The 124,821-nt window shown below is 50.2% G+C and overlaps 48 protein-coding genes across 48 annotated transcripts in view; 26 read left to right on the forward strand and 22 right to left on the reverse strand.

Annotated features, from left to right (window-relative positions):
• Positions 1 to 3,394, forward strand: part of V8C40DRAFT_257566 (uncharacterized protein) — a 3,414-nt gene extending 20 nt beyond the window's left edge. Inside the window, exons 1-3 of the mRNA XM_083218523.1 lie at positions 1 to 825; positions 877 to 2,049; positions 2,105 to 3,394. The exon at positions 1 to 825 is cut by the window's left edge and continues 20 nt beyond it. Coding sequence (XP_083067892.1) covers positions 716 to 825; positions 877 to 2,049; positions 2,105 to 2,966 — 2,145 coding nt within the window. The 5' untranslated portion in view covers positions 1 to 715 and the 3' untranslated portion in view covers positions 2,967 to 3,394. The remainder of the gene's footprint in view (positions 826 to 876; positions 2,050 to 2,104) is intronic.
• A 276-nt stretch (positions 3,395 to 3,670) lies between these two features.
• On the forward strand, positions 3,671 to 5,265 carry V8C40DRAFT_278037 (eIF2B alpha/beta/delta subunit family protein; the record flags this gene model as incomplete). The annotated part of the gene is made up of 2 exons (XM_083221026.1): positions 3,671 to 3,795; positions 3,876 to 5,265. 2 exons carry the CDS (start codon positions 3,671 to 3,673, stop codon positions 5,263 to 5,265), a joined length of 1,515 nt encoding a protein of 504 aa, XP_083067893.1.
• V8C40DRAFT_257569 (uncharacterized protein) lies at positions 5,228 to 7,156 on the reverse strand. Its single transcript, XM_083218524.1, has one exon. It carries the CDS (start codon positions 7,045 to 7,047, stop codon positions 5,350 to 5,352), a length of 1,698 nt encoding a protein of 565 aa, XP_083067894.1. The 5' UTR covers positions 7,048 to 7,156; the 3' UTR covers positions 5,228 to 5,349.
• Positions 7,157 to 7,381: 225 nt separating this feature from the next.
• Positions 7,382 to 8,952, reverse strand: V8C40DRAFT_257571 (Tm-1-like ATP-binding domain-containing protein). Its single transcript, XM_083218525.1, has one exon. The coding sequence runs from the start codon at positions 8,749 to 8,751 to the stop codon at positions 7,480 to 7,482; it is 1,272 nt and encodes a 423-aa protein (XP_083067895.1). The 5' UTR covers positions 8,752 to 8,952; the 3' UTR covers positions 7,382 to 7,479.
• On the forward strand, positions 8,712 to 10,246 carry V8C40DRAFT_257573 (TIM-barrel-protein domain-containing protein). Its single transcript, XM_083218526.1, has 2 exons — positions 8,712 to 9,423; positions 9,506 to 10,246. Exons 1-2 carry the CDS (start codon positions 9,190 to 9,192, stop codon positions 10,109 to 10,111), a joined length of 840 nt encoding a protein of 279 aa, XP_083067896.1. The 5' UTR covers positions 8,712 to 9,189; the 3' UTR covers positions 10,112 to 10,246.
• Positions 10,247 to 10,450: 204 nt separating this feature from the next.
• V8C40DRAFT_257574 (phosphatidic acid phosphatase type 2/haloperoxidase) lies at positions 10,451 to 12,041 on the forward strand. The gene is made up of 5 exons (XM_083218527.1): positions 10,451 to 10,711; positions 10,800 to 10,856; positions 10,914 to 11,007; positions 11,092 to 11,736; positions 11,822 to 12,041. Exons 1-5 carry the CDS (start codon positions 10,640 to 10,642, stop codon positions 11,830 to 11,832), a joined length of 879 nt encoding a protein of 292 aa, XP_083067897.1. The 5' UTR covers positions 10,451 to 10,639; the 3' UTR covers positions 11,833 to 12,041.
• V8C40DRAFT_257577 (proteasome core particle subunit alpha 3) lies at positions 11,786 to 13,344 on the reverse strand. Its single transcript, XM_083218528.1, has 4 exons — positions 13,068 to 13,344; positions 12,807 to 12,991; positions 12,307 to 12,725; positions 11,786 to 12,241 (listed from the first exon to the last, which is right to left on the reverse strand). The coding sequence occupies exons 1-4, from the start codon at positions 13,089 to 13,091 to the stop codon at positions 12,114 to 12,116; spliced, it is 756 nt and encodes a 251-aa protein (XP_083067898.1). The 5' UTR covers positions 13,092 to 13,344; the 3' UTR covers positions 11,786 to 12,113.
• A 149-nt stretch (positions 13,345 to 13,493) lies between these two features.
• V8C40DRAFT_124778 (uncharacterized protein) lies at positions 13,494 to 13,912 on the forward strand. Its single transcript, XM_083210984.1, has one exon. It carries the CDS (start codon positions 13,531 to 13,533, stop codon positions 13,852 to 13,854), a length of 324 nt encoding a protein of 107 aa, XP_083067899.1. The 5' UTR covers positions 13,494 to 13,530; the 3' UTR covers positions 13,855 to 13,912.
• Positions 13,913 to 14,385: 473 nt separating this feature from the next.
• On the forward strand, positions 14,386 to 17,559 carry V8C40DRAFT_124780 (Adenylosuccinate synthetase-domain-containing protein). Its single transcript, XM_083210985.1, has 3 exons — positions 14,386 to 14,534; positions 14,695 to 15,287; positions 15,366 to 17,559. The coding sequence occupies exons 1-3, from the start codon at positions 14,528 to 14,530 to the stop codon at positions 17,415 to 17,417; spliced, it is 2,652 nt and encodes an 883-aa protein (XP_083067900.1). The 5' UTR covers positions 14,386 to 14,527; the 3' UTR covers positions 17,418 to 17,559.
• A 78-nt stretch (positions 17,560 to 17,637) lies between these two features.
• Positions 17,638 to 19,091, reverse strand: V8C40DRAFT_257580 (mediator complex subunit MED7). Its single transcript, XM_083218529.1, has 2 exons — positions 18,634 to 19,091; positions 17,638 to 18,560 (listed from the first exon to the last, which is right to left on the reverse strand). Exons 1-2 carry the CDS (start codon positions 18,871 to 18,873, stop codon positions 18,045 to 18,047), a joined length of 756 nt encoding a protein of 251 aa, XP_083067901.1. The 5' UTR covers positions 18,874 to 19,091; the 3' UTR covers positions 17,638 to 18,044.
• Positions 19,092 to 19,226: 135 nt separating this feature from the next.
• Positions 19,227 to 20,921, forward strand: V8C40DRAFT_257582 (uncharacterized protein). The gene has a single exon (XM_083218530.1). It carries the CDS (start codon positions 19,542 to 19,544, stop codon positions 20,697 to 20,699), a length of 1,158 nt encoding a protein of 385 aa, XP_083067902.1. The 5' UTR covers positions 19,227 to 19,541; the 3' UTR covers positions 20,700 to 20,921.
• Positions 20,922 to 22,384, reverse strand: V8C40DRAFT_124806 (F-box domain-containing protein). Its single transcript, XM_083210988.1, has 2 exons — positions 21,853 to 22,384; positions 20,922 to 21,666 (listed from the first exon to the last, which is right to left on the reverse strand). The coding sequence occupies exons 1-2, from the start codon at positions 22,171 to 22,173 to the stop codon at positions 21,145 to 21,147; spliced, it is 843 nt and encodes a 280-aa protein (XP_083067903.1). The 5' UTR covers positions 22,174 to 22,384; the 3' UTR covers positions 20,922 to 21,144.
• A 597-nt stretch (positions 22,385 to 22,981) lies between these two features.
• V8C40DRAFT_124804 (uncharacterized protein) lies at positions 22,982 to 23,442 on the forward strand. Its single transcript, XM_083210987.1, has one exon. The coding sequence runs from the start codon at positions 23,061 to 23,063 to the stop codon at positions 23,322 to 23,324; it is 264 nt and encodes an 87-aa protein (XP_083067904.1). The 5' UTR covers positions 22,982 to 23,060; the 3' UTR covers positions 23,325 to 23,442.
• Positions 23,443 to 24,146: 704 nt separating this feature from the next.
• V8C40DRAFT_124798 (uncharacterized protein) lies at positions 24,147 to 24,855 on the forward strand. The gene has a single exon (XM_083210986.1). The coding sequence runs from the start codon at positions 24,304 to 24,306 to the stop codon at positions 24,784 to 24,786; it is 483 nt and encodes a 160-aa protein (XP_083067905.1). The 5' UTR covers positions 24,147 to 24,303; the 3' UTR covers positions 24,787 to 24,855.
• A 3,240-nt stretch (positions 24,856 to 28,095) lies between these two features.
• V8C40DRAFT_124833 (uncharacterized protein) lies at positions 28,096 to 28,994 on the reverse strand. Its single transcript, XM_083210989.1, has one exon. The coding sequence runs from the start codon at positions 28,736 to 28,738 to the stop codon at positions 28,226 to 28,228; it is 513 nt and encodes a 170-aa protein (XP_083067906.1). The 5' UTR covers positions 28,739 to 28,994; the 3' UTR covers positions 28,096 to 28,225.
• A 3,466-nt stretch (positions 28,995 to 32,460) lies between these two features.
• V8C40DRAFT_124887 (uncharacterized protein) lies at positions 32,461 to 33,377 on the forward strand. Its single transcript, XM_083210991.1, has 2 exons — positions 32,461 to 33,108; positions 33,176 to 33,377. Exon 1 carries the CDS (start codon positions 32,617 to 32,619, stop codon positions 33,052 to 33,054), a length of 438 nt encoding a protein of 145 aa, XP_083067907.1. The 5' UTR covers positions 32,461 to 32,616; the 3' UTR covers positions 33,055 to 33,108; positions 33,176 to 33,377.
• Positions 33,378 to 35,393: 2,016 nt separating this feature from the next.
• On the reverse strand, positions 35,394 to 36,263 carry V8C40DRAFT_124854 (LAMTOR domain-containing protein). Its single transcript, XM_083210990.1, has 3 exons — positions 36,029 to 36,263; positions 35,794 to 35,939; positions 35,394 to 35,731 (listed from the first exon to the last, which is right to left on the reverse strand). Exons 1-3 carry the CDS (start codon positions 36,080 to 36,082, stop codon positions 35,440 to 35,442), a joined length of 492 nt encoding a protein of 163 aa, XP_083067908.1. The 5' UTR covers positions 36,083 to 36,263; the 3' UTR covers positions 35,394 to 35,439.
• Positions 36,264 to 36,905: 642 nt separating this feature from the next.
• V8C40DRAFT_124967 (uncharacterized protein) lies at positions 36,906 to 38,899 on the forward strand. The gene has a single exon (XM_083210992.1). It carries the CDS (start codon positions 37,070 to 37,072, stop codon positions 38,693 to 38,695), a length of 1,626 nt encoding a protein of 541 aa, XP_083067909.1. The 5' UTR covers positions 36,906 to 37,069; the 3' UTR covers positions 38,696 to 38,899.
• An 18-nt stretch (positions 38,900 to 38,917) lies between these two features.
• V8C40DRAFT_257606 (uncharacterized protein) lies at positions 38,918 to 39,986 on the reverse strand. Its single transcript, XM_083218531.1, has 3 exons — positions 39,919 to 39,986; positions 39,571 to 39,867; positions 38,918 to 39,503 (listed from the first exon to the last, which is right to left on the reverse strand). The coding sequence occupies exons 2-3, from the start codon at positions 39,697 to 39,699 to the stop codon at positions 39,018 to 39,020; spliced, it is 615 nt and encodes a 204-aa protein (XP_083067910.1). The 5' UTR covers positions 39,700 to 39,867; positions 39,919 to 39,986; the 3' UTR covers positions 38,918 to 39,017.
• A 1,424-nt stretch (positions 39,987 to 41,410) lies between these two features.
• V8C40DRAFT_283805 (uncharacterized protein) lies at positions 41,411 to 42,643 on the forward strand (the record flags this gene model as incomplete). The annotated part of the gene is made up of 1 exon (XM_083222034.1): positions 41,411 to 42,643. The coding sequence occupies exon 1, from the start codon at positions 41,522 to 41,524 to the stop codon at positions 42,641 to 42,643; it is 1,122 nt and encodes a 373-aa protein (XP_083067911.1). The 5' UTR covers positions 41,411 to 41,521.
• Positions 42,644 to 43,308: 665 nt separating this feature from the next.
• Positions 43,309 to 45,941, reverse strand: V8C40DRAFT_278047 (P-loop containing nucleoside triphosphate hydrolase protein; the record flags this gene model as incomplete). The annotated part of the gene is made up of 2 exons (XM_083221027.1): positions 43,309 to 44,788; positions 44,854 to 45,941. 2 exons carry the CDS (start codon positions 45,939 to 45,941, stop codon positions 43,309 to 43,311), a joined length of 2,568 nt encoding a protein of 855 aa, XP_083067912.1.
• Positions 45,942 to 47,704: 1,763 nt separating this feature from the next.
• V8C40DRAFT_257610 (RNA recognition motif domain-containing protein) lies at positions 47,705 to 49,203 on the forward strand. The gene is made up of 3 exons (XM_083218532.1): positions 47,705 to 47,988; positions 48,045 to 48,525; positions 48,597 to 49,203. Exons 1-3 carry the CDS (start codon positions 47,937 to 47,939, stop codon positions 48,928 to 48,930), a joined length of 867 nt encoding a protein of 288 aa, XP_083067913.1. The 5' UTR covers positions 47,705 to 47,936; the 3' UTR covers positions 48,931 to 49,203.
• A 258-nt stretch (positions 49,204 to 49,461) lies between these two features.
• Positions 49,462 to 51,739, forward strand: V8C40DRAFT_257614 (mannose-1-phosphate guanylyltransferase). Its single transcript, XM_083218533.1, has 3 exons — positions 49,462 to 49,798; positions 49,994 to 51,235; positions 51,314 to 51,739. Exons 1-3 carry the CDS (start codon positions 49,727 to 49,729, stop codon positions 51,338 to 51,340), a joined length of 1,341 nt encoding a protein of 446 aa, XP_083067914.1. The 5' UTR covers positions 49,462 to 49,726; the 3' UTR covers positions 51,341 to 51,739.
• Positions 51,740 to 51,875: 136 nt separating this feature from the next.
• V8C40DRAFT_125013 (nucleotide-sugar transporter-domain-containing protein) lies at positions 51,876 to 53,769 on the reverse strand. The gene is made up of 4 exons (XM_083210993.1): positions 53,534 to 53,769; positions 53,119 to 53,457; positions 52,374 to 53,060; positions 51,876 to 52,305 (listed from the first exon to the last, which is right to left on the reverse strand). Exons 1-4 carry the CDS (start codon positions 53,603 to 53,605, stop codon positions 52,021 to 52,023), a joined length of 1,383 nt encoding a protein of 460 aa, XP_083067915.1. The 5' UTR covers positions 53,606 to 53,769; the 3' UTR covers positions 51,876 to 52,020.
• Positions 53,770 to 54,880: 1,111 nt separating this feature from the next.
• On the reverse strand, positions 54,881 to 56,443 carry V8C40DRAFT_283809 (nucleotide-diphospho-sugar transferase; the record flags this gene model as incomplete). Its single annotated transcript, XM_083222035.1, has 3 exons — positions 55,878 to 56,443; positions 55,498 to 55,801; positions 54,881 to 55,371 (listed from the first exon to the last, which is right to left on the reverse strand). Exons 1-3 carry the CDS (start codon positions 56,403 to 56,405, stop codon positions 54,881 to 54,883), a joined length of 1,323 nt encoding a protein of 440 aa, XP_083067916.1. The 5' UTR covers positions 56,406 to 56,443.
• Positions 56,444 to 57,569: 1,126 nt separating this feature from the next.
• On the reverse strand, positions 57,570 to 58,983 carry V8C40DRAFT_125029 (uncharacterized protein). The gene is made up of 2 exons (XM_083210994.1): positions 58,305 to 58,983; positions 57,570 to 58,238 (listed from the first exon to the last, which is right to left on the reverse strand). The coding sequence occupies exons 1-2, from the start codon at positions 58,845 to 58,847 to the stop codon at positions 57,723 to 57,725; spliced, it is 1,059 nt and encodes a 352-aa protein (XP_083067917.1). The 5' UTR covers positions 58,848 to 58,983; the 3' UTR covers positions 57,570 to 57,722.
• Positions 58,984 to 59,043: 60 nt separating this feature from the next.
• V8C40DRAFT_257619 (uncharacterized protein) lies at positions 59,044 to 59,693 on the reverse strand. Its single transcript, XM_083218534.1, has one exon. The coding sequence runs from the start codon at positions 59,538 to 59,540 to the stop codon at positions 59,121 to 59,123; it is 420 nt and encodes a 139-aa protein (XP_083067918.1). The 5' UTR covers positions 59,541 to 59,693; the 3' UTR covers positions 59,044 to 59,120.
• Positions 59,694 to 60,545: 852 nt separating this feature from the next.
• On the forward strand, positions 60,546 to 61,693 carry V8C40DRAFT_125046 (putative necrosis-inducing factor-domain-containing protein). The gene is made up of 2 exons (XM_083210995.1): positions 60,546 to 61,427; positions 61,518 to 61,693. Exon 1 carries the CDS (start codon positions 60,913 to 60,915, stop codon positions 61,381 to 61,383), a length of 471 nt encoding a protein of 156 aa, XP_083067919.1. The 5' UTR covers positions 60,546 to 60,912; the 3' UTR covers positions 61,384 to 61,427; positions 61,518 to 61,693.
• An 861-nt stretch (positions 61,694 to 62,554) lies between these two features.
• On the forward strand, positions 62,555 to 69,399 carry V8C40DRAFT_257622 (uncharacterized protein). Its single transcript, XM_083218535.1, has 2 exons — positions 62,555 to 63,171; positions 63,245 to 69,399. Exons 1-2 carry the CDS (start codon positions 62,880 to 62,882, stop codon positions 69,151 to 69,153), a joined length of 6,201 nt encoding a protein of 2,066 aa, XP_083067920.1. The 5' UTR covers positions 62,555 to 62,879; the 3' UTR covers positions 69,154 to 69,399.
• Positions 69,400 to 69,650: 251 nt separating this feature from the next.
• On the forward strand, positions 69,651 to 72,361 carry V8C40DRAFT_257624 (ATP-dependent RNA helicase). The gene is made up of 2 exons (XM_083218536.1): positions 69,651 to 71,204; positions 71,279 to 72,361. The coding sequence occupies exons 1-2, from the start codon at positions 69,732 to 69,734 to the stop codon at positions 72,155 to 72,157; spliced, it is 2,352 nt and encodes a 783-aa protein (XP_083067921.1). The 5' UTR covers positions 69,651 to 69,731; the 3' UTR covers positions 72,158 to 72,361.
• On the reverse strand, positions 72,145 to 74,799 carry V8C40DRAFT_257627 (cytochrome P450). Its single transcript, XM_083218537.1, has 4 exons — positions 74,568 to 74,799; positions 74,015 to 74,499; positions 72,712 to 73,952; positions 72,145 to 72,658 (listed from the first exon to the last, which is right to left on the reverse strand). The coding sequence occupies exons 2-4, from the start codon at positions 74,234 to 74,236 to the stop codon at positions 72,487 to 72,489; spliced, it is 1,635 nt and encodes a 544-aa protein (XP_083067922.1). The 5' UTR covers positions 74,237 to 74,499; positions 74,568 to 74,799; the 3' UTR covers positions 72,145 to 72,486.
• A 410-nt stretch (positions 74,800 to 75,209) lies between these two features.
• V8C40DRAFT_283813 (beta-lactamase-like protein) lies at positions 75,210 to 77,584 on the reverse strand (the record flags this gene model as incomplete). The annotated part of the gene is made up of 8 exons (XM_083222036.1): positions 77,474 to 77,584; positions 77,315 to 77,420; positions 77,135 to 77,261; positions 76,971 to 77,076; positions 76,607 to 76,911; positions 76,189 to 76,556; positions 75,786 to 76,138; positions 75,210 to 75,724 (listed from the first exon to the last, which is right to left on the reverse strand). The coding sequence occupies exons 1-8, from the start codon at positions 77,517 to 77,519 to the stop codon at positions 75,210 to 75,212; spliced, it is 1,926 nt and encodes a 641-aa protein (XP_083067923.1). The 5' UTR covers positions 77,520 to 77,584.
• A 239-nt stretch (positions 77,585 to 77,823) lies between these two features.
• V8C40DRAFT_125091 (Pyoverdine/dityrosine biosynthesis protein-domain-containing protein) lies at positions 77,824 to 80,561 on the reverse strand. The gene is made up of 4 exons (XM_083210996.1): positions 79,878 to 80,561; positions 79,432 to 79,814; positions 78,672 to 79,327; positions 77,824 to 78,602 (listed from the first exon to the last, which is right to left on the reverse strand). Exons 1-4 carry the CDS (start codon positions 80,341 to 80,343, stop codon positions 78,131 to 78,133), a joined length of 1,977 nt encoding a protein of 658 aa, XP_083067924.1. The 5' UTR covers positions 80,344 to 80,561; the 3' UTR covers positions 77,824 to 78,130.
• A 335-nt stretch (positions 80,562 to 80,896) lies between these two features.
• V8C40DRAFT_270780 (FAD binding domain-containing protein) lies at positions 80,897 to 82,997 on the forward strand (the record flags this gene model as incomplete). The annotated part of the gene is made up of 6 exons (XM_083220215.1): positions 80,897 to 80,948; positions 81,022 to 81,078; positions 81,150 to 81,269; positions 81,334 to 81,888; positions 82,106 to 82,441; positions 82,588 to 82,997. 6 exons carry the CDS (start codon positions 80,897 to 80,899, stop codon positions 82,995 to 82,997), a joined length of 1,530 nt encoding a protein of 509 aa, XP_083067925.1.
• Positions 82,998 to 84,379: 1,382 nt separating this feature from the next.
• Positions 84,380 to 86,055, reverse strand: V8C40DRAFT_257645 (uncharacterized protein). The gene is made up of 4 exons (XM_083218538.1): positions 85,301 to 86,055; positions 85,081 to 85,189; positions 84,817 to 84,989; positions 84,380 to 84,741 (listed from the first exon to the last, which is right to left on the reverse strand). The coding sequence occupies exons 1-4, from the start codon at positions 85,915 to 85,917 to the stop codon at positions 84,696 to 84,698; spliced, it is 945 nt and encodes a 314-aa protein (XP_083067926.1). The 5' UTR covers positions 85,918 to 86,055; the 3' UTR covers positions 84,380 to 84,695.
• Positions 86,056 to 88,011: 1,956 nt separating this feature from the next.
• V8C40DRAFT_283817 (uncharacterized protein) lies at positions 88,012 to 89,122 on the reverse strand (the record flags this gene model as incomplete). Its single annotated transcript, XM_083222037.1, has 6 exons — positions 88,012 to 88,202; positions 88,266 to 88,530; positions 88,594 to 88,636; positions 88,703 to 88,941; positions 89,004 to 89,024; positions 89,081 to 89,122. The coding sequence occupies 6 exons, from the start codon at positions 89,120 to 89,122 to the stop codon at positions 88,012 to 88,014; spliced, it is 801 nt and encodes a 266-aa protein (XP_083067927.1).
• A 1,752-nt stretch (positions 89,123 to 90,874) lies between these two features.
• Positions 90,875 to 95,673, forward strand: V8C40DRAFT_257648 (WD40-repeat-containing domain protein). Its single transcript, XM_083218539.1, has 6 exons — positions 90,875 to 91,351; positions 91,412 to 91,471; positions 91,532 to 91,733; positions 91,811 to 91,998; positions 92,049 to 93,644; positions 93,691 to 95,673. The coding sequence occupies exons 1-6, from the start codon at positions 91,079 to 91,081 to the stop codon at positions 95,482 to 95,484; spliced, it is 4,113 nt and encodes a 1,370-aa protein (XP_083067928.1). The 5' UTR covers positions 90,875 to 91,078; the 3' UTR covers positions 95,485 to 95,673.
• A 1,041-nt stretch (positions 95,674 to 96,714) lies between these two features.
• V8C40DRAFT_270785 (sedoheptulose 7-phosphate cyclase) lies at positions 96,715 to 98,063 on the reverse strand (the record flags this gene model as incomplete). The annotated part of the gene is made up of 3 exons (XM_083220216.1): positions 96,715 to 97,196; positions 97,274 to 97,635; positions 97,693 to 98,063. 3 exons carry the CDS (start codon positions 98,061 to 98,063, stop codon positions 96,715 to 96,717), a joined length of 1,215 nt encoding a protein of 404 aa, XP_083067929.1.
• A 1,218-nt stretch (positions 98,064 to 99,281) lies between these two features.
• On the forward strand, positions 99,282 to 100,951 carry V8C40DRAFT_283826 (FAD/NAD(P)-binding domain-containing protein; the record flags this gene model as incomplete). Its single annotated transcript, XM_083222038.1, has 1 exon — positions 99,282 to 100,951. The coding sequence occupies one exon, from the start codon at positions 99,282 to 99,284 to the stop codon at positions 100,935 to 100,937; it is 1,656 nt and encodes a 551-aa protein (XP_083067930.1). The 3' UTR covers positions 100,938 to 100,951.
• Positions 100,952 to 101,305: 354 nt separating this feature from the next.
• V8C40DRAFT_257656 (SDR family oxidoreductase) lies at positions 101,306 to 102,815 on the forward strand. The gene has a single exon (XM_083218540.1). It carries the CDS (start codon positions 101,660 to 101,662, stop codon positions 102,551 to 102,553), a length of 894 nt encoding a protein of 297 aa, XP_083067931.1. The 5' UTR covers positions 101,306 to 101,659; the 3' UTR covers positions 102,554 to 102,815.
• Positions 102,816 to 103,017: 202 nt separating this feature from the next.
• On the forward strand, positions 103,018 to 103,843 carry V8C40DRAFT_270788 (NAD(P)-binding protein; the record flags this gene model as incomplete). The annotated part of the gene is made up of 3 exons (XM_083220217.1): positions 103,018 to 103,255; positions 103,315 to 103,585; positions 103,645 to 103,843. 3 exons carry the CDS (start codon positions 103,018 to 103,020, stop codon positions 103,841 to 103,843), a joined length of 708 nt encoding a protein of 235 aa, XP_083067932.1.
• Positions 103,709 to 105,803, reverse strand: V8C40DRAFT_257657 (MFS general substrate transporter). Its single transcript, XM_083218541.1, has one exon. It carries the CDS (start codon positions 105,624 to 105,626, stop codon positions 104,040 to 104,042), a length of 1,587 nt encoding a protein of 528 aa, XP_083067933.1. The 5' UTR covers positions 105,627 to 105,803; the 3' UTR covers positions 103,709 to 104,039.
• Positions 105,804 to 107,121: 1,318 nt separating this feature from the next.
• Positions 107,122 to 109,639, forward strand: V8C40DRAFT_283829 (aromatic alcohol reductase; the record flags this gene model as incomplete). Its single annotated transcript, XM_083222039.1, has 5 exons — positions 107,122 to 107,720; positions 107,788 to 108,125; positions 108,549 to 109,031; positions 109,093 to 109,478; positions 109,538 to 109,639. 5 exons carry the CDS (start codon positions 107,122 to 107,124, stop codon positions 109,637 to 109,639), a joined length of 1,908 nt encoding a protein of 635 aa, XP_083067934.1.
• Positions 109,640 to 111,780: 2,141 nt separating this feature from the next.
• Positions 111,781 to 115,006, forward strand: V8C40DRAFT_283833 (NRPS-like enzyme; the record flags this gene model as incomplete). The annotated part of the gene is made up of 2 exons (XM_083222040.1): positions 111,781 to 112,787; positions 112,852 to 115,006. 2 exons carry the CDS (start codon positions 111,781 to 111,783, stop codon positions 115,004 to 115,006), a joined length of 3,162 nt encoding a protein of 1,053 aa, XP_083067935.1.
• Positions 115,007 to 116,666: 1,660 nt separating this feature from the next.
• Positions 116,667 to 118,926, forward strand: V8C40DRAFT_278065 (MFS transporter; the record flags this gene model as incomplete). The annotated part of the gene is made up of 9 exons (XM_083221028.1): positions 116,667 to 117,066; positions 117,137 to 117,200; positions 117,258 to 117,382; positions 117,436 to 117,472; positions 117,544 to 117,674; positions 117,731 to 117,774; positions 117,826 to 117,874; positions 117,928 to 118,533; positions 118,592 to 118,926. The coding sequence occupies 9 exons, from the start codon at positions 116,667 to 116,669 to the stop codon at positions 118,924 to 118,926; spliced, it is 1,791 nt and encodes a 596-aa protein (XP_083067936.1).
• A 759-nt stretch (positions 118,927 to 119,685) lies between these two features.
• V8C40DRAFT_283834 (oxidase ustYa family protein) lies at positions 119,686 to 121,052 on the reverse strand (the record flags this gene model as incomplete). The annotated part of the gene is made up of 3 exons (XM_083222041.1): positions 120,492 to 121,052; positions 119,955 to 120,435; positions 119,686 to 119,896 (listed from the first exon to the last, which is right to left on the reverse strand). Exons 1-3 carry the CDS (start codon positions 120,745 to 120,747, stop codon positions 119,686 to 119,688), a joined length of 948 nt encoding a protein of 315 aa, XP_083067937.1. The 5' UTR covers positions 120,748 to 121,052.
• Positions 121,053 to 121,193: 141 nt separating this feature from the next.
• V8C40DRAFT_283836 (uncharacterized protein) lies at positions 121,194 to 121,666 on the forward strand (the record flags this gene model as incomplete). Its single annotated transcript, XM_083222042.1, has 2 exons — positions 121,194 to 121,387; positions 121,442 to 121,666. The coding sequence occupies exons 1-2, from the start codon at positions 121,316 to 121,318 to the stop codon at positions 121,664 to 121,666; spliced, it is 297 nt and encodes a 98-aa protein (XP_083067938.1). The 5' UTR covers positions 121,194 to 121,315.
• On the reverse strand, positions 121,618 to 124,033 carry V8C40DRAFT_125399 (major facilitator superfamily domain-containing protein). Its single transcript, XM_083210997.1, has 4 exons — positions 123,007 to 124,033; positions 122,588 to 122,937; positions 122,376 to 122,521; positions 121,618 to 122,307 (listed from the first exon to the last, which is right to left on the reverse strand). The coding sequence occupies exons 1-4, from the start codon at positions 123,895 to 123,897 to the stop codon at positions 121,949 to 121,951; spliced, it is 1,746 nt and encodes a 581-aa protein (XP_083067939.1). The 5' UTR covers positions 123,898 to 124,033; the 3' UTR covers positions 121,618 to 121,948.
• Positions 124,034 to 124,821: the final 788 nt, after the last annotated feature.

The following is a 124,821-nucleotide window of genomic DNA, read 5'->3' on the forward strand; positions in this document are numbered from 1 at the left end:
TATCGCTAGCCACCGGATCCTGTTCCCATATCGCCCACTTTTTAGCCTCTCCCCGCGCTCAACGTCAAACACGAGCAGAGCCAAGATCAGATCAAAAGAACCAGGACCCCAGCCTTGCGACGTGCGAGGCGGCTTTCGCATGACGATGAGACACAGACCAGACCAGCCTCTTCCCTGGGCGGTGACGGAGATGGAGACGGGCTGCGAATGAATCGCTCGCTATGAATCATCAAATCAACGCCGTCGGCCAATCCATCCCCATCCAATCTGACAGTCTCCAATCGAGATACTGCCCGGCGAATCTCGTGTCCGGCCGGATGTGACCAAGGGCGGGTCGGCCGAATGTTGCTATTGCTATTCCTGGCTGCTCGGCTGCTCTTCCTCCCCTTGACCTTGAACCTGGTGAGGCCATCGTGATTGTGATTGACCGAATCGACAAGCGCACATACGCACGCATACGTACGTCCCACGTACTGCCGTCGCGGGCCGCCGCCAGGCCCACCAGCCTCGCGCCGCGACTAAGAACTTCGGGATAAGGCCAGAGAGGCATATAGCCGGGCGTATATGTCTGTTGCTTTGCTGCTGCTTCGCTGAGTCTGAGTCTGGGTGGCTAGCATAAACACACCTCCTGGCTGGATCCAGAGCATCTCTGTCTCTCTCCCTCTCCCCTGATCTCACACTGTCGTTATCACCACCATCATCATCATCACCAACTATGCAACTCGACAGCGGCAGTGACAGCAGACGGCCCTCGAGCCAGCGGCTGCCCGTCAACCCTCGCCGTCATAAAGTGGCTCCCGAGCATCGCAAACGAGTTGCCACTGCGTACTTCTGCCTTTTCCCCTGAGACTCAGCCTCTTTGCTAACCCAACCCAGATGCAACAGCTGCAATGTTCGAAGGGTCAAGTGTTCTGGCGGAACCCCCTGTTCGCAGTGCTCCGCCTCCAACCGCGAGTGCATTTACCCCGTTCCCGTCGAGAAAGTCAACGTCCCGCGCGCCGAGCTGGAAGAGCTGCGGAAAAAGGTCGAGCTCTACGAGCGGGCGCTTCAGGAGGCCATTCCCGACCCCTCCAGGAGACAGGAGCTCATCAACCTCGCCTCTACCACGCCAGAGGGGCTATCACCATCTCCCAGCGCCTTTAGCCCCAGCCAGTCCCTTCTCTCTAAGGGCAGCAGCCATCTCCAGGGTGTTCCCTCCGTCAAGCCTGAGCCGGAAGATGAACAGACACCCGGCCACCTTGTCCAGGATCCCAGTGACACAGTGGGTTACCTTGGAGAGACCAGCGGCGCTACATTTCTCGATCACTTAAAGGAGCTCCTAGGGGCTGTGCTGCCTCTCACACAGGTGGAACCGCAGCTGTCTCAGGGGCAGGACGGAAGCGCCTTGTTGTCCAGTCTGGGGAGATACTACACCGCAGACTCTCGCCCGCTGGTCGATCGAGACTCAAAGCCAATATCGTTGCCCTCCAGCGAGGACCTTGCCGCTCTATTGTCCAAGCTCAGATATCTGATCCAGGACGGAAATGGCGAGTGGCCTAGCGGCGGCATCTACTGGTTTGGAGAGTTCGACGTTCTTCCCACTCAGGCAGCCTCCCCATCATCCGCCCCGGAGGCGGACATGAATGAATTTCGTCATTTGGCATTCTACCACGCCGCTTTGGCCAACATTATTCGGGCCGGCACCTCATCAAAAGAGGCGCTCAGTGCGTCGACGCCCTCACTTAGTGAGGCGTACTTTGCCGGTGCTGCCATACTCGTGGGCAACCCCCTAGACGTAACACGTTGTTGTACAATTGGCGATGTTGCCACTCTCTGTCTCATGTCAGCCTATCTGATTGAGATGAATAGACGAGATGCCGCCTATATGCATGTCGCGGCTGCCATGCACATTTGTATCATGCTAGGCATCCATCGAGGGGTCGCTGATGAAAGGGGGAAGCGGGTGTTTTGGACCGTATATATTCTGGATCGGTGGTTGAGCTGTCTGATGGGACGGCCACACATAATCATGGACGGTGCCATCCGGATCCAGTTGCCTGCCGATGCTCCGTGAGTTGCGAATCAATTTCTCTTCAAAAAGTTGGCTGCTAACTTGCTGTTATAGGTCGATGCCGCCCGCTGCGGGACTCAGGGCTCATGTCGAGCTTTCGCGAATTTCCGGTTATGTCGTTTGTAACACGTATCGAATCGCTCCGTGGGAAGCAGTCAGAGGAGGAATGCCCACACAGCCCGACAAGGCCATTTGGATGTTGCAACAGTGGCAGTTGACTCTTCCACCTCGTCTGCAGCTCTCCCCTGACGGGCTGAGCAACGACCCTGCCTGCTGCCTCCTCCACATGAGGTACAACATGCTTCTCATTCTGGCCATCCGGCCGCTATTCCTCGGTGCCGTCAAGAGGTCGATAGCCAAGCGTCTCATGGTGCAGACAAGCGAGACTAACATGATGTACTCGGAGCATCTGACGCTGTGCATTACGGCTGCGCGCCGCAACATTCGTCTTGGACGACAATTGGCAGCACTCAACCTCAGTCGTAAGTCGCCGCTGCACGCAGAACAGCATTACTCGTTCAATGCTACTGTGTGCCTCATTCTGGAGGATTTGATATCCGATGAAGAAGTGTCGGAGGAGGAAAGAGAGGCAAGAAACAACGACATCATGTTTGGCATCCAGCTGGAAGAAGACGGCATCACCAACTTTGGCCAGGCTTCCTCAAACTCTCTGCGGCATCTCTGGGCCCTAGCACGGAGGTTGATGGACTCGATGGTGCAGACTCAGGAGTTGAACAATGCCGGGCTAGCTGGGCAGAGATTTGCCCCGCCGATGATGACGACGCCTACGGACTACTCCATGCCGGTCCTGCAAACCGGCGAAGACCATGCCCTTTACGACGAGCTGGTGGCCTGGGTGGACGATGAGTGGCCGCCCATGTACAATACAGGCCTGTTTAGTGGGTTCATGCAGTGATGGGAAGACGGGAAGTTTTTTTTTGTTTTTTGTTTTCCCTCGCAGGGCTGATCTATGTGATCGATCGAGGATGGTGCATGGCGATTATGACTTTTCTATACCACCACGGCAGTTTTTTATGTTGTTTCTTTTGTTTTAAAAGCATTCAATGGTAGATACAGAGTACATTCAAAAGGATAAACAATGAATAAAAGTCAAAATAAAGAAACTGGTGGATGTGCATAAGCGTGCAAGGCCAGTGACTATTTCGGGGAATTTCCGTAAATATCACCACCAGTTCGGAGATAGTGTTTCTGCCCCTGCATTTTCAGCCAGCGAAAGCACATTCCAATACGCGGAGCTGAAAGTTGTATCCTTTTGCAGTTTACTGCCACTTTGTGACTTTGCACGTTATTGCTAACCTGATTTGAGTCGAATTTAAATGTGATTAATATATATTATACTTAAGATATAAAGAATCTTTTCAATTAAATAGATAGTTTCTCATAATTGTCATGTCTTGTGGCAGATGGATGAAAAATCATTAATATTACCTTTTGTATAAAGTATGTTGTGCTTCAACGTGATGTCATGTCATGCCACTCCTCCCCAAAAGACGACTAAACTCCAACCGTCAACTGCTGCATTGAAAGCTTCACAACTCAACTCTTTCAATGCATTTCACAATACCCAGATTACAACTAATTTCACACAGGAAAATAACAATGTCGCAGTTGGCCAAAAAAGCTGTGGCGGTCAGCTTCATCTTTCAGTTTCCAAACGGCAATGATGCGAATAATAAGCCGCGGGTGGCATTGTTTCGTAGGAGCGGGGAGGTGAATACATATCAGTATGACTCGATGACTTCACATTAAATCTCCATTCTTCATGAATTTTCATCAGCTGATACTAACCATATTTTATGAATAGGCATAAATACGCTCCCATCTCAGGCGGCGTCGAAGTCTCAGACGCTTCCCCCCTCGCAACCGCCTGGCGCGAACTCCATGAAGAAACCACCCTCACATCATCTTCTCTACGGCTCTTCAGACAGGGCAAACCGTATTCCTTTACGGACCCTTCAGTCGGCCGCATATGGACCATCAATCCCTTTGCATTCATCCTGAAACCCACTCGAGAGGGTGGCGTGGGTGAGAAGGGCATCACAATTGATTGGGAGCATGAGGGGTACAAGTGGTTCGATCCCGATGAAGTCACTGACGATGAGTCTTTTCAAGGAGTGCCTCGGCTGAAGGAAAGTTTGAGGAGAGTATGGTTTGATATTGATCTCGGTAAGGATGCCGCTGGTGTTTTGGCAGCTGGACTGAAGACGCTGCAAGAGGACCATGAGAGCGGCGCGAGACAATTAGCTTCAGCAGCACTGGACATATATCTCGACGTGATACCCCGAATCGACACAAGCGATCGAGAAACATGGTGGAAGAACATCCAATTCACAGCATGGCATCTATGGAAAAACGGGCGAGAAAGCATGGGAGCCCCCATCCTCAGCGTCGTCCTCTCCAGCCTCTCCCTCATCGAGCAACATCTCCAATCCACCACCACCCAAACCTCCCTCTCAAAAGATTTCATTGATAAAATCTGCGCTGCAATCAAAAAGCTCGCACAGCAAAGAAACCAATCAGCAACCAAAATCGCAACTGCATTCTCCTCATTCCTCGACGAAACTTGCCCCTTCCCACCAACCAAGCCCCTCAAAATCGTCACTCTGTCATCCAGCTCAACAATCACAGCGTCAATCGCCTTTATTCTCGAATCAGCTTCTCGCCCTCTCGACATACACATCCTCGAATCCCGCCCCCTCTTCGAAGGCGTCACCGCCGCACGCCGCTTCTCCTCCCTCAACACCGAAAACAAAAGCAGCATCACCATTCACACAGACGCAAGCGCCGCCCTCGCCTCCAAAGACGCACACGTCCTCCTCCTCGGCGCAGACCTCATCGACAAAGCCGGCAACGTGAGCAACAAGACCGGTTCCCTCCCCGCCGTGCTCGCCGCCAAACACGTCACTCCAGAGGTCAAAGTCGTCGTGCTTTCAGAAAAGGAAAAGGTGCTGCCATTTGATCCGCCTGGCCATGAGGAAAACGACAGCGAGGAGCTCATCCGCGGGTGGAAGGGGATACTGGGTCCAGATGTGGGATTACAGGGCGTGAGTGTCACGAATGTGTATTTCGAGTGGGTGCCTGCGAGGCTGGTGGACGTCTATTTGACAGAGGATGGCGTAGAGGGCACGGAACATGTTGAAGCGTGGGCGAGAGAGGTACAGCAAAAGGCTGGCCGTTTCTTTGACCATCTTTGACCTGATACATGTATGCAGGCATGTGTATTTACATATATGTATGGGTTCTTTTCCAGCTTACCATCCATCAATATCACATACAACCTATGATGGCTCCCCCTCGCCTCCCTCTTGCTGCTTCACGCTCATGCTCGCCAACTGACTCTGCAACCCCCGTTTGCCAACCCTCATGGCAAACTCCAGTTCCCTCTCTTCCTCTCTCAACCGCGCCTTGCTCGCCGCCACGTCCCTCTCCCGCCTCCTCCTCTGCTCCTCCACCATCCGATTCCTCTCCTCCAGCGCCTTCTCCCGCCTCTCCTTCGCCTCACGCGCCTTCTTCTGCTCCTCGTCCTCCGCCGCAGAGCTAGGGTCCTGAGGAGGTGGTGGCAGAGTCTGCACATACGCCTCGACCAAAGGATCGCGAATCTTTGGCTCGAGGGATATATACCGTAGATCCGTCAAGACTTGCGCAGGCAGTCCATTTGCTAGCGACTTGTTGTTAAGGAGATGCACCGGCTGCGCTCTGAGCAAGGCAGTAAGATCAGACTTGAGCGTGGCCTGAGGCATCTTCAGCCGATTAATGTGTTCTCTGTACGCCTTCTCGCGGTCCTTGTCCGACAGCTTCATGTCCTTCATGGGATCCTCCTTTTTGTACTTTCTCTTAAACTCAGGCCAGTACAGCTTCGGCGAAGCCTTTTCCTGCAAAAACGCCATAAAGGCAATCTTGGGGTCCTTCTTCTCCTGCTTGGCCCTCTGTTCCTTAAGCTCAGCAATCCTTGCCCGCGTCCATTCGTCCCAGCACTCTTTCCGCGCCTTTGTCGTGCTGAGGGCCGTGTAGCGCGGGTCCTCGACCATTTTGCCGTCCTCTAGCAGTTTCTCCCACGAGCTATAAGGATTGACGTTGAGGTCGATCAGCATATCCTGAAACAAGAATTTGGCGTCCTCTTCTGAGAATTCCACACCCTCTGCGCCTTCGGGCCAGTCCTCCATGTTGCCGTCGTCGTAGTCTCCCGGTTCAAGGCCATAATCTTCACCCATGGCTTGTAGTTGAGCCGCAATATCCGCTTCTGTAAACTCGAGAGGGCCTTGGTCTTGTTCGTCCGTCATCTCGGTACGTTGTCTCTTCGATGGGTGCTCATTCTCGTCCTCGTCGCCGTCTTCGCCCTGGCCCTCGTCATCGGTGACCTCAACCTCGACCTCTTCATATTCATCGCTATCAAAGTCTGGGTTCTGAGCAGGCGTCTCTTCAACAGCCTTGTTCTCCTCTCTCTTGGGTTCGTCACCCTCTGCTTCACCTCCCTTTTCCTCGTCTGCAGACTTGTTCTGTATTCGCTTCTTGTCCATTTCCAAGATAGCGGGCATGAGCTTCTCGGGTATGCGCCAGTAGCTCGCATTCTTGACCGGGTTGTAGACGAAGCGTCGCGAGTATTTTGTATATACCAGAATCCACGGCTGGCAGCCTGGAATAGCTTCTTTTCTCCTAGGCTTGTCCACGGGCTGAGGCCGCGGCCGGTTCTCGAAACCCCCTCGACCGCCAAACCCGCCCCTTTGTGCCTGGGGCGGTGGTTGGTTGAACTGCGCCATGTATGCATTTGCGACATTGGGATCGGATAGATTGGGTACGGCAGCGTATGGAGAGTAGGATGGCTCTGGTGCAGGCTGAGGCGGCTGGCCGGGTCGTTTATACGTGGATTCTTTGGTTTCGGCATTGTAGTAGTACGAGTGGCCAGTCGGGGCCTTGTGTTCGGTCCAGCCCGGCGGGAGAGGCGCCAATTGCGCCGGCTTGTGAGTCGACTTGAGCATCTTGGCGATGCTGTTGAGTGTGACGTAGGCGCAGAGGTGGTGGATGATGTTGCTGGGTATGGATGTGGAAAGGGAATGTAGTGGAAGAGGAAGAAAAAGTTGATGCTGGAGCTGGAGATGCAGCAGCAACGACTTTCGGGACGGATTCCGCGTTTTTAGCGCTGTTCCAGAAGCCAGAGCTCCCTAGCGCGTCCAGTTACTGGGGGCTTGACGCGCTATGGGCACTGCAGGCGTCTATTGTTAGGCGGGGCAGCTCTTGTAAAGTGAGCGTGCTGCCTCATCCGAACTGGGTAAACCGCCAAAACCTGTTCCATGAAATCGTCATCAAGCATTGGATGTCTTCTTAAGACGATTATATAATGAATTGCCATGCTATGTTCCAGTTGAATGCAGTGCTCAAGTTATATAACTATTTCAAAGTAAATACAGTCATCAGCTCTTCTGCAGTCCCAGCTTTGCAACCAATGCCTCTGCGATGTCCTTTGCAAACCCTTCATCATTCACATGCCTTTCATCCTCAACAATCTTGATCCCGCTCCCGCTCAACCCTGACTTGACCGCCTCAAACAACGCCTTATCTGCCTGTCCATCTTCAAACGGCCCTCCAGGAACAGCAATCATGCTAACTCCCCCCTTGGGAATCCACACTTCAATCATGTCCGGCCTCTTAGTCTTGCTGAGCTTCCGAGCAATGAACCCCCCAATCTCACGACACTCATCCGGCGAAGTCCTCAGCAGCGTAATAGTCGGGTTGTGTTCATATATGATTCTTCCCTCATGCTTCTCCGGCATCGTATCTCTCGGCCCAAAATTTACCATGTCGAGCGCCCCCAGAGAGACAATATTCGGCAAACCAGTCTCAACGGCAGCGTCCAGTCTTCCCTCTCCAGCTGACAACACGCCGCCAACCAGGTGGTCGCAAATCTCCGTCGTGGTGAGATCAATGGCTGCGTCGAGCTGGCCCTCGCGAATGAGACGCTCCATTGCTCTTCCTCCGGTGCCGACGGCGTGAAAAACATATGTTTCGACGGCGTAGTTTGACTCGAGATGTGAGCGAATGGCATCAACTCCCGGCGTTGTCACACCAAACATGGTGATGCCCACCCGCCACTTCTTCATACTCGTAGACTCTTCCGCTGCAGCTTTTTCTTTTCTATCGCGCCTGGCAGCGTACGAGAGCGCAGCGTTTGCGATCGACGCCCCGGCATTGCTGAGAATGTCTCGCAAGATGGGATTCAGGCCGGCAATATCGACAACAGAATGCATCAGGGTAATGTCCGTCTCACCTACGACGGGTCTAGTATCGCCGCTCGCCATTGTCGAGACAATGAGCTTGGGGAATCCAACAGGAAACACATCTCGCATAACGGCAGCAGAAAGCGCTGTGCCATTGGAACCTCCGGCGGAAATAATGCCATCGATGAGGCCCTGCTGGTATAGTTTCCGCACAGCTTGAGAGGCACACTCAGACATGAGCGTTACGAATTCTCCTCGGTTCAAATCTGATATACTGGTATCCTTGCCGTTGCCATACTTGGACAAAAGCTCGGCCTGGGAAATGACAATGGCATCGTGAGTACACGGATCCCGTCCGACGTCGATGAGAATCGTCTTGACACCAGCGGTTTCTTCAACACGATCGCGAAGAAAGAGAAGCTCCTGCAGCTTGGTATCGCAGCTCCCGATGATTACTACCGAGGCCATTTTGACAGTAGAAACAAAGAATGGTGAGATGGAATTGCTTGCAACAAGAGAAGATGCGGGGTATGCATGAGATTTACGGCATGTTATAAGATTCCAATGTCTCAGACCCGAGGCTGTTTGTGCTTCCTCAATCCCACAAACTAACCCATGATGCTCACAATCTCGACAAAAGGCACAGTGGCAATGCGTGACGGTCACTTGAGTTTCGGTTGGTGGAGACCCGATCTGACATCAACAAGCTCAAGCTCAGGACTATTCCCTGCTAGTCCCCGCCGTGTGTCCAGTTCCGGCCAAGGGCTGCTGTGATATGACGATAACTACGGAGTATTCATGGATCCAGCAAGCGGTGGTCTAGACAAGCTGAAGCCGGACAAGTTGGAGCTGTTTGTTTATCAACACTCAACCCAATTCACCCTCATCTTCACCCTCATCTAGATTATGGCTCCGCCCACAGACAGAGACCAGATCCTCGCCGGCCTCAGGGCCCGAATCGCCGCCGGCAAGTCCATCGTCGGAGCCGGTGCCGGCATTGGTCTGTCCGCCAAATTCATCGAGGCCGGGGGCGGCGACCTCATCATCATCTACAACAGCGGGCGCTTCCGCATGGCCGGCCGCGGGTCGCTGTCCGGCCTGATGCCGTACGGAGACGCCAACAAAATCGTGGTGGAAATGGTATGTACGGATGATGTTTCACACCCTCGCTCTTCTTTCATGTGATAAGATAGTTATGTACTTACAACAAGTCAATGAAAAGGCCAATGAAGTCCTCCCCGTGGTCAAGCACACGCCCGTCATCGCCGGCGTCTGCGGCACAGATCCCTTCCGCAACATGCCCTCGTTTCTCAAGCAGCTCCGCGACCTGGGCTTCGCCGGCGTCCAAAACTTCCCCACCGTCGGCCTCATCGACGGACAATTCAGGGCGAACCTCGAGGAGACGGGCATGGGGTACGACTTGGAGGTCGACATGATCCGGGAAGCTCATTCACTCAACTTGCTCACCACGCCGTACGTCTTCAACGTCGAGGAGAGCAGGAAGATGGCTCGTGCCGGTGCTGATATCCTCGTTGCGCACATGGGCCTCACGACGAGCGGTTCTATTGGTGCTACTACGGGCAAGACGCTTGATGAGTGTGTTAAGCTGATTCAGGAGATTCGCGATGCGGCTGTTGAGATTAACCCGGATGTCATTGTGTTGTGTCACGGAGGTCCGATTGCTGCGCCGAAAGACGCCGAGTATGTTCTTGGCCGGACAAAGGGCGTTCACGGGTTTTACGGAGCGAGCTCGATGGAGAGATTGCCGGTTGAGACGGCGATTACAGAGATTACAAAGAGCTTCAAGGCTCTGAAGCCCAAGTTGTGAGCTCCAGGTGTTACGGTAATAATTTGCTTGTACATCTCGTGGCGATAGGGGCATGTATATCAAAACGTGGAGGTTACTAGCTACAGATCCTCCAGCTACATAAACGGCTTCAACTATAATAAAATGCGAATCGTCTTATTCTTGAAATCTTATTCTCTATTTAATTATAATTAATTCATGTAGCTAGGTATAGTTACATGCACGTCAACACCGACTCTATCCCAATTACGCGTCCCTCGGGCCTTTCGCCGAAGCCGCTCATCCCGCCTACCCTGCACTCCCACCCCAACAATCCGTGCAATTTATGCAACATCGCCAAATCGCAATTCAACTCAGCCTCAATCTTCAAATCTCATCCCCCATAACTCTCCCACTCATTCTCACAACAACAACCCCTTTTCAACTTCATTCTACATCTATCCAGCAGCGCTTCTCATTCATGGACAAGTCAATCATAATATAAAAATTCCCTCATCGCCCTCTGCCCTCTCATCTCATCTCATCTCATCTCCCAGGCGCAACATCAACATGCCTTCTGTGCGCACCGCCAACGCAGGCGACTCGACGGCTTCAATGGGGCCCCTGGCTAGGTTCTGGAGAGTGAGTTGAGACTATCTTCATCTTGCTCTGCTTATTTTGTTATGTATGACTGACATGGTTCTTCTTCTTCCTCTTTTGGCGCATATAGACAACTCATGCGCCGGACTACATCGGCTTCACAATACTTCTCGCAGGATGGATCTTGGTAAGCTCTCATACACGGCCATATATCTTTGTCCCCTTAACTAAGCAATTATTCCAGATTATCCTCCTCGTCAATCCCTTCCACCGCATGTTCTTCATCAACGACCTGCGCATCTCATACCCCCACGCCGAACATGAGCGAGTCACCGTCCGTACGTCTCTCCTCCCCATCCCCAACTTCATCCTCCCCTCCTCTAACATGATTAATCTCTCTTCTCTCGTTCCCCCTTGATCAGCTCTCAACTTCCTCTACGCCCTCTTTATCCCTCTAGGCGTCCTCATCGCCTACAACATCGCCACCCGCGCCTCCACCCACAAACACGAAGCCACATATCTCTCCCTGGCCATCTCCATCGTCCTCTCCTCCTTCATCACAGACATTGTCAAAAACGCCGTCGGCCGCCCCCGCCCGGACCTCCTCGCCCGCTGCCAGCCCTCCGCCGACATCAAACCAAACGTCCTCGTCACAATCGCCGTCTGCACCGCCCCCGACGGCCACACCCTCCAGGACGGCTGGCGCTCCTTTCCCTCCGGCCACTCGTCCTTCTCCTTCGCCGGCTTGGGATTTCTTAGCCTCTTCCTCGCCGGCCAGCTGCACATCTTCAACTATTATACCGGCGGCCGCGACCTCAGCCGCGCCCTCATCTGCCTGTCTCCCCTCATCGGAGCCGCCCTGGTCGCCATCTCGCGGTGCGAAGACTATCGCCACGATGTGTATGATGTGTGCGTCGGGTCGGCGCTCGGCATGACGGTCGCGTACTGGAGCTACAGGCGGCATTTCCCTAAGCTGACGAGCCCCAGCTGCGACGAGCCTCATCCTCACCCGGCCGTCGAGGCTCAGCAGCAAGGGTGGCAGCGCGTGCGGGACGAAGAAGAGCAAGGTAGTGAATTAGCCTTCCCATTAGGAACTCGACGAAGCTGAGACGGCTTGAGGCTAATGCTGAGATTTCATATTGCGCAATGTAGTGTACTCATAGCGGGAAGAGCTTGTCTTTTATGTAAATAGCTGCAACTCTGCCATCTACCGTCGTGTCCCTCCAGGAGAAAGGGGGGCCATCAAAAGTATATAGGATTTCTTTTCTTCCTCTTCTGTTTATTTTTTGGATAATACGGCATGCTCACATCACAGGAATCCCTGTAGTCAGGTCAAACTCATCTTGGGACGTGTCGTATTGTTACAAGGGCCATTGTCCTTTTTTGTGTCATTAAGCGCCCATTCTCAGTCTACTTGTTGAAAACATTCACCCGCTCTATTCGTTTATTTCTCTTCCGTGTCCTCACTCTTGGCCAAGTCATGCTCCTTTAGCAGCGCCGTGATCTCGTCGGCGCTCCACAGCCTGTGGTAGATTTTGCCATCCTCTGTCTGTCCCACCGTCGCAAACTCGACTAAAGGTGCATGTTAGCTATCCGATCATTGATGCATGAAACTGAGAGAAAACAAAAAGACTCACTCTTTTCACTGCTCAGCTTGGTAGAATCCATCGTCTTGCTAAGAACCTTGACAGCTACACCGCAGGCCTCCTGAAGCGAGCAGTCCTCCTTGTAGTCCTGCTTCAACAGACTCTGCGCACTGGCATTGTTGGCGCCCGCGCTGGTGGCCTTCCACCCGCCGTAGTTTCCTGAGGGATTGCTGAGGTACAGCTGGAATTGTCTCCGGGGATCCCAGCCGGCGTAGATGAAGGAGACGCCAAACGGCCGCAGACCACCGTGCTGTGTGTAGCCCTGCTTCAGATCGCACAGCTTACGCACCAGCTGCTCGCAGGGGATGTCTTCGTTGTAGGTGAGGAGGTATCGCTGGGCGGCCTGGCGGGCGTAGTTGATGAGGATGTTGGCGTCGGCGGTCATGCCTGCTACTGCGCAAATCATGTTGCTGTGACGAGGCGCAAGGTGTCAGTAGGGATGATTATCATGTACAGATACACAGACGCAGAGTGAGAATAAAACGGCATACTCGTTCAGCACGTAAAGCTTCTCTGCTGAGGTGTCCTGCTCCAGCAGCTTTGAAGTCACCTTTCGCTCGGCCGCCAGCACAATTCCATCCTTGGCGAGGATGCCGATGGCGGTACCGGCGTGGGAAATGGCTTCCAGTGCATATTCGACCTGGTACAGCCGGCCTTCGGGGGAGAAGATGGTGGTCTATGGGCACGCGGTTAGCCTGTATATCGAGTCTGATGGCGGATGTGCTCGCCCTGGGAGCTCAGGCTGGACGTACTCGGGAATCGTAACGGCGGGACATGGTGGAGGGGCAATCTCTGTTTGACGGTGCAGGGGATGGATGAACTGGATATCCGGAGAGAGATTGATTCGATTAGATTTGCGCAGACGTTAAGGCAGGGCAAATCTCCGGGGTTGAAGGGAGGATCTGAATTGGGGAGAGATTGAGATGTTGGTTCTGGAGTATGGAGGGGAACAAGGCCGGCGTCACTTGTAGAGCTCCAGGCACGACCGCCGCGTAGGTGCTGCTGAAGCTGTGGCAGATACCCTGGAGCTCTAGCATTGAGCGAGCTGAGTCAGCAGGCAGAACAGACCAAGTTAGTGAATGCCTGAGGCAGCAATTGGACAAGGCTGAGACATGATCCAACTCTTTCAACGGGAATTCCCCAACGGCAGTTTAGCCGAGGCTATGCCGGTACAGTTACAGCAATTCTTCATGACGGTTGTTTCGTTTGCCCCTCATGACTAAGCCCCCCGTCATCCCATCATGGTCGAGAATCAGCCACTGCATTGCTTGGGCATTCACTTTGGCCGCCAAGATTCCAAACTTCCAATTGCCACTGCTTTCTGAAACCATCAGCTGCAGCCCCGGCTTCTACTTCTTTAGCATTCTTCCTTCTTCTGCTTCTGTTTGCGCGCCTACTTTATTCCGATCAAGCTTGTCAAGACAGCTGCTCTTCCGCATCACCGCTTTGCGAAGCTTAGCATTTCAACTCGTCTCCATCTCATCTCATCTGATCGTGTCTCATCCAGCTCACCGTCATCGGAGACTGACCCTTGTTTGACACGCTGTTACCTCTACTCTATCTATCAAGATCCAGGCGTCGTCTAGAGCCTGCAGAACTGCATTACTCAACACTCAACACTCAATATTCAACTCTCGATACTCGATATTCATCCTCATCTAACCCATTTATCCCCCACAGCTGCCTCCATCTGCCGCCAGCTGTCAAAAACGCTTCCGGCAAAGCCAAAGCCACAGCCAAAAGGCAAAAAGACGCGCGCCACCCGCTTCTTCCTTCTATTTGTATCCACTCCAAGGGGCTCCCGGAACCCCACGCAAGCTGCCGTCATCACCAACACAAGCTCGATATTTTTTTTCCCTGGACATTGACAAGCTAAATCGGCACGCGCTGCCTCTGTAGCAGCTTCACACGCCGCTCGCCATCCCATAGCTACCCAAGAAGAGCTGGTCGCTGGATTGACACCTCGCGCTGCAATTAGGCCTTATTTTCTTTTCTTTTCTCTTCAGGTTTTTCTTGCCGAGGGGAGGAATCGTTGTTTTAGCTGTCTGTGACTACCTACTAGTTGCCGTCTTTGCCTGTTTTGTAAATCTCCAATGCCCGCCTGAAGCGAACCGCAAGAATTTTTTCTTCCATCTCGCGTTCGCTTCCACAGTAGAATTTGCATCGCATTTAGTTGGATCTGCGGCGACGCCTTTGCGCGTGCTCCATTGCCATGTCCGGTAAGCTAAAAAAACAAACCACAAGAGCCGGCGATTCCCCTCAGTCGATCGAGACGGGCGCAGAGATGCGACTCATTGAAGCTGGTTGCGCGAGAGATGCGCCTGTCGCAGACGAGACGAGACAGACAAGAGAATTTGCTAACAGAAGCCGTCGCAACAGGAGAAGCCGAACCTCGACGCTCCGTCAGAGCCACAAAGGGCCAGCACACAAAGGCCTTTGACGAGCTGGAGCCTGCCGCGCCGAAACGTCGACAGACCAAGAAGAACAAGAAGGCCGAGAAGGAAAAGGAGCAGTCGCAGGATCCCGAAGAAGTCATCCGCTGCGTTTGCGGCGCCACCGAGCAGGACGAAGACTCAGGCGAGGCCTGGATCTCGTGCGAGACGTGCTTCGTGTGGCAGCACAATGTCTGCGTGGGCGTGAGCTCGTACGAAGACGAGATTCCCGACAACTACTGGTGCGAAGAGTGCAAGCCGGAAAACCACAAGGAGCTGCTGGACGCCATTGCCCGCGGCGAGAAGCTGTGGGAGGAGCGGCGAAAGGCGCACGAGGAGGAAGCCGAAAGAAAGAAGAAGCGCGGCGGGCGCAAGAGAGGGAAGCGAGGCAGCGATTTCAAAGAAGAGCTCGAAAAGGATGCCCAGGCAAAGGCATCGCCTACTCCCGATGCCGTGTCGAGAGAGAAGAAGGACGTGACATCCGTGCTCAAGCAGGGCAAGCGAAAGGCGAGAGAAGACTCTCAGGATGCAGACGGAAAGGTATGCTATTGTCCTGTTGAATTTACATCTACTTGTTCTCAATTGATGATTGATGCTAACACAATTTTCTCCATCTAGACTACAAAGATGCGCCGCGTTTCGGAGGACGAAGCTGTTGCCTCTGCTTCCGCCTCTGCGTCCGCTTCCGTCTCGGCCGCAGCCTCTCCCTTGGTCAAGTATGTGCCACCCGAAGACTTGACTGCATCCATCCAGGATCTCCCTGGCACGCGAATCGGCCCTGCCAAGGCGCTCAAGAAGTCGTTGGTTCACGTCATCGGGTCTCTAGCCAAGAGCAATCACATCCAGCTACCTGAAGATGAATCTGCGGAATCCCTCGCCGACAAGTATGCACTTCAGATTGAGCGCGCCGTCTTCGACACACACCCGCTCTCCAAAGGCCAGAAGGAGTACAGCCAGCAGATAAAGTCGCTGTCGTTCAACCTCAAGAACAACCCCGAGTTGTTCCAGGGCCTTTGGGCGCACGAGCACTCGCCCATGACGCTCGCCGTCATGACATCGGAGCAGCTTGCCTCGGCTGAGCTGCAGAGGCAGACGGCCGAGATGAAGGCGAGGGCAGAGAAGCAGTCCATCCTGTACACCTCAGAGACGGGCCCTCGCGTTAGGCGCACGCACAAGGGTGAAGAAATCGTCGAGGATGAGGCCTTGGTTACCAGCGAAGCACCCATGCCATCCGCTGGAGGCCCTCGCCCAGGAGCAGAGGAGAGACAGGAGCAAGAGCAGAGGCAGCAACAACCACAGCAACACGTTAAGCGCGAGTCGATAGGAGGAAACGAGCTGGGCGATGCCGGTCTAAGCCAGCGCTCCCCAAGCCAGTCGAATTTCGATATTGGCAAGGTATTCTCCGCTGTGAAATCGCCCACTGCAGCTCATCGTCGCCGGCCTTCTGCGCCGGTTTTGAACACGCACGGCCCTGGGTTCGATCCTGATGTCGACCGGATGCTGCAGGATGAGACCGAATCGCCGCCTTACTCGCCCACGGAGGAGGCCACGGATCCCGATGTCATCTGGCGCGGCTCGCTGGCGATGAGCTCCATTGCCGACTTCCAGGCCACGGCCAAGCACATTGGAGGCGCCAACTTTGCCTCGTTTGGCCCCTGGACCAAGCTGATCCCGCGACAGATGACTGTGGCCGGTCGAATCCCACAGCAGAGCGCCATCGAGTACCTTTGCAGCCTGCGGTACAGCAATTTGACCGACATCATCGTCGTCAACATCACGCCCACGTCGCCAGACGCGAAGCAAGAGTTCAACAACCTCATCAACTACTTTGTCAGCAAGAACAGGTATGGCGTCGTCGGCAATAAGGTGGCCGGCAACGTCCGGGACACGTACTTGGTGCCTGTCCCTGCCGGCGAGGACGGACACCCCGAGTTTATGCTGAATCTTGTGGATAACTACATTCCCAAATCCCGGACCGAGCCCCTGCTGCTGGCCGTCTTTGTATATCGTAACGAGCCGGATCAGCTGAAACAGATGCTGCACAACGAGGCGACGAATGCTGCTGCTTCATCCGCAAGCCCGAGCCCCATCACGACTCAATCTTCTGCTCCTCCGCCAGCTGGATACAGCCAGCGAAGCAACTCGACTTCTGGCCCGGCCTACTCACCCGCCACGCCCCAAATCGCATCCTCTCCGTTCCCCAATGCTCCTCCAAACGGCCACGGACAATCCGCTACGCCGGTTCCCATCCCCCAGCTGCCGCACCTCAACCGTCCTGCTCCACCAGTACAACCGTCTCAAGCTTCACCCCCTGGACAACACTCACAGGGACCGGATGACCAGAGAAAACAAGCACAGCAAGATGCCGGCGTCATCACCGCGAGAGAAGTCCTAGGGCCCCTTATCAGCGTGCCCACGGTACAATTCATTCTCCCGCAGGCATATCAGATGACCCGACGAGAATGGGAGGTGATCAAGACCATCATTGAACGAGACGTCCGCGCTAGAGACGACCTGAAGTACTTGGCGGATCTGCTGGAGAAGGAAGGCACCGGAGGAAATGGGAATGGAAACGACAACGGCCAGGGCGCAGCAGCAGCAGCGACGCCGTTACCGCAGGTGGTGGCTGGTGTTGTTGGAGGAGGGCCTCCGCCGGTGAGAAAAGCTTAGGCGTTTAAGGGGGGTGGAAGAAATGAATTGTACGAGTTTGTATGAGTTTTTTTTCTTTTTATCATTATGTGATCCTATTATCTAGTCTAGATATAGTTAGGGAATATTGCCATGTAATGCATGATACCTATTTCTGTTTCTACGTACATCTTGGCTACGTGTATGATTGTATGTGAATCTTGTGAGAGACGGCTATTGTATGATTGGCACAGTATTGGTGTTAATGATATTCAATGTTATTTGTTTGTTTCATCTAGGTGAATTGTCCTAATTCTGTGTCTCTCCCTCTCCCTTCTCTCTGTGATATACCAATGATTCTTGATGTCGTCAATTAAGGATATCTCCGTAACACTCTTTCAGTTCCCTCCAAAGTCGTAACGGGTCATTATTCATCAACTTTATGCTGGCATCCTGCATTAATAATAACGTTTTCTTTTTCGTCTTTCCCTCCGCAGTTTCAATATATATATTCTTCCATCGAAGCAGCTTCCACGTCCCTTTAACCCTACCTCTCCCTCTCTCTCTCCGTCTGCATTTGTCCGTGCATTGACATCCCAGCTTCGGGCTCGGCCATGATATCACCCACTTCATCTCGTGGTATTCCAACATGTCCACCGTCGTCTTCCACTATTCGATAACCGCATCAGCCATAGCCCACACCTTGGCCTCTCTCAGCGTCTTCTCAACCAAGAGGTTCTCTTCATCTGTCCATGTTGCCGTCGGATCCTCCACCAGAATCTGTTCCTTTGGAACCGCCGACAAGTCCAAGCTACCCAGTCCTTCAAGAACTTTCCTCGCCTTGTCGACCTGCGTGCGAATGGCGGCCGTCTCGGTGCGTGTACGATCAAGATGGTCCTGCATCATCTCAATGGCCGATTCGCGGGCCTGATGCGGGCGGTACTCGTTGAGGATGTGGTGAATGTTAATCAATATGGTGCGTAAGTCGGCAATCTTGGCCTCGGCGTCGCCGGCATTGCGCGCCAGCGTGCCGACCATCTCGAGGAAGTTGAGTAGTAGAGATTTGGTCAGGCGCTTGAGCTCAAAGGCGCGGTCGTAGTGCTTGGCGTCTTTGGCGCTGGAGGAGGCTGTTGCCGGGAGGTTTTCGATGCCTTGCTCCTCGAGAGTTGGGAGTTTGTCGTCAAGCTAGAGATGAGAAGCACCGAGTTAGAGAGACGACGTGAAATCAGACTCATGACCCAGTTTCACAAAGCCATACCATGTACTGGTCGCCAAAGACTCGCCACCGTCCATCTGCCGGTTCAGGCGGCGGCTGCAGAGCCCTCAGATGCTCAGGCAGATTCGGAATCTGCACACTGTCCACGTCCTCGCCATCCGCGGCCTGAGCCCGTCGCAGCTCTATAATCTCTGCTATCCTCTCTGGCGTGAATTCCTTCCAGAAATCCGGCGGGTTCGGAAACGTTGACGCCAGCGAGTGCGGCTCCTGCTGCTCGTCCATTGTTGATCAGTCCTTCTTTTCGTCCTTGTCCTTTGTCTTATTCGAGTGCACGTAACCCCTCCCCGCGCGTTGTAGAAGAGTCGATGAGTATCAGCTCATTGGAGTTTGATACAAGGACAAATCAACTGAGAAGCGATGCCACTGAATTGGAACAAGAGACGCGAAAGAATATCGAGCTTATTTTGGTGGTGATGGTGTATGATATGATATGATAATAGCATCAAGTTCTGGGGAAGCAGCAGCTGGTCGCAGAAAGTGTTACTGGAGCTGCGCCGGATAAACAGCGGCTCCGGCGAGCTTCAGCGACTGAGTGACGTCGAGGAAGAAGCTGAACCTTGTCCCAGAAAAATTAAAGCTGGTGCTAATCGCAGCATGGAGGTCAGTTTTATTATACGAGCTCCATCCATCGACCTGCAATTACAGCCATCAGGCACAAGAGCCGCCATCGTCTGATTCATTCATTCTCGACCAATTCGTCAACTCAATTCGCCAATTGCCTCCATTGTCCTCCCTTGAAGCATGTATTGCACCCTCTAAGACGTGCTGTAGAACCATTCACGGCCTATCCGAATCCCGTTCGACAAAAGCTCAGCTCAGCTCAGCTCATCCAATACTTCTCCCTATTCTACCTCCTCTCGTATATCATATCACATCACCAAATTCCAGTCATGGCCGACGTTCGAGCGCTTCTCCGCCAGCAACGAGCAGCCCGTCGCATCAACCACCCGTACGCCCTGTATTCAGACGCCGGAAAGCTGCTCTGCACCCTCTGCCGCGACCACATCCGAGCCGAATCCCACTGGGACGCCCATCTCCAGAGCGACAAGCACAAGAAGCGGCTGTCTGCCCTAAACCAGAGCATCATTGACGATGCCAATGCCGAGGTGGAAGACGAGGACCCAGAAGAAGACGAGAGCAATGAAGTAGGAAGAGAAGAAGATGTCGAGGATCACGATGCCTTGGCAGCGCAAAAGCGGAAACTCGACCAACTAGGTCCAGAAGAAAAAGACACGGACCTCGATGACGAGGATGAAGCGCGGAGGAAACGCAGCAGACCCGCAACAGCATCCGAAGACGACGCCAATCGCAACAAGAAGCCTCTCATGCCAACACAAGGCGTCCAAGTCCAGATCGCCTCACGATCATCCACTCCCTCGCAACAGCCAGCAGTGCTCAAACTGGCGACTTCTCTTCCCTCCCGCCAGGCCAGCAATCTCGCCACTCCCGCATCCTCCTCATCCATGAGCATCAGCATCCAGCCACAATCCTCAACCGCCAGCCTTTCACAGTCGCAACAGCCAGCACAGCCTGCACAGCAAGTCGATGAAGACGAATGGGCCGCCTTCGAGGCTGACATCGCCGCCACATCCGCCGCCCAAGACTACGACGACGACGCCGTAATCTCCCGCCCAGCCATGACCGCCGAAGAAGCCGCCGCCGCAGCAGCAAATCAAGCTGAGGAAGACGCCGCTCAGAACCCAGAGTCCCGCAAGTCCAAGGCTGACGCCGAAATCGAGGATGAGCGTGAAGAAGCCACCCGTGCCCTCGAAGATGAATTTGAAGAGATGCAGGAGCTCGAGGCGCGTGTCCAGCGTTTAAAGGAGAAGCGCGAAGCGTTGATGCGCAAGAGGAGCGAGACTCTCAGTCAAGACCAAGCTGATGATATCCAGACGGCAGTGAAAGCTGTTTCTGACCCGCAAGACGAAGGGAAAGAAAATGTCCACACAACTGGCGATTCTGCCAAAGCAAACGCCGATGATGATGATGAGGACGATGAAGATGAAGAAGATGACTGGGATGGCTTCCGCTTCCGAACAGGGCGGTAGAAACGAGCTGAATGAGGGGGCCCAGCGATAAACGTTGGTATGAGATGAAATGCATCAAAGCCATGTTAATATTCTCTTCTTTTCTGCTTGCCATCTTTTTTTCGTATTATACCTAGACCGTTAATGCATGGATCCGGCGTACATGTCACTTTTGAATAGATGCCAGCATCTATTACTTTCATAGCCAAAAAAAAGCAATCAATATCAGCTATATACCTAGGCCTACCCAGGTCTTCAAAACTAATATTCCAATAGCTGCTTCAAAAATAGTCGAGAGATGCCAGATCAGACCAAAATAAAGAGACCAAACAAATTGACCGGGTATATATATATAAAGAAGCCAAACTTGTCAAGAAAGAACAAGCACTCAAAAACGCCACCTAACCCAGCACGAAAATCAATGAGCCAAAAGGACAGGAAAAGCACACACTCAACAAACCATTTGTCACCAGCTTCTGCCCCCATGAGCTGGCACCTCGCCACGGCTCATTCTCTCCCAGAAGCGGCGTAGCTTCCACACACGACCGACGCCCAGGATCTCGTCTGACCTCCGCGCGTCTTCCGCCCGCTCGCTGACTTGACGCTTCCACTTGACGGAAATCCACCGCCTCAGGCCATCCTTGATGCGCTCCTTCTCAATGCTCTTGCGCTTGGCCACCAGGCCGGGGGCAACGTGCACAGGGAACATGCCCGGCACGCATTCCTGAGGCAACACGCATCGCTGGACAAGGTCCCTGGCGGAAAGCCGCGAGGCAAGACGGCGCGAGAGGCGGATGGAGATGAGGGACCGTGCCAAACGCCGTGATATGATGGTGTTTTGGGTCAAGAAGATGGATCGGGACATGAGGTCACCAAGAGACGGGCGGAACGGAGAATTGAGAAACAAGGTCAAGAGAAACCGGGCGTTGCGGAGGCGGTAGTGGTGGAGGACAGGGTCAAGAGAGATTGCACGAAGGCGACGGCACGTCTATGCTAGCTCGTCAGCAAACGGAACACTTCCCCAACATGCCAGATGACGGCAATCACAGGGATAGGGATAAGATGTTGGGACTAGCCATGCCTCCTGTGAATATAACGTGTGTGTGTGTGTGTGTGTGTAGCGAGTGTTCCGGGGTCAGTCCGTCAGCACGGCACGACACGGCAAAGTACTTACACGAGACGCACGCAACAAGTCATCGACATCGAGAAAGCTCGCAATGTGAGCCAAGACCTCGCTTGGCAAAGTCTCTAGACGTGGCGGTGACGAGCCGCTACTGAAGATGGCGAGGGCGGATGAAAGCTCGGATAGTGACGAGAACACGTCTTGAGATCCACCGGCATATGTGGCGGCCTCACAGCTATCGACAGTCGTATGAGCTACCGGTGCAACGGTAGAGCTGGCACCATCCACGTAGGCACTGTCAGGGGTCGACAATCTCGAGAGGAGCTGGGCCTGGGCCGTAAACCGGGCCTCCTGGGCCGTTGAGTTGGCCATTGTAGCGGCTATTTGGGAGTCGGGATGACAATTTCGGCGTCAGAGCTGGGGAGGAGCTGCAGTGGCTAGCAAAGATACACGCCTCCTCTGGGGTTCTTTTGGTATCTAGCCGGCCAGGAAGACCAAGGATGTATGTAATCGTGCTGATAGAAGGTATGTATGTGTGCCTGTATGCATGTATGCATGCACGAGTACGTGTGTAGGTAGGATTTTCAAGCGAATCTCAGCGATAGGCTAGCAGCCGAGCATCACATCAACACGGGTGAATCAATAACGAATGGTTTCAGGGGAGCTGGTTCATTTCTCCGCCCCTTTGCTGGCGTGTTTGCTGCCGGAGTGCCCAGCCCGTCTGGTCTGGTTGGCTAATTCATCAAACCCAGCCTTGGTATTGGCCTGTTGTTTCTCGCCACAATGTAGTGAAAGATGACAAGCACACGCCTGTATCAAGATTTCGACTACTGCAGCTCGATGCTGGTGGCAACTTTGTACCTTGTTGTGGATGGATGGAGGAAAGAGAGAAAACGGGACGAAAAGGGAGAGAGAACAACACGTTTCAATGTTTCACCAAAGTCTTGCAGCCCCCTGATGTCTTTTTTTTCTTTCTCTTCGAAAAGCACGAGTTTGATGGAGCGCATCTATCTGGAATGGTACAAAGTAAAGACAAAAAACGGGAGAAATAGCACGGGAGAGCGAGAAAGAAGCGAGGTAACTATCGTCGTGGTATCTTGACGAGATCACTCTTCTTGTGATACACGAGCCTGGATTACAGGACCTGGCCTGTCTCAAGTACCGAACAGGTGACTTTGGTAGTCAAAATGTAAAGGGAGGCCAATATCTCTCGCACTTGCGTGTAAGCCATAAACAAGTACGAATAGCGTTTGTGTAAGATGGCTTGTCGTGTGATATGCTTGGTGCCAGTACACTGTACTTGGACGGTGCAAGCCGGCACGAGACAACAGTCTGCAGTAGTTTCCGGCCCAAGAACGCGCTTGTCGGAAGCAGCCGGACTGTACCTAAGACAAATGAAGTTGTCGCCGTGTAATCGAATCGGCGTCAAGTTGCCAAGTCTGACTGCTGCTTTGGTTTGCTTTGCCGAAGCTGCCAGCGGACGTCTAGACCAGTTCTGGTGCCGCAGATGCCGCGGATGCTGATGCTGATGCTTGTAGTACTTCTGCTGCTGGCTGCTGCTACCGTCGGTCCTGCTGGTGAGCAGGCAGAGGAACCTGAAAGAGCTCTATGCTGGATGCAAGTCTCATGTAGGCGTTGATGCGGTGTCGCTCCAGACTTGCAGCGACGCTGCAGAGACAACAGCGCCGTCCGAGTCGTCTGCTTGTCTGCTGTCGTCCACGGCCTTGTCTAGCGTGGCTCTGCTGCTTCTGCCGGCTCTGCTAGCGGCCTGCCGTTTGCTGCTTGGCTAGTAATAGTAAGGAGGGCTCAATACTATGTATTCTCGCGTCTGCGCCTGCGCCTGCTGCTGCGTCTGCCTCGCTTCTGCGTGTGCGTGTGTGCGTGTGTGCTTGTCTGCGAGATGACGAAAGCGACAACAAGCCGCAGCCGGGCCCGATGTTGAGGCCCAAAGCCCGGGGAAAACGAGGACAGATGAACAAGAAAACAAGAGGGAAAGACGACGAGATGAAGCGAGAAGCCGTTGCACAGAGGTTGCTGAGCTGAGCTGAGCAGTAGATTCCGTCCGTCTTGAGGTGAAGCTGATGAAATTGATAGCCTTGCGTTCCAGTTGTCAATTGGGAGTTGAGCAGTCCGGAGAAGTGCATTCCTTGTGGCTCAGTCAGTTGAGGCGTTGCTGCCTCGTCATGCGCTGTATGTAGTTCTGTTAGTGCCTGTTAGCACTGATGCTAGCCCTCCAGCGCTGATTCATCGCCTGTGAACCTCTATAGCAGCCCTTGAACCCATGGACCAAGGTACAGGAACATCCAAACGTCTTACGAACTTTGCCCTCACCTTGTTGGAGTAAATCAACCAACTACAGCATGATGCGGTGCGGGGACAAGTTGCGTCAGAACGATCCAAGGCACTGGACAGTAACTGTACGAAATCCCGCCCTGTGCCCAGTACCACTGGACCACATGCACCGACCGATCAAATCAACATCAGGTCTCTCTGTCAAGATACATGTACCCGATACCTTTTCTCCTATGCGCGTCCGATGGCGGGGGTACCTGGCATCGATCAGTGGAGCTCGCTCCAACTCGCAGCCGCCGTGCCAAAGCCGCTAGCGATGGTGAGATAGCGCTCCGGTGGGCTCCGCTAGGCGCTCCGTCTAGCGGATCAATGGATGCTACTGTGCCCCCCCAAGTATCGTGCCATCCAGGCGCCGGCACGGATCAAGTACCGAGTACTCAAATCATGCCACTGCCTCGAAGCTCTCAAGGGGTATCGCACATGGAGAGTGCGAGATGCAGAGACCAGCACGTTGACCCAGCCAAAAGAAAATCAAGGGATAGTTGTAACGAAAAGGAAGGGGAGAAAAACACTGTACTTGAGAGGGATCATCCTTGTAAGTCATCGCACTCCATCCCTAAAAGCGGCTGGCCATCGTACCAGAGCTCGACACGGCTGGGTCACTTACACGGCCTCCGTCTCGCCAAAGGGTAGCAAAACCCGCCCTCAAGCCGCCAAAAATCCCTCCATCAAAGACTCAGGTGATCTTGAGATGCTTCATGAGGTCGTTTGATCATGTAGAATCATGAAATCATGCAAATGCGAACTCATCCCGTCGTCCACGGCCGGAATCAACCCCAAAATAGAGGCCCGAGGCTGACGAGACGAAACCACGGCCCCATCCCATCAGGCAGCGGATCGAAACAACGCGAGAGCCCAGCATATTTCCGTACCGGTACTCCGTATAGAGAAAAGGTACAAGCAATGGTGGGCATCAGTTCAACCCATCACACCGCCAGGGCTTCCATGTCTGTACGAGTACAAAACTGCCAGCGAGGCTGTGACGAACAAAGGTGCGGAGCAGCGACATCCCTGCAAACCACCGCCGTCACATTTGGCGCCGCCAACGTTGAGCACTAACCGTTTGATGCTCTCCACGTATCCACGTAGTCGCAACTAGTTCAAGTTGCATCTCTGTAATAGACATCTCGGTTGCAGATGATCGTCGCCGCGAGAGTGTCTACCGTATCAAATCCGCTCCGGGTCGGTTCTTAGCGAGACCGCAGAAGCATCGTCTTCGGGGCATCTCCAACCTCATCCGTCCCTGCTAAACTCACTCCTGATGATCAGTTCCAACAGAGAGGAGGGGGAAGAAAAAAAAGATAAGACAGAAACAGAGAGACACAACAGCAAATCTCACCTTTGCAACAATCCTTCCGTGTCGGCCCTCCAACTCCAACCCCATAACCCGCCTCCTCCGCGCCGCCCCGGTTTCCCTTCGGCCCCCTCTCCCGTCCCTCCTCATCCTCATCCTCATCCCCCAACTCTCTCCATGACGTGGCCAAGAACCCGGGAAAACACCATAGTCTCTTCCAACTAACACCCTCCCACGCCCTCATCTCGGTATCTCGACCTTGTAACTCGTAGGCAGCCATCTCTGACCATCCTCAAAGATACACAATCCGCACCCCCGAACAACCCCGGTCCATGTCGTTTTCAAGTGGAAAGTGGAAACATGGCCTCCATTTTCGGCCATCTAGCGCATTACACACCACCCGGCCAAATCACTCACATTGCACTTATGCGCCCTGCAATGCTATGCCACGCACACGTGCCGCCATCTGTATGCATCGTCCTTACGTCGTCGCCGCCCGCCTGCGCCAAACAGCTCCGTTCGCCTTTGCCCTATATCGCGACTCGACCGTCTGGGAGAGCAGAAACGCCGTCCTAAAATCTGGCTAGTTTGAGCCGCATCTCTGGTTAGCCGGAGAAACGATCCCTCATGCCGTTGTGTGTGTGTCTCCATCTAATTTTTCTTAGGCCAGAAAAAAAACCCCAACCCAGACGTAATCCCCCTCGTCTATCTGACCCTAGTCGTTCCCATTGGGCTTCAATTCTCCGGGTTCCCAATCCGTGCTCATCAGGCTTCTAGACTTCCCTTTCCCCTTCGCCTCGGCTATGCCTGTCTCTAGGCCCGGCTGCCACAAGAGGCTGTCCTAGACGGGGGCCCCCAACAAGCAAAATGTATGTATGACCGTTGCTTCGCTGGCAAGGCTAGCTGGGAGCGGTAGGACATGCGTTCTCTCATCGTGACTTGCCAGCTCACACAAAGTCCACACAAGGATGGCCGATGACCGAGGAGCAAGGTGTAGTTCCTTCGTATTGTGTAAGCCAAGCCCAACGATTCCCAAAACGATGGACCTCCGCAGCGTCGTGCTCTGCTCTTATTCCCTTTCCGGTCCCGCGAAGATGCCGGTGGTTATTTTTGACCCCAGACGGTTCATGACCGCCTTGCCACTTGCATGAAAACACTGATGAGCTGGCCATCTCCATCAAAAGCACCTCAAGACCGGAACTCTAGCCGTATCTTGTGATCCACGATAACCTTCCCCATTTGGTTACTCCTGACGAATTTATCAAAAGAAAAGCTCTTCATCAAACAAAGACAATCCCTCCTCAATCTTCCTCGAGAGCCCGGCTCCACCATCCGAGTCCACGCCAATAGCCGCTGGTTGATGTCACACAGGGGATCCTTTCCTTCACAACAACTACTAGCAGGACTAGCATGGAGTGCGTATATCCTTTGAGCCTCCGGCACGGCGGAGCCTTAGATCCGCTGGGCTTAAACATCTGGCCAGCGTTAGCGCGAACGCCCTGTGTTAGTTGTTGCACACCCGTCTCAACCAACACCAGTCTGTCATCTCGTCTGCCAGCAAAAGGCCGTCATCGTCGACGTCACCGGAGGTGAAGAGAGTAATTGGGACCTGTATATCCGGTAATCCACTTAAGCGTCTCGGAAAATTGCTTCATCTGTCGGGCGTCGCATCGTCCTTTGCCTCTTCCAGCCAGCTCAGATGCAAAATTGGCACCGCCATCGGGGTTTGGTAAGATGCGCCCGCTTTCGCCGGTCCAATGCAGGCACCGACGCGACTTAAACACAAAAAACCATCCATCCTTCACACCTTCATACCTTCACACCACAGGGCTAGGCGGTTCGTCCCAGTCCCAAGTCCGACCTAAACAGCCTTAGTCCACCCCATTAGCCAGAATCAGATGGCAGACGAACCATGGCAGACGGTCCTGGATTGGCTTGTCCGTGTGGTTCCCTCACTGGCAAAGGTCGGCCGCCGATTAAAAAAAGAAGCTGCCGTGTCTGACCGAGAAAACCAGATCCGCTCGTCTCATTGGACCGCCGGCTTCGATCTGCTAACAGCCGCCTGTCGCCCCTAGTCGGCCAGTCGCGTCTCCTGCGCAGCATTTGTGCGAGCCGTGATTCGCAGCTCCCCAGCAATTTGGTTCGTCCAAATGTACATCATTTTCGACGAGTCGCGGGCCCGGGATTCTTGCTCCAAGGACCCACAGATGGGCTAAGCGTGGTGGGAATTCAAAGGCGTGATGCAAGTGTGAGTTTACCAACATCAGATCATGGTATGGTGTAAGTCAACCATGGCCTCTTACACGGCCTGCCTCAACGCGTCTCTTCATCTCGATGGGCGTTTACGGTTGGCGTTAACGAGACCCGTTTTGACCTGCAAAATTTTCTTTCCTCTTCCTTTGGTATTGGACTTGGATTTTTTTTTTACCTCTTTGGGTTCTTCGGCGCCAGGCTATGGGCCCATGTCATGTCACCCACTTAGCACGAGCAAGCCTCATCCTAGACCCGGCCAGCCGTGAGGCCCTCGCTCACTTTCGCCCGGATGGACCAAACCATGGCTGAACTCGCTCGGTAAAGCGAATCTTGACTGTCCCAAATCCGTAGCTCGATCCTTTGTTTCCTCCCCCTTTTCTCTTCACCTCTCTTCTCTTTGTCATCACCTCTCTCAGCACGTTCAAGACGGAACGGGCCGGCATGATCCAGATCACGGCCCGTGGCGAGGGGGCACCAACACTCGGTCACCCAGGGGGTGGTTCCACTCGCTGGCTTGGCGCCTTGTTACGCCGGTGTGCGTGTCAAGTCTGTGTGTGCGTGCGAACATGTACGTAAAGTACTGTGTGCATCTGTATGTGGCATGGACAAGTCTCTGTACCGTCCACGACCCTTGTCCCTGAGGCTGGGACCCGGCACCCCATAACCTACCTCAACACCAAGCTTGGCCACCAAAAGCGGCCGACCACAGCCTGAGCGATGCCGCAATGCAAGATTGGTTGTCATTTTTGTAAACAGACTTTCGGCGCCTGGCGCGCATGCTCTCGGCCGCCTCTGGCCTCTATGTCGGCATTGTCGATTCACGGAATCTCCCCCAGTGCTGATTGAACCGCTTGAGACGTATCTTGACACGCAGAGCCCAACTTGTACCCAATGCAACTGGGGACGTGGTCCTCTCTCCTCTCCTCCTCCTCCCTCTTTACCCGTCCACGTCAAAGCCTCTAGCAACCACGACAACGAGCTTGAAAAAGGGCCATGGGAGATGCAGGCTGTTCCCAATGCAGAAGGCCAGCTCATCATTGCGGCTTCTCCGGCCTGTGCTCCACGGTCTCATGGCTCTCACCGTCACTTAGACGCAGTTCTCTCCATAGATTTGTTTGCAGTACTTGAGACCGGTGACGGAATCTCCAACCCGCTAATGTCGCCCGTGCTTTCAGCCACTCGTGTTCCTGAGACCCATATCACTGACACTGACACAGAAAAAAAAGGACCCAGCCTTTTGCTGCTTCATGTGAGTTGTTTGCGCTAGTCCATCTTGTCACAGGCACTCCTGCAGCGATGTGGATGATCGGCGATTCAGTCCGAGCTTCATTCTTATCCTCTAATCTGCACATGCCATGCTGGGCGTATAGCTAGGTCGTTCCGTCCTAAAGGGTGCTGACCCTGCGTCCGTCAACGCCACAATCCTGGTTCAAAGCGTCTGGCGTCGCACCAGCTTCAGCCGCGTCGAGGGGCGCGTGGCACGCTGGCCAGCTGTACCGTCTCGCTGTTCGCAAAGTATAGCATGCTTTTCAGCATGTTAAGATGAAAGTATGGCTCGGTTCCAGCTTGTGGTTCGGTCCCGGGCTCAATATGGTCTGGTGGATGGCCTGTTGATCGGCGTGGTGTCTTGCCGGGGAAGCAACGATACACTTTCCGATTCAGTGGGTGACAAGGCCGTCTGTGCGATTCACACAACCTTGACGCAGTGCTTCCCAACCAGCCTATCTCGGGTTCTCTTGGTTTTTGGTTCCGAACGCTGTGCCGCCCACCCAAACCCACCAGTCACCCTTCAGGAGGCTGTGTCGAACCCATCCCCCTTCCTCTAGCCTCCTATAACGCCACAGTAGCGATCCCCGGAGAATAGAGCCGCGACAGGGGCTTCGATTCGTTCATGATAGCCTGTGGGCTGTCTGTATACATCATTAATATAGATGGGGTCAGCTCCTGGGAGCCACTCAGTTGAACGAACCCCCCTCCCCCCTTCCTGGCTCCCCCCCCTAGGCGTCAACCCTGAATTGAATGCTGATGCGGTTTGCCATGCAGTTTGTAAATGACCACCCCGGGACAAGGCTGCTTGCGTCCAGACGAGTGATGCCACGTTGGCCAGATTAACACAGCTCTCCTGGCTTTGCCCCCGCTATCGAGCCTCTGTGCTGACGGCCATACGTCAAGAGACGTGCAAGTACAGAAACAATCTCCATCTAGATATCAGAGGGTCTGGTCTGGTACCAGAGGGGCCAATCATCTCACCTTCTCGGGCATCCGGGATATTCATGTGAGTCGTGAGGTATGCATAGGTACCATGCATGCCCATATGTGAAGGCATCGTCGTGTACGGTTCTAATAGGACGTGGTGAAAGGGAGAAGAAAACTAAACGCAGCAGGTGAAGTAGTAGTCCCGGATATGTCCCTTAAAATAGGTAACTACCCTTGAGATGCTCCATCCTCGCGGTGGAGATATGTTTTTGAGGCAGCCACGATGCCCTGACTCTGATAGTCGCGGTCCAGCTCTCCAGTCCACGACTAATGCATCTTGTCCAACCCCGTTTGAGCGAAGAGAGCGAGCGAGTGAAAGAAGGACATCGAAGCAGTGGCATGTGGGGATCCCATAAAGAGCCGCATTCACAAATGTTGTGTGACCACCGGAGCCTGTTGTCCTTGCTGTTGTCGGCCGCACCTCCAGATTATTCTTCTCAGGGTATTATATGAGATGGCGCATCCAACGCAAGCAACATGACCGTAAATGGGAGCTTGTCGACCCCAGAGAATGGGTGTGACGATATGGAGGCAGGACCAGAGGTACCGCCCACAAGTGAAATTCCGCGTGGCGTCGATTAAATATATCTCTACAACCGTTTTCAGCTTGTAGTGGCCAATTGTGGCTCCATTGTTTTTCTTATAAAAGGGACAAAGCTGGATATCGCCTCGTCCCCCCTTTTTTGACAGGGCACGGGAGCTATCCATATCAAGAGATAGCATATCTGATGGATGATATTTCCGGTTGAAGAAGGCTAGAATGCTGCCATTGTAGTTGATCACATATGTGTGTACTCACAGATAAGTCAAAGAGCTATCCGGTCCAGCTTTGGCGACATGCTCGGTGCTGGTGGCATCCAAAGTTCTGCTACTATGGCCACTATGGCCACTACGGCCATGCGGGACGAACCATGACCCTAGCATTCACCGAAATCGACACTTAGAACCACATACTAAGCGGTCAGGATCCATCCCCCTGTTCCATGACACTTGTCCATCCTCGGGACGAACCATAAGAGAGACCCACAGTGGCCGCAGATCGAGTCGCCCACTACTTGTGGTGGAAAGAGAGAGTAGGGCCCGAAAGCCAGGGCCTCTTGTGGCAAGGACACATCTTTTCTAGCAGTAGCATGCGTGAGCAGACGTCGGTGCTCCATTTGGTGTATCAACCGTCAACCTGCAGTGATGATGTTAACAAAGGAGACTAGAAAGATCGGGGGATGATATGAATTGCCAACTTTTGTCCAATTGACAAGAGTCAGGCCCAGCTGAACGAAGCAGACAGCACCAAGACTCACAGGCCCCGAATGTGGCAAACCCATCGTCAACGCACCCCTCCTTGATTCTTCGAGATGCGTCATCGCGGTCTTGAAATCTTGCTTCCTGTTCCCTTCCTGCTCTTCATTCGCCATGGTGTGGACAAGCTTAACCCCCCAGATGGGAACCGAACTTTGGAGCTTTGGAACGGAGTATTTTTACAGATAAAATGTGCCGGTACGCCTGTGTGTAGCATGTTAAAACAAAACGCGGGGACTCTGGTATGGGTTTTCTCTACGGCCAGCCTATGAGGCTGGACCAACGTGGCAAAGCACTCTGCAGGCTCACGAGCACACCACCGGAGGAACCCCCCTCCCCAAAGTGGCCAAGTGGAGGGAAAAGGTAAAAGGGGATATGGATATGGGGAACCCAAATCGCATATGTCGACCTAAAGCCGATGCAGCAGAGGAATTGGGCCAGTTGAAGGGAAGCTTCTCTCATCAAAGCTGAATCAGTTAGTCGAGATTTGTGTGTATGTGTACCTGTAGCGCCATGACAGCGGTGGCATTGGCGAAAGCAAAGACAAGGGACAAGGTATGTGGCAGTCATGGTGGTGTTCTGCATCGAGGCTACCTCCACATCGACCCCCCACACGCACACACGCACAATTTCACTCCCACCCCTCCCCCCTACCTTGGAAGCCAGGAACGTGCTACAGGATACGCCATCACACGGCAGCAGGGGTGTGCCAATGGGTGAAAATAAGGGGTGTGTGGGAGTAGGGCAACTGGCATGTTGGTATAGGGCAAAAAAGTACGGATACCCAATCCACGTATCAAAGCATCTTTTTTTTTATCCCGCAGGAAGCAGGACGATAATGACGAAGTTTGTTGGCCCGTGTAAAGGAAGGTGCTTGTTGGTCGCTGTGAGTCCCACCGAGGATTGGGTTGTAAAGGCGCTGGATGGTAAAAGGATAGGACGAGGGCCGAATGGACAGCAGTTGTTCTGACTTCAGGCGAGTATAAGTTAGCTTGGCCGTCCCCAATGCTGAAGCAAAGCAGCCAGACTTACCAGCCCAGACTCGGGAACAGACGACGAGCCCAAAACCGCTCAATTCGACGTTGAAACAATCCTCGCAAGCCGAATATACAAGCGAGTCCCGACAAGACTAAACGGGGTGCCCTGCATCGAACGATTCCGGCGCTAGTCTGGAAATTGCTTCCTCCCGGTCGTCTTTGTCTATTGTAGGTGCCAGCTTGAGCAATTCTTCACTTCACATCATCACTTTCCTCCAAGCATGGAGCAAAGAGAGGGAATCCTTCGTTATGCCTGAGGGAGTAGAATTGGCTTTGAAGGGTGCCCATTGCTTGGCAATGTCCATTTGCTGATATTCTCGATTCGTGATGCAGTTCTCCTCCTCTCTTCTACCGCCTCCTCCCCCCTCTTCCTCCTCCTCGGCTTTACCTCCTCTCGATCGACACCATCCACCAAACGAATTGACCATGTGTTATTTCGAACAGACTCGTTGGAGTTGTGGTTACTGGCGCTGGGGCCACTTCCGCCAGCAGTGCAATAAGGAATATCGAATGGGAGAGACGTGCGGCTTGAAGCTGATCTATGAAACAAAACCTGATCCCGACGTCTGTAAGCTATGTCACGATACGGAGAAGAAACGACGGCGCCTGGCCAAGATGACTCTGGATGTGGAGCGTTGGAAGGTTGAGGGCAATCGGACAGCCACCATCGAAAGGACGGAGGAGGAAATGGCAGCTGTCAGTGCCCAAATCGCGGTAATGGATGAAGATCATTTGCGCAGGCTACAAACGCTTGCTCAGGTATGAGAATAGCCCCTCCCCCTCGCCTTGTCGAGACACGGCATGCAAAACACAAAAAAAGTCGGACACAAGAAAACCACTGTGGCACAAGCGGCATCTCTGTGGCTAACATTTTCCTGTGCTTCAGTGACGATGGCAGGGGGGGAAAGTCAGCTTACAGAAGACACGGCCACAAAGTCAAAGGGTTAGCCAGCGGATATCAGAGACTAGGCACAGCACACAGCATTGGTTCAACTCGGAGCGAATAGAAAAAAGGGAGAGAAAAAGGGTCCTGGTCTTGTTGGAAGAAATTTTTTTATTGAAGGCTGCTAAGCCACGGAAGTCGTTCGCTGTTTTTCGGGTTGTCTTTCATCTTTGCATTTTCAGCATGGTCCCGGGCACATGACAAAAAAAAGCGTTTTTTTTTTCATGAGTCGGTCAAAAGGGCTCGCTTTTGGTCGACTTCATTGTATAATCGGTTTGATGGATTTCAAGGACGTTTGGTTGGATTTTTTTCTTTTCTTTGCCCTTGGGCTCCGGTAGCGAATTGGGTCGTCTCGCACTCCTTTTGTTTTAATTAGATACCTAGGTACTGGGATCCCGAAATGACACGCTCCATACTTCGTTCTTTGTCGACCTTGAGAGGCGCGGCTTCCGGGGGCCTGGATTTAGCACCACACAGATTTCATTTGGTGGTGGGCTGGATGAGTTTTGTGGGTGGGCCAAGTTGCTGCTACTGCAAACGACTGGGGGTAGTTCCTTGTGACGAAAACTCCTTGGCGGGGTGAGGGTTGAATGTGTCCAATGTCCATCGACTGCTTGATGTGATGGAGGCGGGCTAGTACTGGAATAGCGTTGAGGAGCAGACGTCACCATCAATTAGTACGACGTATTCCGGTAAATCCCCTTGATGCGTCTGCTCGTACAGTAGCTGTAGAGGCTGTGGCAGCGGGGGCTCGATCTGTACAAGTACTAGCTGTACGAGTGTTCGAATGCGTGGGATCCTCGCGCCAGCAGACAGGCGACGTATCGCACTTTGACGAATGAGTCCCTCGCTTATCGCGTTTGTGACCAGGCTAGAGCCATGACGCACGCTTACTGGTACCAGGGAGCTGACGTGAAGTGTCGGGGGTGGGTTGGGATTAATCACATGGATGTATATCGCAAAAGAGGACCGCGCCCATGGGTTGAATGCGTTGCGAATCGATTTCCGCCGCGGAATGCCCAAGCAGGACCAGTCTGCCGGGATTTCCTTGACGAGTATGGACCATCTCCGCAGAAATGTCATCGTTTCCCCTTCGATCCCCGCGCCAGTGGACAGTCGAACAGCCCGGGATGCCGTCCAGGGCCAAAAGCCACTGCCGTCTGTAGCGGCTGACCGTAACGAATGGAAGCCATACAGTAGCAATTGACAACATGAAGCTACTCTCTGCTGTCACCCCCCTCCTGTCGCTTACGGGCATGATGCCATGGCTTCTCTAGCCTCTTGTGTCGCTCCAATTCGGCTGCTGGGGTTCATGAGCCGGGGGTGGCTGGCCTCGTCGTCTCGTCCTGACAGCCCACCGAGCTGGACTGCGCTTCACCACCATTTACCGACAAATTGGTTCCCTCAACAGGCACAATCCCGATGACTTGGATGTGCCCCCGAACCCTGCCCACCCCTCAAAACGGAAGCCGTGGGAACTAAAACGGCGGTGCGAGCCGAGGCCGACGAAGAACCAAGCTAAAAGACGGAATCCGACGGCTAGCTAGACGGCCAGTCCTTGATATTCTGGCACTAGACGGATCCACTGGTCGGCCTGTGCACGTGTCTGACGCTCAATGGGCACCTTGCGGTGAAGCATCTTCGCGGGCTCGCTTTTTACTCGACAACAATAATAGCCCAATGCTTCCGTACCGTAGGCTGGCGAGAGACTTTTCTCTAATCATCTTAATTCACATTCTTTTTGGCTTCATGCTTCCAATCACAATGGCCCAATGGGCTTTGGTGACAAACGCCAATCGATGGGTGGATGCTTGTTGTTGAATGGCAACATAAAATATGGATTTTTTTTTCGGTTCTTTTTGGTGAAGACCTCTTGTTGGTACAAGCGCTTGCCACCCCTGGTCATGCGCTCTTTTTTTTTTTCCTAAGGAGAAAAAAAAGGGAGTGTGATTCCGGGAAATTGGTAAATCTCGGTTCAAGAGGCAACTCGCTTGAGATGCCGTCGCTCTGGAAGACTTCTAGCGTTTTGACAGAGCCCGGGGTATCGAAAAAAAAAAAAAGATACTATCGAGAAGATGAAAGAGAAAAAAAAAAGAAAAAAGAAAAACGATTGTGAGTGCTGAATATATCATTGTCCCTCCTGACACCACGCTGCACCATTTTTTACCCGCCACGCCTCTTTGGCAAAGGAAACCGAGGAATCACTATTACTTCATGGCCGCGGCCGCATCTGCAAAAGTCCCAACAAGTGCCGCATCGTCATCGTCGAGTGTTCTTAGACTGGCTGGGCGATCGCCGTGAAGTTCGCCAGCATCCTCGTCGGCAAGCCAGTCAACTTTGATACCGGCGGGAGGGCTATCCTCTTGTGTGCTGAGTTTCGATACGAGATGGTGGTAGCGCGCCACCCGAGCACCTTGGCCAGCGTAAGCAAAGAGCGTCGTCGTCGAAGTTCGGCCGATGGGGTCTTGCGGAGCGATTTCGAAGATGTCGACCATGTTGCTGCAGCCAAGTCAGTGTCTCAGTTGCAAAGAAGCCAATCACGTAATCTGGAGAGGACCAACTTGGATGTCTTTGCGACTACTCTCTGCAGCGCCTCGTTCTCTCGCTGGGCCTCTGCAGTATCGCCCTCTCCATTGAGCGCGGCGTCGCCAAAGCTGCCGTACTGCATCCCATTTCCGTCATCGTACAGGAGCCGGTTCTCCTCGCTCTGCGCAGGGGGGAAACTACCCGTCAGCCTCGTTCTCATAGCAATCGCATAGCGCTCGCAAACAGCCATCATCGTAGTCTAGAGCGCACCTCATCGTAGACGTCCTTCTGTCGCCGTCCTAGGCATGATTGGCAGAGCCCCATGATCTCGGGTTGCGGTTGCGCGATCGGCGCGGGTTGAGTGACGCGTTAATCGGATGCAGAAAAATCGCTGCCGTATTCATATCATGTTTCCAAAGCACGCAGCAAAAGTCTCGAGCAACGTGCGGTGTTTTTGTCGCCCCAAACCCCCTGTCTGCGATGCTTGTCGTCCGTTAGTCATTGGAGGTTGAAGCTCTTGCCTTTGGGGGGCACACGAGCTCTGACCCGGGTAAATTTCGGACCGCTCAACGTCCCTCCCATTTCGGCAGCTCCTGTTATTCAGCTCAACTTGCATGAATCGGATCAACTTCAATGCTTGATAATGAGCGATTGATGGTTATTTTCTTCCTTCCTTTTTTTCCTCATTTTGATAAATGTCAAAGTATTATCGCTCCATGGAATGTGCCCATCAATTGGCAATTTCAGCGCCTTCACTCCCTACGTACACACTAACCCCTCGCAACCGCTATAGATGGATTTATACGGCATCCATTCATACCAGGGGTCTCCCTTGAGATGGACAACTCAGCTGTTCCCTAGAGATTCAATCCCTTGAATTCAATATATAGAAATATTTTTACCCTCAAATTTCGATCCCCTTCTCAATTACTTATCGATTAAGCATCCCCAATGCCAAGGGACGCAGTCTATCTTCAGCTCATAGCTCTAGCTGGGGTCATCACTTGAGGCGGCTAAGGGCCATGAGGGGGGTCAAAAGGCCTCCTTTATATCGACATCCCATTCTTGCCGCATTTATTGCTTTCTCTAATTGAGCTAACGCACATTCAATTTCTGCTCCAACTAACTTTTCATACCATCTACAAAAAAGATATAAGAAACCATGGCGGTCGCCTCTTCAATCACTTGTTCTCATCATCATCACCACCATCATCATCCCAATCACCACCACACCTCTCTTCTTTTCTCTCTTCTCAACTTTGGTAATTTTTCAGTTTCTACTTCATCAATTCCCTTTGTCCATTCACCACCATGCTCAGCATATTGCCTTGGGCCTTGATGGCTCTTGCTCCTCTGGCAGAGGCCCGTTTCGGTCCCCGGCCAAGATCAGCTGACGATGATTCGCTCCGATGCTGCCCTTGCCTTCCAACAAGCCTCAGCCCACAAGAAACGACGGTCACTATTACGGCCACAAACTCCAAAGAAACCGTGACAATCGACCACACAATTGTTGTGCCAGCAACCACCGTCTTCGTCACTCAGACTCTTGCCCCTAGCTCGCCTGCTACTGTCACCCAAGAGGTCACAGTTCATCCAGAATTACCAGCCAAGATAGAGACGGCACTGGTTACCAGTCCCAGCCCCGAACCCTCAGCACAGACAGTTACGATGACGGTGCAGGCGGGAGAGGACCAACCCGAGTCGCCCAAGACTGTGACGGTGACAATCAACCCAGACGAAACGACATCTGTCAGTGCGACGACCACTGCCGCTGTGACTGTTACCGTCACTCAACAGACGTCAGATCACTCGTCAGCTGAACCATCACACTCAAGCAATAGTCAGGAAGTCGGCGCAAACACTGTCACTGTCACCAATTCCCAAGCATCTCAGACTGAGGAATCAAAACCGAGTGCCAAAACTGTGACCGTCGTGCAGAAGCCACCTAGCCCAAGCGCCGAGACAGTGACGTTCGTGGAAAGCCCAGCAGGTCCGAGTACTACGACAGTAACACTTGCAAATAGCCCTTCAAAGGCAATCTCTGCAAACTCTACCGTTGAGACAGTAACCTTTGTGGAGAGCCCGGCAGCCTCAAGCACTGCAGCCTCAAGCACTGCAGCCTCAAGCACTGCAGCCTCAAGCACTGCAGCCTCAAGCACTGCAGCCTCAAGCACTGCAGCAACCGCCTCGGATAGTAACGCATCAAACTCAACCACAGAGACGGTGACATTTGTGGAAAACCCAGCAAGCCCAAGCACTGCGACCGTTACTCTCACAAACAACCCTGCCAAGCAAAGCTCTACAACAGCGACTTCGGCAAGCAGCGCGTCGAACTCAACCGCCGAAACAGTAACAGTCGTGGAACACCCTGCCAGCCAAAGCACTACGACTGTGACCCTCTCAAGCAGCTCTTCAAAGCCAAATACTTCAAACACAACCACCGAGACTGTACCCTTTGTACAGAATCCTCCAACGCCAACCGCTACTCCGCTGGTAGTATCCCCCAAGAGTTCTTCAAGTCTGGGTACAGGTATCCAGACGGCGACTTCTGTGGCCAAACCGGCAAAGATCACAGCTCCGCCGCAGGTCGGAACAATCTCGCCCATCGTTGACCAATTCACCACTATGACGCAAACTGTTACCTCCTCCGGGGGAGACGTCAATATCGAAATCAACATCATCAACATCTTCACCGGAGAGGTCATTTGCAAGAAGGAGGGCAGCGACGAGCCGTGTGACCCCAAGCCGTCACCTTGCTTGACAACTGGCATCTTTACACAGACGGCAATGGCATTCAACACTGTCATTGTGACTGTGAGTGACGGTATGTGGACAAATGGAACATCTGCAACTGGAGTTGCGCCGCCGCTTGGTACGGGTACTGGCAGCCCTGTGCTTCGAAGGGGAAGATTTCCCATGATTAGGAAGCGACTGTAAAGCAGTCTAGTGAGAAGGCAGGTGGCTGTGGTAATGTTGAAGGGCGTGGATGTAACGATATGAGCAATGCGGCTTTGTACAATGTGGTGTAATGGGTATCTATGGTATATCTGGACCTGACGGGACTAATGCGGGTTTGCTTGTTTTGTGATGGATATTTCTGTTTGTTCTGGATCACTTATAATCACCCGGTTGTCACTAAGAGGAGGAGGATATTGCATGTAGTTTGATAGTGTTTTCATTTTCTAGGCCTAATTTCCAATATATCGTAACAATTTTCATCATCAAATGCAGTTTCAAACATGAAGCATCTCAACCCAACTTACACCCAGTTCTCCCGAATCACCTCGGCAATCACACCGTGATCCTCATGCTGCTTCAGCCCACTCACAACAACCACTCCCACAACTCCCTCCACGCCCGCGACACGGATCGGCACACCACCTCCATGGATCGCATAACCTCCCGCCTCACTCGGTCCCAGCGAAAACTTTGCCGCAAATGCCGCCTCGTTGCCAGCGTACTTTTGTCCCAGATACCACGAGCTCGTGCCGAACCGCAGCACCGCCGCCGTCTTTCGCTTCACCCAGCTCTCATTGTCGGGCGTCACGCCGCTGCCGGTGGCGACTTGGTATAGTGTCTGAGATCCAGCGCCCGCGCTGATGGAGATGAGTGTAGCACGGCCTTCCCGGGCAAAGGGGAGGAGGCGGGCGTAGAGGAGGTTGCCGAGCTCGACAGCATCGTCGGCCGTGAAGGAGGAGAGGACGAAGCCATCGCCGCCAACATCAGCGTCGACCAAAGCTTGAAGCTATTCACAAGAGTTAATATTAAGGGCTAAACATTAATCATGTTGATCTTATTAAGGTGAGACTCACCTCTTGTGCAGAGCTTCCGCCTGGAGGGCTCTGAATAGGAGCTGGAGCAGCAGAGCTTCGAGCTGCGTTTAGAGCCTTTTCGAGACCATGTCCTGCAGCAAAGTTGCGTTGCCAAACCTTTCGAGCCATGTTGACGTGTGTATTGATTGAACCCTTTTGAAAATGAGTTGAAGAAAATGAAAATGAGAAGACGAGTGAGGATTAAATCGCTATAAATAATATGTCAAACATCTCGACTTAAGTTTAAACTTAAAATGGCTCCGATTAAATGAACCGCTGCACTAAACATCGGGCCGACTAATCATCTCTCAGCTGTGCTCTGCGGAGACACTTTTTGGGTAAACGGACATTCTTGCCAGTCTTCGGGATTTATCAGGATTTGCTGGTGGATCGGATGAATCGCAGCTGTTGATAGGCGGCGTGAAAATTGGGGGCAGTTTCTATGGCGAGTCGTGCTTTAATTTGGAGCTGTGGAGAAGCTGTTATGACTCCATTATTCAGTTGACTTGTGAGATGAGCGACTGAATCAACGTGGCCAAGTGATGATGCATCTGTTACGCAACGACAAGGCAAGGTACATGTCATTATCATTGTATAGCGGTAAATCTGAATTGTCTAGAGCGATGAAGCAGGGGAAAGTATGTGAAGAGTAGAACAGCAGATGGTGAACACCTTTATACTATCTCACCTCGTATACGACTAAAATTTACTAGTACTAAATCCATTGCTACAGTGTACGGGTATGCAGCTCAACTTGGCATATTATTCTTTGTCATATATGTATCATCTCTGATTAGCTACCTAGTAGACAGTCTACGTTCCCGAGTATCTGCAGTTGGTAAAGTGTCGACATTGAAAGACGGCAAGTTCTGCAGCTCGAAATAGAATAAGCCGACGCAATTGGCGCACGTTCGCTCATGCTGGCAGGTAGGAATAATCACTAGAGGTTTAAAGACACTCCACGAACCGGCCCAGATGTTGTTGGAGTCCTCGTTACCGGATCTAATCATGACATCCGTCTCGTGCGTGACCGGAGGCGGAGGCGGCGACGGAGGATGGACCGGAGGCAACGGAATCCAAAATCGGGGCGAGGATACAGCATGGGGCGGCAGTAGAAGTTGCCGGTACAGACGACGATTCCGCTTGAGTTCATGACGCCGCTGCAGCCATTGAGAGTGCACTTTTCCTCCTGGTCACAATTTGACTGAGCCATGACAGTTTGCTAGACAAAGTCTACAAATAGTGTAGAGTAAAGCAGTGGCTTACCGCGACGGGAACGCAGACATGGGCTTACTTCTAGAGAAATTATAACTTCTGTGGAAACTACAACTTCTACATCAGTTTCAGATTCTTGCCACTCTTGCAGATAAATATATTATTTTAGAAGTTGACTAGATCTATTGACTACTACTACTCAACGGTTACATTCCATATGGTTACCTATATATATGCTACGTCAATATCCCCCATGTCCCCTCACGTCTTTCAAACTCTTTTTATAGCACACTTGTGCCCAAGTATCACCTCCAACTATCCAAAACTCATCCAAATTTGATGGAACGACTATGAGATGCATCGTTGTATTTCAGCTGCGATACAACCAGGCGGGGTAGCTGGCGGGGTCCTCTGTGTGGCTGGCTGAGATGTGAGATTTGAATGGACCATGAAACGAGGCCGCCTATCAAACATTCTTTCGTGGCATCGTGTGTGCCAACCATCTTCATTGTCTTTGTTTGGTCATTTAAAAACGGGTCTCACAAACATACAAGAGAGCTTAAATAGAACTTTTCAGGCTTACTGAATACCGTTTTTGCGGTCCTTGCTCAATTTTAAAGATGTCGGAATGTAAACCCTCGCCTCGCGGTTCGTTATATGAAAGACTCACACAGAATTGTTACCTGTATTCTATTCTTCAAGAAGACATCGATCCCGTGCATCATGCATATATATCATGGCACCACAATCTAGCCCAGGACCTTATACCAAGGTTGTAAATGACACTAGTCTTGATCATGGAGATATTGCACCCGCCATCATCTCTGTGACGATCCAAAAAAGCGGCAACAAAAGGAGAGGCACCAACAAGGGCATGGCAGGTGCTGGTCTCTACGCCGCTCTTCTCGGATCCGCAGGCTTTGCTTCGACGCCATCGTTGAGCTCAACAAGCTGGACAGTTGGAATCATAGGACTGATTCTTGCCGGTCAATCAACACATGGCATTTCCCAAACGGACGACAGCAAGTCTCACTCCAGAGTGCTTTACCTAGGAGACGCCGCATTTCATGGTGTTGACGAGCGAAATACTAATGAGATTGTCATGTATCGAGCTTACATGGATGAAAATATACTCAAGATTACCGAATACTTTGTGCCCAGTGTCGGGTCTTTCTTGTACAACGCCAGCGATATTATCAAAGGGTGTACGCACGGGGGTACAGTAGACAGAGAGGTCAAGGACTTGTTCACTTTCACTTTTCCAGAACCTCAAGTCATTAACCTGTACCGTTATATCTCCATTCGTGGATTAAGTCCCACGCCGCTCTTTGGGACGAATGGTTCCGGGCTCTCCTCCGGTGGTCTTCCAAAGCAAGGCTCATTGGTTTGGTACGACGCCGATGGGAAATTTCTGGCGCAGTGGGATGGCGATAAACAAGAAGAGCTAGTCGATCGTTTTGGAGCCGGATGGTTCGACTCCAACAACAAGGCCATCCGCCGAAACCTAGTGTCGTTTGTTCAAGAGATGAAGCCTCAGTTGAGCTCCAACATGACCATCCTCCACCTGAGCGATAAGCTCAACACCCCGGTGCTTGTATTGAACAACTGGAGGGTCAGTGATACAGGTGATCGGGCAGCAAACGTGGCAACACAGGAGGAAGTCCTACGCTTTATCAAGACTGATCAAAGGAACTGGGATTGGGGATACCTGTGGGATAGCAACGGCGATATCTACCCCTGCAGCTCGCCCTATTACTACCGAGAAGATTACATGACTCGAAGCGAGGATTCGCACCTTTTCTTTCCCCTCAATGATAAGGATTGGACATATACGACAATGATTGTGAAGAAATATTAAGGCACATAACAACAAGTGGAGAGGCTTTGAGCCTCGTTTTATCAAAGTTTCTTGTTCAAGTCTTGATTTTTGCTTTATACATCAATTCAAATGCTCATGAACGTCAACTATTAGCAGATTATTGGAATTGAGAGTCATAAAAGCTATTATGAGGTGTACGACATTTTCTGATGAGACTCTAAAAGAGTTAATAAAATTTTGATAAAGAAGAAGAGAAGTTTTAATAATGAAAGCGACATCAGACAACTTTTTTCTGCCTTAAGATTCTCCAAGACATAATATTAAAGTTTACGTCCACATCACTGAAAATAAAGTGTTCCGACTCGCGACATGGATAAGGGGAGGGCCGTATGCGGCTATTGAGAGATATCTGCAATTGCAAGAGCACCATAGATAAGTGTGACAATGAAAAAGACAAAAATCATAATGGAGAGTAGTAGATGAGATGGCATTATCAATCTTGGTCAACTTTACATAAGGTATGTAGAAACTTGCCCATATGACAATCTAGTATCCGTTGGGGTCCAAGTCAGATGATCTTACGCAGTCTTTGTTGACGACACTGAATTGAATTGACAGCTACCAAGGTAAATTACTAACTCAAGGTCTATCTACTGCAATAAAAAGCAGACACAGATTGTCTCACAAAAACTCAACACCTAACCCTATGCCTCATCATTATCATAGTGAACATCATTCTCCATCGTCGCGTCAGACTCGCGTCGCCGCAGCACAGGTTCAGTCTGCATACCGCCGCCGGCATACTCAATCACGCTCGCCGTATCCGACAGCTTCCCCGACTCGAGGTCCTCTATGCTCTGCAGCGCCTGAATAAACTTGGCCTGCTCGCTCTTGAGCATCTCGCGCTTATTCGCCGTCGCCGCGTCCTCATCCATGAGCTTCTCGTAGACACTCGCCGAGTTTGAACCGCGCACGCCAAGCTTGTCGTCAAGATAATTGCGAAGCTGTCGCCGGATGGCAGGAATCATGCGGCACACGATACGCTGCGTCACGGCGTCGGAGTATCGCAGGGCGGCGAGTTTGTAGTACCCCCTAACGTATGCAACAACCTCAACCTCCCGCTCGAAATCATCCGGCTTCAGTTTGGTTTGCTCCTGTTCCCGTCGCTTGACCTCCTGTGCTTGCTTCTCTTCCGTCAGCACGTCCCAGGGGACGAGAGTCTTTTGTGCGTAGCCGGCTCCCACCATTCTCATATGATGGCGGAATTGAGTCAGCACGGCTCGCTCGCTCTTGAGGCACTGATCGAACGCTTCCGTGTTGTACGTCATGACTCTTTCCGACTCATCGCTGTAGAGTGCATCGAGATCTTTTTGCGTCGTTTTCCAATGCTCGTCCAGGCAGCTCTTGAGGTGCCGCTTGGCTTCTGTGTATATGAACCGCTTCTTCAGGTTCTCGAGGGACTGGTTCAGCGCCATATCGAGCTCGGCTGCAAGCTGCCGAATCACTTCTCTCAGATACACACTGGTGGGCCCATTCCACGGTCTGATGGCTTCCATGGCCAAATCGTTGTAGACCTCTGGTGGGATGATGCTTGGCATGCCTGCCTTCATCTTAGCCTGAATCTCCTCCTTCACCTGTCGCAGTGTGCGAAATCCCCTGCCAACTTCACTAAACTCTGTAAACGGTTCCGGGAAACACGGCTTCTGTGGCGGTAGTGCAAGATGAGGAGTACCAAAGCCGTTGCCATTAGCAAAGCCGGCTTCCTCGGGCTTGACCGAGCTCGGCGTCCCGTTGACTGGATAATCTGTTCTCGTCCGCTTATTCGATGGCGTTGCTTGCGGTGCTGTACTTCGTCGCTTCGAGGGAGTGACGAAGCTCATCGCAGCAGTACCGACAGAGGCCGCATCGGACTCATCATCGTCTATGAGATCCACCACTTGGGTATCGGTGCGGTCCTTGAGAGTAAACTTGGGCTTGCTATTCAAGAGGCAGTCTCGAAAGTTGGTTGGTAAGCTGTTTATGCGAGCCGCAAACTCGTCAATCTTCAGCCGCGCAGTATCAGCAAAACTGTTGAGGCAGGTCTGGATCTCTAGCTCCACGTTGTGGGGGAGCTCGGGAAGGTTAGCTAGCTGTCTGGTGACTTTATCGAGATGGTATTTGACTTTGTGTTTGATGTTTGGCAAACTAGAGGTGCCAATGTTAGCAGACAGATACCGAATTTGAGCTCCTGCGTATTGATTCAATCTTACCTTTTCGCAAATTCCTCGCCAAGTCGCTCAGAAAGGAAAGCCTTGAGCCTTTCCACGCCACAGCGGTCGACAAATGCATGGAATGCACCCGGCCATTTATCTACAGACTCGTCCTCGAACATCCTTTCCTCCCATTTCTTCAATTCATCCAAGTCCTTACCCTGGGGGCGGGAGGTTATGAAATACCCAAGGCCGGTTGAGTGAGCTTGTCCCTTCATGATTTCGAGCCACTGGGTATGATTCCCACCGTCAGGCAAGAGATCTGCCTTGGTCAGCACTCCAATAGTCCTGTCCTTAGCTTGCAATCTGCGAGTGAGACCAAAGGTTGCAGAGTTCTCAGCGTCGCTATTCATGGGCATGGCACAAATAATGATAGCAGAAGGGTGCTGGATGTAGGCGCTCGAGAGATTTCGAACCACGTTGACCAGGTACTCGTCGTTGGCATCAGCGGGATTCTGGAAAATGCCCGGCATATCGTAAAAGGACAAGTCGGGCAAGTCAGGGCCCTTGATCTCCAGAGAAACAACATTGGGGGAGAACTTTGCCAAGGTCTCCTCTGCTGCCTTGTCGATGGGCGTATTCATGGCAATGGAGCCTCGTCCGGGGACAAAGAGAACGGGAGGTTTGTCATCATTCAAAATGGCAATCTGAGCCCAGCGCAAGACCTCTTCGATTTCGCTCTTGTCGTGCATAGATTTAAACTCCAAAACAGCAGTGCTGGGAAGCTTTCTCCAGGGAAAGAAGGGGTCATGCTTCGTGACATCTGATTCGTGAATGGGGCGGTTGGGGGTTGGCCCATACGAGTATTCTTTGCGGAGCCAAACTCGACAGGACCATTCGGCGTTGCGGGAAACGCGAATGTGCAGAGGGCATCGAGTGCATGCACCCTCGCTTCGAGGCAGATCCAGGTTGGCGAGGCCGGACATGAGACTGGATTTACCTGCCGACTGATCGCCGACAAGGACCAGCTCGGGGAGCTGCACATCGTGAGACACGCCAAGCTGCTGGAGCTCTCCCAGGGTGTCATTGCAAGCTTTGAGTTTCTTGCCAATGTCCTGGAACGAGGTGTGGAAGAAGCTCTCGTCCATGTTTCTGGGGCTACCTGCAACAGGCACGGTGGTCGTCGCCACGACGGTTCTGGCTCTGACTTCTCTGAAGATGGGGTCTGTGGTGTGTTCTGACTCTACGGTACGCTCACTAGGCGCAGCTGGGAAATGAAAAAGTCAGCATGATATGACATGATATGACATGAAGAAAGAGATTCTCATGGTGGGCTTCTGCACGAGACTTACGAGCATTAGATCTATTTCCACGACCAGCCTTGGACGATTGATGAAATTGGGTGTGATCCATGGCGTCGTCGCCATTTGTGCCGAAATCAGTGACGCTGTTGGCGTACGAGTTTGGCATTGGCTCAGGCTTCACCTGGATTGGTGCCCTGCGAACACGGCGGCTAGCCATGATGATGAGATCCTCAGAGGAGTCCTAGTCCGTCTTGGAAATTTGAGTGTCGTCAGGCATTGACGAGATCCGGCCTCGCTGATGGGAGACGCTTGATTCGGATGATGATTCAGATTGTCGTATGAAACATGTAGAAGATGGCAAAGGTGAATCCAGATGGCGGCGGGAGCGTAGAGGAAGAAAAGAAGGTGAAGAAGGGAAAGAAAAGGAAGCGATTAGGCAAAGAAATATGGCGCTAAATGGGTATTAAGAGAAGAGAAGAGAGAAACGAAGTGAAATCAATGAGCAAACGGCCCAAGATGAGATGAAAGTGAAGGCAAAGTGAATGAATGACCTTGAGCTCAGACGTGCAAAAATGCTGGTGCTGGTGCTGGCAACTGATATCAATTCACCCAGCCAACGAACTGATGGTGTTTTGTTGCTGCCCCATCGGCTTGCAGGGGCTGGTGTGAATGTTAATGCTTGATAGAGGAAGCGGTGCCTGGTTCAACCGTCAGCCAGCTGTAGACAGTACAAGGGAGAAATGGAGGTACCAAACAGGCCATTGGCATCTGTTAGAGACACGGACAGAAAAAGAGGCGAGACTTACTATGAAATTAATGGATTTCTGAGCTTTGTAGCGTCGTCGTGCTAACAGAAGTGAATGCCGTCTGAAGCTCAATCATTAAAAGCTGAGGTACTAGAGACAAGAGAAAGAGAAAGCTTGAGCCTTTGCCCAAAAAAGGGGGGCTGGGCTCGAAGCTCAGGTACAAGTACAAAGTACAGAATACTTGGTGCCACGTGACCTGCGTTTCACCACTTGCTGTACTTTACTGATCAAGCCTTGGATTCTGCCTGTCTATGGGATACCCTGTAATAGCTTGTATGAATTGAGTCGTTAAGCTGTTGTGCTGTGGCAATGACAACTCCATATCAACTAATGTGATTGATGTAAATCTACCTACCTATAGTAGTCAGGCACATAAACACAGCTACTAGTCCACCTTAGTATTGTGAGGCTTTTCAGCAGCTGCCCCTGACAAAGAAGCAATTGAGCTCCATTTGCTGCCCACAAGGCTTTTACTGAGAAGCGCCTAGTGCTGTGGTCAGTGGATCTTGTGCTCTGTCTTTGCTCCGTTAGTACCTCGACTCTGCGTGCCGTGTAATTTTCAGTGGCCGCTATACGGAGTACCAAGTACATGTACTTCGATCACAAGAAAAATCCTGCGATGGTTAAGAGATGATCATCCACCGGTTGGGCCGCTGTCTTCATGTTCAATGATGTATTGTGACAGTCTTTATTGTAGTTTCTGCAATTTTGAACAAGTTTACAATCACAATTTCCCTAAATCTGCCTTTCCCACTGCGTAATCCCAACTGCAACTCCAGTTCCAGCGTAGCACTCAGCAAGGCTACTGAAGTACTCTTGTACCTGCACCACCGCCTTGGGGAAGAAAAAAAAAAAAAAAAAAAAAAAACTGATCCAAGAGAAATTAGTCTTCAGCCATCGGCTCTTAGCTCAACCCAACCGTAGACTTTACAGCCTCATAGCAGTAGCCAGTAGCAATACCTTGAGGTTCTCCTTTCTGTCTTGTCATCTCATCTCATCTCCCGGTTACTTAGGCTCAGAATACCACATCATCATGGACGCTGCAGGGAACGACGCCTTGGCTGAGGGCCGGCGCATCTACTTAGGCGCGGCAACTCTCTCTCGATCTGATGGGCCCCCAATACTGACTGACTGGTAACAGGCAATCTCCACTACGTCCTCAAGTCGCAGGACATTGAGGAGTTTCTTCTCCAGAATGGCTTCGATGACATTGAGAACATCCACGTCTCTGTCGACCCCGTCAGCGCTCGCAACCCGGGCTACTGCTTTGTGGACTTTGCCGAGCGGGCCACCGCTGAGCGAGCTCTGACTGATCTCAGGGCCAGTCTCCGAGGCCGTGAGGTCAAGGTCGGTCCATGCGAGCCTAGGAAGAAGCGCAATGGAGACGGCGGCCGGTCTACCTTCCAGCGCGGGGGTGACTGGAGATCCCCTTCTGGCGACGATGGCCAGCAGCAGTACCAGAGCGAGCCCAGGGAGCAGAGGCCCCGAAGAGACTTCAACCGCTCCGACGAGGTGGCCGATGAGTCTCAGGGAAAGCGACTGTACGTTGGAGGACTGGCCAAGAACGGGGACCAGGAGCAGAACAACCAGGAGGTGATGGACATTTTCACTGGATTCAACCCGTACGTTCACTCACTCACTCACCCACCCACCCACTCAGCGTTTATTTCATTGAAGCTAATGATGAGAACAGCTCATACATTGGCAAGCGCATCACGCCCCATGAGAGCACTCGCAGCCCTGCTGGAACCTACTACTACTGCTTCGTGGACTTTGAGACCAAGGAAGAGGCCGAGGCCGCCATGCAGGCTCTGGATGGTGCCCAGTACGACGGAGGCGTGCTCAAGGTCTCCCTGGCCAAGAGGACGGACAGACAGTCCACCCGCCCCAATGCGCCATCAGATCGCAACAACAGCGGCCAGGGACGCGGATGGCGATCCTCCAACACCCCACGAACTGAAGGAGGAGCACCGCCACCGGCCAGAGCCATGGGATCCAACAACTGGCGCCAGAGGACCGCCGAGTAGGTAGCAATCTGGTTGAGTTGAGCGACTGCAGTACGACTGAAATTTGGAAAATTGGAAAAAGGGAGACTGGCTACCTATGGACCAGGCAAGGCCACAGTAATGCTGATTGATACATGATGTCTGAATTCTCTTCTTCTGATGTATTTGTTTCTTATCTATAACAACAAACGAACACAACAACAAAAGGTGGAAAAGAGGGAGACAGATGGTCCTGTCTCGTCTCATGCCTCTCGTATTATAGCAGCAGCGAAAAGAAAGCACACGATGCCACTGCAACTTTTCTTTGTGACTGATGATGATGCTGATGCCCTCGGTTGTATTATCTAACATTACGAAGCACAGTAATAAGAGACTTTAAACCCATTTGCATCCTTAGCTTCAGGAACCGGCCACCACGTGCGGCATTCTCTTGTCCCGCCATGCTGGTCTGGCTTGGAATTTGGACCCTTTTCCCGCCCCTCAATTCGTTTAATTGCATATCCCGCCTCTCCTCCAACCATTGATCGTCACCCCCTGTCATCCCAGCAAATCGTGACCACGAGAAAGTCAGTCGTGCAGCAGCCGCTCCACCGCCTTGCTTTCCCGCCAATTCGCCGGCCAAAGATTCTCTCTCTCTGCATTGTGGACGAGCGACTTGGTGATATTTCTTTCTCCTCATTTGTCTGGCGCTGCTGCTCTGTTCTGCGCTTCTCTGGCTGTTCTGAAGCTTGAAGCTCATATAATCTCATACCCTGCCTTCAATCAGTGATACCCCTCCCCTCTCTCGACCTCCAAGCTCCAGCCAAACCTCCCAACAATGTCTCTCCACGTCCCCTTGCCGCATCGTTCTGCCACTCCGGTGGGCGCTGCCACCAAGGCTGTGATCCTGGTATTTAATAGCCCTTTTTCTTTTTGTTTTCTTTTTCCAATTCCTATCCCTCCTCCTGTCTAGATGCTCCTGTTTGCTGCTCTTCAATGAGCTCTGGACAGCTGGCTCTAGGCGCACACCGCCGTGCAACCTCACCATTTCGCATTACAAACAACACCAGCTAACATGTTCTTTTCTTCTCTCTCCTCTGTCTAGGTCGGTGGTCCTTCTCGCGGCACTCGATTCCGCCCTCTGTCCCTCGACCTCCCCAAGCCGCTCTTCGACGTTGCTGGCCACCCCATCATCTGGCACTGCCTCGACGCCGTTGCGCGCGTCAAGCAGATCCAGGAGGTCTACATCATCGGTTACTACGATGAGTCCGTCTTCCGCGATTTCATCAAGGACTCTGCCCGCGAGTTCCCCGGCATCAACCTGCGATACCTGCGCGAGTACGAGGCCCTGGGCACCGCGGGCGGCCTGTACCACTTCCGCGATGCCATCCTAAAGGGCCGCCCCGAGCGCCTCTTCGTCCTCAACGCCGACGTGTGCTGCTCGTTCCCCCTCGAGGAGATGCTCAAACTCTTCATGGAGCGGGACGCCGAGGCCGTCATCTTGGGTACTCGTGTTAGCAACGAGGCCGCCTCCAACTTTGGCTGCATCGTCTCCGACTCCCACACCCGCCGCGTGCTGCACTACGTCGAGAAGCCCGAGTCGCACATCAGCAACCTCATCAACTGCGGCGTCTACCTCTTCTCCGCCGACGCAATCTTCCCTTCCATCCGATCCGCCATCAAGCGCCGCACCGACCGGCCCCGCCTCGTCTCGTATCCGTCCTCGGACAACCTCGACCACTTCAGGATGCCCCGCGCCGTGGCCGACGACGACGACGACGAGGACAAGAAGGAGGTCATCCGCCTCGAGCAGGACATCCTCGGCGACATGGCCGACAGCAAGCAGTTCTACGTGTACGAGACAAAGGACTTTTGGCGCCAGATCAAGACGGCTGGCTCGGCCGTGCCCGCCAACGCGCTGTACCTGCAAAAAGCCTGGCAGACCGGCAGCGAGGAGCTCGCCCCCGCCAGCGCCAACATCGTTCCCCCCGTCTTCATCCACCCTACCGCCGACGTCCACCCCACGGCCAAGCTCGGCCCCAACGTCAGCATTGGACCCCGAGTTGTCGTCGGCGCCGGTGCCCGTGTCAAGGAGAGCATCGTGCTCGAGGACTCTGAGATCAAGCATGATGCCTGCGTGCTCTACTCCATCATCGGCTGGGGCAGCCGTGTCGGCGCCTGGGCCCGTGTCGAGGGTTCGCCTACCCCTGCCGGCAGCCACTCCACCAGCATCATCAAGAACGGCGTCAAGGTCCAGAGCATTTCCATCCTGGGCAAGGACTGCGGCGTTGGCGACGAGGTCCGCGTGCAGAACTGCGTCTGCCTGCCATACAAGGAGCTGAAGCGGGTAAGTTTCTTTTTCTTCGAACCCCCTTATCCCAATTCAGCGAGTTATTTATACTGACCCTTCTTCCCCCCTTTTTAGGACGTCACCAACGAAGTCATCATGTAATGAGCGTTTCCAAGAAGTTAGCGTGTGATAGACAACAGCAACAAGCATGTCTGCGATTGAATTTTTTTTTTTTTCACGGGATATAAAAAAGGGGGGTCGGGGGAAGAGGGGAGTTCTTAACACCAAAGAAATAATCCAAAAAAACAAAGTGATTCCCTGACTGTAATGATGTTATGCATTCTATTCCTAGGCCTCACGCAGGTGGGCAGGTGTTTGGGACAACGCCATAGAATATTAATGTTGAAGAGAAGCCGGTTTTCGTATGATAAAGTGTCATCACAGAAAGACATCACAAAATGTGCTAGGAAGAGCAATAATGAGGAGGGCCTCAAAGTGAATTGGTGTTTTCATTGCCCATTGATGTTTTATAAATGCATCATATCGAACTAAGTATCATCCTTAATACCTGCCCTTCCTCCTCATCATCATGTACAAAAAAGGGTGTTGGGTATATTTGCAATCTAATGCATTTTCACATGTCCTCTTCTAAGATCCTCCATTGCTTCCATGTGCCAGAGTGGCCTGCTTTTCAAAGCCTCAAATGATCCCCTTCTATATGCACCATATCCGTAGCCTGATTCCTGCTTAATACATCCAAAAAAGAGAAGAAAGAAAAGTATGTCACTAGCCCAAAAAACAAGAAATATGCTTTGTGAAGAACAGCCAAATTGTCGGATACATCACAGCTCCTTTTGCGAAGCTAGACGACTCGCCGGCCGGGCAAACATGGGGCTACTGGGTCTGCTGGACGTCGAACCCAAGCCCTTGACATCAAACGGCTCGACGGACTTGAAGTGTTTCGAGGGCCCCAAGCGGGGTGTGCCCACCGGTGTCAGGAGGTGTTCGATGGCGGGCTTCTCAAAGGTTGCGACGCGGATCGCGGGCGGGCGATTTCGAGCGAATTTCTCTTCAGATACGCTATACAAGTACGTTGCGAGCAGCACAAGCATCGTGCCCAGAAGAAACTGCAAGATTCATTCTTTGTTAGTAAAGACTTGTAATCCAGCCTCAGAATAGCCGGGGTTGAACATACCGTGAGAGTCACTTTGAATTCAAAGACCCACACGCTGACGAGGAAGCTCAGTATGATGCTGATGCTCGTCGCAAAGTTCTTGATAATGTTGTCGGCATCGCGAATGACAAGGCTAGCCAACAACCCTCCAGCCGCCTGCAACACGACCGTCGCCCACACAACCGCATTGTAACCCTCGAAAAAGCCGTGCTCGCGAATCCCAGCGCCGTCCTGCCACATGACGCCGCCGACGAGAGCAGCAATCATGGAATAGAAGCTCAGCTGTAGATTGCGCACCCACACGCTAGCTTGAGAGGGGCTCTCCTTGAGCAGCTTCTCGAAATAGACGCCCGTAAGCCCAGAAACAGCCGCCGCGACGAGAACTGCAGTCACGCCGAGGGAATAGTTCATAGAGGGCTCGACGGGGTGTAGATCGTTGTCGATGCCTTGATAGGTGGCAGAGCGGCGGGTGAGATGCGCTGCTGCGTCTTCGACGACGGCGTGGCCCAGCTCATGGCCTGATCGAGGGAAGAAGTGGTCCGGCATGCCGTGAAGTAAGGGGCTAGAGCTGGAGGCACTGCCAATGGCGGTTGATCCAGGTAGAGAGACGATGGAGACGCCAAGTGTGAGGACGACAAGCGAGAGCCAGCGCTTGAGGCCGAGGGGGCGGCTCAGTAGATAGACGCTGAATAGCGCCGTTGTAAGAATCTGTGATCAGTTGGGTCAGTATTCAGCATTCAGCATGGCAAAGCGCCGCCATTCTTACCTTGAGCTGGTACAGAACCTGAAAATGCACAGCATCCAGGTTCTCAATGGCCACATACTGCAGGATATTCTGCAGCGTGTAAAACACGCCCGGCACAATCAGCTTCCACCCGTCGCCCGCAAACATGGCATTGTAGATCTGCTCAAACAGCACCGTGGCAGGCGTGCTGGGCGCCAGCGTCTTGGAGCCTTCGTACAGGGCCAGCGTCAGGGAAACGGCCAGTTTGATGAGCTCGTGAAGGAAGACGGCGGTCGAGGGAAAGTATCGGTGGTCGCCCGGAGGGGGCATGATGCGCGAGTAGTGCATGATGAGGATAAAGGCCGAGTTTTGGACAGTCAGCTAGCGAGAGGCCGTCATCAGTCAGCATTGTGGGATCTTTAGAGGAATATGAAGCAAAGAGAAGGAGAATTCGCACCAGGATCAGCGAGATTGGCTTGCCAGAGCTGCCAGCTCTGATTGCTGAGCCTCCGCCGTCGAGCACCGCCATGGCGGGCAAAGTCGCAACCGCTGTGTTTGTTTGTGTGTGTGTGACTGTGAGTGTGTGTGTCGATGCGACGGATCAATTGCTTCCAGAAGGTTGGCCCCAACGCAGCGTATGTAGAGGCTGTCTGTTGGAGAAGTTTTGACAGCAGCTAATTCTGTGGTGTTGAAGATGTCAGAGGACGGGAGGTTGGAATGGAAGCTGGTAGAGGTTCCGGTAGAGCTGGTGGTTAGCGGTGGTTTGTTTCGGCCAGTGGCCACGCGACACCCCTCTCAGCCCTCTATGACGCTGGCCTGCTAAAAGGTGACGGGAAGCTCAGCTCAGCTCAGCTCAGCTAATGGAAGTACTCAATTACTGTACCGAAGATGCTCAGATCTAGACAGAAGAAGAAAACATTCAATTGTGATTTTTTCTCATGACATCGTCCCTTCTCCACGTGCGATCCATCCAAACCACCCCTCGATCCATGACTCAATGCAACACAAACCGCATCAACGATCCATTCTCTCCCCCGCCCCTGAAATAGCCCCTCAAGCCCCTGTACAGCTTACAGCTTCACAGCTCCAAAGCCCAGAGCACCCCCAGAACCCACTAAAAAACCAGCGCAAGTCGGTGGGCTCCAACGGGGTCGAATTGCCACCCGTGGACCTCTATGCGGATCGGCGGGGCCAAAAGGCTTGATGTTGATCCATTGGGGTCCAAGTCCCTCTATTTGCCGCCTGGCCTTGTTTGGTGAAGTGCTTGGCAAGCTTGGATGGATGGAGCTTGTCGAGCATCAATTGTCTTGCCGTCTTGATGCCCAACCAGGGGCAGCTAAAGTGGGAAATAATACGAGTCGGGTGCTATAAGTTTTGATGCAACAATCATGGGCTGCATTGCCAGCGTATCAGACAGACATGCAGCGTTAATGCCTCCCGTTACATGTACATGCTGAGACACCAGGGGAAGGGGGAGAGCAAGGTAGGATTGATGGAAACAAACGGAAAGAGAAGAAAGATTCCCAGACATAAAGAACACGCAAATTGCAACTCAATTGAAATATTGAAATGAACCTCTGGGTATATTCTCCGCACCTATCATGTCTTGACAGCATCACGCATCGCACCTAGATACAGACCACCCAGCTTCGTGCGAAAAAAGAAGAAGAAAAAGTTTGACCTTACAATCCTCACTCCAAATCCCTATTCTCATGCCTTATGACCAAGCACCAAGTTTCCGTGCGCAATTCCCTAGTCGTGACCCAATCATGGCTCTCGCCCAATAAGAAAAGAATGCAAAAGACTAGCCAGTCGACGACCTTTTGGAGCTCAGTGAAAAATTCCTCTCGTCAATTACCGTGTGCCCAGACTGCAAGCCAGGGATAGCATCCTGTCTACTGAGATCTTGAGCCATGAGATTCCAGAGCACAAAGTACTCCGCCATGCTCTCGTGAGGGTTCCTCTCTTGTTCCCGGATGCTATCCCGACTCTGCGGTCCAACCATCCGGTTCCGCCCTCTGAGATTGAACCCCAACTTGTGCTCAAACACTTTCAGTTTCGGCCTTTGCGTGTGCTCGGGAAGACTCGGCCGGTATGCATGTCGCGCATCCCTTTTGCGATAGTTCCACACGCTCTTCTGGGGAAGAAACATGCTGGCGCTGATGGTGGGCACGGCCATGTCTCGCAACGGTTGGCTGGTAAAGTCGCCAGCGGCATCCAGGTGGTTGAAAAGATCTTGGTGGCTCTGGCTTCGAAAGAATGATAGAGATCCAATGTCAAACGTCGGCGACATTCCTTCCAGCCCCGTCTTGCACATGTTGCCCAACTAGGACGCAAATGCTTCGGCAGGGGATCCCACTTCATCGCTGCCACTATCGTAGTTCTTGTCCTGTTGCCCGTCAGCAATACCGTAGTCGGGACGACTGAGACTGCCCTGCATCATCAGGTTGATCAAGTCAGTCCACCAGCTGCCAATACGATGGCGGCCTCCAAACTCGTTGCCCCGAATCTCCGCTGCAGTCGACCCATCGTTGCAGTCCAGGAGCCACGACAAATCCGCGTCTGCGTGCAGCAAATCTGGGTGTTTGTCGATGAAGGAAATCACTGGTCGTGAATGAGTCCGTATCTCGTCCTTGTCCAGCAAGGCCTCGTTAAAGCCGTAAGCAATCTCGTGGTCTCGCATAAAGCGGAACACGTCAAACGTAATGTCATGGGTAAATTGAGCCTGCATTCGCCCGTACTAAGCATGAAGAAGACAAGTCGTTCATATATGGTGGCAGGCCAGGGGCCGCATCACTTACGCCTGGCTCAATTCTCCAAATCCAATCGTAATCTCTCAACCTATTCTCGCTGGCGAACGGTCCCGAGTTCCAGCGAGATATTTGGTCAAGGGACTGCACCTGTCGGCCAATTTCGGAGACATGCTCGCCGCAAGTTTGAGCCGGCGGTAGCGTGTTGAATGCCACTGGATGTTTTGGAGACACCAATTTATCTTCGGAAATGACCTCGTAGAAGCAAACAGCACCGGTCGCGTTCGAAGTCTGCTGCCTGAACTCTTCACTCAGGGGCTGGGTGCTGAAGAAGATCCAGTGATATTGGTATCGGTGGTTGAATGTCTCTTCCAGTTGGGAGATGGACGACAAGAGCGCAGACAGATCGTTCTCATGGGCGAGGGAGACGAAAGCTGCTCTGGGTTTTTGATCAGTAGCGGAAGAGTTGGCAAGGCCATGCACGAACGATGACATCTGGATCAAGAGAAAGATCCAAGCCAGGGTAATTGGCATGTACCAACAGGGCGACGAGGCAGTCGTAGTGCGTTTCTTGGCCATGCTGAGTCGTGCGGCCAATATGAGAGAAGAGATATGGCAGCTTGAAAGTCGAGATAGAAGGCAGGTTGGTTGTCTGTCTCGATGCAGGGTTGCGATGAAAGAGAAGAGAATGGGAATCAAGAACACAAGGTTGATAGAAATGTAAGAAGTCAGAAAAAGAACAGGGAAATTCTCAGGTGACAGAAATTCAAGAAGTCAGCTGAGGAACAGAAAAGAAGAATGGCGAAGAGAAAGTGAACGACAGTTGGTCAGGTGGCAATCCAAGGAGCAGGAGGTCGAATCTGAAACAATGATTGGAAAGAATTGAAGAAAAGTGGAAGAAGAGAAGAAGAAAAGAGAGAAGAAGAAATTTGAGAGAGGGTGGCAGAAAAAAAAACGGTGAAGGGCACATAGCTGGTGAGGTGCAGAAGCAGCAGGAGGAGTGCTGGCAGTTGGCAGAGGAGTGGCCAGTACAATTGGACCTGGAAGTCAATATACAGCTCCCCAAGTACCTAAGAAGATTATGGGCAGCACCCTATTCCCGTCTTAATTCTGCTATCTATTGTGTATAATTCTTTCTTAAAAATGCAGTTGATTTTACTCTCTCGATAATTGATGGCTCTCATCATCAGGAAGAGTAGAGACTACGGTACCTACCTATGGATGCCAAGAAATTGCTACAGATAAGGACCATTGAACCCATTAATAGATCCATGGATCTCTTGGCACTCTTCATTCGCAGCATACAGGAAACCACCAGCATCTCTAGACATACCAACCTCTACCCAAATCACAACGGCATTTACTTTGCTCTCCTGCTATCAATCTAATTACAGTACAATTCCCGTTAATAGCCGTCGGATTCATTGAGCAGAGCCGGAACAAGTTTAATGCGGCCGGTCCCAAGATCGTGAGATGCGGGCAAGGATCTTTTGAGATGTGCATCGGAAAGATTTCGAGCTATGACATCATGCAGAGGTCCCCTAGAAAATGAATAGGGTCCGTCCGTCTTGCCGTCCCCATTGAGGATCATCACGATTGTCTACTTATGGGGGCATTCTCCTCATTCAACTATCTGCTACCCAATAGTTAGATACAAGATAGTAAGCATGGAATTGGTTTGCATACTGTCCTTCTCACTGTAAGTCATGCCATGTGTCGCATCACCATGTGTCGCATCACGATGAGATAATGGCACAGCGAAAAATAACAGCTTCATCATCATGACTCGTGAGTATACATTACAGTAACGCTAGTAATACCAAAATACGTAAAATCAACATCGCTTTTGTCTAAATCGTGCAAGTGGTTTTTGTTCCTCATCCAAATCAAGATTCCTCACACCCTCACCGTTGACGGCTTCATTCCCGGCATGGCGTCTGCCGAGTGGCTCGCGTCCAGCGGAAAGGGCGCACTCGAACTCGATCCATCAGCAGCAAACGGACACGGCCCCTCGTCCTTTGCGTCCAGCTTCAGATCCTCGTTATATCGCCGGATGGTCTCTGCAACTCTCCTGTCGATGTAGGTGACAATCAGATTGCCGATTTCGACGTCGAGCTCCTCAATCTCGCGCACCATAGCTCCCAACTTGTGCCACCCGACAACGTTTTTCGCGGCATTGTTCCAGCTGCTGGCCGCTGCGCATACGCAATTCATTTCGAATTCGAGCACCTTGCGGTATAATTTGAGTAGTCGCTCTCTTGTTCGGTCGCGCTGCTCGAGAAAGTCGGCATCGCTCTTCCATGCGCTGGCCATGATCAGTTCTGACAGGTGCATGTACCATGGGATGCGTCCAAGAACGTGCAAGGCACCGCGCTTCATGTCTTCAATTGCTATTGTCGCGCCAAGAAGAAGCTATCGATGAGAATAAATAATTAGCTAACCGTACAGACTCGTAGACAGGTAACAAGGTAACCCTACCGGTGTCAGTATGCAGATGCCAGACCAGGCCACTGCGGTGGACGGATAGTCTGCCCATACAGACTTGATGATTTTCCTGGAAGCCCGAATCAAGGCTTTGGCCTGGTCGTCTGCTTGAGATTTGGTCCGGCACTTTTTCAGGCCCGCTTCGGTGATGGTGATTAAAGTTCTTAACCTGTCGTCATCGGATCGTGGGAGAGACTGGTTGATTCCGCCAATGGACTGGCCATGAGGCAGTTCCTGGCATAGGATCGACTCGTAGACAGTCACCAGGCCAGCTGTACTTAGACCATCGCGGAGGGAGTTGTAAGCTGAATTCCAGAGTTCGAGGGAGATGCCTGTGTCCCGGCCATATGCTTTTGGGGCGGAGAAACTAGAGTTTGCTGAGTTTGGTACTTTGTAGGAACCTAGCCATTTAGGTGTCGCGATGCCACTGTCGGCATCAGAGTCTTCTGGGCTCGTATCATGAGGATTGGAATGATGGAGCAGCCGGCTAACCAATTTCTTGATGCGGCCGCTCTGGGGGTCGTGAGATTTTGTCATTTTGGGGGACTGGTGGGGGTATCAATGGGGGAGTAAAAAAAAGGTTTTTCTTTCAAAGAGACAGTGCAGGCTGGGTGACTAATATTCGTAAACGTTCATGTGGTATCACAGCTCTGCAGACAAGAAACCATGGCGATGGCAGCATATGAGGGCTATGGTGTTGACACAAAAGCGGGCGGTGACTTATAGATATTCAATTTTTTTCTAAGAGACCGGCAGACCGGCTCGAGTGACGTTTTGCTTTGCTTCCTCTCAGCCCACTCCAGCTCCGGCTCAGAGCCGGATTCGGTGTTCGGCCAGGCGGCAATCGGCATAAGCACAGCGCCTAAGCATGATGGCATCATGATCCGGTCCCGACGGCGAGAGGTGGCTGAAGCCCTTGGCCCCAATTGTCCAATCACCCCGGATTCTGGGTGGGCGCAGGCCCTCGTGGTTGGATCGCCGCGAGCTCGGCTTTTGGGTAATGGATTGCGATGAACGGAGCTGGGTATAAGAGATGGGGATGTGTGTAAATCCCCGTGCTATTCGCGTCAGCCATCCAGCTTCAGCTTCAGAGCTAATTACCAGATGGCTGCTAACCAGCCACGATGGGTCGGAGATGGCGCAATGCGCGGGGCCGGAGTTGATGGAGAGAGGCAAAAAAAGTACGAGTATCGGACCGCTTTCCATTTGCCATGAACTATGAATAAACATGGCCACGGCGATACAAGAAACGAGGACCTGAAACAATGCCAATCAAAGGCCAGGCTTCGGTCTGACACATGCCACTTTTGCCCGAGGCATCACATCATACTGGGTTTCGTACATGTCGTCTTTCGCCTCAGCTGCTTGCGCGGTCAACTAAACTCTCACCTTAGAAACCTACGCGGTGGAAGTAGCAGTAGACATCCGTTATTTCCATGGCCTTCCAAGGAGGTTTGTTCATCTTTTAACTAGGCATCCAGACATTCCCGTTTTAGCTCCCTTTCTCCGCGGCTACTGAATCGCGAAGCGTCCGGCGCGACAATCTTGCCTTGATATGGCCACATCTTTGGTAAAAAGCCTAAACCCATCACGAACCATCAGGTTTCGGGACCAGGCATGCGATCGTCAATCCGCAGCACTTTCATAAGAGCACAGGCGAATGGGCAGCTGCAGATGATCAGCAGGTTACCGTTACATGACCCAAGTGAGGTTATCCCCGCGGCCCTTTAATTTCCACTCCCGCGTTGCTCAAGCACTGCTTGGTGCAGAGCAGAGCAGAGCCTATGGATGTTCCACGGATACGATGCGGAAGAATTTTGGGTGGAAGAGGTGCAGAGATCGAGACATTGACGTACCCAGTTCTTGAGCATCTGCAGTTACACTGCTTTCTTCTACAATAGCTACATTCGTCTGGCTAGTTTTCAGTATCATCACTCACTAATTGCCCGTTAATGTCGCGCCGGGGTTGCTGAATAGCAAAATTGGGGTCGTTGAATAGGCATTCCCTTGATCAACACCAGCACGTTACAATACTTCGGGTCCCTGCATGACTGGCATCTGCGGGCCAGTACATCAAACGGCCCCATCTTGGGTTCCAGTCTCAATCTGAAGCTATCGTATTCTCACTCGTACCAACGCAAAATATGAGCCAAATCAGACACCCTCAAGGGCCCATGTGCGATCCGTACTCGAGACTGGATTTGAGCCGGCCACCACTCACCACTCACCACTCACCCCCGGCACGGTATTTAACAGGCCCGCTACTCTGTACCTTGTCCGCGATCGCCGGCTGATACCATGTTTCATTCAACAATTGCCTTGTTCGTCCTATTGTCCGGTTGACAAAAGTCAGAGGGTGTGGACTCGGAATTCTGCCGCAACCCTCGTCCTCACCGCATGCAAACGAAACAAAACGAACTGCCGATCTTGCTACCTTATTTTCTCTTTTCTCCTCTCCTCTGCTCTACTCTTCTCCTCTTGCCCCTTTCCGCAACCACGTGCAGCCTACCTTCTCATCTCGACGAGCAACAACTCGATCATCTCAGCCCATAGTATCAACGCTGTATTGCTTAACTACACGCGAAGAGAGAATATCAGCATCATGAAGTCCATCTCCATCTTGGCCGGTCTTGCTGCTGCCGCAGTTGTGGCTGCTGCTCCCGCTGGATTCCAGAACAGCACGGACGTTACTTGGACCCCGTCCCCGTCAGATCAGACAACCTGCGATCCATCCAGCTTCGCCCAAGCTCCCATCGCCGGTGCCGCCGACTGGCGTTATTGCGCTGCCCTCTCGAGCGCCTGGGCCAACCAGAACGGAACATTCAGCATTCACAACGTCTCCGGCAGTGCCTTTATCCCCGTCCTCAAGACCGAAGGCTGCGTCTTGGGCGTCAAGGCCTCTGAGCAGGGCCAGGGACCCTACACCATAGGAGACCAGGACGTCAAGGCCATCCTCAGAATCGCGCTGGAGGACTATTCGGAGGGAACCGATCTCTCTGTTGAGGGCAGCGTCAGGTGTAACGTTGCCAGTGGCGGCCGATCCGACCTTCAATGGCAAATCGCCGACCAGTAAACACCAGTTGGTCTGGATGAGATGCTACTCTTTGCTCTGCCAAGGTAGCACAACCTTTCTATTACGCATTCATGGTACGCCTTAGTTGATAAAAGTGTCTTGTGTGTATTGAGGCCAAACTAATATCTTTTCAGGATTCGTTCACGGTGTTGCGGCTTCGACGATTCTTTCTAGCAGTGGCGTTATGGGAGACGAAGGCATTGATGGATACGGATGAACTCGCTCGACAAGGGCCGAGTGTTGCATTTAGCGAAGACGGGCAGAATATACGCATCTCCAGCATTTTCAAGGAGCATTGATGCATTTCTAATTGCGAAGTTCCTCTTAACCGTGACGCCTTGGTGAGATGCTGTGACATGATGAAATCTAATCCATATCATTCTAGCGTGTGCATAGAGGAGCATTGTAGGTAAAGTCTCCGGCAAGGTGGAAAAGGAGAGACATTGGTGCAGATATCTGAGACAAGGTTTCATACGCACGACATCCGTTGACTCAAGCCGCGCTTTCTCTCCATCAACCACTGCTTCGTAGAATGTAAAGGCCAGTGTTTATTGATGGTCATCTAGTAATTCTACAGTTTAACGACTGCCTGTATGGAACAATCACGGCTCATTATGTAGACTTTACTGTTTAGATTTGGGGTGGCTTTGCGGGCATGGTGTTAACCTCAATGTATTTGGACTTGCGGGGATGACCAACTCTGATGGCAAATCGTTCCACCGCGATCAAAGTACACTATATCTCTATATTTCAATGTTCTGAAACCTCTATAATCAATCGAAATAACATTACCTATCTATCTGAAGCTGCCTCCGTGACTATTGTGTTGAAGTTTGCAAAAACTTGTTCATGATGGCCAATCCAGGGTAGGAACTCGATGTTTCTGCAGGCAAACGTCAAGGTGCCGTTGAGCAGTGACTCTCGCCTGCAGAGCTCCAGCTGCCATTGGGCAAACAAGGCGCTGGGCTTTAGTGACTGCTGGGCACTGAAGCCACTAAACAGCTGGCAAAAAGTGGCCCGTGCGCAACGCCGTCACGCTGCAGGCACCAAAAGGCCAAAAGCCTTGCCGCCCAACTGGGACTAGGCCCGTTCAAGGCCCAGTGCAGTCTCTTTGCTATTTTGCTGCGGCTTCTCGATGCGCGCCAGAGCTCGTCGTTTTTGTCTTTGTTCCATCAAGCTCTGCGGCCCTCAATTTCTCAATCCCCGAGCCTCGCCCTTTTCCATTCTTGATCATCTCGTCGCAGGCACTGAGAGTAGCGGATGAGATTCAGGCTCTGCGGCTGCTTTGATTAATTCGCCCCGTTTCATCCAGTCATTCCCTTTTCTTCCCTTTCCCTTTCCCTGTTCTTTGTTCCTTTCTTTTCCTTTTCTTTCCTTTCTCATCACGCCGCGTTCGACAACCATCAACCCCCGAGTTCGCCTCCCCTCTCGACCGAGTAATGACGAGACTCGCGCTGTCATTGTCATTGTCGACCTAAGTTCAAGGGCACAACACAATGGCGGCTGTCGATGTCGATGTCGGCTACATCGCAGGCCACCTGGGCCTTGACCAGCCTGTGGTGGCTACCCTGACGACGCAGCCCACCGTTGACCTAGTCACTACTCTGCTGCAGGCCGTGGCTGCCAAGGCACACGAGTTCGAGACGCTCTACGCCGAGAAGCTCCAAACCGACATTGAACTGGAGAATGCAGTTCGAAACTCCGAGACCAAGTCCCAGACCTTCAAGGGAACCGCCGAAAAGGCTCTCAAGGATGTGGAGGAAGCCCGACAGCGCCTCAAGGAGGAGGGTACGTGTTTCTCAACCCTCAGTGGCTCAAATGCCGCGTTACAATCTTCATCTAACCGTTGTCCGCACCTTAGAAACGAAACGACAGTCCTTAGAGAACGAACTTCAAAGTCTGAAAGCCAAGTACTCCGATCATGATGCCGAAGTCAAGGCGCTTAACGACAAGATTGAGACTCTCCAATCTTCCAACCGAACGAACCTCAGCATCATCGAATCCAATAACAAGCGCGATCAGACCTTGACCGAGGAACTTACCAAGCAGCACCAGCGAAATGTTGAGCTCGCCCGAGAAGTTACCACTCTACAGCAGTCGGAGCAGAATGCCAAGGGACAGCTGAATAGTGCCAAGTACCGACAAGACGCACTCCAACAGCAACTTGATTTGGCACGTCAGAATGCCGAATGGCTCGAGACGGAGCTGAAAACCAAGAGCGACGAGGCCCTCAAGTACCGCAAGGAAAAGGGCTCCAGGATTGCCGAGCTCCAGAGACAAAACGAAGACGCCAAGGCCCAGGTTGACGCTCTGAAACGCTCTGAGCAGCAGCTCCGCGAGCGACTTGATGCTATGCAGGCCAAGGCTGACGATGCTCTTGTCAAATTGCAAAAGCAGGAGGGCTCCTTTGCGGCCACTGTCGAGAGCTACAAGCAAGAATTGGACGCCCAACGACGCCTTGTTGAAATGTCCGAGCAGCTCAGCAAGAAACACCAGGACCGTGTGCGAGAGTTGGAGTCTGAGAAGGAGCGCCTCAAAGATAATTACGAAAACGAACTTCGGCGTGTTCGCTTAGAGCTGGAATCGGAACGCCGTGTTACCACCGAGATGGAGGAGCGAATTCAACGACTTGAGAGCGACCTGGACGAAACTCGTGTCCGCATGGAGCACGCTGCTCCTGCGTCATCGTTACCGCAGACCCCCCAGCTGAATGGTTCAACTTTTGCGCGGGCCAACTCTCCCTTTGGAACCCCTGGCTCTGGACGAAACAAGTCGACCATCACTGCCACCCAAGCGATTGAGCAGCTTTACCAGGTCAAGGGTCAGCTTGCCAGCGAGAAGCGGCGAAACCAGCAGCTCGCCGAAGAGCTCGATGGCATGATTGCTGCTTTGGAAGCCAAAACGCCAGAAATCCAGGAGCTTCAGTCCGAAGCCGAGACTCTTCGAAATGAGATTGCACACATGTCTGAGCTATCACAGCAGAGTTTCGAAGAGCGGGATGCGGCGAGAAAGGCGGCCAGGAAGGCAGAAAGCACGCTTGCTACTGCGCAGTCTGAGAGCAAGATTCTACGTACTCAACTGAGAGATTTGGGCACACAGATTCAGATGCTCGTCTTCAACATCTATGCCATGGAAAGGGGCATGGATCAGCTAACTGAGGAGGAAAAGTACCGCCTGCAGCAGCTTGAGAAGGGCGAGATCACCGAGGAGGCACTCTCCGACATGTCGGATACTCACCAGTTCATTACCCAGAAGTTAGTGGTTTTCAAGGACATCAAGTCTCTACAGGCCAAGAATGAGGACCTCCTGCGCATCACCCGCGAACTCGCTGAGCAGATGGAAAGCGAAGAGGCCTTGGCTGCTAAGCATCAAGCCAAAGAGGACCACGACTTGGTTGAGAAGTTGCAGCAAGACCTTACCCATATGATGGAAGAGATCAAGTCTGCTAAGATCACCATGGAAAGCTACAAGATGGAGCGTGATATGTTCCGACGCCTTCTTCAGCAACGTGGCGCCGGCGACGACCCTTCTTCTCACATGCGCCATTCTATCGGTGGCCAGATGCCAATCGGCAGCATTGAGACTGGAGAGCAGACTGAGACTCTGACAGAAGCCCTGCGTAAGATTCAGGCAGAGTACGACAGCTTCCGAGACGCTCAGGATGGTGTACGAAAGGACTTTAGAGATCAAATCGACCATCTGTCATCGGAGAAAAACGCACTCCAGACTGCCAACATCAAGCTACAGGGCGAGGCCAGGCTGGAGTTTGAACGACGGGAGATGCTTCAGAGCAACTACGTCGCCCTTCAGAATGAAAATTCTGAGCTCCAGAAGAGGACCCAGATTCTTTCCGAGACCGCCGCTAAGCAGGATATTAGGGTTCAACAAGTGGCGGAAGAACTTATCGAAGTCAAGGGTCTCCTGGACAGCATGCGAAACGAGACAGCCAATCTCAAGGCGGAGAAGAAGCTTTGGAAGGACATTCAAGAGCGCATGAGCAAGGACAATGACTCCTTGATTGAGGAGAAGAATAGGCTGGGCAACCTCTTGACGGCTCAACAGTCCCTGGAAAACGAACGCAACATTACCGAATCTGAGGCTCGCCGCAAAGCTCAAACCAAGATTGAAACGCTGGAGCTTGAGCTGAGCACTGCGCAGAAGAAGCTTTCCCAAGCCGTAGAGGACTCTCAGCACCTGCAACAGAGGAAGGAATATGAGGCAAAGGAATCTCAGAAACGGATTGATGATCTCATGGCCAGCCTGAGCCAACTCCGAGAGGAGCACGTCAGCATCAAGACGTCCCGCGACCACCTTCAAGCTCGCGTTGATGAGTTGACTGTGGAGCTCCGAAGTGCCGAAGAGCGCGCTGGTCGCCTACAGCCTCGTCCCACGCCTCGACCAGGCCTCATGACAGATAGCAACGTGCGCCAGCAAGAGCTTGAAGCCGAGATCCAGGATCTCAACAATGATATTTCGGACCTCAAGCGCGACCTCGACATGGCCAACACGCAGTTGGAAAACGCAAAGGCTCAGGCCGAGCAGTACAAGGAACTGAGTCAGGGCAACGAGGAGGCTTTGGAAGACTTGCGAGCCTCACAGGACGAGTACCGACAGGAGATGGAGAGTCTCATTCAACAAAAGGATGCGAGAATCAAGGAGCTGGGTCAGCAGATTGAAGATTTGTCTGCTGAACTGTCACGATCCAACACCGAACTGTCCACCATTCGGGACTCCCAAGGAGAAATTGCGCGCAAGTACGAAGATGAGAAGACAATACTAGAGGAGGAGATTAAGCGGCTCAAGGAAGAAAGCAGTCGACACATTGAGGCTGCTCGATATCATCAGCAGGATCTTCGTGCTCAGGCTGAGATTGCTTCGAAAGCTCAGCAGGACTACGAGAAGGAGCTTGTTAAGCATGCTGAAGCCGCCAAGCTGGTTCAGGAATTGCGCAACGAGTATAACGAATACAAGCGGGAGTCTGCGTCACTGCGTGCGGAAGCAGAATCTGCCAAGGTCACGCTCGCGCAGAGCGAGAGCTCCTGGGAAGACCGAAGACTACAGCTGGAGCAGGAGATGGCCGAACTCAAACAAAGGCGCGAGGATGCCAACGCACAGAACAAGCTTCTGCATCAGCAACTCGAAAGCCTGACCGGCCAGATTGCAGCTATGCAGCAAAACCGCAGCAACATCGCTGATGCGGATGAGGCCAACTCACCCGTTGGCATGGGAGATGCCATCGAGGGCATGCGAGAGTTGAATGGATACCTGCGTCGCGAAAAAGAGATTCTGGAAGTCCAGTACGATATGAAGATGAACGAATCGAAGCGGTTGCAGCAACAAGTCGAGTATTTGCAGTCACAGCTGGATGAGACTCGTCTGAAGCTCGACCAAGAGCGCCAGGCTTCGCAAAGCGGCAACACTTCCATGGCTCACAAGGATCTGATGGAGAAGCTGCATGAGCTTAATCTCTACCGCGAGAGCAGCATGGCTCTTCGGACGGAAAATAACCAACTCAAGGACCAAATCACCGAAAAGAACAAGAAGGTCGACGAGATGACGCAGAAGATTCAGCCTCTTGAGAGTGAAATTGACAACCTAAACACTCAAAAGTCGTTCTTGGAAGAAGAGATTAAGCAAATCCAGGAGGATCGCGATCGTTGGCAGAAGAGGACCGAGGGCATCCTGACCAAGTATGGTCGTGTTGACCCTGCCGAGATGGAGCAGCTGAAACAGACAATTGCCGACCTCGAAAAGGAGCGGGATGCTCTCAAAGAGGGCGAGCAGCCACTGCAGGCCAAGGTCGCTGGACTTGAGTCGACTCTCGAAACCGAACGGACCAACTGGTCAAATACACGAGCCAGGCTCGCAGAGCAGTTCAAAGAACGTTCCCGAAAGCTCACTGGTGAAAAGAACGAAGCTAGCCAACGAGCTAACAGCCTACAAGAGCAGCTTGACGAGGCTAATGTTGCCAAGCAGAAGCAAGCGGAGCAGTTCAATGAGGAGAGGGCGGAATATCTGAAGCAAATCCATGCTTTCCAGCAGCAGGTCGAGGTACAGTCAGTCTCTCAGCAGCAACAACCTGATGCCTCTGCATCGTCAGAAGTTGTTACTGTACTGGAGCAGCGTCTCGCCGATGCCCAAAAGGAGCTAGAGGCAGTCAATGCCCAGAAACTAGGAGCACAGCAGCAGCTCGAGAGACTCCGGAGCGAATTACAAACAGCTACCTCGGAGCGCGACAGCGCGTTGCAGAAGCTGCAAGAAGCCAATGCTGCAGCGTCATCTAATTCTACTGAGGCTGTACCTACCGCAGCGCCGGAGGCTGGAGAGGGTCAAGCAGCTGTGAATGGCTTGTCAGATGCCGAGAGGAAACAGTTGGAAAGCAAACTTGCTGCCGCCGAGGCAAAGGCTGCCGAATTTGAGCAGAAGGCAAACGAAGTTGAAGCCAAGATCCAGCAAACGATTAAGGAACGATCGGACAGGATGAAGGACACGCTGAACAACAAACTCAAGGAGAGCCGTGCCAAGTTGGAGGAAGAGTTCAAGAAGAAAGATGATGATCTCAAGCTTCACTTCGAGCAAGAGAAACGAATCTGGCAGATCGAGAACGCATCCCAAGCAGCGCCTGCAAAGGAAACCTCGGCTGCCGGGCAGCAACCGCCAAGCACCCCAGCCAAGGTTGAAGCACCCTCAGTACCACCAACTCCAGCTCCAAGCGGGCCACCTGATCTCTCGCAATTAGACGATTCCTCCATCCGACAGTTCTTGGCTTCTAACGCTACCGTCAAGAATATCATAGCGGCCAACATTCGCAAGAAGATGGATGCGGAAAGCGCCAAAATCAAGTCTGAGTATGAAGGCAAAATCACAGCCGCGCGTGACCAAGCTCAACTCATGGAGTCTAAGAAGTCCACTCTCCGGATCAATATGGCGGAGAACAAGCTTAGACATGCGACCGCGAAACTTGGCGTAGTTGAGACAGCCGCGAACGAGACGCCACAGAAGCCTGTAGTTGAAGTCTGGGAGGTTGCTAAGGCGACCCAGGCTCCTCCTCCGGCACCAGCAGCAGCCAAACCCCCGGCACCAGCCTCAGCTACGACTACGCCAGTAAGGCAACCGTCCATCTCTGGCAGCACCCCTGCTTCAGCTACCGTCCCTCCTGGTGCGGCTGCTCAGCCTGCCACCGGCGGCCCGAGGCCTGCACTGGCACCTTTGGTAGCAACAACTCCTTCACAAGCCGCTACTCAACCTCCCCCAGAGCCCAAGGCCGCAGACTCGACTGCACCCGCGGGCGGCAACATCCAACCTCCCCAGGCTTCAAATCCGTTCGCGGTGCCTACGACGAGTGGCTCTGCTGCTCCCAACCCGTTTGTACAGACGGACGCTGCCGCTGCCCCAGCGGCCCAACCTGCCCAGCCACAACAAGGCTTGCCACAAGCACAACAACCAACTCAAGCACCACAGCCGTCACAGCTGCCTCAAATTCCACCTCAACCCCAGCAACAGGGACAGATGCCAGTGCGGTCTGGCATCCCAATGCCTCGCGGCGGCGGGCGTGGACGTGGAGGAGCATACGTGCCTCCTAGCCAAAGAGGAGCGGCCGGTAACGAAGCTGGACAGGGCCATGCTGGCCGTGGCGGACGCGGAGGTGCACGAGGAGGTCGCGGCGGCATGAATGCGGCTGCATCTGAGTTTCAGCCGGGAGCGAAGCGTCCCAGAGGCGACTCAGAAGCCGCTGGTGCTGGAGCAAAGAGAGCAAGAGGAGCTCACTAAGCTCAACGAACGAATGGCAACGAGAGTAGATTATTGGGATAAGGCTTGCAATGTATAATGACAGGGAGGATAGACTCTCAATCTATCTAATCGATGATTGCTGTGTTATTGGAGGGAAAAGATTTTGGGGGATATAAAATGGATATGGAGAGGATGTTGGGGGTGCATTGCTGTATTCATAGCATTATTACTAGTTAAACTCGGACGCTTTTTCTTTTCTTTTCCTTTACAAATACCGATTTCTACTACCTATATCTTGATGGGATCTCAGTATCATGTTGGTGATTTTGATGCATCTCAGCGTTCATGGATGACTTGAAGAGCCATGATGAACATGATGTGTACTCTGTACACGATTTTACTCTCGTTTTACGAAAGAGACACAGGTATCCAGTACTAGACCACTAGTATCGGCGGATCGGAGCTAGTGTGGCCGGGCTTTGCTGCTAAGATAAGTGCAGCAGAAAAAAAAAAACTTTTGAAGCTTCACTGCGATAAGAGAATCTTGCGACAACTTCCACCTCCCAGTGACATTGGGATTTCAGCAAAAGCCATCACTTCACCCGAATCAATCCCCGATGGTTCCTCCATCCAAGAAACGAAAGCTTCCGTCCGTCGCCGCACCGGCTGCGAAGCGCACCAAGAATTCGGCCAAAGGCGCTGCTGCGAAAACAAACCCCAAGGCCGGCAGCAAAACCAAAGCAAAGCCTGCGAGACACTTGGTCGAGGCTACTTCTCTGGCCTGGCAATCGGTCGGAGAGGAATTTGGCGGACTCGAGGTGATTGAGGGAGTTGATGTGGTAAGAAATGGTGGGACTGTGCAGTTTTTAGTGGCGGAGCAGCAACAACAACAGCAGAACGCCGACTCTTCCGATTCAACAACACGACAGGGGGCAGCAGAGACTCAGGATGCCGTCGGTGAACCTGCTGAAGGGCCTGGCGACGGCGCTGTGGAAGGCGAGGATGTCGATTCCGGCAAAGCTGGCGATTCTCAAGGTGGCGTGGAGGGCAAGGGGAGTAAAAACAAGGCTGCAAGAAAAGACAAAAACAGGGCCAAGGAGCAAAAGAAGGAAGCAGACAACAAGCTCAAGTCTCGGGGCGACAAGCTGGCGCCGGCCAAGAAAGAGCTACAAAAGCCCGCTTCACACAAGCAGCAGCAGCAACAGAAAGGCAACTCCTTCGACGCCCTCATGGCCGTGGACGACGCCGCCGAAGAAGAAGCAGACATGGGTGCCTGGGTGGAGCTGAACCTGTCGACGCGCACCGTGTCTGCGATTGCGAAGCTGGGATTCGCGAAGCCGACGCTCATCCAGCAGAAGACGATCCCCGAGATCCTGGCGGGCGACGACGTGATTGGAAAGGCGCAGACGGGATCGGGAAAGACGCTGGCGTTTGGGATACCGATCGTGGAGAAGTGGCTGGAGCTGTATGTGGATAAGACGAATGTCAAGCGGGAGGGCCCGACGGCGGTTGTTCTCAGCCCGACGAGAGAGTTGGCGAAGCAGATCTCGGACCATATCAAGGCGCTGTGTGACGGATTGCCGACTGCGCCGTACGTTTGCACGGTTACGGGTGGTTTGAGCATTCAAAAGCAGCAGAGACAGTTGGAGAAGGCTGACATTGTTATTGCGACGCCGGGTCGTCTCTGGGAAGTTCTGGACGGAGACATGAGTCTGCAGGATTCCTTTACAAAGATCAAATTCCTGGTTGTTGATGAAGCGGATAGACTATTCAAGGCAGGACAGTTTAAGGAGGCGGAAGATATTATCGGTGCATTGGATCGACGAGACCCCGAGGCCGACGACGAAGATGACGATGAATTGCCTCCGCGACAGACGCTTGTTTTCTCGGCTACTTTCGATAAGAACCTGCAGTCCAAATTAGCTGGCAGGGGAAAGGGTTCCAAGACGGGGAGCGATGAGGAGAAGATGGAGTATTTGATGAAGTGTCTCAAGTTCCGGGGCGAGCCCAAATTTATCGATGTCAACCCGGTGTCGCAGATGGCTGATGGCCTGAAGGAGGGCTTGATTGAATGCGGTGCCATGGAAAAGGTAAGTTGCAAGACAACAACATCTCTCTTTCTCATACTTCTTTGGGTCGCTGTTGCTAATATTTTATAAATCAGGATCTCTACTTGTACACCGTTCTTGTCCTCAACCCCGGCCGTCGCACTCTCGTGTTTACCAACTCCATCTCAGCCGTTCGCCGTCTCACGCCTCTCCTCCAGAACCTCGGCCTCTCAGCGCTCCCCTTACACTCCCAAATGATTCAAAAAGCGCGTCTGCGATCCATTGAGCGCTTCGCTGCAGCCAGCAACTCCATCCTCGTCGCGACAGATGTGGCTGCTCGAGGTCTAGATATCAAAGAAGTCGACCAAGTTTTGCACTACCACGTGCCTCGCCAGGCTGACACTTATATCCACCGATCTGGTCGAACTGCTCGTGGCGACCGTTCTGGTATCAGTGTTATTCTGTGTTCTCCAGAGGAAGTCCTGCCGACTCGTCGTTTGGCTAGCAAAGTCCATTCCGAGCGAGAGGGTGGCGGAGGCGTCAAGCGTGAGCATTTCATCGAGACGCTCGCTATTGACAGGAAAATTGCTGCTCGCCTCAAATCCCGCGTTGATCTTGCCAAGCGCATTGCTGACGCTGTGTTGGCTAAAGAAAAAGGACACAGCGAAGATACTTGGCTGCGTAATGCCGCTGAGGAACTTGGCGTGGACTACGATTCGGAGGAATTCGATGGTACGGCGCCGGGGAACTGGGGTGGGAGGGGAGGAGGACGTAAGAAGAAGGAGAAGGAGGCTCGTCAGCTGAGTAAAGCGGAGATGGGAGCGCTGAGGGCACAGTTGCGTGAGGAGTTGAGCAGGAGGGTGAATCTGGGTGTGAGCGAGAAGTACATTACGGGAGGGAGAGTTGATGTCGGGGCGTTGCTGAGGGAGAGGGAGAAGGGGTCTGTTGGAGGGCTGTTTTTGGGAGGGGATGGGCTTATGGGGTTGAATATATAGATGGATTTGTTTTTTTATAGTGTTTACGCGGCTTGACGAGAGTTGAGCGGAGAGTATCGAGGCATAACTGTTCATGATGCATTTATTAGATCTAGCGAGAGAGGATCAACTTCTATTAGTGAATATTGACTCTTGCTTTCTCCAATGTCGCTTGCTCTGAGATACTGGGTGAAATAATCCAACCAAGACTTGTGGCTATGCTTCCTGATCCGGTGGACTTCGATAGCCTTCTCTTGGTATACATGATAAATACAAGTGAGCACTACAAAACGCCGCATCGAATATTCCAATATTTTTCTTTCTTTCATCATTGAATATTATTTATTCCCTCACGCAGACACTTTCTTTCGTCGGACCTGAATCTCTGCTTTCAGATGCGGAATGATGGTGCCGCCTATCCATTGCTTCTCAGGCACCTTGCCAACTAGCTTGATGTCGTAATTAAGCAGCATATGAATCATGATGAGCTTCAATTCGTGCGCGACGAAGAATCGCCCGGGGCTACTCCATACGTTAGTACATAACCGATATTCTAATCTTCGATTAACACTCACCAAGCGTGTCTGCCATGGCCAAAAGCTAAATGCTGAGGACTTGTAGTCACCATTCCCAGCCCCCGTATCCTCGTACCCTCTTCCGGTTCGCTCTTCTTCTCTTCATCTGATTTTGCGTCCCAAGCTTCTCTGACCTGGGAATAGCGGAGAGGGTTGTATGAATGGGGGTCCTTGTAGAGGTCCTGATCGTGGTGCGTCCCTTCGAGATTGACAGTGACGAAACTGCCCTTTGGAAGAGTCCAGCCTAGCTCTGGGTTGTACAGGCCGTTGTCGGCGACGACCTTGCGTTCGATCATTGTGACGGCGAAGTTGCTGACTCGCTGGGACTCGCGGATGGAAGAATCGAGACGGACGAGGTTCGAGATGGCGGCCTTTGTCCAGGGGCCGGATTCGGGTTTGTGGGCATCGATTTCCGCTCGGAGGATGTCTAGGATGCCAGTTTCGGGATCGGAGGTGAGCAGGTCTTGCATCCATAGCTGGCCTGTCAGCACTGTGGTGTGGATTGCGGCAAACTCGATGGGGAGAAGTCGTTTGGAAATCACAATGGGGTCCAGCTCGAATGTCTTTCCGTCTGCAAGTGCCTGTCGGATTAACCAGGTGATGAAATCTTCGGGAGGCGTAAAGTCCTTGTACTCGGGATCGCCCGCGGCTTTCTTCAGCATGGCATTGAGGCGCTTTTCAATGATGGGCTGGGCTGGAGCGTTGGCTGAACGCCAGTGGAGATAGTTGAACATGCCAAAGATGCGGCCAAAGATGGGATGAAGAACCTTTGGGATCACTTGGAGCAGGAAGCCGTTGCGGACAACGTCGTTTGTAAAGTTGACCATTCCATCGATGAATTGCTTGTTGCGGCAGATTTCGGGCCCGATGAGCAGTCTGTTGGTGACATGCGGTACGATTTCAAGCCAAAGGTTCCACAGCTTGAATGACTTCCAGTTTTCTGTGTCGTTTCCGAGAGTTGTGTTTATCGCGTGCTGGATCTCGTCGTCGACGTTGGGGATAACGGTAGATAGATGCCGCGCTATATACTTGTGCATTACGCGATTAGGGAATGGGTCATAGGCCAAGCGGCGGCCGAGAAAGTTGTACTCGGAGTACAGGACGGCATTATGGGCGTCATAGGTCGAGAGGATGTGATCGGGCTGATCCATCATCCAGCCAATCTGGTTGCGAGGGATGACGACCTCTGAAGGGCGAGATAACGGGGATCGCACGACAAATGGCAGGCCTTTTTTGCCAAACTGCGAAAGCTCTGGTCAATCACTTTGAGTAATACTTTGCTTGTAAAGGTGCTGCTGCTCACTTTGACGTAGCCATCGCTGACCCAGCGGTGGTAGTTTGTGAGGTAACGAAAGCTGTCGAGTAAAGCGTTGAGCATTCCATGGCCCTTGCCCATAACCGGGATCTGGCTTGGATATTGCGGGTGACTGGCAAAGTCGACAATGAATGACAAGATTAGAAAAAGAGCGCCGAAGCTCCAAAGCTGGCTCGAGGTCACAGACCCCAGCAACTCGGGAATAGCCATGCTGAGTGTGAGTGTGAGTGTGAGTGTGTCTAAGCTGAGACGGTTGCTATTTGCTTTCCTACAACTCCAGCGGGTGCGCCATCCATCACATATGAGCACCCGTCGTTTCGGAGCGATCTGGTCAGATCAGAAAGAATCGATGTTTTGAAACAAAAGATCGGATGGACAGATGCACGGAAGAAATTATGAGAGGGGGAATGAAATCATCTTGAGCGGATGACATTGCGTCGCAGCAGGAGGCTATGTGCTTATGCGAAACTGAGCTATAAAAATAGCCGTCAGGAACGAGAATTACATCACCACGGCAGCGGGGGGATTGCTGATAGCTCACCGGAGCTACTCCAACCGATGATGTCGGGCTAATGGCGTCGAAAGGGTTGCTCTTAGCGTGTCTTACCGAGTGATGTTGCATCTTTGTTGTTAGAGGCTTAGAAGTGACGAGTCGAAACTTGTCTGACGGTGACTTCGTGGTTCCCGTGTTCCCGATGCTGACGGAGAATCTGAAAGTCATAATTCCGATGAGACAAGATTCATCGTTTGGCGCTGCGTTTCATGGTTGATTAATTTTGCCTCCAAAAAGTGTTGCGGCAGCTCCCCTTCTTTGGAGCTAGATGTGTTGCAGCTGTCTGCCCGGGGGGTCTGAAACCCCGAATCCACTTAGCGTCGGAAGGATTCATATCAAACATGCCCTCGTTTTCTGGACACTGCCATTGGCTACGGGAACAAAGGGCGACATGATTGTTGCAGAGCTCGAGGGCTTCCCATTGGTGGCTCCGAAATGGTTGCTGCTGCAGTTGATAAGCACTATGGGGTGCAGGATTGAAAGAAACGAGCAAAGGAACATATTGCAATAGGATTTGGCATGTGGAATGAGATTGTGCCTGAGTCTCAATCTGTTAGTTAGTTACCTAGTAGTTAGGATGTTATATAGTATGTACTGCTGGGGCTGACTTGCTGTGACATCCACGCTTGTCTAGAGCTCTGTTTCTTCAACGCTGTGGTTGCAGCCGACGGATATAAGTTCGATTGAATTCCAGCCAATGCCGTGGTAATTTTGGAGCATCCGATCATATGCATCACATCTCACTGAAGAATGCCGGACGGAAAGCGCCGAGGTGAAGGATGCATTGGTTTCCTGCGACTCGTTTTCACCTGTAACACTCTCGTTTTCAGAAGCTAAGAGTTCAAGTGGCTTTCGCATAGGTGCTTCTTTTGTCATCGAGCTTCGTGGTTCATGGCAGTCTTTCTGTACTGGGCCTTCACGTTCGGTGATGGTAACGGTGTCTATGTGGTCACCGACATGGAGGGCCTTTGGCGACACTTGAGCCGTAGGTGAAGCCGAATTAGATCTGCAGCTTTCTAAACCCTGAGAGTCTGGCTCTTCATGAGAACGCCGTTCCATTTCTTTCACAATATTGGCGATTCGCATGTCGTGCGCGAAAATGTTGCCACTGCAATATTTCCCAAAAAGCGACTCAATGGACATCGCTATCGGAAATGCGTCAGCTTTTGAGAGGCATATATACATGAGCTCGTTCAAATGACCTACCATTATTCTGCCAAGTCTCGAGATGGAATGTGCAAGGCCAAATATCTCTTGGCTTAAATGCACTCACTAAATCGCAAAGCTCGGCATAGGACGAATGTCGTGAATATGGAAATCGGATAATGTTTGGGAGAGTTGTTTCGCTGCGCTGTTCGACCTTGGTACGGGTGGGGATTGCCATCAACTGACTATTAATGATAGAAAGTATGGCTCGTTGCAAGTCTGTCGAATGAGTGTCTTTAGTAGATGATAGACTCATGTTGAGCTGCAAATCGCGTCCACTGGCTAGTGCATTCATCAGAGCACGAGCACATTCGTCTCGCGCCTCTTCAGTCGTGCTCTTCAGCGCATCTATTCTGCAAGGTATTAGCTCCAAATTCCTATTCAATGTAGGTCTTGTACGCACATTTTGAGGAGCATTTCAAGATCGCTCTGGCTGGGAACCCCAAGCTCCATCTCGCGCTCCAAGTCTTCGCCACCTCCTCCTATTCCAGCCTCTTGGATAACAGCGCCATCAGAAAATGATGCTACAACGGGCTGAATTCGGACCACAGAAGATCGTCTCGCAATCGGACACATGTTGCCGCTCTCACAGCTGTGAAGGCGGACATTTTGATCCGAGGTAAGGCAGCCGGACTGGGGCGTATTTCCGCACATGAAGCCGGTCAAGGCAGCAGCGGTTGAAGTTAGCTGAGCACTCGAGCTAGGCCGTGTCTCTGATGATGACGTGTTCAAGGAATTGTAAATACGGAGTTTGTAGTCGTCGACGTGAATCTTTATCGGCTGTTAGCAGAGGACAACGTGTTTCTGATGAATAGACTTACAGGAGAGTTGAGAGCTTTGGACAGCGCAATCCAAACGTCTTCATAGCCATAAGTCCAGGCTTGGATGTAAAAGACCGTATCTTTTGGATATCTGGCGACCTTGTGTAGTAGCAGTGCGATTCCTTCCGCTTTGGTCTGGAACGGAATGTCGTCTACAAAAGAAGTGTCGAGATATATGGTGTCTATGGCCTTGATGCTGCATGTATACTCGATAAGAGCTGGGCTTCTGGTGATGGCGTTGACGAACCACGGCTCGCATCTCACGTCCCCAGTATAAAGTATCGCTTTACCATGACCCTCAATCACTGAATTGTTGTTAGCAAAAGCAAAGGACGGTACCATCGAAAACGAATTCACCACTTACAGAACATAACAGAGCCAGGGCAGTGGTTCGCATCAAACAGCGTCACTTGAATGCAGTTTCCAGGCTGGAGTTCGATTGTGGTTGGAGATTCCAGTGGAAGTGGTTTCTGCTCGAGAATCAGCTGCGAGTGTTCATATCCTTGTATTGGTAGCAATCTTACGCACAATAACCTTACTTAGATGCTTGTAAGTCTGCTGCCGCGCCTCCAGAATGCCCCTGGCATAGTTGATGCGACAGGGGTATCGCTCCAGCCGTAGTAAGATCTCCCTGGTCGCTGCAGAGCAGTAGACACTAACAAATTAGCAGCCAACCCCAGCATGATGATGTCTTTCATGCCGACCTACAAGGGAGATCGGAGACTTTCGAGCCCGGAAAGATGATCGCTGTGGACATGGCTGAGAAAGCACGCCAATGGTGGTGATGCATCAGCGTGGTGTCTGAAGAAATCGACTATCAACCGATTAGCACAGAGTATCTTTGGCCCCAGAATGAAGGTGCCGAACTTCTTATGTCTGGAAACTCGGAGACGAGGCCATTGAAGGTCGACATGGCGATCACATGGGAATGGACAGAGCTTTGGATCTGGTAATGGCAAAATGATTTGCATCGTTCGTGAATTTTAGTGGAAGTTGATGTTGAGATGCTGGTGCTAAGGCGGTTGCAAACTGAGCAAACTTTAGGCATCAGCGTCATTCCGCACTGTAGAGTTAGTGCACATTCACACAACCACCAGCCCTGTGCACCTGCGATGGCCACTAAATGGTTGCCAGGCTTTGGACAGAAGACACAGTGTCAATATAATACTAGCACTTGACCACAGCCCACCTTCCTTTACCTCTGGCAATCTCCCACGACTTGATATCACAGTTATTAACAGCATCTCAACGCCAGTCCTTTGTATCTATGAAGCTGACACGTCAACATCGGCACATTCACGGCGTCTTCATCGCCATATTCACGCCATTCAACAAACCTTTTGGAAAGGACAGACCACCCGTCATGTCCAGGTTTACGTATTCGGAACAGTACTAGTAATGCAATCGTATTGAGACTTGCTATGGATGGTAAATTAACCTGGAATCAAAGTGCCAACACCAATGCGATACAGACAAACCCTCTACCTGTGGAAAAAACAACTCTAATGCGCCAAGCATCCTCACTTAGTCAAAATGGATCCGCCAGAGCTCCCGATCACTTCCGGAGTTAAAGTCACTCCGCGTGTGCATCATCAGGATATTGTCGCTCACCACAATGTCTCCCTTGTCCCAGACATGATAGTAAGCCACTCTTCTGTCATGCAAGACCGAATCGATGGCCTCGCAGATCGCCGCACTGTCAGCAGCTTTTAGCCCGTCAATGGTGACGTTTGTGGGCTCGAACTGGGTCTTAGATTGAGGCCACGGCTCGTGATACCTGAGACACGGCTTTCCTGTCGTTGGGTGGGACACGATCATTGGAAGACCTTTGAGCACGGTTGCGCCAAAGGAGGCTGTTGAAACCGTCCAAGTCATCTCCGACAGCGCTCCGAGCCTCAGCCAGTCCGGAAGATACTTGAGGAAAAGCGTAGACGACGCAAAGAGCGTAAATCCCGTATCATGGGGGCTCGAAGTAGCTCCAACAAAGAGCTGGAATCTAGAGGAGGAAAAAGTTGTCAGTACAGCTATCACCATCACGCTCCTAGCCACAGACATGGACACTTACCGAGGTGGTGTTGAGACAAGAGTCTCCTCACCGCTCTCATCCACTTGCTTGACGGTTTTGAACAAACCATCATAGTGCCAAGGCATCCACTCGCGAGAGAGCACATTGTTAAGACCCGAGCTGTTCGTCCCTTGATCCTTGACTTCCAAGATGAGGCCAAACTTCCAAGTTGTGGGTTTGCCAAACTCTTCTGATTTCTTGGCGAATTGCTCCTTGTTCGGCTTCTTAATGAAACCACGAAGGATTACAGGAGAGTTGATCTCCGATAATAGGCGAACCTTCTTGGCATCCACGTCGTCCATTGTCATGCTATATGGACCCCTTGCAGGCTTGGCGAGGAACCCGGATGGATACAGCGGCTCAAAGACAACGCCACCCTTCTCAGCGCCCCACGAAAATAGATCTGATTTCTCGCGGTAATAGCTGGGCCTATCGTTTTCGTAGACGAGTTCGAATGACTCGTCATTCTCGAAATCGGCCCGCATGCCGGTAGTCGTAGTGCCATCTAGTCTATATGCGACCGCGCAATGCCAGGGTGTTGTGTACGTGGTGTCGGTGGGCAATAAGCTGATGGACAGCTTGGCGGCGCCGGTAGATGGATGTATCGACAGTCGGACCGAGTCTTTGTATTTTTGTCGAACTGCGCTGGCGAATGCCTAGATCCTTCAAGTCAGCGGTGATGTACACGGAGACGGCCTTCAGGTGGGAGGCGGTCTTCAAGTGGGAGAGGCGGTCTTCAGGTGGGAGGCTGAGGACTTACATCGCCACGGGCCATCATCTGCTTGGCAATGTATTCGATACCTCGCTTATACTTGGTCTTGCTGCGCTCATCTCCAATTGGATACACAGTCTCAAGATCCGTCTCCAAGAACTTGATGTATCCTCTATACGTCAAGCAGACATCTTCGCTCTGACTAACACTCTTCCATTCCCAGTCGGGTCGGCTGAAGGTGTTGAGCAATGCTCGTCGAAAGTTCGATGCATTTGCGACATATGTCATTTCGTCAAGCTGCTCGGGTAACTGAATAGTTACAAGATCTCGAAGACGCGAGAAGGAAATATGCTTGTACTCCTTGGCTGAGGCCAGAGCTCTCAGTGTTTCGCCGTAGTTCCACACATCTTTGTCTGGGACGCCGAGCAGATCTGAATGCTTCGATTTAGTATCTCTGTGAAAAAATTAAAGAAAAGGCCTCTGATGTAGCTTACCATTGTATACCAGGCCATCTGAGATGATGGTGAGGTTTGCCCCTGGAGAGTAGATGTCTTGAATAGCTAGACAAAGGCCGTTGAGATGTGCCAGAGCTAACTCCTCTGCTCGATCAGGCAGCTTGCCCAACACTTTGGACTGAGAGTTTGGCGACTTGAAGGGAAATGCGGGCAGGCACATGGGTACGACATCGCCGGCTTTGACATGAGTGTAAATGAGGGCGAGAAACTTCAAGGCTCCCTCATCAGCTTTGGCAGCAGTGTCTACCGACCGTTTCAGACGATACCGGTCTATGATGTGAAGAATCTTGGACGCTGTCTGAAGAGCGGCTGCATCCACGCCAGTGGTGAGAGAAACTGAAGGAACAGTAACAGGAAGAGGAGGAGTGGAAGAGGTCGAGTTCAGCTTGGCCTGGGTCTCAGGGACCTCGACGGCCAGCGATTCAAGTTCAACAGCAGACGGCATGGTGGCTTCACTTGGAGATGGTGAAAGAATAGTTGTGGTGATCCAATTCTTGCTGATTCTCAAAAAATCGTTTGGCGAATCTGGACCCTTTTATCAGATGGAAGCTCTTCATCTGGATATACATAGCATAGCCTCTAGAGCTTCATGGCCCACCAACTGCCAGTGATAGCCGTCGATGCTGTGCCACCTTCTCTATACGGTTTGGACCCCCGGGGGGGCGTGCGGCAACCTGCCATGCGGTTCACCTAGAACTTGGACACCTCTATGGTTTCATCCAGAGCGTTGACAGGCTTCAAACTTTTTCATTAGATCGCAAATGTGGAATCTTGGTGGAGTCGTTGGCAACCTAGTATCTCGACCCCTGTTGACGAGGGTTGTCTGCCGCTGAGGCTTGAGTATCACGGCTGTTGGTATGTGATTATAGGTAATAGGACCCCATGGCCATCCTCGAATTTTCGGATCACATTTCATCATTATTCTGTCTTTCCATCTCTCTTCTGATACAGACTCCTCCAAAAAGACTACGACAAAATTTCGTCAGAGATTTACCAATATGGGCAGTTCAAACACCGAAGTCGAGGTCGTTGATGTGGCAATTGTTGGTGGTATGTTTACAGAATACACAACAGACAGTATCATTGGTCGATATTGAAGTGCTGATGAAAAACCCCATGATAGGAGGCCCTACTGGGCTGCTTACCGGCCTGCTTTTACATCGCCTAGGCGTTTCCGTCAGTATATTGGGTAGGAACATTTGCATATGTCTCTCAAAATTTTGAATACGGACTGATTTTGGCCACTGGCAGATGCCAAACCTCAAAGTTTGGACCTTGGGCGTGCAGATGCGTTGAACGCGCGAACACAGCAGTACTTGACAGTTGTTGGCATTCTAGATGAACTGCTGCCACAGGGTTTAAAATGCAACAGTAAGTGGGCATTTCGTCTCTTCTATTACACTGAATGGAGACTCTGACTTACTGGCTTCTGCAGCGAGTTCGACATTCGGCGAAGGAGACTTCATTTCTCGCCAGAACCAGTGGTGGGTGAGCCTTGAGCACACCCTTCATAAGAATTTCCTCATGATTGGCCAACCCGTTGTGGAGAAGATCTTGAGCACCCATTTGGATGGTCTCGTCCATTATGGTGAACAGGTAGAATCTCTGACCGAAAGCAATGAGTTTGTCGAGGTGGTGACGAAGAGCGGACGGACAATCCGATCCCAATATGTCCTGGGATCAGATGGAGCCAGGTCAACGATACGAGCGGCCATTGGAGCGACCTTTACTGGAAGCAAACCGGAAATGCTCTGGGCGGTGTTGGATACCTTCATCGATACAGACTTCCCCACATGCCCAGAAATCATCACTTTCCAGCTGAACGGCCAGTCCAGAGTGTCCTGGATCCCGAGAGAGAGAGGGCTGTGTCGATTCTACGTGCTTCTTGAAGGAGAAGTGACGCAAGAGCGTGCTGAGGAGTCCATCAAGAAACACTTGGCCCCATATCGGACCGACTTTGTCAAGACTGAATGGTATAGCACCTTTGATGGTAAGCGGACTCTTGACAATGTTTACCTGAACTTTTGTTTGCCGACTTTCCCCTTGTCCTTTTGCCTTATCTTGTTTTACAACTCCTTTATCCCGTGTCAGGTAGGCATGCCGCTTGGTCCAGGGAGTTGGCATGGACCTTGCTAGCCCGGCAACTACCCCTTAGTGGCAAAAGCATAAAGAGATAAAACGTCGGCGAAGCTAACAGTTGGCTTTAGTCAAGGAAAGGATCGCATCTTCGTTCATCTCCAAGGATGGTGCGGGCCGTGTCTTCTTGGCTGGTGATGCAGCCCATGTCCATTCGGTCAACGGGGGTCAAGGGCTGAACACAGGCATTGCCGATGCGTTCAGTCTTGCTTGGCGTCTGGCCCTTGTCCTCAAAAGTCCGCATCTGCAGGAGGGCGCTGCAGGCAAGATTCTCCGTAGCTATGACATCGAGCGCAGGCAAACTGCTCAGGGTGTCATTGACGTTGCAGCAGCATTGGTTCGGGACACTGTTCATACCGCCAAACAATATGTTGGTACCATTGAACGCAACGCGGGGTATATCACAGGTCAGTGGATTTTCCCGTCAAGTAATTTCATGGAGTATACACCACCTCCCTGATGCAGCTGGGACACCCCCCTGTCACCGTGGTTGGGTGTGATGTGTTGAGCAGGAGCAAAACGCGCAATGGTTGGCTAACGTGGAGGCCAATAGGAATGGGCGTTGCGTACGACGGCATGGGATCACCAACTGTGGAAGAATCTGAGCACGGAATCTGGAAGGCTGGCAAGAGATGCCCTGATGTTATTTTGTCCGCGCCAGACAGTGATGGTGATATTCGGCTATACTCCCAGGTTACCTATGGCAAGTATCTGATCTTGGCCATTGGTAACCATCCAGAACAGGCTCTTGCTCACGAGGATGCTGCCGTGTTGTTCAGCATCCTCCCCTCATCGGCGACCGCCGAGAGCGTAGTCACGTCAAAAGCAAGAACTTTTACGGCGGACTGGACCGAAGCGGGCGAATCCTACGCCGTGGTGGTTCGTCCTGATATGTATATTGGATACGTGGGAGCGGACATCGAGAGTTGCCAGCGATACCTGGATAGGCTCTTCATCCGATGATGGTGCAAGGATTAGGTCGATCAACAAGCTGATCGCAGGTATAATCAAGGATAGTTACAAGAATTAAGTTGCCGTTCCAGAAGAAGACGAAGAAGGACCACCTGCCCACCAAAGCAAGGGCCTGCCCACCTACATGATCCGTTTCATGTGCTTTGACATACATACAGCTATGTGGTTCGTGGAATGCTACTTCATCGAGCACCCCTGCTAGCTGGCTTGGCTGGGCCCTATGGACCCAAACCTTGACAGACGGCTATCCCATTGATCGACCGGTATTGCATCCCACCGGCGGGGAAATTTTGCTCCAGTTGCTTGAACTTCGCTGCAATGTTGTTTTGATGCTTACCCAACGCAGCAGCCGGGCACGATCGGCCCTAACCGTTTTATTATTAGCAGTCAATGGAGCAGTTCATCGCCCTTTCTCACGACACAACGCTAGCATGAATCAGGAGCAGCGTTGCCCTAGCTGGTGGTCTAAATCGGGAAGTTGAGCTTCATGTTGTGCATTTGCTTCATAGAAAAGCTTATGGTTAAATCCCGTCATCCCGGATGCTTAACGGCTCGTGCCTTTTTCGGCATACGGAGCCGATGATTGATAACAAAATGAAGGACTAGGAGAGCGCGCGCTTACAAGTTGTTGGGAGTGGGAGATACTATTCATTCGTTTGTCTATACGAGTACGTTGGAAAAGAGTTCGCTCTGGTGTTAGTGTGTAAGGGGGGGTGCGACTACTAACGGCTAACTTCCTGTTGGACATGTCAAGAGGCAAACAGAAATGTGACAAAGCAAGGATCCATATACAAGGTGGTGCCTGGAGCGACTCATGTTATCCCACTTCATTAATCAGCATCATACTCGAGGTTTTCGATTGCGGATTCCAAGGCAACACGCTGCTTTTGGAAGTGTCGTTGTGTCGAGGACGTTTCTTTCAAACGGTTGCCCCCGTTGGAATGCAGAAGTTGCTCGATATAGCAGCTCGTGACCGGCTCTTGATTTTCCAGAGTCGTACATAGCATGTCAGTCAGTTACAGTATGGATCCTCCATGTGATGCTTGGCTGGTTTTGGCAGGACAGGACCCGGTCCCGGAGCGGAGTGCAGAATCGGACTTTTTAGCGCTGTGCAAGGATAGGAGACAGATGTGGATGTGGATGTGGAATGCGATTAGGTGGGAATACGACTGTAGAGATTTTCTCGTTGTTTTCATTTCGGTGAGTCTGTATGATTACAAAAGAAACTGAATCAGTTACGGCATGTGAAAGGTGGCTGACTTGCTTAGGCGAACTATTTTCCAACATGGGATGAGGGTCTTAGTTCAGGATCAGCAACGGCTTCTTCAATGATTTTCGATCCTTGTCACGGCGAGTTTTGATGATACGGGTTATGAGTAAGCCGATGTTTGGAAATTGCCGATATACTGTAAGTGTTGAATGCCGACTATACATGGGAGCACCCCCAGCACCTCGAACAATCACATAACAAATCAAGCTAAAATAAAAGGAGAAATCAAGATGGAGAACAAAAACGCCATCACATGCAATCCTTGCTCTATCTGTCTATCTCCCAAGGAAGGTCTATAAGCCGGGCGAATACACGTACTCGTTATGGGCAAAACCGCATGAATCCCTACAGATGCAGTGATTTTCTTTGCTTACCTCGCTCATCGTGTCGCGAATTAATTTTCCGTTCAACTTGGCCTGCTAGGGCTTTGCGGCCTCCCCGGTCTCGGACAGGATTAGACAGATCCTATATGGACGAGGGTAATGTCAGTGCGTGGCATTGATATCAGCCAGGGCTAAAAATAGAGAAGGTATTCCTCACCAAGAAGTCACCCAGTCGGGGTTTCCATTGAGAGACTTGCACATGGCCCGGGAGCTCACGTTTGAGGGACTGACATCAGCGCAGAGCCAACCATCGTCTCCGAAGCGTGTAGCTTTTTCTCGCAACAACTTCACGGCCAGCTTCTTTGCAAGGCCTTGTCGTCTATAAGGCTCCTAGGTTGTTTGTTCAGTATAAGCGCATGGTATGCTCATCATGATGAATGTTCTCCAGGGTTCAAAATGCCTGTCATTATTGGGAACTTACTTCCACATGCACGCTGATTAGGGATCCATCAGTTCCCAGCAGTGCCCACGCGATTGGCGTCTTATCTTGTCGTTTAATCATCAGATTCGGCAGGTTAACAAGCGTCTGACTGCGGTGATGCCGATTAGTTCCCGAGATGAATGCGGCAAAAGTAACCAATAGCACAGCGCTGATCTGACCAAAGAAGGTTTCGGGAATGGGATTTTTCTAATACACGTACGCAGTACGGGGGATGTCAGTCCGGGATACAACCAGCTGGCAGTCATCCAGGTTGGCACTATCCCAATACATGCCAGAAGGGAGATTCTCGTCCAGGAGAGGCAGCTCTTCTCTCTTGATGAGCCATTTATCATACGGGCCTGATGGCCGGGGCTGAACACGGCCTTCGAATTTCTCCAGAATGGAACGGACGGCCGAGTGCAGGGACCCTATCAGGATGCGGTCTGGGTCCGTAAAGAGCAGCTCTTGCTTGTATTCATTGCGCAACCGGATGACTTCTTTCACTAATTCCGCCAATTGCGGCTCATATAAGTGGCTGTTACTGGCGTCTCTGTTGCGCGGGTGTTCTAGGGTTGAGTAGATGTACATCTGAGTTTCCGGCTTAGAAAAGTCTAAATAGGCTGCGGTATACGCCTTGGACTGATATTTGTCAAACTGCTCTTCCGAAGACAATTCAGTATCGGAGACAAAGACAATGCGCGCATGAGGAGATGTTCCATGGTTGAACTTTGTAGACTGTAACCGCCTCAGCAATGGTAGGGAATAAGGCAGATCGGGAGTCAGCAGTTCTACCAGCTTTGCTGGCACTGAAGTAAATGAAACTGCGTGACTGGCCATTTTGAGTCTAGGAACCTCATCTATCGTGTTGAGATCGAAGCAGAGCCAGGACCGCAACTGAACGGGATAATATAACTGCCGGGGAATGACTCAAATCGGCCATTTTCAGCACTTTTTCGGAGTACGATGCCGGTCACGTGCATTTGTGGGATAGCGATTTCGCGATCTCAATTGCATGCAATGAGTCATTGACTCAGATAAACTGACATCTGTCTCTTCTTCTTTCTTATTGTTTTTAATGTTTTATCAGCTCATGGATGCATCGACCAGGCTTTGATTATTGCTCTTGTCTCTTTAGGAAGGTTCATGGTTCACTGGTCTGTGCACTTTGAGCCAACTGAATCATGTCTCATGTGGGTAAAGACGCCGAAGCCTCGGCTTGATTGATTACTTATGGGATCGGGAATTAAGCAAGCATCGCCTGAGACTTTCTAGGTTAACTAGCAAATGAAGTACTTGCGCTTGAAGGATCTACCTGAAAAGAACAACTACCTTCCGTATAGCAGCATTTATAAACTTGAGTACACTCTCTAGCAATACGGAAGAAATATTACCCCCTTTTATTATTATAGTGAATTCCTTCTCATTAAATTTACATACTCTTTCACTGTTGAGTTTATAATGCCAATTCTTGAAATTAAACTTAATACCTGTCTAAAAGTCGCTTGGATTTTACTTAGAGCAGGTAGGTGGCTTACATAGCTGAAAATCAACGCCTCAGGCCCCCGTCACCAGCATACAAGCCCATAAAGCTTGACTGTAACTGAATTATGCCTGAAAATTCAGATGGCCGTAGTTATTAAGCTTCAACAGCCACTAGGGATACAAGAAGCCCTTGAGGTTGTGTGAACGTCACGTACTCAACTAAGACGCCGCTTGAGACTCACAGACACATGGGGCGCATATGCTTCCTTCACATTGGATAAGCTGGCTAGAAAGGGCAGAGAAAAGAGGAGATCTAGAGACGACGTCATATCGCTTGACATGGCTTTCGCACAGGAATGTTATTCAGCCCCTTCACCCAATATTCCCTATCGTCTTCACATTTTTGGGATCTAGAACTACCTCTTGTAGTGGAAGAGTTAGCTGAAAAGTCTTGGCAGAGCATCTTGATGATCACATGTCTTGTGAGGCTGCTCGCGGTTGGTAGTCTACCTAGTAGTATAACTTGAGAGATTCTCAGTCCACTCATGCAGGTACAACAAATTAGCTTTCCGACATGTTCAAAACCTAGATTTATGTATGACGTAGTTGAACAAATATAAGTAACATTATGGTCCTCTCAAAGATTCTCCAAGCTGCACATTATTTTATATCCAAAGAGAATATTTAATTACAAATCATGACTGGATTCTCGTTCAAGACTCATGGGAATGCGGCAGTTCTTCCCGCTGATAGCACCCTGACAATCTCACATCCTGAATGGGGTGCCCATATAAGGTCCAGGGTCACCGCAGATACCCAAGGCTGGGTACAAGTTCCCATGGGATTTCAAATCCCAACCGATGGAAAGAGACTCGAACTCAAGTCAGTCGAGGTTACCTACGCCACAGGCTGGAAGACTATATTTGATGGCATTCAAGTCTATATGGGACAAAAGAAAATCCTGAACAAGGTTGATTTCGGTTATTCGACTGATAAAGAAACTACCGTCAAGTTTGACATCCCTGGATCTTGGCCAATCAATCAAGGAATCTCAGTTTCATTACTTATTACTATACCTAGCGGGACCGATGAACATGGACGCTGGGCGACAATTTCATCTGTTGGGGCCTACTTCGCACATGCTTAGTGTATAGTTTACTGGACAATGTTGCTATGTATCTGCAATAATAAGCAGAGGGACTGCTATATTTCCCATATGAGTGCATTGTTTGATCCTGTGATAGCAACTGGCTATCTAAGTCATCCAAAGGGGTGTGGTGATGTGAACTCAACCTCAACCTTGGAAGCTTCCTTTATACTTGGGAACGTAATATCGCAATTGGCCTCTTTTTTATATGAGCGTGTTACTCTTTGCCTATAGGGACCAGTTTACTATCAAAGGTGTTAAATAACCATTTCCCTCAAAACATTGTCCAATGCTACTACAGCCTAGAACCATTCGAGGTTGCCTTTGTGAGATAGGAATTTGCCGCTGATGCTCTCATCAAGACCCTTGATAACAGAAAGCATGGATTCCACCGATTCCTTTGGTGAAATCATTCCTTTAACATTCGGATCATATTTCCTCAGAGTAGAAAGAATCGCCTCAAATGCTCCAGGGGCGGTTACCATATCCTTTGCTGTAAATGTTTTATTTAGTAGCTATTCTGTCATTTTGTCTCTCAGAAACCGCATTCACGTACCTGCGTCGGTTTCAACCCAGCCCGGCGAGATGGATAGAGTTCGAATGCCCTCTGATTTTAGTTCAGAGGCATACTTGGTCATGACTATTGCCCCTGCAGCCTTGCTTACAGAGTAGCCAACTGCAGTAGATATTTCGCTGACTCGGGTCAGTTCGAGATCTCCGCTAGGAGAAGAAATGTAGACAATCTTCTTCTCTGATCCCTGTTTGATCAAAGGGAGAAAGGCGTTGACGGTGTGGATGAGATGCAATGCGTTCACTTTGAGCTATCCAGCCGCCGCTTTTAGTTTCATTTCCACCATCCATATGACAAATCCATTGCGACTTACCGGTCCGAAGAAATGGTTTTCTAGTTCCTCTTCTCTTCCAGCACTGGATTGGAGTAAGCACGCTGTTATTCTGTTTCATATTAGGCATAAAGTCGAGCGCGTCACTTACAATGCACTTGGACTGAGCTCTGCTGAATCCCCGTGGAAAAATGCATTGTAAACTAGAACATCCAGCTTGCCGCCACCGATGTTGCCGATTTCTCCTGAAGTCTCCTTCAACTTTGCAGGATTGCCTATATCCGTCTCAAGTACGTGTATGTTCTTTCGAGATGAAGCCAGCTCATTGAGCGGCCCAGCAGTCTTCTGACTCCTGATCAGAGCAAAGACTTCGTTCTGCGCGTCAGATGACTGGTTGTTTCGGTAAGTATAAAGACTTATGATAGCTTTAGTGGTTTGGACTTGGAACATACTAGCTGATTTACGTATTCAAACTAGTATAGTATAAGTCAGAGATGCCAATATCATGTGTCAGTCACAATTTACTTACACCTATTCCTCGCGTTGCTCCCACAATGGCCCAGGACGGCATCTTGATTGAGAATGATAGAAAGAACACGGCAAAGAAGTTTCAGAATGCAATTTCAGATGATGCTGCACAGTTATAGTGCTTCTTCAGGCCCTGATACTGGCATGATGGTGTAAAGCGCAGAAGGGAGATATTTATATCTAGAGCTATGGTATTTTATACATCAAGTACACGAAACTGTTTGCTGCTACATACTCTCTCCACACACTCGGAATTATACGCGGACTTTGTTCGATGCATTAGGGGGAGATTTGCATTCGAGGTAGTCTTCGGAATAACGATTTAGACGGTGTGAGCGCATGAGCGTATCATGTCGTATTTGATCGTATTACTTCTCAATTAGATTCTTAACAGACGAAGAAATGGGTAGTTTAGATGAAGTAAGTTAAACCAAGAATAATTGTATATAGAATAATGATCAAATCATTGGTGTCTCAGAGCAACGCTTGTCCACCACCAATGGAAGCTGGACCCTATCACACTCGGCATAGGGTGGTGCCTACTTGGCTAACGCTAGTTCTCAAAAAGTACCGCAGCACACACATCAAAGCTTGCAATTAGCTATTAAAAGATTACAGCCGAGGATACCACAGCTAATGAGGCAACATGCGCTGGATGCTTTTGTTATTGCGAATCATCGGGAGCTGAGAATCCAACATTCAGTTGAATATAAAAACCTACCATTTTTAATACTGGTATATGGACTCATAGTCACGCTTAGCTACTATGTTCAGTCACCGGTGAATATCGCTGGGCGCGGCGTTCTACTCTTTTGTGATGGACGCCGAGGCAATGATGATAACGCGGAATTAGACATTAAGTTTAAATCTCAAAGAAGAATTTTTGGCTGACACGGAGACTTGAAGCAGGCCGATTCCGCCTCAGGCGGAATTACACTCGAAACGGATTTACATAGAAGTTTTATCTGCGAAGATAGAACTGTATATTTTAGTCCAGTCAGGATGATTAATCCTTAGTCACCCATCTTCTAAATGAACAAAAGAGTGAACGAGCCACATGGGCTTGGGCTATCTCAATGAGAAGCCACGATCGCATCTCAGCTGGGTATATTCACGACAAAGCGAATGACGCACCTAAATTACTCCTGAGACTTGACTAGGTTCAACATTTGCCCCATTAGCTGACTCATTTGCCTACACATGTCGCGGTGCAAAAACATTTTCGAAGAAACAAATAACGGCGAAGCTGTATGTACAATCTGTTTGTGTAGCTTAACGCCTTCTAGCTATAACGCCATTCTAGATATACCTCCTTATCTATAAGCAAGCCAACCAGAAGCTATTATTTAATCTTGCTTTAAGCTGTAACCTTAGCAGGTTCTGCAAGTTCTAGTAGATTCCGCAACTTTTGTAAAATGAAATAACCTTGTAATTATTTGCCAGCCTGATGTTAAGGTTGCGGGGCATCACTAATTCCATGTAAGGTATCCGTACATACATGTATGCTTACCCCGCTCTTCCGTCAGGCATCCAGCCCGAGGGATTTTCCGGTGAACAAACCCAACTTTTTATAGTAACCTGTCTCAGCGCCACTCTCTGATAGTAATAGGTTTAGGAATGCAAAATTTTGAGCACATGATGGTGACCTAGCACGGGTAAACTCTTGCTCGCATCCGCATCAAACACGCAGCTGATAACCCTTGTGTGACTTGCAATCGTAGCTCCATTTAATCCATGTCCGGGTCAAATGATACGGTCTTCCCAATTGGACGTGCATAATCGGTCGTACATGACCCCGCAGCTCAGGGTCCCAAGGCCATCGGGTATACCCGGAGGCTTTTTTAGACTAGAATCTTCCCGCCATCTAGTTGCATTAATTCTCCCAAGCTTGCTTGCGAACATGGCAAAGCCCCAACGCTGATCGCCACCGCGGTACTGTATATTCTCCTAGAATCTCAGTCTTGTAGGTATTCTCAGGTTAGAGACTAGGTTATTGGCCATGGCCCTGACCCAGGATGTCTCTGGCCTTGCGGCATTGTGGGAAAGCGCGGTGGTGGAGTATACCAAAAACACCGGGAAGAATCTCTGTATGGACCGCTCTCGCACCATGGCCGATGTCATGAGAGATACTCGTCAAAAACTAGAAGCATTCGAGGCCTATCGCCATTCTAATACGAAGACTGACAAGGTTCGATCTGCTTTCAGTAGAAATCTCGAAACTATCCACAAGGTCCTCATTGGCGTCAACATGGTTGGTAATGGGGCAGGATTAGTACGCCTACATTCTACCATCTTCAAGTCACGAATTCTGATTCATCTTGATCATTTCTAGATATTCCCACCAGCAATGCCGGCGTCTCTACTCTTTTCTGCTTTTGGCTACGTTCTTCAGGTAAACGCTTCGACTTTTTACCCTCCCAAGATATCGGACTGGTCATGCTAAAGGTTACAGTCTTTTAGCGATGTTTCCGCAGACTATGACAAGGTTGAAATCTTCTTCAACACAACTCATCGATATTTCGATACATTGTCTATACTTGAAGACAAGATGCCAAAAGCGGCACCATTTCAGCGTTGTGTGACGAGAGTTTTTTCGTGCCAGCTTCGAATCTGCTCGATTTCTCAAGGATATGCAAAAGAAAAGCGTCGATTCAGTCAGTCACTCCAATAGTGGATTCATTGACCTCATAGTATTTTCCCTCTTAGATGTGTACTGACATCCGCTCGGTAGAAAAATGGTTCGACGCACTATCAAATGGAGCCGACGAGGACCTTACGTGGGCCTATTCTAGTATGGATAGCGCTATTAGAGAATTGAGTCAAGCAATAGGCTTTTCAACCTACCAAGAGATACGAGAAACACATGAGGATGTGCAAAATTTAAGCCGGCAGATGGAGGAAACCAAAGCTAGCGCCGAGGCAAGGCCCCTTTTCGACTTATTAGTTGTGCTACCCTAATACGTCTCCAGTCTTTTGAGCAAATAGCGCTCTTAGCACGGCTACCACGCGCTAATGGTGCTGCTTTTAATGCTGGGTCTCGCGAATTTGATCTGAAATGCCTCCCTGGCACTCGAGTTGAAATCCTTGATCAGATCAGGATATGGAGTGATGATCCTCACAGCAATTGTATCTTCTGGCTAAGCGGCATGGTTGGCACTGGCAAGTCTACCATCTCTCGTACTGTCGCCAACATTTTTGCCAAACAGAACCGCCTTGCGGGAAGTTTCTTCTTTACTAGGGGAGGAGGTGATCTTGCTCTTACCACCAAGTTCTTCACTACCCTCGCCTACCAGTTAGCTGGAGAGCTAGCCCCTTTCAAAAGAGCTCTCTGCGAAACCATACTGAAGAATCCTGAGATTGCTGGAAACTATCTGAGTGACCAGTGGCAACAACTCTTCTTTCTACCTCTCAATTCTATGGAGAGCAGTTCACTTATACCATCAACTTGGATCTTCGTCATCGATGCGTTGGATGAGTGCGAGGAGAGCCATCATAAAATTGGAAAAGTCCTTGAGCTACTTGCACAGGCACAGAACATCAAGACTGTTCGGCTGAAATTTTTCATCACTAGCAGACCTGAGCCCTCTATTCGCCTTAGCTTCAGTCATATTTCAGAAGCGTATCAAAATTTCGTCCTCAACGAGGTACCTCAGTCTGTCGTCGACCGCGATATTGGCGTTTTCATCAAACACGAGCTAGACAATATTAGGGTCGTACGAAAACTTCCTACAGGTTGGCCTGGCCAAGAAAAACTCCAAAACCTCGTTCAGAGAGCGAATGGATTGTTCATCTATGCTTGGACAGTATGTCGTTTCATCCTGAATCGAACACGGTCTGCAACTGCGCAGCTTGAGATTGTACTCAGGGGCACTGGCCGGTCACACACAGACAAGCTTGACGAGATGTACACCCAAGTCTTGACCCATTCAGTCACTGGAGACAGCACCGGTGAAGAAAGAGAGGAACTAATTAAGCAATTCAAGCAGATTGTTGGATCAGTTGTCATCCTATTCCAACCCCTTTCTGCTGCTGCTCTGGCCAAACTGCTTCAACTGGAAAATGAGGAAAAGGAAATGATGGATATGCGATTGGATGAACTACATTCTGTTCTCGATGTTCCAGAGGGCCAATACTCTCCCATCCGGTTGCTCCACATTTCCTTTCGTGACTTTCTGCTTGATGAGCAAAGACGCCTAGGTGCGCAATTCAGGATCAACAAGGCGCAAACGCACCGCGACTTGGCAGAGAACTGCTTAAGGACGATGTCCAATGCATTGACAAGGGATATTTGTGGTCTAAGAATGCCAGGAACCATTATAAAAGATGTTGATGCTAGAAAGGTTCAAGAGTATGTCCCTGCGGAACTCCAATATGCGTGCCAATACTGGGTTTGGCACCTTGAAAGCAGTGTTAAACACTCTGAGAAGGGTGTCGAATATCGCTTTCTCGATAAGGTTTACACATTCCTAAAGGATCATCTACTCAACTGGTTTGAAGTACTGAGCCTGTTGGGGAAAATGTACGAAAGCATTCGTATGTTATCGGCTTTATCCATGCTGGTCCAAGTATGTGCCCTTTCTTTATGATACGCCATAGCTAATGTTAGTCCAGACTTCCAATCACCAATTGCTGTTCGACTTTGTGCATGATGCATACCGATTTAGTATGTCGAATTGCTCTATCATAGCACAGGCTCCACTTCAGGCGTATTGTGCAGCTCTTATATTTTGTCCATCTAAGAGTAAGGTCCGGGGTCATTTTGAACGCCAAATTCCATCTTGGGTCAAACTTAGGCCCTCAGTTCCCGCAAACTGGGATTCGCTGCTGCAGACACTTGAAGGTCATTCGGGGCTAGTCTGGTCAGCGGTGATCTCAACTGATGGCCAAAAGATCGTGTCTGGATCTTGGGATAAGACTATACGTATATGGGACATTGAATCAGGATCACTATTGCAGACACTGGAAGGTCACCCAGAGCGTGTTTGGTCAGTAGCGATTTCAACTGATGGCCAAACGATTGTGTCTGGATCACAGGATGCTCATGTGCGTATATGGGATGCAAGGTTAGGATCACTGTTAAAGACGCTTGAAGGCCATTCAGAGCGGGTCTGGGCAGTAGCCATCTCAAGCGACTGTCGGAGGATTGTGTCTGGATCGTGTGACAAGACCGCACGGGTATGGGATTTGGAGTCAGGGTCACTGCTGCACACACTTGAAGGCCATCAAGGCTGGGTTAGGAGCGTGGCGATCTCACGCAATTGCCGAAAAATTGTGTCTGGATCCTGGGATAAAACTCTGCGGGTATGGGATGCAAAGTCTGGATCACTACTACACATACTTGAGGGCCATTCGGGCCGGATCTGGTCAGTAGCAATTTCGAGCAACGGCCAAAAAGTCTGCTCCGCCGGATGGGATGAAACTGTACGGGTATGGGATGCAGAGTCAGGATTACCCCTGCTGACACTGGAAGGCCATTCTGGCCCCATTGAGGCGGTGACAATCTCAAGCGATGACCAGAAGATCTTATCTGGATCATGGGACAAGACTGTCCGGGTATGGGATATAGCGACAGGGTCACCACTCCAAACGCTCAAGGGCCATTCAGGAAATATCCATTGCGTGGCCATCTCCAGTAATGGCCAAAAAATCGTGTCTGGAGCAGCGGATAAGACTCTGCGGGTGTGGGATGCAGAGTCAGTATCCTTATCACAGGCTGCATTTGAAAGCCATTCAGGCCCTATCTGGTCAATAATAATCTCCAACGACAGCCAGAAAATTATATCTGGTTCAGGGGACACGACTATAAGGGTATGGGATGCGGAATCAGGATCATTGCTTCAATTATTGGAGGGTCATTCAGGTCGAGTTGAATCAATAACGACGTCAAATGATGGCAAAAAAATCTTATCTGGGTCAGATGACAAGACTGTGCGTATATGGGATGTAACATCAGGATCATTACTACAAACGCTTGAACATCCAAGTCCAGTCGAATCAGTGGCAATATCAAAAGACGACCAGAAGATTGTGTCGAGATCAGACGACCAGATTGTACGGGTATGGGATGCAGAGTCAGGATCATTGCTACAGACGGCTGAAGACTATTCGGAGCTCATTGACTCTGCGGCAATCGCGAGAGACAGCCAGCTTGGGGAGCTCAATGTCAGTGACCGCTGGGTAACATTTTGCCAGAAGAGAGTAATTTTACTCCCAGAAAACCGTCGGGTTCACAGCCTAGTCGCGCGTGGCAGCAAGGTTGCGATAGGGTCTCGTTCAGGCATCGTAACCGTCTTAGGACTAGACTTGGATGAATTACATCGCCAGATTTGCATCTTGGCTGGCGATGCTCAGGGCACTGAGTGTGAGTGTCGACAGCGGAAATTGCTCTCGATTTCTCCTCCTTAAGAATATCAAATTTGTCAACGATGCCAACATTGAGCCTATGTCATCACTGGTGCGAGCCGAGGCTAGGGCGTCGATTTCACAAATTATATACATAGTACATGTATGTTGCATCTGTGGACCTGTTGAATTGTGTGCACTAGCGGTGGCATTCACATTAAGAACCCACGCGCGCCGCGTACATGTAGTTGTGCGTATGGCACCTCCTGCTAATTACAACTAGAGGAAATTTCCATTTAATAACTGATTAGGTAGCTCCCCTATTCCCAAATATGTACCAAAGACCACTACTAGCAACGTTCCTTGGTAATCTGAGGCTATGTCTCAGTGTTCTGTCTTTTTCACCCCCACAGGGGTCTCCGGTGAACCAACAACACATACACACACATGCACACAATGCGTATGGGAAAACATTGTTAATTAACCTCCTTCAAAACGTCACTACAATGTAAGTTATATGCATTGCTGTCTACCTAGGTACTGCATCATGGGACCTCGTCTATAGATTCAGGCCGAGATTTAGCGAAGGTTTGGTATCTGAAAGCAAAATTATCCGAGCTTGAGTTTAATTGCCCTAATACTGGTTCATTTAACGCTAATTTGAACTATGTATCGACGATCAGTAGCGGCGATGATTCACATATATGAGTTATCTCATTAACAACGGAAGTATTCATTTAGCCTGCAATGAGAACGGTGCAACTCTAACCATCACAACACAACAATGTTTCTCGGTCCTGCCAACGTCATCTGCATCCCAATTCCGTCGTGATGAAGATGAACCCTATTAATTATTGATGAAGCCGTAACAACACTATCGTACTCAAGTTCTGAAGTGGTATAAAAAGTGTTGACTCCACGGCGAGGGTGGAGGTGGGCTTCGTGGACCCTGGCTAGGTGAGAATAAGTATAGGTCACCCGGATGCTCCTTTGGATGTAAAGTCTAGACTTGAAAATATTTTAAAGTGTACCCATGGGCTTTTACGATTTAACACGGCGGAATTCCTCCGCTATGATGAGCGGGAGTTGCCCTGGCGAGGTGTTTGTGGACGTCGAGACTAAGCAAGGCACACATTTATATGAAGCGAAAAACTTCAAACCATATTGCTCTTTCAGACTTGGCACCTGGACTCTTCCACCAGCTGTAAGTAAAGTGGCAAGAACTTAGTGCATTGCTATCACATATTAACTGCAGAACCCGGAAAACTCCCGAAAAGCAGATTCTTATGCTACTTAGTTGACGCGAATACTGACATCCGCATCCATGCCAATACCTCCGCGAGGAAATGACCGTACTGTTGCTTTATGTTCCTGCAAGGCCTTGCCGAGGACAGAGAAAGGAACATCGCTGAGGATAAGGTGCGTACCTAGCTTGGTCAGAGGCAGCGGAAGCCTTATGGAGCCATTCCTAGTTGCGATGGCCTTTTTCGTTGCTTCTTTGACCAAGTCAATCGTAAGTGCAGGGTGGTCTAGCGCTAGTCCCACTGCAGAACAGATGTTAAGAAATCTTATCTTCGCACTCTCAGACATGTAGCCTAATACGCATGCTACAGAAGCGGAATAGCACATGTCGATCGAGACAGCATGGCCATGAAGAAGCGTTGGAACAGCCACAAGCTCTAATACTGGAGACCAAGTATGACCAAAGAACATGAAACGGTCCAGTTGCTGCTCACGCGGGTTGGGCATCTCCGCCTCCAGCACACCTCGAATGCCTATTTCGGCGTCAGTGACGCCTTAAACGAGTGGCAGGTGTGGTTACAGGTGTTGGGGGTATCATCATGCATCTTACTTTCTTTGAGGATAAGCTCAGACGCGATGACAAGGGAATCTGATGCCCCGTCTAACTGGGCAATTTTCGTGTTGACAAGCTCATTTCCATGTTTCTCCAGCAGGTCGACAATTTCCGGTAGAGTACACGCAGCGACTTTGATAATTTCAGCAAGTCCATTACGGATTTCGGGGAGTGGCAGGGAGCGAAGAAAATGAAAGTCGATTACAGTCTTTAGGGGCTCGTAGAATGCGCCAAGTTGATTTTTGGAACCATCCCAATTCACCGCGACTTTAGTGGCTATGGCGGCATCCACCAAACCGACGAGTGTAGTCGGAACACGAATATAAGGAGTTCCTCTTCGATAGATAGCACAGGCAAAACTGGAAAGTATTGTAAGCGTAGGGAAGAACATCCGGAGAGGTATTGGGTGCTGTTACCCAACAACATCTGTGGTCAAACCACCGCCAACAACCAAGACAGGCTCTCTCCGAAGGAGCTCAAAGCCCTTGAGGATCTCACACGCGTTCAGCAGAGTAGAGAAGTTCTTCTGATCCTCTGTGACCTCAATTTGGACAGCTCTGACTGGAATATGATGGAAATCGAAGTAGGCCTTGATCTGATTTGCGTAGAGAGCGTGAACGTTACAATCTACTATCAGTGAACACCTATTCCAGGGCTTGTACTCTGAAGCCAGATTGACGTTCGATAAGCTAAAGACTTGATCGACAAAGTCGTAATCATGTTCGATGGCTGTGCGTACAGATACAACGTAGCCTCTTTTCGTTGGCTGGACTTGAGGGGGAAACATTCCTGTGGCATGTGGTGCCGCAGCAACAGATTTGCATGTAAATGGTGGTTGTGGAATCACCTGCTCTATTGGCTACGTGAAGGGGGTCCTGTAATTATGCTATGCTGAAGTATGGTGCGTGTTTCATTTCTTTGGATGAATTTAAAGGGATCACATGGTCTTCCAACTGCCGAATCGAAGTGCCCGAATTTCATTATCGAGGACAGCACGGGCTCTTAGGCCAATAAACGGCTGACACGAGGCTCGACAACTGTGTGGTGGAGGCTACGGAGGTAGGTTTCATGCTCCTTAATTAGAGATAAGTAATATTAATAATGGTTGCTTCGTTCTACCCTTTGTTTCCTACCAATACTATGTAAGTTCGGTGTTGGAATTCAGGCTCGACCCACTTTTTTGCCTACATCTATGCAGCCATCTTCAGTCGCCGACGAGGCTCGGGGAACATATTGTGGTCTAACATTTGTGTAACCTTAAATTTCTAATCGTGACTGGCTTTCTCTTTGCCATAGATGCCCCACAAGTTGGGGTAAGCTGCTAGACGAACCGCATACGACAAGGTTGACCCTTGCTTGGTAGGAGGCATCCTGAATTGCCTGTTACTTTTGGAATATGTTGGAACCCTACTCTCTTAAAGTATTCCCTGTGCCCGATATTGGGCTGGGCATCGATGCAGCTGGATAATTTGTTTGTTATAGTCCCATGTTAACTCCACGTGCGGTGATGAGTGGATGTAGTTGTGAGTGCCTTGGGACAAAAGCTATGCAGCAACAGCAAGGCGGCTGCCTTGCTGTTGCTATATTCATTTATTATACTTTAAAGTAAGGCAAATTGGGCATGGATCGGGCACCCGGACAATTCTATTCGCTTCTGTCTATCTATCGTATTTCAAAATTAGGCGAATTGGGTATTGATAGGGCATCCGGACAATTCTAGTCACAGTGACCAGCAAGTCCTTTAGTTTTCCAGTTCAGTTCGCTTCTTGATATTTAGATAGGGTTCCCCAGCTTTCAAATTCAGAACCATGCCTTCAACTTATCGAAATCACTACAATCCAAAGAAATTGAGGCCTCGTCATCTGTCTTTGAAGGTCGTACGTACAACATCTTCGTGTTATACAAAGCATGTTCTTACGAATCTAGTTTACCCACATCAACCTACATTAACGTAACTTGCAAACAGTCGCTACTGCAGATATCCTAACCTCAAGCCTTGGGCAAAATGAACGAATTTCTTGCTGCCACTGCCGCGGACGTCGCCCGATTCAGCGCAAATGGCTTCTACGATTATATTATCGTGGGAAGTGGCATTGGAGGAGGAGTTCTAGCCCGAACCCTGATTGAGGAGGGTGAGAAGAAGAAGGAGAGGGGGGAGAAGAATGAGGAAGGGGAGAAGAAGAAGAAGCCGCGCGTGCTTCTAATAGAGCAAGGTGGCTTGATGTTCAGTACCCATTGCCTGAATGCGTCTCGTCCTCACTGGAACCAGAGTATCTCTGAAGGCCCCTTCGAGGACAATAACATTGTGTTCAACGCAGTGAAGGAGACCATCAATACGGCGACTTCACGATCTCATGAGTACGTCGGTGGTCCCGTGCACTGCATCGGCGGACGCAGCAATGTTTGGGGCCTCTACACGCCAATGCTCCATAAAGACGATGCCAAGAAGTACTTTCCGAGGGATGTTTGCTCGTATTTGTTCAACGACGGCTACAATGAGGCGTACAGGCTTCTTACCAATAATCCCAACGCATCTCTGGATGTACCATACCCCAGAAACAACATAAATGCTAACGTTAATGGCGCCATCGATAAAGTTATTGGGACCCTCAACCAGATAGAGGATTGTGAGTTTACTTGCTGCCCTATGGCCGCGGAGTTTACTTCGGGTGAGAGACTTTATCACTTCCCCATGGGGGCTTATAGCACCGTCAATTGGATCCTCAATCGAGTCTATAACAGAGACGAGCGACTCACAGTGCTTTCCAAGACCCAGGTTATTACGGTCAACAGGTCAGGCGAGGGAAACGGCGAGCTTCCGATCACTAGCTTGACGGTGCGCGATTCCTCTGGACAAGAGAGCAAAATTCCAGTCAGTAAAGGGGTTAAAGTAATCCTCTCTGCCGGAACTATCGGAAGTGCAGATATTGCTTTGAGAAGTGGTATCGGCAATGGAAGTGATACCAGCCTTGTTGGCAAAGGATTAATGGAGCACGACCTTTGGGGAGCCCGGTTCGAAATTTTTGGAGGTGAAACTATTGCGAACTTGAACACCCAACCCCTCAAACTCCAGAGTTGGGTAAGATTTGGGGACTGCGATGACTGGGTCTTACTCGACCTCATCATCAATACAAGCACATTCTTAGGCGCCACACAAGACCAGAGGTTCCCCACGGTTTATTTGGGCCATGATGGCAGACGACTTAGCAAGATTGAGGTCCATAAGCTCGGAGCCGACACACCTAGATGTACAATTCAGGTGGTTTACGAATTCTCCGCCAGGCTAAAAGACATGAATAGAGTTCTCGTTTTACCCGAGCCAACGCCAACTTTAGCGATTGAATGTCTCGATGACAACTCAGAATACCTAGAGGAAATGAGAGGTCTTACTCAACGTATTGGCAGAGTGCTGGCTATGGAACAGGTACCATTGCCGAATCTCTCCAAAGCCGGATTCGGCGCGGCAGCTCACGAAGTGGGTACGATGCGGATGGGAGGAAAACCCGGTTCTAGGGTAGTGGATGCTGATCTCAAAGTTGACGGGTTTGACAATCTTTTTGTATGCGATCTATCTGTTTTTCCAGTCAGTCCAGCAGCAAACCCGACCTTGACTTTGACGGCACTTGCTCAAAGACTAGGCAAGCATCTTCTATCTCTTTAAAGGTCCGAAAGCAGATTTTTTGTACTTTCTTTATCAAGCATAGTACCTGCTTTAACTCGAACAATAACATCTTTAGTGCTTCACTCATTCACATTTTTTGTGATTATCTAAACTGCCAATAGCTGGTGTTCTTGGCAAGTACAAATTCTATCTGAAGCGATACTGCACACTGTCTTGATGCAATCGCTCTGTTTTGGAGGCCTTCTCTGTTATATCATGTGAATTCTCCTCAAGACGGCAATCGTATTTCAGTGGACCACCGAGATCCGGCTTTGCTCCACACTCGTTTTCCAGTTTGTAAGATGGTTCAAGAATTTCCGAAGGATTTCTAGCCATCTTAAGCCACGCGAGTGGGGTTTTTGGGGACCCTCGCTGCCTCGATAGTGGCTACTTGACGATTAAACAAGAAATAGAATGAGTTGTGAAGTGACTTCTTGTATCTACGAACCCAAATAGTCATGCTGATACATGATGAACTAAGGACCTATTTTGGAAGAATGGCAACTTGTTCCGAGCTGAGTTCTGAAGAGTTGCCAGACCCTGCCTACATAATGCGAGAAGATTCAGCAATGTTGTGTATGCAAAACACACCCTTGGGTTTCTACAACTTATCTTATATTATATTGAGCAATTAAGCTATTGGTTGACATCGAACATCGAAAAACACCGCGGCACATTAATTCACGAGACCTATCCCTTACTTTGGGGCCCATCTCGGAGCAATGGCTGCAGGCAAGATTCTGGTCACGGGCGCAGGAGGGCACCTCGGCGGTATAACGCTTGATCTACTTCTCGAAAAACTGCCAGCGTTGCAGCTTGCCGCCATTTCGAGAGACCCTACCAATAAGCTTAAGCGCTTTGCCGACAAGGGAGTTGCGACATATAAGGCTGATTACAATGACTATGATGCGCTTCTCGCCGCATTCCAGGGCATTGAGAAGGTTATGATGATTGGTGCGCATGCTTTCACTGATCGCATCCGGCAACACTACAACGTAGTCACCGCTGCAAGGCAAGCCGGCGTCAAGCACGTTGTTTATACTTCAGTGCAGCGCCAGGAGGGTGCTGGCATTGCCATGTGGGATGTCACAGAGAGTGATACCTTTACCGAGCAGGCATTGAAAGCCAGTGGAATGGACTACACTATCATGATGCAGCCGCCTTTTTTGGAGACGTTTTTCCTTTATATCGGCGCCAACGCACTCGAAGAAGGAATCAACGTTCCCTTTGGCAAAAGCAAGTTTGCGCCCGTGACGCGTGACGACCTCGCGGCGGCCAATGTCACCGTGCTGACGGAGGAGGGACATGCGAATAAGACGTATAAGCTGAGTGGCAACGAGGCGTTTTCTTTTGCGGAGATTGCCGAAATCTTGGGCCAGGCCAAGGGTCAGAAAGTGTCTTCCAAGAACATTAGCGAGGAGGAGTATCTCAAGTGGAAAGGATTCGAGGGCCAACCTGAGCAATTGCCACAGTTCCGACTGGCTTGGGTTCGGGCGATGAATGCTGGTAATTTCGAGGAGATAACGGGTGACTTGGAGAGATTGATTGGACGCAAACCAACAGAGTTCCGCGATTACGTGAGATCGAATTATCCTCCTACAAAGGGACTCTTTTGAAGAATAAAGCTGGAAGGATTCTCAGCTTGCAGATGACCCTTTGGAGAGTCAGTTGAGTTGGGGCGTCAGCAAAGATAGCAAATTACTTGTCACAACTCATTCTTTTCTTATTCAACGCAGAATAATACAACTCATTACAGAATTGTATGGGTGGTTTACAAGCCACAGTTGGGCAACTTTAATCCAGACTATCGCAAGCCATGAGAACGCCATGCCTGCGGGGAGCTCTGTTCAGCTTACACGCCCGCGGACTTGCTCGTGTCACCCTTTACAATGGCTTTGATGTAAGCCAATAAAATAAATAGGATAACCTAGTTGTATGTAATCAACAAATGAATACTTCTATATAAACCGAGGGGCGTTGTACGCGTACGATGTATACAGCACTCTTATAAGACGAGATTTTTAACTCATATTGAAGCCAAATACAGATATTCTTCAACGAACTTCGACCCCATTATAAGATGTCTCCAAAAGTAGTCCTCATTTTGGGCTATGGACAGCGAATTGGTGCTGCTGTAGCTCGTGCATTCGCCAGCCGCGGCTACAAGGTGGCGGTTGTCTGCCGCTCAGATAAAGTAGCGGATACTCCCGATGACTACCTCTCAATCAAAGCCGATCTATCGAACGCGTACAATGTTGAGGATGTGTTTACTCAAGTTAGAAGCAAACTAGGGATTCCAAGCGTTGTTGTGTATAACGGTAAGGAAGTCTTCCACTCATCAGACCAGAGGATATGAGCTAAAGTATCTCGTGGGTAGCCTTTATACTTTCCATTCAAGGATTTGATCAGCCCTTGTCAAGTGTCATCACAGATGCACATGTTAATACCTTTTCCGCTTATGCCGCCGCCCAACAGGCAGTCAAGGGTTTCGCAGAATTACCTTCGGATGCATCAAAAACGTTCATTTATACTAGCAATAAGCTACATATTATGACATTGGAGCCTCTAATTTCGATGGGCATGGGAAAATCAGCAAGCGCTCATATGATTCATTACCTGTCTGGAGTTTACAGGAGCTCTGGCTACAAGTATGCGCATACGTTCCCAGCGAGACGCGATGATGCTGACAATGATGTGCACAATACAGGTTCTATCACACAGATGAGCGGGAATCGAATGGAGAGCCAGCATATGATAAGCTAGATGCTGAGGCTCATGCAAACTTCTATATTGAATTGGCCGAAGGAAAGCATCAAGGGCCCTGGAATGCAACCTTCGTCAAAGGAAAAGGGTACGTCAAGTTTGATGAGAACCCGATACATGGCGGCCGTTTTCCCGGCGCATGATTGTGTGAGGACAGGCTGTTTTCTCTGCTATTGACTTGTGGTATGGACTTGCGATTTGCAGCAATACTCTTGTTTGTTATTCGAGAGCTAGCATGGTGCTGCCTGGGATTAGAGCGGTAATAGCTTTTGAAGAAGTTTAAAACTACTTCATCCGAATCTCCGAACGACGTATTGTCATATCATCAGAAGTACCCAGTTAATCCATCTTAACACCAAGTTTACCTACACTTCGAAGACCCCAAAGGCTTACCAGGACCGATGCAAAACCCAGCCCACAGTTATATATCCAGCCAGCCTTGTAACCCCGTAACACGGCTTCATTCATATTGTGAATTTGTGAAGATGCGGTAACTTGCTGCGCAATCACTGCAGTTGTTGCAATGCCCACGCTTTTTCCGATCTGCGAAAGCATCTGGAAGACGGCACCCGCCAAAGCTTGTGTCTTTGTTGGAAACGCGGACGTCACCACAAGATTGGCGATAGTATAAATGAGATCTGCTCCCAATGGATTCATGGCCATTGCTTGAAATACTGCACGCCAGTAATTTGGGCCATCTACACCACACAGTGTAGCGAGAAGTAATGGAGCGATGCCGCTTACAAGGCACCCAATCGGAACGGCAAACGAAGGCCTCAGATATGGGAGCAAGATGCCGATGGCAACATTCATCAATGCGCCACAAATTGGTGCCGGTAAGAAGTATAGCGATGAGGTTAAAGGAGAAAAACCACGCACTTCTTGAAGATACAATGCCGTGAATTGCTCACTGGCATTGAGAGATCCCCAGATTAAGAAGACGGTTACGCAGACGGTGGTGAATGGCAAGTTCTTCCAAATGTCATTAGGGATCAAAGCTGGTCGCCCTCGTTGTTTCTGATAATGCATCCATGCTGCAAAGGCAGGCAGAAGTGCAACTCCAGCGCAGAGCATGACCAAGTTTGCAGGCTCACGTATTCTCTCGCTCGCATCAGACCCTGACACAACAGCCAGCTCATACGACAGAAGTGCAAGTGCCGTGCTAATAATTGCACAGCCAATCCAATCGATGTCTCGTGCAAGATGATGGAGAGTCTCTCGGCCCAGAGCAACACCATCTATACCTGCTGGTAATGCCCACACAGCCACCAGTAGCACGACAAGATTGAGAATCGCCGTGATGTAGAATCCCCAACGCCAGCCAATCGTACCGCTGAAGACGCCGCCCAATACTAGTCCCAATCCAAAGCCCACCGCCTGGCCGCTGCCCATAGCGGCGAATGCGGTGCTTCGACTTCGAGGGCTGCTCGCAGCGGGAAAAGCACGAGCTGCGATCCCAACAGCACTGGGTAAGCAGAAAGATGCGGCTACTCCTGCAATAGCTCGAAGAGCAATCAATTGTGAAGGACTTTTTGACAATCCAGCGCCTAATGCGCTTGCAGATTGCAAAAGGGCGCCAACCAAGCAAACCCGTCGACAACCGACGACATCGGCCGCACTGGCGCAGAGAAGAAGCGTGCAACCGCATGCTAGAGCAAAGGCCGAGGCTGGCCAAAGTTGAAGCTCTGGAGGAAAATTCAAGTCTTCTGCGATTACTGGAATGCAAACCGTCAATAGCCCGGCCAAGAGATTGCTGATGCCGCTGATGCATGTGATGCAGAAGATGATGGCAACTGTTCGGCTCTTTGAGACTAGGATATGGGGCTCGGCAGGTTCAGTTGGCTGGGAGAGCTCGCTGAATATATTCGCAGTAGGATTTGGAACTGTGTGCAGTTCGATAGTTAAAGTCGCTGGTGAGGGCGACATGATTGCTGTAGTTTGTGTGAAGACTCAACAAAGAGCTTTTTTTTTCTTTGCCTGGCGTGTTTTTGTAGGCCTGAGGACATAATTACGGCGACTGCTGGTTATGCCATTTATATCTCGCAAGTTAGAATTTGTAGAACACTCGTTCTGGCCATTGACAGAATACGTGGCCAGTTGAGTCGACGCGTGGTCAGGACAGATTGATGATCCACGCTTACCTTCTTATAGTGACCAGTGGCTCAAGCATGTGATTGAGATGCACTAGTTTCGCCCTCTGGATTACAAATGCACTTCCTATTTCTACTTATAAGTCGATTCATCACGTAAATTACAAGCCGCAGGATACGGATCGAGATAGCGAACTTTGGCGTGTGTGTAAGTAGGCTAAATGCATTCCGATATCGGTTCCAAGATTGGCCGCGGATTGTATCTTATTGAGAATATTGATCAATGATTCTCATCTAGTAATCAATTACAATTGTCAATCGTTTGGGAGACCCAACCGGCTGTTGCCGTGCCTCTTGGATAACATCTGCAACGTGTTTTCTTGCGGAGTGCTTTCTTTATTTCTCGAGCCTGTGTACGATTAGCTCGTAGCTGGAGCCAATTGGTCCATTCTGGTGGCTATAAAGTGGAAGCTCATGAATCCAGGCATTATACCTGATGATCGTTTCAGTTTCATAAACTGTAAAGGGGTGGTGCTAATACAGAGAGCGCATTGGAACGTTCACGAAAAGCCAGCTCAGAGTGCTCAATGACTAAAGCACCCTCTCAAGCAAGAATTCCAATACCGGCGATTGGGTTACCATGATTGGCAAGATGCTGCCACGGGTAAGCAACCGGCCGGAACCTTGTGCCGAAATATAGTCCGCTCGCTGAAACTAACCAAGTTGCGAATTGGCTATTGGTAAGCCCATGCCTCCAGGTGTGTTGGTCAATTTAGTTGGGAATGTGGACATTTCCTATTATGTAGTGGTTATCTCCGGAGTCGAAAAGGGAAATACTGTAATCCGGCTTTCAAAATTGGCTAGAGGGTATGACACTGGCGACAAACAAGATAGAGGGAAAGTAAAGGCATAGGATAATGCAGATGACTCCTCTGGAAAGCGAAAGGATCAATGATGATGTAGCTAGCAAATGAGCATTGTCCTTTCTTGTCCTAGCATGTGGGGGAATGCAGGATGAGCATTTACTAGTCTCCGCCTAGCTCATACGAGTACATGTAGTCGAGTCTTACAGCTGCTTAACCAATCTTCCAAGTCATCTGGGCGAAGCACTGCTTGTGATTCCACACGTATAATAGAGTAAGACTCTAATTGAAAGTGCAGTGACTATCTCTCAAATGTACATACCGTGCATCATTATGGTTGTATGTAATGCAGACTATATATTTACGGCATCCCGCTTCTCATGCAGTGTTGTCTTCAGAAGAAACCAATCAGCCCCTTCATGTGCTTGATCCTTTGAGAACATCCAATTCCACGTACAATCCACGACTATGGCGAGTTTTCAGCCTTCTCATATTCTAGTTCTTGGCCCGACCGGCAATGTCGGTAAAGCGATTATGGGCGCCATTGTGAATGCCAGTCCGGCATTCCCCAGTGTCTCTATCCTTACTTCGAAGGAGACGGCTGCAAGTAAGTCCGATCTAATCGATGGCTGGAAATCGTCCGGGGTGTCTGTTGTGCTGGGAGATGTCACGAATCCCCAGGACATCGAAACGGCCTACAGCGGAGTAGATACAGTTATCAGCTGTCTTGGAAGAGGCGCACTTGAGACTCAGAAGGAGCTCATCCGACTGGCTGAAGAGTCCCCAACTGTACGCTGGTTTTTCCCTTCAGAGTTTGGCACAGATCCAGAGCATAATGAACGGAGTACACAAGAGAAGCCACATCAAACAAAGCTTGCAATTCGGAAATTTATCCGCGAAAACACGAAGCAGCTAAATGTGACCTACTTAATCGTGGGGCCGTACTTTGACATGTGGGTGGACCAGAGAAAGTGGAGTGACGGACTTGGAGGAGTTGATGTGGTGGGAAGGGAAGCAATCTTGACTGGGGATGGAGACACAAAGATTGGCTTCACAACTTTGAAAGAGTGAGTAACACCTAGCCTCTATAGAAGACAATGTGCGGAACAAGGGCTAATGAAAGTGCTTCATCAGTGCGGGAACGGCAGTGGTCGCAGCGTTGCGCCATCCAGAAGAGTCCCACAATGCTGTTTTGAGAGTGGCATCCTTTGTCAAGACTTCAAATGAGGTGTTAAGTGAGTATGAGAAGCAGCTTGGGGTCAAATTTAGTGCAAAGTACATCTCTCTGGCCGATCACGAGGCCGCAGAAGGGAGCATGTGGGAAAAGGGAAGTCCATGGGCGGTGGTGGCAGCCTTGCGTCGTATCTGGGCAACTGGCGGTGCCATGTATGGCCACTTTTCAAACGAAGATATTGGTTTGGGTAACGGTGGAATGGAGAGTCTTGAAGAGGCAGTTCGAAAACATGCCAACAGTTATAAGTAATAGGTGGGATGCGAATATCAAGTTATATATTATGAGCCCACACGAGAGACTCTTGGAGGTACTAGGCGGAATTGACGTGTTGTTTGTTATCCAATAACCCTGTGGCGATGCTTGTTTGTCTTTTTATTGATATCAACCTTAATGTATGCGTAATTCTTGAGACTGTCTGTGGCACGCACTTGCTCAGCGACGCCACACTGGGCATATGCAACTTCCAAGTTACATGTGAACTTCCATCCCGTCACGAGACAGAGCTATGCATGTCTTCATCTTCATAATATCTATCACTCGTGAGATTCCCGAAAAATGGCAGACGCAGTGCCTTCTGACGCACTGGATTATGAGGCTTGTCGCTTATCATCAATTACGCTCCAAACCGACGGTGAAACGCCCGTCGCTACCAAAGGCAAAGGCATCTGCAACCTGAAGCGAAAGACAGAAGAAGGTGAAGTTGAAGACGACACCGATACACAGATATCCAAGAAGCAGCGCGCTCTCCATCACCATGACGCGTCATCTCCGGGCCTCTCTCCATGTCTTCTTGCCTTGATTCGTCCACCCGAGCCATCGTCCATAAATGGCATTCTTCGACAACACTGCCGAAAGAGCCTCTACGTGAAGCCGTTGTATTGGAAACTACAGCACCTAGAGCTGTTGGGCTGTCAATTCCATGCTAAGATCGAGAAAGAGCAGATTGCCCGTCATGCTAAAAACGCCGGAGGCTTCCAAGGACAGTCCCAAGGAGAGACTGGGAGAGACCAAGTCCAATGGAATACCACAAAATTACCTCCTGACATCATTATTCGACGTGCTGTAAAGGAATTTTCCAGGTTTACATTCCCTTTAATCCTATCCAACGTCGTGCGAGACATTCTCAGAAAATGTGGCATGACCCGTGACAAGCAGCAAGTATCCCCTCAATATGACCTGGCAGCGATGAATAATTACTAACCAAGGCAAATCACAATTCAGCTCTGGCCTCGCTTTTTACTTCAACGGCCGTCATGTTACCAATCTCTATACCTATGGTATTTTCTCGCGCACTTCATACGAAGCCGACGGGCCCAGTCTTGCGTTTCTCAGTCTTCGCGACGTCAGTCAGCAACGCAACATGTCGATTAGGTTCCCTGGCAATGTCGAGAGAAGCTCACCAGAGTATAGGATTGCAGAGAAGAAAAAGAAAAACGTGCGGCCTGTCAACGAGGTCGAAGATCCATATATTGCGGCCGTTTTAATAGCCTTGGCTCAGAAGCAGCAGCGTCGACAGCACACCGTTGCAGGGACACAAGCGGATACGCCGAACAGGGAAGACGCATCGGATGGCGAATCAAAGGCTCACGAAGTTTTCCTCCTTGCACATACGGCAATGGATAAGCCATGCCTTTACTTTTATACTGCTAGGATCCCTTCTTCATTCCTCGATCGATTAGACTATCCGTCGGAAAATATCCTTACCCATCCATTTCGCATCAAGTATCATCAAATTTCGTTCTCATCCCTTGATGCAATGAAAAAGGATCTGAAGTTTGCAATCTCTGTGATACACGGCGAGGAATACGTCTTCTAATTGCGGTTGCTTCACTCAACTCCGCGATCAATGTGTATCTTTGCCTCGCAAACAAACATCATGCAATTCCACATTTACCTACAGTAATCCAGGTTAATCTGGGACTTCTGAGCCATCGCTGATTTTTCTTCGAATTGGTCTTCAGATGAGATGTCTCAGATATAGGAAACGAGATGGCTATTTGATGCGGGGTTTCTCTCAGCGAACTTTGTATTTGTATCATGGACTGTAAAAAGTTACCGAGCGTTTGAATTGTTTAAACAAAGCATACTTGAATGAACTCTGCAAGCACATTAGACACTCCAAGATACATATCCATGTTACGAAGCGACTGGCTGTTGTCATTACAGGGTGAGACAGAATCTTACTCTCACAATAAGATAATTTCTTAGCTTAAGCTGGTAATATCGCGTTTCTTCTCCTATTTACCCTGAAAAGGCTTTCCAACACATGTCCATGCTTGGAAGTCCGATTACAGCGAAGAAGTATTAGGAGATCGCGACATTACACGCGCCTCCATAGAATCCTAGAATATGAATCACTGCGCTGAGATGTGCAAATTTGTATTTTTAGAAGGCTGAATAACAAGTTTCAGTGTAATTTATAAGTGGCCTACTCAAAGATAATTCCGAACAATCCTTGTCACCGCCCGGGCTTGATAAACTGTTATCTAGAGCATATTGACAACTGGGAAATCCACAAATGATCTCACGATTCATTTCTGCCGTTGACGGAAAGTTCCGTCTGGATACCACCTGTCTGAGCTTTGACCCCTTCTCAATCATACATGGTTTCTCTTATGCAGACGGGTTTTGACCGCTTTAGCATGTTAATTGCCGCATGAGTCCGCAACAGCCCGCGGATACCGCTGCCCGGCACGGATGCACAACGGCGGCCGAACCGATTTCTTCTGGTGCTTCGTATTTGTCTTTGTCCCCCATTTAAGTGAACCCCCCGTGTAGATCTGCAAAGCTTGTACCTATGGCCCCATATATACCCTGCTTATTTCTGTGTCAACACGCGTACGGAGAATCTCTTCTCTAGATCGCGTTCGGCAAGTATTCGGAACGGCCCTTGAGCGCCACACGATCTATATTTTCCTTAAATCTCTCATCGCCCCCAAATCTTTAACGCTACTAATGATATCATTGCCGCAGAAGCCGCTCTGGAGAGGGGGCTTCGCTGTTCTAGAAAAAGTCCGCGGATGGAGCACTTTATAAACATAGGGGCCATGGAAAAGTTGAGTTAACATCCCACTGATCTCCGAGACAACTGGCCTCGAAGATCAAGAAACAGTGCTGCTTCATCTTCATCATTGGAAGCTTGCATTTGTTGGAATATGGAAGCGCGTTATGTGTCGCCACTTATTTGTCATTTCGCCACGCAAAAAGTTCAACGTTTTGCGTCAAGGCATCTACCGCTTTAGTCTTCGGAAGACCTAAATATGCAGTTAATCATAGGTAGGCTATGGGGAGTATTTTCAGGTGGTATACAGGTAGATTTATAAGCAGCCTTCAATTAGAGCGAATATACTTATCCTCCATCTTTTCAATGCTGGATTATTCATAGGATCGTCATAGTTCAGTATTCATAAATATATTCAAGTTGTCAACTTGTCATCTACATCCCATTGGCTTCCCGAAAGAGAACATGGTGGGACACTGCGCAGTGGTATAGAACTCCCATTGGATAGGGCCAGAGACAACCGCCAGCTATTGTCCGCGGTAATGCCCCTGAATAATACCTGGCCATAGTGGACTCTCCACGGACCAGTGGCCACGGATAGGTCACGTTCTGGAATAATGCAACCCTTCTACTCAACTTGGATCTCGTATAACGTATCATAGAGTAAGGGTAGCCCTGGGTAAAAGCCGGTGGGATAGATATCTCGGTATTGCGTCTGCAATGCCTCGGTAGGCACTTTAGCGATTCCAATGGAATTGACATACAAGACATACAATATTCAAATAGGGGAGTTCTAAATCATATATATTGATGCTCTTTGTCAGATAAATCTAAACATTCACTTCTCATCGGTACAAACAAACCCTTACAAAGAAAAAAAGCAACAACCAATATGGGTTCAGTCGTCGAATCTCAAGAGACACGCTCGCTCATCAATATCATTGACGATGATGCTGCAAAAGAGCCAAACCGTCCGTTCATTTTTGTTCCACGATCAAGTCAACCTCAAGATGGCTGGCAGCCAGTGACCTATGGACAGATGGCCAATGCCGTCAACCATGTCGCCCACACCATCAAAAAGATGGCCGCCAAGCATATCCGAGAAGACAACTTCCCAACTATTGCCTATATCGGACCAAATGATGTACGATACATCATCATTATGCTTGCCTGCATCAAGGCCAAGTGCAAAGCGTTTTTCACTTCGCCTCGAAACACCATCGAGGGTCAGCTGTCCCTTTTGGAAGCTACCGACTGTCACTATTTTCTCTACGGAGAAGGTTATCAACCAGTGATTAAGAAGGTACTTGCACAGAGACAGATGCACGCTTCTCAAGTGCCGAGTGCCAAGGAATGGATCACAGCCAAGACAGACTATTTCCCTTATCAATACACGGCATACGAGTCCCGATGGCATCCTTGGATCGCTATGCATACGAGCGGTTCAACTGGAATGCCAAAGCCCATTGTGATTAACCAGGCTAATATTCAACTCTGCGGTGCCCTCCGGCACTATCGTGACGAACGAAATAACCCTTCTCTATACGAGGGATGGGCTTCTCGAGCGTCACGATTGTTTAGCCCGATGCCTCTGTTCCATGGTGTTGGAATTGCTTCCTCCATAATGTTTACTGTCTACTATGGCTTGCCTTGCGCATTAGGTATTCCCGAGAGGCCATTGAGCGAAGATTTGGTCAAAGAATGCCTGGCCAACTCTGGTGTGGACGCGGCTCTATTGCCGCCATCAATCATTGACGGCATGTCACAGACGGAGGACGGTCTTAAAGCGATAACAAAGCTCAATCTTATCAGCTACAGTGGAGGCAACCTTTCAGGCGCCGTGGGGGACAAACTCGTGGCCAATGGTGCATTCCTCATCAACATGCTAGGATCCAGCGAGTAAGTATACAAACCGAGCAATGTCAACCATTTAAATAATGAGCATGAGCTAACGGCATCTTAGGGCTTTCCCCATGGCACTGCAATTTCAGCCAGATCCCAAGCTTTGGCAATACTTTATCTTTAATACGAAAGTTATGGGGGCAAAATTTACACCTACAATGTGGGATGGGATTTACGGGCTTACGATTCAGCGTAAAGATCCCTTGGACCCAGGCCTACAGCCTACATTCTATAACTTTCCGGACAAACAAGAGTTTGTCACGGGTGACTTGTTCCAGGTTCACGATACCTTGCCTGATCACTACAAATACTACGGACGAAACGACAACGTCATTGTCTTCTCCAATGGAGAGAAGCTCAATCCCGTGACAATTGAAGACATTGTCGTCAGTCATCCTTCTGTCAAGAACGTCCTTGTGGTTGGCCAGGAAAGATTCCAGCCGGCAATGATCCTTGAACCTAAAGGTCTGCTGAAAGACGATACCGAGGCGGAGGCACTGATTGATGACGTTTGGCCCCTTATTCAGCAAGCAAACGAGCACACCGTGGCGCATGGTCAGATTGTACGGGAGCTGGTTGCACTTTCTGACCCGAATATGCCATTTTTTATCGCCGGCAAAGGCACTGTGCAAAGAGTTCAAACAGTCAACTTGTACAAAGAGTACATTGACGGTATCTATGATCGCGCTGAAGCCGCTTTGAGCAACGTCACCCTCGACATCACCAGTCGAGAAGGATTAGCGTCTTCGATCCATGAACTCCTGAGAGACAAGCTCGGGATTGAGCAGCTTGAGCGAGATGCAGACTTTTTCGGTATTGGGATTGATTCACTGCAAGTCATGACTATCAGCAAGTTGTTAAGAGGCGGCTTGAAGAGGGCTGGAGTCGAATTTGACGAGGGTATCATCGCCACTCGCGTCATCTACTCCAACCCTTCGGTCGATCGTCTTGCAGAATTCCTCTTCCGATCCATATCTAAGTCTGATGGTCAGGAGATTTCTGAAAGTTATCATGCGCAACAGATCAAGGACATGAAGGACATGGTCGCAAAGTATACCCAAGACTTGCCAGAGAGCAACGCATCCCAGGCGAACCCCAATGATATTAATCAAACAGTCATTGTTACTGGAACAACTGGATCTCTAGGTTCGTACATATTGGACCAACTCATCTCGTCATCACGCGTCAGTAAAGTATACGCACTCAACCGTGGCGGTGATGGAGGCTTTTCTCGGCAATTGGTCGTGAGCGCAAGCCGCAGCCTTTCCCTTGACTTTGCCAAGGTCGAATTCCTTGGTGTGGATGTCTCCAAGCCAAAATTTGGGCTCGACGCTGCAAAATACGCAGAATTGCTCTCTTCGACTGATAGAATTATTCACAACGCTTGGCCAGTCAACTTCAACATGAGCATTGCTTCATTTGAGCCGTATATTCGCGGAGTTCGCCACTTTGTTGACTTTGCTGGCGCAGCATCCAAGAAAGTAGCTCTGGTATTTGTATCAAGCATCGGCACTGCGATCAACTGGACGGCCAGTGAACCTGTGCCTGAGCGACGTCTCGAAGACCCGACTCTGGCGGATCTGGGTTACGGAATATCCAAGCTGGCTAGTGGCTGGATCTTGGATGCAGCGGCGGAAAAGTCTGGTTTGGCAGCTGCATCTGTGAGAGTTGGTCAAATTGCAGGACCAAAGGAAGGAAATGGCATTTGGAACCCGCAGGAGTTTGTACCCAGCTTGATTGCTAGTTCACTGTACCTTGGTGCTCTTCCACAAAGGCTCGGAATATATCAGAATGTCGACTGGGTTGCAACTGAGGATGTCGCTGGTATTCTAATTGATCTTGCCGGAATATCGAAGCCTGTCTCTCTCTCCGAGATTAGCGGCTACTTCCACGCCCAAAACCCTACAAAGGTCCAATGGCCCGAAGTGGTTGAAGTCTTGCGAGACTTTTACGGAGATCGAATCAAGGAAGTCGTCAGCCTTGACAAATGGGTATCACTGCTCGAAGTATCGGCTGCAGAAGGAGGAAATGTCGACAAGAATCCAGGTGTCAAACTTATCGACACATATCGGGGTTTGAGCGAAGCAGACAAGAGCGGTGCGGCTCCGCTCAGCTTTGCCATGACGCGTACAGCCTCCAAGAGCGAGACGGCTGCTGCCTTGCAACCTATCACACCTGAGCTAATGCGAAAATGGTGTGAAGGCTGGAATTTTTGAGACTAGAGGGAGTTGGGTGTGGATGATGTAGCACCAGAATATCACTGGCTGTTGAGATTTGTTTCCCTGTGTATAGTATTACGTTAGACATTAATAGATTATGTGGCATTATAGTTTTAGATTCCACCATTAATATTCTGGAAAAGCTTCTTGAATGGCGACTACAATTGTCTCGACGTACTACTAATATGACTCCTTGATGAAGCAGCGATGAAAATGTGAGACTGTCTGGACTACCAATAGCTTCACAGTAGAGAAATCTTTCACAGATTTTTATTGACATCTTCGCGTATCAGTTGCCTTGATTTCAGCGTCATTAGTCGTCCGTCTCGGGACCAACCAGTAGATTACGAATAGCGCCAACCTGATGTGCCATGACATATTTTATTAGATACCAGTGATCGATAACCCCAGTCATCAGCCGGAGACTTTTGAGTTTTTAGTACTTCCGTGATTTATATCTCGGCACCTGGGATGCATACTCTTCCAAAGATTGCAACATGCCATGCAGCTCGTCCGGCACGATTCCATCGGGTCCTCGAGTGTCGATGTTCTTGTTCTTAAATTAATAAAAACTTTGAACAGAATCTATACGAATACCAGCTGTCACTATAAGGCGGTCTCTGTCGGTCTCTAGTATTGCAGCATATTTTCTACGGATATTAAGCCAGCTCGATATGGCTCCTGTGGCCAATATGGCCAATAAGCTGCCGCAAGAGAAGATTAACAATAGACAGCAGAAGGAGAAATTAAGCTCACTGTCTGTAATTCGTTGGCCTGTAGCAATCATTGGTCATCTTGGAATATCGTGGAACCACTGGTCCATTTTTAATCGTAGTGAAGGAATGGATCAAACAGATTTGGGTTACCGCTTACCTAGTGCCTCTGTCTTTTCAACTCTTGGCACCGGCTAAGATAGCGGCATCTCTTCTACGAGTACACGTATCTACTACAACGTAGATCTGCCTCTATTTGCTTCACTAGGTATTTCCAGTCATCAGATAACAATGCTTGGTCATAGTTTGCAGCGCATATTTGTTACAATCCCTTGCTTTGTCAACGACTTGCTACGCCTCGGCTGCATAGAGAGCACACTGGCAGGTCCAGCCAATCACGATACTACCTTGGTCAAGGAAGCTGTGGAATGACGATTGCCCGGAATTAGACACAGCTAAGCAGGTATCTTTATAGAAAGAAAACGAAAAAAAGTTACCGAGGCCGATTGCTTACCTTATGAATGTGAGCTCTTGACAGGTCGATCCATAAAATATACTTGGGACTAAGGCAATCAGTGAGAAAGGGGCCGAAGCTGACAAGTGGAAACTCGATTGTTAGGCAGAGGCTGGGCAACGCCATGGACATTCTGGTGTAGACCATCATCCTAATCGGGCAATTCTGGGCACTGCGCTAAAATCGTGGTCGTGACACTTGGACACAACAATGTCCACCATATTCTTCTTTGGTAATTAATTGTGGTCGTGGCAGGCATCAGAGGCTTACAAATTTAGGTTTGAAGGAGATGGAAGAATAGATTGAAAGAAGAAAATTTATAAGCTGGCGTGCCTGTCAGCTCAGTGAGGAGGACATATAAATAACCATAGACTCTCGTTACAATGGGTTTGCGGCCCCGTGCTAAACAACCCAACCACTTTTCCACACAATGTACGAAATGGTACGTGACTCGCCCTTCGGGCAGATTGTCCGATTCGTCACCAAGAATGCGTATTTCCGACATCCTGAAGAACAAGAAGGGTTTACGCACCCTTACTACAGCTCCGATCCTTTCCCAAAGGAAGCCGAGGCAGAACAATCTACGACTTCGAATGCCGGCCTAGAGGATGCTGCCACCCTAGGTTCTGGCAAGCAAGGCGATCGAGATGCTACAGGGGATGTTCCAACTTCTGGATCCGATGAAGATTTGGAGAATAACAACGCGGAGAACCCTATTGAGAGGGTGGTTACTATGCAAAGTCAGCATGAGGCGCATAGAACGGAGAGTCGCGCTATCAAGCCAACGCAAACAAGCGACGGGATGATAGTAGTCGACTGGTACACCACTGGTATGGCAACTTTTTCTAAAACCACCTTGATTTCGATTTGTTTGGATATGATTGAATAACCATGTCTTAGATGATCCCGAGAACCCGCAAAATTGGAGCGCCTTTCAAAAAGGCTTTATCGCATTCCAGATTTGGTAAATGAATATTAGCGAATTGGTTATAATAGGAATTACGACACTAACTGGTCAAAGCATTTATTCCTTTGCCGTGTACTTTGGCTCCTCCATCTACGTCGGCGCCGTTCCTGAGGTCGTCCAGAGATTCGGCGTCAGCATCGAAGTGGCCTCATTAGCCCTATGTTTATATGTCTTTGGGTGTAAGTAACGGCCGAATTTCCCTAGAATGCTCAATAGCTGACTTTACGAATAGACGGCCTTGGTGCCATGTTATTCTCCCCACTCAGCGAGTAAGGCCCCCGACTTAGATCTGCTTAACCGCGTTTTAGGCTCAGGTACAGTGAAGCTAACAGGTGTCAAGGATCGCCGCGATTGGGAGAAATCCCCCATACATCATCACGCTCTTCATTTTCACCATTCTATGGGTCCCGGCATCCGTTGTGGATAACTTCCCCGGATTTGTGGTCCTTCGGTTCTTGACTGGTTTTTTCGGTACTTGCATCACGACCCCCATGATAACCCATCATTGATGCTAATGGAACCAATAGGTGCTCCATGCCTTGCAACTGGAGGTGCTTCACTGAGCGATGTTGTATGTGCCTCTAAGCGTATGACCATTTGATCTCGGCTGATTCAATCTTAGTACCCCCTTATCCATGTCCCGTATCTGTTGATCATCTGGGGTGCAGCCAGTTAGTCTCTTCTCCGAAATGCCAATCGATTTCGAATGCTAATAGTTACCTAGCTGTGTTCGGTCCTGCTCTGGCGCCGGTCGTCTCAAACTTTAGTGCTCCCGTCAAAGGATGGCATTGGGTATCTTGGGAGATGCTGTGGCTCAGTGCTCCGATCCTCATCAGCTTCTTCTTCCTCGTACCCGAGACATCATCGGTCACGATCCTGTATCACCGAGCAAAGCGCCTACGAAGAATCACCGGAAACGACCGATACCGTTCACAAGTCGAGATCGATCAAGCTAAACAACACCTGACGATGAAAGACATCCTATACAACGCCATCATCAAGCCTGTCGAAATCAATGCTCTTGATCCCTCGGTGCTTTTCTCAACCATCTACACTAGCCTTGTCTACGCCATCTTTTATTCCTTCTTTGAGGCTTTTCCCATTGTTTTCTCAGAAACGTACCACTTTGACTTTTCTGTTTCCGGACTCCCATTCTTGGGCGTGTTGCCAGGATTGTTCGTCGCGTGCACTTTGTGTGTCTTGGGTTGGCACTATCAAGTCGTCAAACCGTTTCAAACCGAAGGATTCAAGGCATTTGGCATTCCAGAGAACCGCCTGGTGCCGGCACTCTTTGCATGCTTTTGGCTCCCAGCAGGCCTGTTTCTTTTCGGTACGTGATTTCCATAAGCAGGCCAAGTGCCTATTGATGTGCTAACATGTAACAACAGCATGGACGGCTCGCCCAAGCGTCCACTGGATCGCTTCTATTATAGGCCTGTCGATGTCTATTGTCGGCACATTCACCATTATTGCGTGTATTTTTCAGTATTTAGCCTTCACCTATCCGAAATACTCGGCATCTTTGTTTGCGGCAAACGACTTTGCCCGGTCGACGCTAGCAGCCGCCGCGATCATGTTCTCGCGACCAATGTTTGTTAACCTGGGAATACACTGGGGAGTGTCTTTGCTTGCGTTTTTGGACATCATTTGCTGCATTCTACTGTTTGGACTCTGGAAATTCGGACCCAAGCTGCGAGCCCGCAGTCGCTTCGCCGAGTCATAAAAGCATTCATTGAACTAAAAATACGCACGGCGATACATTTTGAAGATTGTAGTATAACCATAATTTTTACTCTTCGTTTTATAATAGAATCATGGTACGCAGTAGCTGTCAAGTAGTCTTTTGGTTCATAGCCTATAGCAAATATTCAAGTTCCTATACGTTTAGCTCTGTAGTGGCACTCTTAGACTTTTGTGCTTATAGCTCGTCTATTATCAGTGAGGATAAGAACACATATCTTTATGCCATGCTTGTGGAATTACGCTTCTATCCAAAACTGCAATCGCGCGGTACCTCATGCATTACTACACTCCACATGTCAAGAAGGCTAGAGAAGCATTAGAGCTATCTTACATGTTTTAGCAAGCCATATAAGGTAATCTCGATATCAGGTCATATCTGCCTTCAGTATACACATAAATCACCTCAGGAAAAGTCCCTGGACTAACTATAAACAGCTTATCGAAGGGAAAGGGATACTAAATCTTGGTAGAAGCATGGTGTGTGCCTAAAATAGTCTTTGTGATCACCAGGCTCTTGGCAGAGACTTGGCGCAACCTAAATGCATGGAATCTTTGTCTATACGAGATGATGCTCGAGACTTATCTCTTATTAATCCGCGATTCCTCTCAACAATGCAGTTCTCGTCAATAATTGCGGAATTATCATGATCATCGATATGAAAGGATAATCTCATTTAATAATTCCGCAACCTTCAACCGATATAGCCTAACTACACGATTGTCATCCCCCTCATTTTCATCAATCCTGCTCAGGCGCTAGAACTTCATGTGCTCTACCATGATGTTTCGGAACTTGCATGATATTGGGGCCGTAGTATTGATCTTCCATCTTCCCTTCTTTCGCGCCATTTGGCTTCTTCATACGTTCCGCCCATTTCTTCATGTCAATGGTATTTGCTAGGCGCCAATCGGTGAGCTTGTCAAAGTTGATGCACTTCCGATCAATAGACCTGGGGTGATGATATCAGCAAAATCGAGGATCTAAAGAAATCTAGATCTATAACGTACATATCTGGAAATGGACGCTGTAGTTTCTCAACCCAATGGAATGTGATGAGATTTGCATTTCCACTACACTGTATAGCTTGCATCAGGATGTCAATGCAGTGGTTGATGTGCATTTCGCGCAGCGTGGCATTATTAGCATCAGGATTGCCCATTTGCATGTTATAATAGGTCCCATAAGCAATCTGCCGGAGAGTATTAACGCAATGAAGCTGATGATAAATATCCAATGCAGTGGCATAAGCATCGTCGCCCAGTCCCCATATCTCTGGATCAAGCTTTACAGCTGTTTCTGGGTCTTTTCCAAGTCTTATGATGTCAGCACGTGTAACAGGAAACACACGAGTAAGTTCCCATTCCTCCCATGTTCCATCTGCAGCAGAGTTGGGCATCTGCCGTGCAATGGAGTGTTCACTAGGCGTGAAAAGTGTCCCGTTGATCCTTTTTGTCACCATTTCTAGGTCGAGAGCATCATGAATGGGGCCTATAGAGGTAGTAAGACTCAAAGAACCTTTATTGACAAGAGATTTTATCACTTACTCCATGTCGAAGATGCTCGAAGCTCTCCGTTCAGCCTCCCTCTTAGCCGATAAATGGAGATTGAGAACAGAGATAAAGAGAGTAAGAAGATAATAACGTTGAGGCATGTTATGTAAGAGACGCTTAAACGTGAGCGGCGCTTGTTTTTATCATCTTCTTTGTGCAAAAGGTCTCCATCTTCGGCCGTCTCTTCTTCAGAACAAAACAGGCGAGTAAGATGAAACTTGTAATGATGCAAATCTCGTAGAAAGGCCATACTGGATATGATTTCCTTTGCCGTAGGACATGTAGCTGTCTTGACCTTGGAGACATGAGTCCCCAAGCCTGAAGAATGGAAAGGCAAGCTACCAGAAAAATACTCCAGAGCGGTGTGATTGATACGGATTTACGCAGCATTTACTTCGCCTTTATCTTGAAGTCTTAATCCCGTTAATTAGTTCGTGTTAGTGCAATGGCGTGAAGCTCAGAATATTGGGCATCATGGATATGCTGGCTTAAATGGGCATACTCTGTAGATTAATCAGGAAGGTGCCAAAAATACGAGTAAAGATGGGGACGAACAAGAGGGGGCAAAAGATGAAGATTTCTTGGCTGGAGCTAAACATAGACGGTTGGACAGCTGCTCCATAGGTAGTTCAAGGTAGAGAAGCGCGGGGGTACACTAAAACTGCCTTTTCAGAATGAGAGAGTTATCCTTGAAATATATCATCTGCGGACTATATAAAGGGTCTATTTTCTTTGATGTATCCAAATTTGCTCTCCATCCCCATTGATTCAATCGCCAAGAAGCATTTCCTCGGGCCCAAACCCCAATATACACCACAATGAAGCCTAACACCGTTCTCCTCGTCGGCGCAACTCTGTTCGCAGCTCTCGCTTCTGCTCTACCAACTCCAGTGAGTTAAATTCAGGGTTTGAGAGAGAGGTTGACACTAACCTTAATTTTTCAGACAGTACCAAAGGCGGAGAAAATTGATGCCAATGCTGCTGAGCCATACAAACCAAATTATTTCACCATCATCAAGAAGGACAGCTTTGAGGCCGATGCTGCTGAGCCATATAAGCCAAACTATTTCAGTATTATTAAGAAGGATAATATTGATGCCGATACCGCTGAGCCATACCGGCCGAATTATTTTACGATCATTAAGAAGGATGCTGAGACTGAGGAGTAGCTAAGGTTACTAGGCAAAGTAGATGAAAAGTCTTATATAGCTCTAAGCCATTACGGCCTCTGAGTATAGAACACTTCAATAAAGATTTTCGTCGATGAATCTCGCTCTTGGTGTATAGCCTCTCTTAGAGACTTCTCCATTTAATCATCAGCTTATCAGTGTTCCAATAGCCATCTGAGGCTATTTCGCTCATTTATGGCAAAGACGAGCTAGTGCCTCTCTCATGGCATCGCCTCGTACGGCGCTGCCACTACTACATATACATACAAGCCTCTCGGTGCATCATCTAGTGCTACTTTGTTCGTTATCGTGATCTCCCACCAATGGTGCACTTGGTATACCGAAACAACCAAGTAGGCATAGGGCCATGAGTGGAACTTCCAATGCAAAAACGGCTTGGAACCCCTTAAACTTGGCATCCAATATGTCTTGGTCCCAAGCGGATTGCGATACTCCTTTCGCCACTTGCGAGAGAACTGTATTTGGGACATTATCAGGTAGAGCCGATTGGGTAATCGCAGTCTGCAAAGCAGTTGCGATTGTCATGCCAATAACGGATCCAAGCATTCGGAAGAGATTCCGTGTCGAGGTCGCAACCGCTCGATCCTTAGGTGGGCAATGTGCTTGGAGGGCAACGAGACCTAAATGCGGTGAGCAATCGCGATAAACTCATCACAATGAAGCAGATATATGACCGAATCAACTATACCTGGCTGAAATACGCATCCAATTCCCCAGCCTTCAACTAGTAAGGCACCCAAGTAGACCCCAACGCTGGTGTTTTGGCGAAACAACATTTTCAGGCCAGCACCCAACAGCCACAAGGCTATGCCAGGGTGATAGACGTAGTCATAACTATTCTCTATCAGCCTCATTCGTATACTCAACATAAACGACTCGAATGTTAATTGTCTAACTTGCCTTCCGAAGATAGTCATGGCCGGTCCGGACAAAACACCAGAGACGCTTGAAAACAAAAGTATAGGCAACATCAGCGCAGAAGCTTGCAGGGGATTATATCCTCGAACATCTTGAAAATATGCCGGTAAAAAGTACATGTCTACCTGCCATACAATATTGTAGAAAGCGCTCTGCACGAGAAGAATGGCGGTGGCCCTGTTGGTGAAGAGCCGAAGAGGTATGAGAGGAATGCGCGCATATCTTTTCTCGATGATAGTAAACGCAGCTACTGCAAAGCCGCCAACAATCATAAGGGAGATTACTTCGGGACTGCGCCATGGCCAGGAGGTTCCGCCCAGATTGAGAGGTATCTAATAGTACGAAATTTGTTCGTCAGCAGGAACATATTGCAGCCAGTGTGATAGTATAGTTTTGCGTACCAGAATGCAAAGAAGCGCTACCAGGGATGCTGCAAGACCCATCCAGTCGATTTGTCTTGCTTTGGCCCTCCAGCTTCCCGTAACAGACGTTAGTGGTAGAAAAGCCATGGCAGCCACCGCAGAAACGCATGCTAGGATTGGAGGGATGTAGAAGATCCATCTCCAACTCGCAGCCCCTGCAATTTTTGTCTTCTGTATCAGGCTTGCCGCCATGAATGGCCCTACAGCTGATCCAGCACCAATAGACGCATTGAGCATTCCCTGGTATTTCCCTCTGTCTTTAAGACTCACGAGATCGCTGACAATGATTGCTATGATGGAGCTGATGCCACCACCACCAATGCCACTTATGGCACGACATGCGTAGAGCCAAGCAGGGTTGTGGGCATTGGCACACAGAATGTCGCCAAATACGAGGAAGCCGACCGAGAGCATCAAGAGCGGTTTACGGCCGAAGATATCTGACAGTCGACCGTACAGAGGCTGAAAAGCGGCCTGGCCCATCAAATACGCCGTTCCGGCCCAGGTAATGCTGCTACCAGCGCCGAGGTCACTGGCGATATTTGGCAGGGCCAGAGCAACTGAATTGATGTCCAGCGAAGAAGTAAAGTAGATGATTGAGAGACACAGATACGCAGGAATGAGGCGCCGAAGCGGTAGCCGAGACGATTGGTCATGTATCTCATCGCTAGAACTATCGATCGTGTGGGCTGTTCTAGACCGAATAGTATGCAGGCGTTCGATTTGGGTAGTTGCTGTAGTTATCGCTTCATGCTGGTTCGGGAGAAGCGAGACATCCCCGATTACCTGACCCTGAGTCGAGACACGGTTGGTATTTTGATGATGATGGCGTTGATTGTCGGTTAGTTCAAGCACAGCGGTGGCAGACATAGTATAAACAGTGTAAAAAAAGGACTGTTTGGTGATGATTACACGGATGAGTGATTAACGAAGAGAGTTCACGGCAAGGTAGACTATGAAAAAAAAATTGACGCCGAAAGTCGGTCACTAGGTATGACTCCATCGCGTCTTCAAAGGGCGCAATCCCGGAATTAACATCCATGGATCGGTTAACCTTAACAAAGATGCCGCTCATACCTACTTTAGGCTAAGCGATTATTATGTACACTGTTCAAGCTGTCGCGGAAACTCTCCGACTTAACATTGTCTATCATAGATAATTATACTCTTAAGATACGATAAAGAGTTCGGTAAAATAATACGGTATATGGTATTCGACAATGAAGACCCATAACCTACTAATCCGCCGATCAGAGACTGGTCTGTGGGAGAGCAAAGTAAGCCTCGACTTTTCCACCACGCATGGTTGTACGAATTTACAATACCATCAACTTAGTTAAGGAATATTAGTCCTAATGCACAAACTTAACTTGAGACTCTCAAATGAATCTGGCGGTCTGTATTGTCATTCTATCGAAGAAGTGTTGATGAAGTACAGCGTAAGAGAGAGCGATAACCCATGAATTGGAATTATACAATACCGAAGTGCTAACCTGCATTCCTGAGCGGTGAGATCAAACTTATTGTACTGTCTATCCAAAGAGTCTAGGCACCAACACATATACACCTAGATAGCAAATAAATTTGTAAAAGACTGTTATAATTTATGTCGGTCACAATTGTCCCTCCTGTTGTGCTCTATGAAACAGGTATATATGATGGGATAATTGCTATCTGTGACCTTCAAAGCTCACACTACATAGACAGTGTAAATCGTGCAACTGACCACTGGGATAAAACTCCACGAGACCAAGCGTTTGTCCCCGGGGTACCAACACCAGAAGGCACGTTTTA

The sequence above is a fragment of the Trichoderma camerunense genome, assembly GCF_050948025.1.
Source record: "Trichoderma camerunense strain CBS 138272 chromosome Unknown V8C40scaffold_25, whole genome shotgun sequence".
Lineage (NCBI taxonomy): Eukaryota > Fungi > Ascomycota > Sordariomycetes > Hypocreales > Hypocreaceae > Trichoderma > Trichoderma camerunense.

What these genes read in the sequence shown, in the direction of transcription:
- V8C40DRAFT_257569 (XM_083218524.1), bottom strand. Translation starts at nt 7,047, where the DNA reads ATGCTCAAGTCGACTCACAAGCCGGCGCAATTGGCGCCTCTCCCGCCG.
- V8C40DRAFT_257571 (XM_083218525.1), bottom strand. Translation starts at nt 8,751, where the DNA reads ATGGCCTCGGTAGTAATCATCGGGAGCTGCGATACCAAGCTGCAGGAG.
- V8C40DRAFT_257573 (XM_083218526.1), top strand. Translation starts at nt 9,190, where the DNA reads ATGGCTCCGCCCACAGACAGAGACCAGATCCTCGCCGGCCTCAGGGCC. An exon ending in ACAAAATCGTGGTGGAAATG is followed by an intron (nt 9,424 to 9,505) that starts GTATGTACGGAT and finishes GTCAATGAAAAG; the next exon opens with GCCAATGAAGTCCTCCCCGT.
- V8C40DRAFT_257574 (XM_083218527.1), top strand. Translation starts at nt 10,640, where the DNA reads ATGCCTTCTGTGCGCACCGCCAACGCAGGCGACTCGACGGCTTCAATG. An exon ending in CCCTGGCTAGGTTCTGGAGA is followed by an intron (nt 10,712 to 10,799) that starts GTGAGTTGAGAC and finishes TGGCGCATATAG; the next exon opens with ACAACTCATGCGCCGGACTA. An exon ending in TTCTCGCAGGATGGATCTTG is followed by an intron (nt 10,857 to 10,913) that starts GTAAGCTCTCAT and finishes CAATTATTCCAG; the next exon opens with ATTATCCTCCTCGTCAATCC.
- V8C40DRAFT_257577 (XM_083218528.1), bottom strand. Translation starts at nt 13,091, where the DNA reads ATGTCCCGCCGTTACGATTCCCGA. An exon ending in AAGCTTTACGTGCTGAACGA is followed by an intron (nt 12,726 to 12,806) that starts GTATGCCGTTTT and finishes GCCTCGTCACAG; the next exon opens with CAACATGATTTGCGCAGTAG. An exon ending in CAAGCTGAGCAGTGAAAAGA is followed by an intron (nt 12,242 to 12,306) that starts GTGAGTCTTTTT and finishes ATGCACCTTTAG; the next exon opens with TCGAGTTTGCGACGGTGGGA.
- V8C40DRAFT_124778 (XM_083210984.1), top strand. Translation starts at nt 13,531, where the DNA reads ATGACTAAGCCCCCCGTCATCCCATCATGGTCGAGAATCAGCCACTGC.
- V8C40DRAFT_124780 (XM_083210985.1), top strand. An exon ending in CTCAGGATGCAGACGGAAAG is followed by an intron (nt 15,288 to 15,365) that starts GTATGCTATTGT and finishes TTCTCCATCTAG; the next exon opens with ACTACAAAGATGCGCCGCGT.
- V8C40DRAFT_257580 (XM_083218529.1), bottom strand. Translation starts at nt 18,873, where the DNA reads ATGGACGAGCAGCAGGAGCCGCACTCGCTGGCGTCAACGTTTCCGAAC. An exon ending in TCTTTGGCGACCAGTACATG is followed by an intron (nt 18,561 to 18,633) that starts GTATGGCTTTGT and finishes TCTCATCTCTAG; the next exon opens with CTTGACGACAAACTCCCAAC.
- V8C40DRAFT_257582 (XM_083218530.1), top strand. Translation starts at nt 19,542, where the DNA reads ATGGCCGACGTTCGAGCGCTTCTCCGCCAGCAACGAGCAGCCCGTCGC.
- V8C40DRAFT_124806 (XM_083210988.1), bottom strand. Translation starts at nt 22,173, where the DNA reads ATGGCCAACTCAACGGCCCAGGAGGCCCGGTTTACGGCCCAGGCCCAG. An exon ending in ACTTGTTGCGTGCGTCTCGT is followed by an intron (nt 21,667 to 21,852) that starts GTAAGTACTTTG and finishes GAGCTAGCATAG; the next exon opens with ACGTGCCGTCGCCTTCGTGC.
- V8C40DRAFT_124804 (XM_083210987.1), top strand. Translation starts at nt 23,061, where the DNA reads ATGGCTTGTCGTGTGATATGCTTGGTGCCAGTACACTGTACTTGGACG.
- V8C40DRAFT_124798 (XM_083210986.1), top strand. Translation starts at nt 24,304, where the DNA reads ATGTACCCGATACCTTTTCTCCTATGCGCGTCCGATGGCGGGGGTACC.
- V8C40DRAFT_124833 (XM_083210989.1), bottom strand. Translation starts at nt 28,738, where the DNA reads ATGATGAGCTGGCCTTCTGCATTGGGAACAGCCTGCATCTCCCATGGC.
- V8C40DRAFT_124887 (XM_083210991.1), top strand. Translation starts at nt 32,617, where the DNA reads ATGCAGTTCTCCTCCTCTCTTCTACCGCCTCCTCCCCCCTCTTCCTCC.
- V8C40DRAFT_124854 (XM_083210990.1), bottom strand. Translation starts at nt 36,082, where the DNA reads ATGGGGCTCTGCCAATCATGCCTAGGACGGCGACAGAAGGACGTCTAC. An exon ending in AGAAGGACGTCTACGATGAG is followed by an intron (nt 35,940 to 36,028) that starts GTGCGCTCTAGA and finishes CCCCCTGCGCAG; the next exon opens with AGCGAGGAGAACCGGCTCCT. An exon ending in GTAGTCGCAAAGACATCCAA is followed by an intron (nt 35,732 to 35,793) that starts GTTGGTCCTCTC and finishes ACTTGGCTGCAG; the next exon opens with CAACATGGTCGACATCTTCG.
- V8C40DRAFT_124967 (XM_083210992.1), top strand. Translation starts at nt 37,070, where the DNA reads ATGCTCAGCATATTGCCTTGGGCCTTGATGGCTCTTGCTCCTCTGGCA.
- V8C40DRAFT_257606 (XM_083218531.1), bottom strand. Translation starts at nt 39,699, where the DNA reads ATGGCTCGAAAGGTTTGGCAACGCAACTTTGCTGCAGGACATGGTCTC. An exon ending in GCGGAAGCTCTGCACAAGAG is followed by an intron (nt 39,504 to 39,570) that starts GTGAGTCTCACC and finishes TCTTGTGAATAG; the next exon opens with CTTCAAGCTTTGGTCGACGC.
- V8C40DRAFT_257610 (XM_083218532.1), top strand. Translation starts at nt 47,937, where the DNA reads ATGGACGCTGCAGGGAACGACGCCTTGGCTGAGGGCCGGCGCATCTAC. An exon ending in GGGCCGGCGCATCTACTTAG is followed by an intron (nt 47,989 to 48,044) that starts GCGCGGCAACTC and finishes GACTGGTAACAG; the next exon opens with GCAATCTCCACTACGTCCTC. An exon ending in ATTTTCACTGGATTCAACCC is followed by an intron (nt 48,526 to 48,596) that starts GTACGTTCACTC and finishes TGATGAGAACAG; the next exon opens with CTCATACATTGGCAAGCGCA.
- V8C40DRAFT_257614 (XM_083218533.1), top strand. Translation starts at nt 49,727, where the DNA reads ATGTCTCTCCACGTCCCCTTGCCGCATCGTTCTGCCACTCCGGTGGGC. An exon ending in CCACCAAGGCTGTGATCCTG is followed by an intron (nt 49,799 to 49,993) that starts GTATTTAATAGC and finishes TCCTCTGTCTAG; the next exon opens with GTCGGTGGTCCTTCTCGCGG. An exon ending in CATACAAGGAGCTGAAGCGG is followed by an intron (nt 51,236 to 51,313) that starts GTAAGTTTCTTT and finishes CCCCCTTTTTAG; the next exon opens with GACGTCACCAACGAAGTCAT.
- V8C40DRAFT_125013 (XM_083210993.1), bottom strand. Translation starts at nt 53,605, where the DNA reads ATGGCGGTGCTCGACGGCGGAGGCTCAGCAATCAGAGCTGGCAGCTCT. An exon ending in AGGTTCTGTACCAGCTCAAG is followed by an intron (nt 53,061 to 53,118) that starts GTAAGAATGGCG and finishes AACTGATCACAG; the next exon opens with ATTCTTACAACGGCGCTATT. An exon ending in AATTCAAAGTGACTCTCACG is followed by an intron (nt 52,306 to 52,373) that starts GTATGTTCAACC and finishes TGAATCTTGCAG; the next exon opens with TTTCTTCTGGGCACGATGCT.
- V8C40DRAFT_125029 (XM_083210994.1), bottom strand. Translation starts at nt 58,847, where the DNA reads ATGACAAAATCTCACGACCCCCAGAGCGGCCGCATCAAGAAATTGGTT. An exon ending in GCATCTGCATACTGACACCG is followed by an intron (nt 58,239 to 58,304) that starts GTAGGGTTACCT and finishes TCTCATCGATAG; the next exon opens with CTTCTTCTTGGCGCGACAAT.
- V8C40DRAFT_257619 (XM_083218534.1), bottom strand. Translation starts at nt 59,540, where the DNA reads ATGTTTATTCATAGTTCATGGCAAATGGAAAGCGGTCCGATACTCGTA.
- V8C40DRAFT_125046 (XM_083210995.1), top strand. Translation starts at nt 60,913, where the DNA reads ATGAAGTCCATCTCCATCTTGGCCGGTCTTGCTGCTGCCGCAGTTGTG.
- V8C40DRAFT_257622 (XM_083218535.1), top strand. Translation starts at nt 62,880, where the DNA reads ATGGCGGCTGTCGATGTCGATGTCGGCTACATCGCAGGCCACCTGGGC. An exon ending in ACAGCGCCTCAAGGAGGAGG is followed by an intron (nt 63,172 to 63,244) that starts GTACGTGTTTCT and finishes TCCGCACCTTAG; the next exon opens with AAACGAAACGACAGTCCTTA.
- V8C40DRAFT_257624 (XM_083218536.1), top strand. Translation starts at nt 69,732, where the DNA reads ATGGTTCCTCCATCCAAGAAACGAAAGCTTCCGTCCGTCGCCGCACCG. An exon ending in AATGCGGTGCCATGGAAAAG is followed by an intron (nt 71,205 to 71,278) that starts GTAAGTTGCAAG and finishes TTTATAAATCAG; the next exon opens with GATCTCTACTTGTACACCGT.
- V8C40DRAFT_257627 (XM_083218537.1), bottom strand. Translation starts at nt 74,236, where the DNA reads ATGGCTATTCCCGAGTTGCTGGGGTCTGTGACCTCGAGCCAGCTTTGG. An exon ending in TCAGCGATGGCTACGTCAAA is followed by an intron (nt 73,953 to 74,014) that starts GTGAGCAGCAGC and finishes GAGCTTTCGCAG; the next exon opens with TTTGGCAAAAAAGGCCTGCC. An exon ending in GGCCATGGCAGACACGCTTG is followed by an intron (nt 72,659 to 72,711) that starts GTGAGTGTTAAT and finishes CGTATGGAGTAG; the next exon opens with CCCCGGGCGATTCTTCGTCG.
- V8C40DRAFT_125091 (XM_083210996.1), bottom strand. Translation starts at nt 80,343, where the DNA reads ATGCCGTCTGCTGTTGAACTTGAATCGCTGGCCGTCGAGGTCCCTGAG. An exon ending in AGATGGCCTGGTATACAATG is followed by an intron (nt 79,815 to 79,877) that starts GTAAGCTACATC and finishes CGAAGCATTCAG; the next exon opens with ATCTGCTCGGCGTCCCAGAC. An exon ending in AGATGATGGCCCGTGGCGAT is followed by an intron (nt 79,328 to 79,431) that starts GTAAGTCCTCAG and finishes TGAAGGATCTAG; the next exon opens with GCATTCGCCAGCGCAGTTCG.
- V8C40DRAFT_257645 (XM_083218538.1), bottom strand. Translation starts at nt 85,917, where the DNA reads ATGGCCAGTCACGCAGTTTCATTTACTTCAGTGCCAGCAAAGCTGGTA. An exon ending in ACTGACATCCCCCGTACTGC is followed by an intron (nt 85,190 to 85,300) that starts GTACGTGTATTA and finishes GCATCACCGCAG; the next exon opens with TCAGACGCTTGTTAACCTGC. An exon ending in CCCGACTGGGTGACTTCTTG is followed by an intron (nt 84,742 to 84,816) that starts GTGAGGAATACC and finishes TCGTCCATATAG; the next exon opens with GATCTGTCTAATCCTGTCCG.
- V8C40DRAFT_257648 (XM_083218539.1), top strand. Translation starts at nt 91,079, where the DNA reads ATGGCCCTGACCCAGGATGTCTCTGGCCTTGCGGCATTGTGGGAAAGC. An exon ending in AAACCAAAGCTAGCGCCGAG is followed by an intron (nt 91,999 to 92,048) that starts GCAAGGCCCCTT and finishes ATACGTCTCCAG; the next exon opens with TCTTTTGAGCAAATAGCGCT. An exon ending in CTTTATCCATGCTGGTCCAA is followed by an intron (nt 93,645 to 93,690) that starts GTATGTGCCCTT and finishes ATGTTAGTCCAG; the next exon opens with ACTTCCAATCACCAATTGCT.
- V8C40DRAFT_257656 (XM_083218540.1), top strand. Translation starts at nt 101,660, where the DNA reads ATGGCTGCAGGCAAGATTCTGGTCACGGGCGCAGGAGGGCACCTCGGC.
- V8C40DRAFT_257657 (XM_083218541.1), bottom strand. Translation starts at nt 105,626, where the DNA reads ATGTCGCCCTCACCAGCGACTTTAACTATCGAACTGCACACAGTTCCA.
- V8C40DRAFT_125399 (XM_083210997.1), bottom strand. Translation starts at nt 123,897, where the DNA reads ATGTCTGCCACCGCTGTGCTTGAACTAACCGACAATCAACGCCATCAT. An exon ending in TAGCGCTTCTTTGCATTCTG is followed by an intron (nt 122,938 to 123,006) that starts GTACGCAAAACT and finishes TCGTACTATTAG; the next exon opens with ATACCTCTCAATCTGGGCGG. An exon ending in TGGATGCGTATTTCAGCCAG is followed by an intron (nt 122,308 to 122,375) that starts GTATAGTTGATT and finishes CACCGCATTTAG; the next exon opens with GTCTCGTTGCCCTCCAAGCA.